This window comes from Babylonia areolata, chromosome 9 (assembly GCF_041734735.1).
Source record: "Babylonia areolata isolate BAREFJ2019XMU chromosome 9, ASM4173473v1, whole genome shotgun sequence".
Classification (NCBI taxonomy): Eukaryota; Metazoa; Mollusca; class Gastropoda; order Neogastropoda; family Buccinidae; genus Babylonia; species Babylonia areolata.
Window position 1 is genome coordinate 1,315,014 of NC_134884.1, and position 127,976 is coordinate 1,442,989.

Below are 127,976 nucleotides of genomic sequence, written 5' to 3' on the forward strand. Positions count from 1 at the left end.
GTCTTCAAAATTACAACAGTGCACTCTATATGAGGAGAGCAGCCATTATTCCACACACACAAATCTGCTGTGGCTGAAGTATGTATTTCAGTGTACTGACGTCCAAATGAGAGGGGGTGGAAAAAAAGGCCTCGTGCACGTTTGACCAAAACCTAAAACAGGATACTGCAGACTGCTAATAGGCCCACACTTTATTACATAATGAGTCAACTTCTTGAACAGCTTCTCTTCTTCTTCTTCTTCTTTCCGTTACACGACCAACATCGACTTGCCGATGGCTCTGTCGTGGTTCGTGCATGCTGGGTATTTTCCTGTCTCTTTAACGTGCGTATTTGATCTGCGTGCGTATACACGCGAAGGGGGGTTCAGGCACTGGCAGGTCTGCACATATATTGACCTGGGAGATGGGAAAAATCTCCACCCTTCACCCACCAGGCAGCGTTACCGTGATTCGAACCCGGGACCCTCAGATTGAAAGTCCAACGCCTAAACCACTTGGCTATTGCGCCCGTCTCAGGCGGTTCAAGCGCCAGCTGTAAACTCCATCAAGTCCAGACTTGACGCCCGCTGGACAACACTACCAACACTGTTCTGTCCAGTTTGCCACGGTTAGGTTGGGCAAACAGTGCCTGAACCTCCTTCGTGTGTGTACGCACGCAGAAGATCAAATACGCACGTTAAAGATCCTGTAACCCATGTCAGTGTTCGGTGGGTTATGGAGACACGAAAATACCCATGCGTGAACCACGACAGAGTCATCGCCAAGTCGATGTTGGTCGTGTAACAGAAAGAAGAAGAAGTGTTTCGCGACAAGACTCTTCGATAAACACGTTTCGCACGAAGCCTCAAGTACCAAAGTTTAAGTTAATGCACGCAGTGCGGATGAATCTGATACTCACGGCTGTGTCGATTTTATTAAAATGACAACATTATTTCGCTAACATATCTAATTTATTAACATGTTCCAGTTGCTGTCATGAAGCGATTTCATGCGTTGGGATCGGCTGGCGGGCGAAATTTCAGCTGAACACAAACAAGCATTCGCAGTTGGGGTTTTTGGGGGAGGAGGAGGGGGGTTATTACGGCGCGAAGAACGAATGTGTGCAACGGTCTATGCTGAATTAAAATTGGATGTTTTTTTTCTTCAAGAGCGAAATACGTTATGTTGATTGAACCCGGACAGGTACCTGATCCTATTTCGATCCCAGGTCTAAATAACGTATAACAGAAAACGTGAACTGTTGGTAAGTCTTGACAGCGGCAAAACTGTCGTGGTGGGGATAATGGGCCACATCAGCCTACTGTCATCATGCGTGTGTGTGTGTGTGTGTTGAAGGGGGTGAGGGTGATGAAGGGGGAGTGGTGGTGTGGTGCAGTCACTGCAAAAAGCTAACAGAAGCTGCCGGTGTCAATTCTGTGCTCTCGACTGGCATGCAGGTTGATCAATGCTGCGTTGATAGTACGGGGAGAAAAATGCATGAAAAGCAGGAACTATTTTTAGTTGCCATACTCATGATTCAGTGGATGTGAAATCACTGCCTCGATGGCCCTAAACGGTTATGGGGGAGAATATTTCGTTTTTAATTTCCCCGGTCATACATGCTGATGGTTGTCGACATTTTGTGAAAGTATTAATATTCACGTTTGAATGTTATCATAAAGTTTTATGGGACCTTTAAAAAGGTTATGGAACCTTTAAAATATTGTTGTGAGTTGGTTTGTTTTTCATGCAGGACCCGTGGGTCGGGGATCCGATGATTTCTGGCTCAAACAGCATGCAGCAGCTGTCACACAAACAGCAGTGTGCTTGTAGCGTCATCCATCATAACTGTTAGATCATGCTGTTGTTCTAGGTCTCCACATGCTCACTCAAATATCAACTGCACGCTTGGTCGTGCAGCCATGGGTTTATTTTCAGCTCCCCAATCAAACCTGGATAACTGGTGAGACAAATTAAATTGCCTCTCTTGGCCTATTCCAAACTCAGGATCAGGATTTGGGGCGTTGTTTTATACAACTTAGCCATTTTTGGCTTTTTATGCCCCTTCAAATTGACTCCTTTACATTGTTGGTCAGGTCGTTGACCAGCTCAGTCATTTTATCCATCAAAGTCATATTACTGAAAGACGACCAGCGGTCATGTCTGCATTCGTGATGTATGAAATCAGAGATGGTGGTCAAGTGTGCACTAAAGACTTCCCATTTTTGTGTCCACATACGAGAGTCAACAGTTTCAGTTTCAGAAGTTCAAGGAGGCGTCACTGCGTTCGGACAAATCCATATACGCTACACCACATCTGCTAAGCAGATGCCTGACCAGCAGCGTAACACAACGCGTAGTCAGGCCTTGAGAGAAAAAAAGGTGAATAAATAATAGATAAGCGTACATAAATAAGTAAATAAATAAATAATATTTATAATATATAAAATGGGGTAGTAGTAATAATAATAATAATAAATAGATAAATAAATAAGACAACAATGACGATAAATAAGCAAATAAATGTAAAACCTGGAGACACACATTCACACATACACCCACACATGCATAACAGATATGCACCAAACATGCAGTCAACAGCAAACCCAAAGTTGTAGGCATACATGTCTGTCTCTTTGTGACTTAATAATGGATTCTTTCGTCATAAAGAGGGAGCTCAAAGCGCTTTACAGTACACATCACACACACACACACACACACACACGAAAAGTTACAGCAGGAAGAAAAAAATAATTATGTAACACAAAAGTGTAAATCACATTCAGAGATTTAGCATATTACACACACAAAAACACACACACTTTATAATGAACGTCATTAGCAAGGTGCGGCAGGTCTAGCCATAGGCATTTTCCAAGAAATGTTTTCAGACCAGTTTTAAATGATTGAGGTGAGGGCGCACGGCGAAGTGCACGAGATGAACTGTTCCGGACAGGTGGGGCTGAATGGGAAATGGAAGAATGGCCAGAGCATTTGGTTTTTACATGAGGAGCAAGTAGCTGCTTTCAATATGTAATTTGGAAAGATGACGTGCATGGTTTTATTATATTGTGGCAACAGTATGATTTTTTATGGTTGAGAGAGGGTGTGTATTTTATGTGTGGGTGGGTGTTTTAGAGTGTGTGAGAAAATGTATGTCTGTGTGTGTGAGAGGGAGAGAAAGAGTGTGTGTGTGTGTGTGTGTAAATCTGTTCATATTTTGGTTTGCTTTTTGTTACATGTGTGTGTGTTTATGGCTATTGTTTCCTGGGGATATTCCAGTGTGTGTTGTTAATTTAAAGTCATCCACTCTAATCATTCACAGACAATGCTCAGGACACAGACCAACAAAGAAGATAAATAACACAATAGTTTTCTTCCACTTTTTTGTTGTTGCTCAAACCCCATTGTCATTTAGCATCAACATGACTGTCTACCAACCAATGAGCAGATACATCAAACATAACCCACAGATTAATAGGAATGTTCACAACAGCTATCACAAATGCACATTATTCACTTGCATTTAGTTTGTTCCATAGGTGGTGGATATTCACCAGAAAGTCTTCCGTTGGGCACACGGGCTCAAGACTTGACAATGCTGTGATCTTGTCAGAGGAAAGAAATCTATGTGACCAGTCTGTACACGCAAAACAGCATGAAGGTGAACCATTTTCTGTGTATGTTACAAGATTAAAATCTGATTTTTATAGAGTAATGGCTGTCACCACCTTCGGCACCAACTTTAAAGACCAAGACACCACCAGGCCCCTGGACCAGAAGAAACAAAATGTCCACCTCTCGGGATCCAAGTTATACCATTAACTCACTGCTGGAATGTTTAGAGAAGATCATGGCTGCCTTGTGGAATCTTTCATAGAAGTGAATTCACAACAGAGAACCTTGCACACACATACATATACAGGCACTGATAAACAATACAAAGTGTACTGTGCACTGAAAATTGATGAAACTTAACAGCTTATACAACAGCAGGGGGGATTATGCACATTTAATATTATGCTCAATTTCAAATGGATGCTATAATGAAATAACAAGACAATAACTGCACCTTTGTGCAGAATGGTAAAAATGCTTTTTTCTTTTTTTTTTGGTTGTTTTTTTTTGGTTTGATTTTTTCCCCCTTTTTTTCATGATAAAGATGATCTGAGTTCACAGCGTTGTTGATCATTTTTGTGGTCAAGATTGTTCCAGCTGACCGGCTGTACACACAGTGAACAGATGATAAGGATAACAACTCCACAGCCCTCTTTAAACCCTGTTCATTTCTGTTCAATAACAAATCAGTGCATGTCACATATTCCCTCTACAGCTTGGTAAGGCAACGTAAGTGTGTTGAAGTGGAGACTGCAACAAAAGACCATTCAAACTGAAATGGCCTGGAAAAAGGCAGACACCTGAGCTTTGTCAGCATTGTAAATGCAACTCACTCTCGTAAATGAATTTTCATGGTTAGGTATTGATTCAGTGTGAAGATGGGAGTACGGAGGGAGTGGGGGAGGAGAGGGGAGGGTGACAGTGACAAACATGTACAGGAGCATGCAGCAGACAAACTGACATGTTTACTGGCTGCTGTCTATTGGTTATTGATAATATCATTACTATTATCAGCATTTACGCCTAATCTTGAAAATAAGCCCAAGGCGTTTACAAATTTAAAAAAAAAAAAAGACCAGATATGGGCTGTGTCATGTGACGCACAACGCCAAACTATGCCAGCTGGCAACAAGCCACTACTCTGCCTAACAGGGGATTTCCCAAACAGCAGTTTAGGTCAGGGGTGGTGAATTTAGCACAACCGCTGTTAGCCTATATTATGCTGAGATCACGTCCTTAAAACGGTGGACATTACTTTCTGTTAATTACATTATCTTCCCAGGAGCAGTTGGGTAGAGGGTGGTGAATTTAGCATGACTGCTGTTGGCCAATATGGTGCTGAGATCACGTCTTTAAAACAGTCGCCATAACTTTCTGTTCGTTAAAATATCTTTCAAGAGTTGGATCACCTGTTATCAAGACATGTTAATACCTTGATTTGTTTACATGAAATTAAACAATTACAAAAATAAGACGTAATATGTCATTCTTTACATCTGTGTAAAATTCTCTAATGCAGACAGAATAATGCAATGGAAGTGACACTTGCACACATTCTTTACTTCACTAACTGTACAAGTAGATTGGTATCAAAAAATGGATTCATCAAATGATCAACTAGAAAGAAGAGATTAATACTGTGTTTCACAAAGCAGCCGGATTTGAAAACCTTGTATGACAAACAGCAATGTCTTAAACTAATCTATTTTTCATATCATTATTATGGGGGTCATTCCTGACCAGTCCCTCCCCACTCACCCTCCCCACCCCCTCCCTACATGAGAAACACAGTGATACACGGTGCTCACTTCTTGTCACGTAATATAGAAGTGTACACAATAAGCATTACAAATGTGACAAAAAAATGTTAAGATTATTTCATTTTCATGATTGTCTTACACGTGTTTGATCAGAAGCAGACAAAGCATTGAGGGAGAGAGAAAAAAAACACAAAATGAAAAGTTTAAATCATGGAAGAAAATAAAATAAAATAAAATAAACCAACCAAAAAATAAAGTTTCACACTGAACTGAAAACAAGGAACAGAATGTGCTACTGAACACTGTAGCTCCCTCTGCATGTAAATGCAACACACTTTGCTGCCTTTCCTCTTATTTAAAAGGCTGTGAAGTATCTAGTTCACATTTTTGTTTCGATTTGCCATGCCTTCTTTATTCTTCCCTGTTACATTACATTAGTACAGTGTGAACAATGTTACCAACCTTTATGTCTTGCAACATCCTTTTTTGTGCATCAGATATGGTGTAGATGGTTATTTCTACTTGTTTTACATGTGTGTGTGTGTGTGTACGCACGCGCAATGTAAAAGATTAATTGTTTCAGTGTGATAAAAGTAATTGCACAAAACCTGATCCCCAAGGTGTAACCCCCACCCTCCCACCATTGTTCTATTGTAACAGACCATAACTTTAGGTGGGGTGGGGGGGGGGGGAGTGTAATTTAAAGTACATCCCACTTTTCTGAGGCCGACATTGGAATGAATCCTGTATCGTCACCTGGATATCATGTAAATCTATTTAATCAGGTGATTGTTCCTTCTTCAATCTACCCGCAGAATGTACTAAAACTTCCTCCACTACACGAGTTGACTACAGAGTTGCCTCATGATCTTTGTCAAAACTCCACAGGATAATATCGTCAGTGCCCAGCAGACCCAATTTGTTCAGAAAGCTCCCATGTGAAACAGTCTGTATGAAAGTAACTTTCAAAATCTGAAAACCTTGTTTCAACCTTTTATTCTCATTCCTTTCAAAGTTTGAACAAGTAACAATGCATTGCTTCTTTCAGTCATACCTCACTTGTGTTGTGTAGGCAGGACTCATTGTAAACGTTAAACAAAACTCTTTGTTAAAAAAACCCAATCTGAGTCAACATAACTGAAAACAAGCAATAAATATCTATCAAGATGAAAAACCAATATCTTTAATTTGATATTCACAGCCATTCTTTGACATATGTTTCACCAAAAATGCACAAATGGTACACATTTTACTACGCTATAATATTATATACACAAAGAGGTAAGATGTGCCTGTTCAAATATGTATACAGACGAAAAGTCATCCAGACACTTATATGTACATAATACACAGATTCATAAGAATCTTGCCTTGCATACTAATGGGGCATGATGGGAGGTGGGAGGCTGTCTGACCATAAACAAAAAACTTGTTTGAAAATAGCAAGGTGAAAATGGATCCAACTCCAGTACAAACTAGATCGCAAAAACGTTTTGATTTTGAAAAACCAACTTTCCACAGGGACTGGTCAGAAAGGAAATCGTTTCAATACCTCAAACTTGCAAACAAATCTCAATTTATAACGCTGCTGCACAAAAAGAACCTAATAATGGTTAAACCACAAACAAATGCTGAACACTGCTTGCCTCTGCTGAAAGGAGAAAAATAACTAACATGAGGAAGATTCTTTCGTAACAGGAGGAAGGTTGGAATGATGATTCCAGTCTTCTCAACCTAGCTCAAGACATTACAAGCCTTTTTCAAGCTTAGGAAGGCAGTAAAAAATTTAAAAAAATATAAAAAATATTTTTAAAAAGCCCAACATAAAGAGGACATCTCCCCTAACGACTGTACAGGAACTTACCACTTGCAAATTTTGTAACAAAACCATTCAATTATGCATCTGCATACTTCTGGATGTCAGTGTAGGTTCTGCCTGGTACTCTAGTCAAACCTGAATTTCCTGATTATGTCATTTTTCCCCCTCAGTAACAGGCAACACAAACAGCTACCAAACAAGAATGAAGACTAGGAGCAGTTTAACAAAAATGATCATTATTATTATCGTCATTGTTGCTGTTACCATGTTAGTCCAGCTGGCCACTCAGGGCCCACTCGGGCCTGATAACTATGTCATTACTGAAGCGTGAAAAAGACAGTATCCTGAGAAAGAAAGCTTGGCAACCGTGCTGTGCTGTTCACACACATAAACCAAGGGCAGGTCTCGGATATTGACCATTCTGATTCTGTCCATTTTTCACAAGAGGATTATATATATATATATAAAAGTAACTGAACATAAAACTATATATAAACATGCACGCAAACCCCCCCCCCAAAAGCTAAAAACACGCATGCAAAACCAAAAAAAAGCTAACATGCAGCATGTCTTTGGTGCACACAAAAAAAAGCCAACAGCATGGTAAAAATATATCTGAATGAATGAATGGACTAGCAAAACAGCACACTATATGAAGAGACGACAGAAAGAAAATATTCTTTTTTTTAATTTAAACACACACACACACACACACACACACACACACACACACAGCCAGACACACTTAATGCAATACAAAAGAGGAAAATATTTTCCAGCACAGAATTTCCAGAAGATGGGAATACTGTTGATAACTAAAATAGTCCCTTACGTCCACAGGGAAGAAAGAGAAGATAAAAAAAAAAAAAACACTAATAAACCTGTATGTCAAAACAATAAAGTTTTAATTTTTTTTTCTCTGATTACCAAATCTCATGTAGGATGAAAATGACCAGCAACAAGTGCAAGACCATGACGTTCATTGCTTGCTGTGCAGTCAAATTATACCCTGACATCTCTCGTCATAATCAACAATACCAAAATATGACAATGACACTTTTAACAATCAAAACTTAAAGCAAGATGAAAAATAAATAATCCAGAGTGATGATCTGCATGGAATGTACTGCACATGTCGGTTATCTTGCACCCCAAATGATCAACATCACGCTTCTCATAACATGTAAACAAGAAAACTGAAAACAGTCAACAACCATAGTAAAGCCACAACATGATTTGTGAAACAAGTGTAAATCAGAAAAAATGCTACACATACACAACTGTGATAGAGATAGATGGAAAACGTGGACTTCATACGGTATCCCAACAAACATGTATACAGCATCCCAACATACATGTTTACTAGATTAGTTACATACCAAATCCTTTCATCAAATGCTCTTTCCTTTCTGCACATCTTGCCCAAGCACTGATAATCTCCAAGTGTGCTTTATGAAAAAATATATTATTCACCTAAATTAAAGCTTCTTTTAAAAATTTTTTTAAAATTGTTTAATAAACTTTTGCACTGCTTTACAATTTCTCAGAATTAACACTTCTTGGAAGTGAAGTTTCAATGTTGTCCTTGTATGTGACAAGTGGGGGAGGAGTGAGGTACTCCATATAGACAGGGGCACCCAACAGCCTCAAGAGACTGATACACACACAGCCTCAAAAGATGGACACACACCACACAGCTTCAAGAGATGGACACACACACAGCCTCAAGAGATGGACACACAACACAGCCTCAAAAGATGGACACACACCACACAGCTTCAAGAGATGGACACACACACAGCCTCAAGAGATGGACACACAACACAGCCTCAAAAGATGGACACACACCACACAGCCTCAAGAGATGGGACAGCAACTGTGAGCAAACAGTGACTGGACACGATGAGGTGATCAGGAAACATGATGCATGAACAAGGGTACCATGAGTGTCCTGTCCCAACGGGCCATGCAGCTGCTAACACTGGAAATGAATTATTTCATTTCTTTGCGGCAGGTGTCACAATGGGGCATGCACAGATGTTAATGTTGGAAATCATTTATTTCATTTCCTTGCGGCTGGTGTCACAATGGGGCATGCACAGATGTTAATGTTGGAAATCATTTATTTCAATTCCTTGCGGCTGGTGTCACAATGGGGCATGCAGATGTTAACGTTGGAAATCATTTATTTCATTTTCTTGTGGCAGGTGTCACAACGGGGCATGCAGATGTTAATGTTGGAAATCATTTATTTCATTTTCTTGTGGCAGGTGTCACAACGGGGCATGCAGATGTTAATGTTGGAAATCATTTATTTCATTTCCATCTACAGTCTGCCCAGCCCTGGCCTGCATTCTTCACCTGAGCAATGTGTACATGCTTAACATCCCCCTTCACACACACAAGTCCCATATTTGCATGCTATGAACCTTGGTTCTGGAAATCTCTTCCACAAAATGTCAAACACCGTGGTACTCTTACATCTTAGGATACCATTCTTAAAATATGATCTGTTCAAACTATTTTTCAAACAAGAGATCTTAAAGACTAAGGACACCAACTGCAGCCAGCATGAAGGAAACAGACCAGCTCATGGGCCAGTCCATTATGGAAAGAAAGGGGGGGATAAGTGTCCATCAAGACTATAGAGAACCCTAGCAACAAATAGGAAGCTTCTATTAAATTCAATGGAAGGCAGTTACGGCATCCCACCAATGACACCAATCAACCAACAAACTTCCTGGACATAGTAGCAGCCCCTGACATCAATTATCGATTAATGATAGAGCATAATGCAAGTGAACACAACCAGTCTATTGCGATGATAATGTGACAGCCTACATGACATCAGTTATGCAACATGATACATAATCAACACCGATGGATCATTCTTCATCAGCCCCATGTGATGGAGGGCACAACAATGTTGCAAACGTCTGACTGACAAAGCTGGCTGGAGTGTTAAAAACATTGCAAATATCGTCACAGCACAACATACGCACCGCATCACAGTCAAAACAACCAACCTTGAAAAACATATCATCCAATATTACATGTCTCATGCCAAATGCATGGCATATTTCAATTAGTTCAGTCAAACAGGTAAATGAAAGGGACCCTCAGTTGCATTTGATATGATAAACTGATAAAAACAACAACAGAATACCCAACAAAAAGAAGAGTAATATTCAGACCAACAACAACAGAACACATGACAAAAACAAGTGATATTCAGACATCATCTGAGACATCTACTCATTGCAGTACTGTTTGTTTTTTGTTTTATTCAGACATCATCTGAGACATCTACTCATTGCAGTACTGTTTTTTTGTGGGTTTTTTTTGTTTTTTTGTTGTTGTTTTTTTTGGGGGGGGGTTGTTTTGTTTTGTTTCTTGGATAATCCAAATGAAGATTAAATAAAATCTAATGCTGGCATCTTGATTGCCAGTCTTGAAGGCAAAGGGTTAACAGCAGAGAACAACAACTCTTATAAACACAACAAAAAAAACTTTTAAAATGATAGGCAGACGTCATCACAGCAAGGAGGACCACAGAAACACAAACATTTCACAGAAACTGGGCACAACAGTACACAGGGGACAGAGAAACTAAGATACAGCAAGGTGACAATGAAGAGGGCATGGACACTGTGGATAACATCACAATGAGGGATGGGTGGGAAAAACAGGACATAGACACTGTGGATAAACGTAACATCACAATGAGGGATGGGTGGGGAAAAACAGGACATAGACACTGTGGATAAACGTAACATCACAATGAGGGATGGGAAAAACAGGACATAGACACTGTGGATAAACGTAACATCACAATGAGGGATGGGTGGGGAAAAACAGGACATAGACACTGTGGATAAACGTAACATCACAATGAGGGATGGGAAAAACAGGACATAGACACTGTGGATAAACGTAACATCACAATGAGGGATGGGTGGGGAAAAACAGGACATAGACACTGTGGATAAACGTAACATCACAATGAGGGATGGGTGGGGAAAAACAGGACATAGACACTGTGGATAAACGTAACATCACAATGAGGGATGGGTGGGGAAAAACAGGACATAGACACTGTGGATAAACGTAACATCACAATGAGGGATGGGTGGGGAAAAACAGGACATAGATGGGAAAAACAGGACATAGACACTGTGGATAAATGTAACTTCACAATGAGGGATGGGTGGGAAAAAAACAGGACATAGACACTGTGGATAAACGTAACATCACAATGAGGGATGGGTGGGGAAAAACAGGACATAGACACTGTGGATAAACGTAACTTCACAATGAGGGATGGGTGGGGAAAAAAAACCCCAGACAAGAATGGGAATGGGCAGAAGGTTCTCAGACGTTTTTACTGCGCCTGATTTCGTCATCTGACAAGTTGGGCAGAGTTTTCAGCAACTCTTGCACCCCCTGCTCTACAGTGATGGTGGACCTGTAGCCAAGGTTCTGGATCTTCTGGTAGGACACCTCGTAGTTGCGCTTGTCCTTGTCCTCCCCAGTGGTGGAGATGGTGATGTTGCAGGACGGCACAGCCTTCTGGATGATCTGGGCCACCTGGTTCTTGGTCAGGTTCATGGTCTCGTCACCAACATTGAAGGCATGGCCCCTCATGCTGTCCTGGTTCTGAACGGCGAACAGGAAGGCCCGTGCCGCATCCTGCACATGGAGGAACGTGCGGCGGAAGTGACCCTCATAGAGGTCAAACTTCTTGACCGTCAGCGCCTTGTTGGTCAGGTCGTTGACCAGCAGGTCCAGACGCATACGAGGCGAGACGCCGAAGACAGTGGCCAGCCGCAGGGCGGTGCCCCCTTTGGTCAGCACCAGCTTCTCTCCGTCGGCTTTGGTCGACCCGTACAGCGACAGCGGGGAGATGCTGGTCTCCTCCGTGCAGACGCCGTCCACGGCCCCGTAGCAGGACCCGGTGCTGGCGTAGATGAGGGTCATATCCGGGGTCTTCAGGTCCACCAGGATGCGCGTGCCCTCCACGTTGACGTCCTGCGCCATCTTCTGGTCCTTCTCACAGGCCGGGTAGCCCACGATGGCCGCCAGGTGAATGACCACGTCCTTGCCCGTCACCACCTTCTTCACCTCCTCCTTATCCAGGATGTTACCGTTGATGATGTGCATCCTGGGATTGCCCGCCACGGGCAGCAGGGGGCCCATGCCCCACAGGAAGCGGTCAAAGCAGGTGACCTCGTACCCCTCCGCCAGCAGCATGGGGATCAGGGTGGACCCGATGTAGCCTGCCCCCCCAGTCACCAGGATGTGACCCTTCGACTGACCTGTGCTTTTCTGCTGAGCTGACATCTTGATGATGCTTTCTTCACTGTTCCCTCACGATCTGAAAACAGCAATCACAAACCTGTATGGAAACTTGCCTGCAAGTGGTCTTTATTAAAACTAGCAAAGTGACTGACATTGCTGAAACTTGGTAGTCGTGGACCTTACACTGGGTACAGGTTTTTTTTGTTTTTGTTTTTTTGGGGGTTTTTTGTTGTTTTTTTATGTTCCAGGCCATGATCTTTTCATCTTTTTTTTTTTTTTTTTACACTGAAATATCCACATTTACACAAGTGCAGTTCTTAATACTGATGAACAAAACTACAACTTTGAAATCAAACCATACACTACACTACTGACAAACAAGCTCTTAATGAAATGCAAGCAGCAAAGATTCAACACTATCCATTAACAGTCTTTCAACTTCTGCTTTTTTTCCTCCACCTTTTTATCTATTAAGTATTTAAACAATAAAAGGATCTGTCTTGGAAAAAAAAACCCAACAAACAACACAATTCAATGTGTCATCCATGCTTATCTTGAAAACTTTCAATGGAACAAAACTGGGAACTCAGACTGAGTGGCGGGCGCAATAGCCGAGTGGTTAAAGCGTTGGACTGTCAATCTGAGGGTCCCGGGTTCGAATCACGGTGACGGCGCCTGGTGGGTAAAGGGTGGAGATTTTTACGATCTCCCAGGTCAACATATGTGCAGACCTGCTAGTGCCTGAACCCCCTTCGTGTGTATATGCAAGCAGAAGATCAAATACGCACGTTAAAGATCCTGTAATCCATGTCAGCGTTCGGTGGGTTATGGAAACAAGAACATTCCCAGCATGCACACCCCCGAAAGCGGAGTATGGCTGCCTATATGGTGGGGTAAAAATGGTCATACACGTAAAAGCCCACTCGTGTGCATACGAGTGAACGTGGGAGTTGCAGCCCATGAACGCAGAAGAAGAAGAAGACTGAGTATTCACTTTCATGTCCCTTCCTAATGTGCCAACCAAACGCCTGAAAACATAATGCCACCCTGAGTGACACAATGCCTCTTACTAAAACTATCTGTCCCAACATGAAAAAAATAAAATAAAACAAATGAAAAATAAATGTGATGAAATGTCAAGCTAGTGTGCTACAAAACTGTCTCCCCCTCCACCCCCTCCCCCCTGAAAGCAAAACGCTTTCCATGAACACCTCCAAGGCTCAGCTCCACTCAGAATTACCTCCCCTGAGACTGTCCAGCACCAACAGCAAGTTCCCCACAACTTTTTAAACACTGTTCTGTTCAACAGACAGAAAATGTTTAAAACTTTCACCTTTCTCTCTCCCCCCTCTCCCTCCCCTACCTAACTCCCAAAATGAGTTGTCACAGCTGTCTGTCACAGCTGTACGTCCACTGCGGCTCCATACATTTCTGGTTTAATTTACCGCCTGTGATATCTCTCTCCTTTCATCTACAGCCTCTCTGTGTTCTCGTACTGACACCATTGTTTCTCTGTGGCCGTTGTGCAGACCTCCTACAGGGTGGTCTCCGTTAGTGAGAAACTAGCAGGGCTTTACAGGACTTTTGTGGGACCCAATTTGCCTTGGGAGGGGATCAGGGGAGGGAAGGGGGGGGGGGGGGGGGTCTGTTCAGAACAAACTGAGAGGGTGCTTCCCACTGTGAAAGTTAGCTCTTTCTCAAACACTCAAGGAACAGCTGTGTCCGCTTCATGGGGGTTTTGTTGTGTTAACAAGTGTGCAAATAATGGGATTATTCTCAATACTGCCTTTAAATTTTTCACTCAGTTTACTGCCTTTGTGGCAACAAATTTCTGTGTGAAATCCATGCTGATCTCCCTGGGGAGAGAGTGTCCCCACAGTGTAGCGTCAGCCCTTTTTTTCTGAAAGTGTGCTCTTTTCAATATAAAAAAACAGACTTTTCAACATGGTTTTGCAGGGCAACCCTTTTTGCTGCTGTGGGTTCTTTTACGAGCACAAAGTTAATGTGATAACTCACTCTACAACAGATACAAAATAAAACTCGTAAAAACTGTTGTGTCACATCAACTGTCAATTGCATCTCACAATAATTTCAGAAAGCTCCAATCCAAGAATGACAGTAATCCCAATCACCCGTCCCACCCCAACCTCCATCAGCCATGACTCAAGATCAAAGTCTGTTATTTCATGCCCTCTCCCCCTCAACCAACCACACCCCCAAATGCCATCATTTCCTCAATTTTCACTTCCTCACTCCTTTTACACACAAACTCTGCCTCTCTGTACTGCCCTGATAAATGGCTGAAGAACCAAGAGCTGCTGATAATGGTGATACTAATCAGGGCTGCTTATGACGCTTAAATATGTGCCCCATCACGCTTTGAAAATCCACAAGACACACTGCATGTTCTAAAAATATTCCAGAATGTAAAGTGTAAAACCTGTTTGTCAGCTTCAGTCTGGCTCTACTATCATCTGCTACAAAGAGTTCTTTCCCTTGAACAATGGCTATGCTTGCCTTTTCATGCATATTTGATTAAAACGTACAATATTTCTGTGACCTGCTAAAGGCTGTCAGGGACCCTGTAAAATTACGGTCAAAGGAGCCCCTGGGACCCTAAAGATTTCTAAATCGTCAGAAGCCCTTGGTCCATGTATCTGTAGTTTTCTTGTTTCAACTATTGATAAATGTTGATAAAAAATACTGAGGGGACTAATGGTCTACATCCCAGACTGAATATAAAAGACATTTGCTACCTGAACACTGACAGAATTTCTCCCATCCAAGTCTACCGACACATTTTGAAAGAATACATATTGTGAGGGTGATTTTCATGACAAACAAAATGTTACACTAATTTTCATGACAAAACACAAAATGTTACACTATTTGACCACATTATTAATTACAGTGAAAAAACAAATCTGTATTCATTATTGATATCATTATTCTAAAATTTGCATATAAAATACTCTGGGTTTTTTTTTTTACAGAATGTGTGTGTGTGTGTGTGTGTGTGTAGGGGGGACAGGTGCACTATGCATGCTGCATGCATACACGCTTAAGTCCAGGCTGAGTTATGTCAAATAACTGTCAAACAATGACAACTGACAAGGCAAAATGCCAAAATCACTCTTCACAATAACTTGTGAGACCCACCAACCAGTTTACACTACCAAATAAAACAGTTTGGTCAAGTACAACATTTCACACACACTCCCCCCCACCCACCCCCTTCCCACACACACTCAAGCACTGTGTACTAATTAACACACACACACACACACATACACACACAAAACAGTTATGCAATGTTCACAGTACATACACACAAATATTTCAAAACCAAACCAAAACACACAACAGTATTATTGTGAACAAGTTATAACACCAGTGAAGGCCATTTCTCAAGACCACTATGAACATATCCCAAAATAAACAACCGTCACTAAATGACTTTCATTTGTTCCAGCTCCTAAACTTCTATAGGCTACCCACCTGTCACATGAATTGCATGGGTCACTCACATTTTTGTTAGCTCTAGCTTTCAAGGACTGATATGCTAGACTTGTGACTATCACATAATAATATAGCTTTATTGTTTGATGTTGTTGTTTTGTTTTTGTTTTTGACTTGGCTTTCAAGGAATGGTGAGCTAGACTTGTGAATATCACACAATAGTATAGCTTTATTGTTGTTGTTTTTCAACTACAGCTTTCAAGGACTGGTGTGCCAGACTGATGAATACCACATATTTAGAGAGAAAAAATCAGGAGGAAAGAAGACTTATCAAAGGTGTCTCATTATGAACAATATCACCAATCAGTGTGCCCTCAACCTCGCACATTCCCTCTATTTGATATATAACCAATTCAAAATTGATCTTTTCATTTGGTTTCTAAACAGTTTTTTACCAGACGAAAAGGAACAAATAATCTGACACTGGAGTTATCTGCATTGCACTGATGAATCCACATTTACACACAGGTAAATCTAAAACACAAGGATAGTTTTTCTGAAAAAATGTATTTCTGACTCAAAATTGCCAAATCTGAAGGAGATACCACACGTGTGCGCGCGCGCACACACACACACACACACACACACACACACTCCACATTTACACACAGGTAACACAAGGATAGTTTTCTGAAAAAATGTATTTCTGACTCAAAATTGCCAAATCTGAAGGAGATACCACACGCGCGCGCACACACACACACACACAGGCTGTCCCGTATACCCAAGATGTGAAGTAAGATTAGAGATTTAATCTGATATGAAATGTAAAAGAGGGTCTGCCACATGCCCCATCTGTGAGATCAACTTTCTGTTACCACAGGGATGTGAAATAACCTGTCCCCATCTGTGAGATCAACTTTCTGTTACCACAGGGATGTGAAATAACCCGTCCCCATCTGTGAGATAATCTTTCTGTTACCACGGGGATGTGAAATAACCTGTCCCCATCTGTGAGATAATCTTTCTGTTACCACGGGGATGTGAAATAACCTGTCCCCATCTGTGAGATCAACTTTCTGTTACCACAGGGATGTGAAATAACCTGTCCCCATCTGTGAGATCAACTTTCTGTTACCACAGGGATGTGAAATAACCTGTCCCCATCTGTGAGATCAACTTTCTGTTACCACGGGGATGTGAAATAACCTGTCCCCATCTGTGAGATCAACTTTCTGTTACCACAGGGATGTGAAATAACCTGTCCCGTATACTGAGGATGGGAAATAAGCTTTGGCACACATTCTGGTTGTGAGATGACCTTCTCCTTACAACAGGAATCTGAAATAATGTAACCCTTCCAAGGGTAAGAAATAAGCTCTGGCATATATTCCGTTTGTGAAGTAAGATTAGAGATATAATCTGAATATGAAATAGCCTTTCCCTTACCAAGTAGATGTGGAGTAAACTGTTCTGAATACCTTTTCCTTACTATGTGAAATAACCTGTCTTTTTTTCCAAGGGGGTGGCATATTTGGCACACAAACACACACACACATACTCACACACACACACACACATGTGGGACAAGTGATGTAACACACTGACCACACAACACAGCGGTCACTGCCTTCTCCACTGGATACACCTGGACCACTGACTCAACACACACACACACACACACACACACACACACACACACACATACACACACACACATCCATTTTATAATCATACTCATGCTCTCAAGTGTGCATTTACAAGAACACACACAAGCACACAGAAAGAGAGAGAGAGAGAGAGAGAGAGAGAGAGAGAGAGAGAGAGAGATTAAAGTGGATTTGTTACATACATGATATCACAACCAGGTTTCTCAAAAGACAAAACCTTTTGTGACTTCAGATTCTATTCTGGTATGATGTTCATGCCGATGATGTGCCAAGGGAAAAAATGGGGGTTTAAACCTAAAAGGGTGGATTACAACTTTCACAGCCTACGCCCCACCCAACGCTCCCCCAACCTGACTCCAGAATGTCTAACCCAGACTTAAGAGGTCGATTCCATTCCGCTGAAACAGGGCCGCAGCCTGTCGACAGCCTACCTCTACACAGAATGGTTTCATCGATTGTTTCATTGATTGTGTGGGAGAGTGATCACGCCACTGTCGCACGTCTCTTGTGCTTGGCAAGACAAATGTTCAAGCTGTTTCTTAGCTGACATTCAAAGGAGCATGCTTTCATCTTGCATCCAGATCCGTCAGAACAATGTGACATACAAAACATATTTAACCAAACAGTAAAGACAAAGTTTTCACTGAGATATCTGTTAAGAAATGACACAAACGGCACGCGTTAACGACTGTAAAACGCTAACTTGCGTGCGGCGCCAATTTATCGTCGGCACCGGCCCACCGCAAGTGTGCTTGGCTTCGTCGCCATGGACTCGAACCGGCGAACATCACGCGTGACCTCTGTCTTACACTTCATCGCTGAGAACTGAACAAGAATAACTAGAATCTCATTGAACACATAAATATGTTTTAAGCGGAAGATTCAACTAAAATATACATTAATCTCAAAACGCATATTTCAATCGTTACCTTTTCTCACCTGCAATTGTCACTGGCTCAACGATCCCCGCTTGACAACGCCCGAAGCAGACTGTCTGGCATGCTTTAAAGCTTTCTGCGAAGCTTTGAGGACATTTCTTTATCGCGGCAACTGATTGGTTCGCTCTTCTGTCGCCATTTACGATTGGACAGCGAGCACGAAAAGCCGAAAGATAATTTTAGATTGTCATACCACCCTGCTGCAGCGGTAGGCAGACAGAACTTTTCTCTCTCGCAGGCACTCTGCGTGCGTGTGTGTGTGTTTGTGTGTGTGTGCTTGCGGGCCAACAAATTAAAGTGAGAGCTGTATTATCAATGGTTTCTCCATTGCAATGGCATATCATTTACAGCTTAGTCTTTTGTGAAGGGCTATGACTCTCAAACGAGGAGGAAAAATTGCACTGGCTGTGCAGGGGTTAAGTTGGCCTTTGGGAACCATCCCAAACACCGACTGTCTTAAAACCCCCTTGGCCTAGAGAGTGGGGATGTAACTTGGGCAAGACACTCTCCACTGTAATCAAATTCTAGCCCAGATAGTCGGGACCGAGCAGTTTCCTCCTCTGCTGTTCTGATGCTCATAGTCGACTGAACACGCCTGACTATCAGACCGTGTACATACGCGTGCATGTGTTTTCTCTCTTTAATTCAGTCTTGAGTAACATTGATCATGTGTGTAAGTGTAGTATGTGTGGGGGAGAGAGGGAGGGAGAGGGGGGTGTCTGTAGGACACTGATTCTCCACAATAATCAAATTCTGGCCCAGATAGTTTGGACAGCAGTTGCCTCTTCTGCTGTTCTGGTGCAGGGTCAAAGTCCTACACGACTAGTATCATAAATATATATGTCCGTCTGTCTGTCTGTGTCTGTTAGTGTGTGTTCACTATTAGCCAATGATATTTGTGTCATCTAATATCATAACTGATTGACGAAGAGACTGACGTCACAGCCTGGAAATCAAGCAACCACTGTGAACGAACGAAAACGCTATCAGTCCCCACTTCCGTGTGTGTGCGTGCGTGCGTGTGTGTGTGTGTGTGTGTGTGTGTGTGTGTGCGTGCGTGCGTGCGTGCATGTTTTATTTCTTTAATTCAATGACTTTTCACCGGCTTTGAGTAACATTAATCATGTGCGTGTATGTGTATGTGTCTGTCTTTCTCCGGCTCTTCTCTCTCTCTCAGGCTCTCTCTCACTGTTTCGTAGTGTATGTGTGTGCATGTCAGTGTGTGTGTGTGTGTGTGGTGTACCAGTGTATGTCGTGTGTGTGTGTGTGTGTGTGTGTGTGTGTGTGTGCCGACGGAGTGTGTGTGTGTGTGTGTCAGTGTGTGTGTCTGATCTGTGTGTGTTTGTGTGTGTGCGCGTGTTGTGTGTGTGTGCACGTGTGACCAAGCGCGCTATGCTTGCTCCAAAACTGCTCACACACAAGCTACAGCAGTCGACAGTTTTCCCTCCTTACCCGCGCCCAGAATTGTGTGACGTCACTCCGCTTACATCATTTCGTTCTCGCCAGACAACCTACTCAAGGCTCGCATAGTTTCGCATCGAAGTACGTCATTGGCTGAGCTGGAATCTGTGTTTCTGTTCTAAAGTATTTAATTAATATGTTTTTTGTCAGATCAGTAAACTACAAGCATTATATACGTCGCGATTCCATCTTTAAGTCTATTCCATTTATGTTTGCCTACGTTAAACTGATTTAACGCAGTTTGTAATTTTCAGCGACGAGCTCGTTAAAACTAACCCTGTTCAGGTGACTTAAATTAAGATTATAAATTCATCTTAAATAATCAACACTTTATTTTATACTCATTATAAAATAGGTGTCGAGCTCTTTCGTTTGCAACTTATCCGACGTAAATCGGTTCAGAAATCATCTAGAAATCTGTCACTGAACACCTTGTAACAAGCACAGTTTTTATCGGATTTGGGCTGATTTGTGACGATCTGCTGGCAGCACACGTGACAGCCTTTGTGGTCCGTTAAACTTGCATAAATTGGCACAGTGAGTGATGATTGGTCATTTCAAACCTGGTCAGTCATCTGACCAGAGCCTACTCTCTCCGTCTCTTGTCCCCACAACGGCTGACACCTCCGGGCTACGTATCACTGTAAGTACTACTACTAGTGTGTAGAATGTGTTGACTTGTAAATTATATTGTTCGACACAGTACTTGTGTTCATATGAGTATGTTCAGTTATTGCTTTGTTCAGTTATTGCTTTGACATGTTAGTCACAGCTCAGCTATGATTGATTTTGAAAATTGCTATGTCGTCATGTGCTTGGAGCCTTGTTCCATTTGATTCTTCATAACGTCACAGTCAGTGACGTCTCTGGACACTAATACGTTGTTCGAGAATATTCTAGTGGGTGCATATGATGCGTTATTTCTCATTTGCTATCACTGATGAAGGTTACAGTGTTTCACTGATTCTCAGTACTCTTAACTCACTCCATGCCAGGAGTTTTTGCCCTTGCGAATCCCTGAAAATCCAGGGTTTGTATAGGATGGGAAAAAAATTCTCAAAAAAACAAATAAACACCCAGAGAATTGAAATTTACTATGTGTATTCAGTGAATGTTGTTCCATATTTGTGCAAAAAATTAAATTATTTACCCACCATCTTGTTGTTGATCATGGTATTAATTTTTTGTGCATTTTGTAGCATTTTTGCACCCATCAGAAAGGTATACCAAGTGTCATTGAACAGCTTACAAATGTTCCACATCACATCCTAACACTATTTGAGGAACTGAAGACCTAGTACACGCAATGAAGTATGAAGAGACGGTGGAGAAAGTTGAAAATCATGCACACAAAAGGAAATATTGTCTCTACATAAAAAGGAAGTTCACTGCACACAAAAACCTGATGTATTATCACTGACAGTAGTCTTGTCTGGAGTGAAAAAGCTCATGGCAGGTGATGTTGAGTCCTGCGCACAGCTTCACACACAGTGGAACTCCACATTTTGGACACCAGTTGGCAGTTTGGTGTTTTGGTGTGTTGTGGCGCTTGATCAGGTCTTCACAGACCTTGCACTTGCAGTAGCTGGTCACTCATATCCACTCCAGTCATGTTGGTGATGTAGTCTTGTACTGCAGCTGGCTTCTGTCTTTCAGGACGGTGTCGTATTGTCACACTGACCATGGTAGTTGGCAGCATGACTGTTGTCAGCACATGAACTGGTTTTTTGTCCTGCCACTTCAGCACAGCAACATGCCCTGCAACCATACACACACACAAATGATCATGCAGGTCTGACTCTTTCTTCTTATTGTTGTTTAAATTATTTGTTTGCTTATTCCCTTGTTTATTCTAAATATTTATGTGAATGGAAGCATAATGTGGTAAGTTGTTTTTACATGTAGTCAAAGAAAACCACTTTAGATTTTTTTTTTTTTTTTTAAATATTACGAACAATAATGACAGTATCATCAGTATCAGCACTATTACTGTCATTTCTACAGCACCTTGTTCTACAAATGAACAAGTAAAACAGAAAATAAGTAAACATATGCATGCAATCACACACACACACACACACACACACACACACACACACAGTTGTACACCTGAGCATGTGACATTGTTTTCTTTCACACACACACACACACACACACACACACATATATATATATATATATATATATATATATATATATATATATATATAATACATACACACTCACCATTTTCAGTCCAATCACTGGTAAAAACACCAGCAAAGTCGTCCGTTTCCTCAGTGATTTCGTTGTCAGTGTCAGTCAGCTGGCACATGGTCAGGACTCGCTTTCCTCTCCACTGTAAACACCCTCTTCAGCGGCCGAATCTATTTCTAGTTCATCGGGATATGGTTCAAAATCACTGTCCGACGAACCAACATTATCTCCTTCAACATCGGAGCCTTCAGTTTAGATCATTTCCAAAGTAGCTTCAACGCTGTGTTGCGTTTGACCTCTCATACCGTGTCGAACACTTCGACGCCATCTTGTCAAACAACTTGCAGAGCTGACCGAGGGTATGCTTTGTTGTCGTCTGCTAATGAGCGTGTCACTGCACACACGCTGTGTGTGTGAATGAAAAGTTGGCCAGAGATAACTTAAGAATCAGTTCTGCTTTTGAGTTTCGTATCCGACACGTCACTCCAACAGCGCGACTTTTCAAAATCCAAATCCGCATATGCGGACATTGGCATCGAACGCTTTGTCCGACAACATCCGCATATGTGGACAATGGCAGCGAGTGAGTTAAAAAAGGGCCCATGTATGAGACTAGAACCCGGGGACAATGGCTTTCTAGTTTGGCACACTACCAGCAGGCAACCCTCCTTTCTCTCCCACCACAGACCCCACCTGATGTCCTGCGGGTGTCTGAATGGCCTGTAGTGTTGTCCTTCCCCCCCCCCCCCCCCCCCCACCCCCCGGACGCCCCTTGGACCACCAGCCAGGACTTCCCCCGCCCGCCGACAGCCAGGACACAGCGAGAACATACTTCGGACTGCCAGCCAGGACTACACCCCCAGAGGACACCAGGACCAACGCCTCGACCACACCACCCTTGACGGAGAAAGACCACAGCCACGAACAGCTTGACCTGAGGGCAGATCGCTGACAGGTCGTTAAACTCACCACTGCTGACGTTTGGACCAGTGTCTTGTGCGGGCCCTGGGTGGGTGCAGTCCTGGGTGACTGCCCGAGGGATATCCTCCCTGGGTCCTGGTTGTGGACGGGTGGGTGAAGTCTTTGTTAAGGGTGGTCGGCGTTTCGCCTTTTACCAACATGTCGGCCAAAAGATATTGTTTTAACTGCATTGCCTTCGCAGATAAACACTAAACAATTGACACAAAAAAGAAACGATATTTACTCATCGTCTATATACGGAGGTCATAGGGTTAATCTTCTGAACACAATGGTGATTGAGGGAATAGAATGACAGGGTTTCTTTCAATCTTTTTTTTTCTTTCCTTTTAAGTTCTCAATTCTTATTTGTTCCATTTCCCCTTTTGTATGTGTGTGTGTGTGTGTGAGAGAGAGAGAAAGAGAGAGAGAAAGAGAGAGAGAGACAAGACAAGACAAAGATTTTAATGTCCATTCAACGTTACAACGCCCTTCAGACAAGGAGGCAAGAAACAACACGCATTCTTGTGAACACCTCAAGAAATTTGCATGGTCATTTGAACTATAAACACCGACGCGCACGCACGCTTTCGAGAGAGAGTGAGAGAGAGAGAGAGCAACGCTTTTTTCTTCAAAGATGTACGCTTAATTCAAAGCGAAGCCAGATGGAGAAACTTTGATTGGAAACAATAGAATACTTTCACATGTGTGTCATTATGTTTAGTTTATTTTCCTCCTTTTTTTCTTCTTCTCTTTTAAAATCACATTTGCATTCATGACAGTTGTTTCTCTATTATGAAATGTGGAAATTAAAAAAAATAAAAATAAAAATAAAAAAATAAAAAGGAAGTTGGAGAAACTGAAACTGGCAAAAGGGAAACCGAAACAGCAACATGTGCAGCCTACATGGCTTCTGTTATTTCTGGACTTTTCTTCTTTACTTTTTTTTAAGCATCATTGTCTCTCTCTCTGTCTCTCTCTTTGTCTGTCTGTCTCTCTCTCCGTCTTTCTTTCTGTATGTGTGTCTGTCTCTCGGCTGTCTCTGTTTCTGTCTCCCCCCCGCCCCCTACCTCTCTCTCTCCAAACTCCTTTCTCTGTCTGTATGTCTGTCTCTCTCTCTCTCTCTTTGTGCGTGCGCGCACGCGCGGGTGTGTGTGTGTGTGCGCGCGCGCTTCCGTGCGTGCGTGTGTGCGCGTGTCTGTCTTCTCTCTCTCTCTCTTTCTCTCTCCCTCCTCCTCTCTTTCTCTCTGTCTGTCTCTCCCCCCTCTCTCTCTTTCACACACTCTCTCTCCCTGTCTCTCTCCCCCTCCTTCTCCCTCCCTCGCTCTCTCTCTCTCTCCATTTCTCTCTCTATCTTTCTTCCTCCCTTCCTCTCAGACTTTCACCCCCTCTCTCCCCATCTCTCCCTCTCGATACTCAGTCTCTCTTCTGTGTGAAACTGGTTTGGTTTCTGTTTCCGATTCAAGTTCACAGCCAACAAGACTGGCTAAACCAGACGCTGACATGAAAACGAACATGATCATCGCATGTTGTTCTGTCTGTGATGTGTGTGTAGGTGTGTCACGGTGGCCCAGTGGTTGTGAAACATACTTCATCATGATCGCCTGGTTGGGTTCGAACAAGTGGTCAAAGGCTTGTGTGTGTGTGTGTGTGTGTGTGTGTGTGTGTGTGTGTGTGTGTGGAATCAACTTCCTCAGCCTCTCCGTCACTCATCTTCGCTGCAATCTTTCAAATCCAGTCTGAAGACCCACCTTTTCCCCTCCTGCATGATTTTCAACAGCCTATCCCTTTCCAGTATGAACTAAAATGACTATTATAGTGAAAATTGTTGGTTGTGTTTTTGATTGTGTACTATTTACGACTGTGTGCTATGACTTGTGTGCGTGTGTGCTTGTGTGTATTGTGTGTGTGTGTGGGGGGGGTCGGCCCGTGGCTGGCTGCTACCCAGAGTTGAGTGTGCTATGAGCTTAAATGGGGAAACTGGGTCCACACAGTCGAGTGTCATCCACTTCACAGATGCGTCTTTGTGTGTGTTGCTCTAATCACCTGACTAACACTGCAAGTGTCTGTATTTCTCGGGCCTGGTTAGCGCCGGGATATCATGATGACAGGAAGTGTAGAGTACAGCCTCGACACGCAGTCCCAAACCATAATGGACCTCCATAGCAACATCGTCATCGTCATCCAACGCCTCCATCATCATCAATATAAACAAAACAGTCTCGAAGTCTGTGGCCTTTCATGCCCTGTTCTCATGGTGACCTCAGTTTCGATACCCCTCCACTTCTGTGCTTGGTGTGAGTCCTGTCAATGTCTTCAGTGTCGGCAGATTCATGTGGGGCTGTTGTTGGAGGGACGTGGTGGCGGCCTCCACTCTGGGAGGGACGCTCACTCAGTCTGGCTCCGCGACTAAGCCATTATTGTCGTTAGTAGGGGGCTTAGTAGGTGGTGTCCTAAGTACGTTAAATCAGAACAGGCACCACTGAACACCACCGAAGTGACTCAGCAGCAGTGCAGGGTCTCCTCTGGTGTGTGGCCTCCTCAGTGGCGACTGCCGAACATCGACGATTCCCTGTGGACTGCCGACACTGGAACTGTGACTGACGGACGTACCAGGGTGTAGCCGTGTATTAGGGCATCTAAATAAGCGGCGTGGTAGTAATGCCACAAAAACGGTGCAGATGATGGGGCAGCAGAATAAAAAAGGAAGAAGAAGAAGTTCGAAACATGAGGCGGTAAAAACAGAACTGTGGAGTATGGCCATACGCGTATTTCGCAACTACCCGGGAGTGTGTCATGCGTGCGAGACAAATCTTCAGCGGTCGACGGAGAAACGGTGGGGAATGTTGCAACCCAATATACTGCCGGAGATCGCGTGATAATTACTGACGCGGTTCAGTTCTGGCCGAACAAATCCATTTGAAGGAGAAGAAAGAAAAAAAAAAAGTGTCGCCGGCAGATAATGTAGTTGCTCATCAGTCTGGTGTGGGGACCGCGGGTGGAAGGCATGTTATTTCGGGTGGAGCAGGGTGGAAACGTCAGGTGTCCTAAAATATGGGCGTACGACCTTGAACTTTAACCCCGAGTTGTCACGTTATGACATGTCAAGGTCACGCTGCTCTGGACAGCAGAGAGAGAACGATACCTTGATCTGAAAAATAGATTTGGTTGTTCTGTTTTTGATCAGTGGGGTCGACATGATACCGGAATGTGAGTCCATGTTCCCCCTTCTTCTTCCCCCGCCCCCTCAACTTGTGGACTGAACAAAATGGTCATCGGTCCAAGTCTGGCACATTGTTTCTGTGACTGAAATAATTCATTTTGGTAAAATGCGGCACCGCTGTACTTAGTTGAAACACATACATGACTTGCAGCCCGGACATGATAATGATAATATAAAAAATGTATATATAAAAGATTAAGCCAAAGTAAATGTATTGGTGGTACTGTCGCACTGTTGCATCTGCTTGGCAGATGTGGTGTAGCGTATATGGTTTTGTCCGAACGCAGTGACGCCTCCTTGAGCTACTGAAACTGAAACTGAGATGATGCCGTGCTCTTAGCCAGGGGAGAGCAGCCCGAACTTCACTAAGAGAATTCTGTTGAGACAAAATGTAAAGCAATAAATAACAACTGAAATTTGAAATGTTATCTGTGCTTTTCTGCTCCCCGCTGGGCGATCTGCGAAGAAGTTTATTTTTACTTTTGTTAAATCAAAACTCGTGGCTGAAGCTTGGAAGATCTGGGGCTATGAAGTTGAGATAAATGCCGCTTGAGCTTGTTTACTCGACTGATTAAACAACGAGACTTTCTTGTCAGGTGAAGCCTGTTTATTCGGAGCTCTAGTTTACCCTCAGTAGTTCAGAATATGGGGCGCCCCAAAAGATTAACGATTGAGTGTGTGACCTAGTGGATGGGCCGTCTTAGGACTCCTGCGTGTCTCAGCCTGGTTCACTAAGTTAATCCGCTTATCTACAAAACCGGCCTTACTTGCCGTACGTTTCAACTGATGTAAGCAGGGGGGGGGGGGGGGGGGGGGGGGGGGAACAATGATAAAACAGGCAACTGAAAAAAAATAACTGTGGCAATGTAGTGTATTACACGGTGGTCAGGGAGATATAGAACTAAACAAATGGGTTGGCTATTGGCTGGAAATGTACACATGACTGGAGTGCAAGTTTTAATATTGATCTCGATTCGCACGGCCGCCTATTCCCAGTTCGCGAATGTGCTTAGTTGTTGTTGGTGTTTTGGTTCTTACTGTTGTTGTTGTTGTTGTGCATGTGTACGTATGACGGTGCATTTGTATGAATCTTTTAATATATATATTTTTTTATAATCTCAGTCTCTTCATTGGAGTGTGCCGGCGCGAGGGATGTTGAACACTGAGCAGGAACGGGAAGGGCGGGTAAGCGACACAGAACTCGGAGACTGACATCATTGACGATGGCAGCGGCGCGATCAAAGAGTAGGCGAAACGGGAATAGGCAAATAGACCCGGCCTACGTATCCGGTAATCTGTTTCACACTGGCACTACTGAACAGTCTCATGCTGAGAACCATCAGCTAAAGTCAACTGGCATGACACTGACCTGAAAGATTTGGGGTTCGGAGCGACTGATGAGATTTTTATATTTGTTGAAATCGAAATATTTATTATATACAATGATATTATTTTAGCATTTCATTCATTGATCAATCTCCTGACAAGGCAAACAGTGGGTATGCGTACTTTTTTTCTGTGCTGGTGTATTGTTCAGTTCTGTGTATGTATGTATGTATGTAGGCCCAATGCGGCTCAGCTTATATCACAGATTGACAAAAGCTTACAGCTGGGCCATCAGCAAAATGAGAGCTGTATGATCAGTGGTTTCTCCACTGCGGTGGGAAGTCATTTACAGCTTAGTCTTTTGTGAAGGACTATGACTCTCAAACTAGGAGGCAAGGTTGCACTGGCTCTTAGTGCTGCAGCCTTTGGAGACCATCCCAGTGCCCGTACTTTCCTGTAACCCTCGATCTTGGCCGAGAGAGTGGTAACCTGGGCAAGACACTCTCCACTAGAATCAAATTCTGGCCCAAATAGTCGGGACAGCAACTTCCCTCCTCTGCTGTTGTGATGATCATAGTCGAACACGACTCTCTCTCTCTCTATATATATATATATATGTGAGGGGGGGTCTTCCTGTCTGTTAGTGTGTGTTTCATTATTAGTTTATGAATATGTTTGTGTCACATAATATCATAACTGATGAAGAGACGTTACAAAAGAAAATCAAACCATCACTATGAACAAACAAACCCCTCCCCCCGTCCTTTCCGCCCTCCCAGTTCCCTCTTCCCCTGACCTCAGTACCCTTGCCAACTCCCCACTGACTCCCAACACTCCGCACACACACACACAAACGCTCTCTCTCTCTCTCTCTCACCCCTCCCGCTCCTCCACCTCTCCCTCCGTGTGGACAATAAATTCTCACGCAAAGGGATGACTGATGACATTAAAACTTGAAGAAAAAATATTTTAAAAAGTACACCCACTTCTACGTAAACATGTTGTTTTTTCCCTAGTTCTTCCGGGTCGAAGAAAGTGAAAATAAAAAGCAACGTCTAGAGGAAGGAATGTAGGTGGGGGCCCGGGGGTGGGAATGGGGGGCGTGTGGAGGGGAGGGGGGCTGGGGGGAGGTCGAGTATATGATTATGTGTGTGTATGGGGGGTGGGGGGGGGGGGTTGAGGGAGTGGCCCCTTTCACTCTTTCAAATGTTTCTGCCGCACCCACCTGTGTGTGTAGGACTGTGTCTCAGTGTCACTGTCTCTCTCGATCGTCAGTTCGCGGCGCCGGCCGAGGATCGCACGCCGACAGTGAGTGCCATGCGTGCACGTGAGAGTTTTGCTGGCGAATTTCCGGCATTCAAAAAATCGTTCACAGCAAGCACAAAGACCTCTCTCCTATGACAGGTGTCGATCTACAAGGATATTTGTTTGTTTGTTGTTGTTGTTGTTATGTTTAACTACAAAGCCTATATTCCGTCTGAATTGAAAATGATAACTACGTCAGTGCTCTTGTATGCGTTGAATGATAACACTACGTAAATGTCCCTGCATGTACGTACCTTGTATCGTATTGTATTGTATTGTATTGCACTGCCACGGCATAGTTATACAGTACTGTTTTGTATTGACGGTCTTGTATTGGACTGAGCACGCCGTCTTGCCTCACTTTGTCCCCGCGGACTGTATACCGTGTTGGACTTGAACCCGAGGACAATCGCTTCCTAGTCGAATGCATTAATTACCACTAGACCACCGCTCCGGCACCGGCCTTTTTTTTCTTTTCATTTTTTTCTTGGTGGTAATACTAGTTTCCGAGGTGATCAGAGTCAATTTGGAATGTCAAGGGACGTGGTCAACCTACCTTCTGTCTTTTCACCATCACACAAACAAAACAAGACAAAATAAAACCATTAAGCATCTTTAAAAAAAAAAAAAAAGTCAAAGTTGTTGGGGTTTCTAAAACCTACGACAGTCAGATACAAGATGACCCAGGCTCCGTGGTTTTAGTCTGGCAACTATGAAGGAACGCCAGGGATGGTTTTGACTTTGTTGCCGCCAACTGAACAACAACGTCACAGTCGGCCTACGGCAAACAATGCACATGCAGGCCATGTCAGTACTTCACTGAGTTACAAGACTTGCGTCTGTCTGCAACGTCACACTATCTCGAGCGTGCCGCCTTCTCGCTTTACACAACACACTGCACACACACACACACACACACACACACACGCCGCGCACGCAGAAACTGATAAACACACGCCCGCGCCGACTTCAGTGGAGCCGGCACACACACACACACAGACACTGACATAATGGTGTGCTGTCGATCCCAGAATCGGTACTAAAATAACTCGCATGCTTCTGTGAAATTTGCCAGTGCAACCGGCTACACTGACTCTTGCACCTAGCATAATTATATATAGCTCCTACTGACAATCCACACACCTAAAGACGCGCGTTCATTCACACACACACACACACACGTACACACTCACACACTCACCCCCCTCTCTCTCTCTCTCTCTCTCTCTCACACACACACAGAGCAGCTGCCACCACGACTACCGCTATTAATGATGCTGTTGTTATCGTTAGTCATAACCACACAGGCAGCATTGCCGGGTAACAGCAGCAGCACTGTAGAAATTTCAGTTCAAGTCAGTCTGGCTTCCCCCCCTTCGCACCCCCGCCCCCCCCCCCCACTGCCCCCCTCCCGAAATAATTATGACATTGAGGCCCAATGTAAACACTGTGACGGGTAATAGCTGCCCATTTCAGTGCTGTTTGCCTGAGTGGTCTTTTTTTTTTTTTTTTGTTGAATGGCTGTGTATTTTTGATAATTTTTTTAACGATTTTTTCTTTCTTTTTGTAATCCGGGCTTGGGATGATAGATTACTTGAGCAGCGGGAAGGCTGACATCAGTCCTGACTACAGCGTTAATTGTTTCTGCGATTTTTTTTTTTTTTTTGTTCAAATTTTTTTTCTCTTTCAGTTGGGACAGGATTTTGTGTTGAACGTGGTTTAACTTCCCCCCCCCCCCGCCCCCCTCCCCCTTTTATTTAGTTGGGCAGTCCTGATATGGCTCGGGCCTCTGCCGGTACGGTCGGCTGGGCACTTTTTGGCATTGATGTGCAATCTAAAACGACGTTCACTTTGGCTTGCATCTCATACCAGTCCATCAGTGCAAGTCCTTGTATATATATCTATATGCCTGACGTGCTAAGTATATATGATGTGCATGCAGGTCGCAGGGAAAAGAGGGGTCTCCCGATCTGTCCCCATAAGTTATCCCGTTAAACTCTAGGAAATTCTCATTTATTTGTTTATTCATTTGTTTATCTGTTAATTTTGTTTATTCAATTATCTTATTTCATTTTTTATCATTGCATGTAGTGGATGTGTATACAGATGATAACTATAAATTATAGACCATCCCCTGATATATTATCAGACGTTTCCAAAACCTCTGGATTCCATGCTCATTTCGTTCTCAGCTTGCAACTTTAGTTTGATGGCATCACACACACACACACACACACACAGATCAATGATGCAAGGGAGGCGACTCAGTAAAGCATTTCCACAACTCGTTTCTAAGGTCGCCGGAAGTTTATCAACATGGCGCCTTTGCTGGGATGAGTTTTGTTTAATTTTCATTTGTTTTGATGCAACCTTCTTGTCTTCTTCTCAGGACGCATGCGGGGATGCTGACTAGGTAATAATTGTTATAAGTATATTCCTTGTACGCTAATTCGCTCTGAGCCGTTGGATAGCTCCACAACTGTCTTGAATTTGCTGAAATATTCTGCAGTCACTGACTTCATCATTGCGAAAATTTAAACCTACGGATGCAATCGGTGATATAGCATCCAGTGAGAATATAAGAACAGGACAGCAACTAGGATACCTTTAAACGAGTTCACGCAATCAAAACATAGTCACTTTGCGTGGTAATCCTGCAGTTTAGAATACTAAACTCAGGGGCCGTTAAAATGAAAAAGTAGAAGGTGTTTTAGACTGACTTCGATGCGCTGAGTCGAATGCAACCCTCAGCTAAGCTCTAAGACCACTCCTTTTGCCACGAAACTGGATCAAATGCACGGTAAGTAGTACTCCTTCCCGACCTGCACGCCATTTTGACTGCTGATCACGTGGGTGAACGCGTCGTCACCAGCAATCAAAATGGCTCGCCGATAGTTGCTCGGGAAGTGACCGACTGAGTTTACTATTTATTATGTCTCTGTTTCATTGACAAGGAGTGGCCGTAGAGCTTAGCTGAGGGTTGCATTCGACTCAGCGCATCAAGGTCAGTCTAAAACAACCTCTATTTTTTCATTTGAACGGCCCCCTGAGTTTAGTATTCTAAACTGCAGGATTACTCACTTTGCTTATCCTGCATGGCAAAGATAAAACTTGAAAGAATGGACGTGTTACTGTTTGGCAATGCATCCTTGTGTGATAAAGAAATAAGTGGATGTAAGTTGTGGTGCATTGCATTTTATTGTTGTAGATTTCAGCAGTGCATTTGGTCGTGTTGATATCCTCAGGTAAAGAATTCCTCAGATTTACAGGTCTGCACACACATTATATTATCATATGTGTCTCTTTTATGAGCCTTGTGTTTTATGATATTTTCCCAACAAGTTTAGATATATCTGGTATTACTTCATGTGTTCTTGTAGCGTAATTTGATTTAATCTGTGCTAGAAATGGAGAAAGTCTATAAAACAACAACTGTGAAACAAGACTAACTAATAATAATGAGTGCCCAGTGTTTCCAGTCATAGGACCAGGTTTGTCTTCACGGACTGTGTTAACAGGAAATGACAGTGAATCAAGATAAAGGCAAGACCTGAGAGAAGTTGTGAATGGTGGTTGTGTGTGTGTTTGTGATGCGTTTTGTGTTCATTTGATTGCTCAATGTTGAAATAAAGAGTCTTTTAATCATATCACAAATACCAATATCATTGGTTATCTGCACAGAATGTTGGTGAAAAATAACATAAAGCAGGTAGTATAATTTGTAGAGATAAGCACAGAGACACACATGCACACTTTTGCCTCACATGTACACACTGGAATCAGTGGAGTGACAGGGTTTCCAATTTTAGGCATGCATGCTTACATGTGCATCCACAGATTACTATCAGATTTACACCCATAGAGTTTACTTCCTTTTTTTTAATTTTTTTTTTTATTAATTGCCTCTCTCTCTCTTTTACTCACCTTTTCTGTTTATCATCTCTCTTTGTCAACTCCCTCCACTTCCACTGAGAATTGTACTTTATTCTTGTGCTCAGACATGTATAATGTGTAGTAAAACAAAGAGAAATGGAAAATGATGTGTTGTTTCAGAATCCCAGTTTGAGGGAAGCTGGAAAAAAAAAGACAGACAGACATGTATCATGTGTAGTAAAAGAAAAACAAATGGAAAATGATGTGTTGTTTCAGAATCCCAGTTTGAGGGAAGCTGGAAAAGAAGACAGACAGACATGTATCATGTGTAGTAAAAGAAAAACAAATGGAAAATGATGTGTTGTTTCAGAATCCCAGTTTTGAGGGAAACTGGAAAAAAAAGACAGACAGACATGTATCATGTGTAGTAAAAGAAAAACAAATGGAAAATGATGTGTTGTTTCAGAATCCCAGTTTGAGGGAAGCTGGAAGAGAAGAAAGACAAGAGTGGTGCACAATGCAGATGGGGCTCAGTGGTCCCTGCCGACACAAAGAAAGCTGACAGCCAGGGAGGGGGGTGAACTTTATGGAGATCAGTGATGTGTGATCACAGGTCTTATGATGCGGCACTGATCCACAGCTGAGTGAATGTCAGCACATAGCCAACAGACATAAGCCAGGGTCAAAGCTTCCTGGGGGTGGGGGTGCAGCTGTGAGTTGTGGCAGTCATGGCCGGCATGTGCCTTCACTCACAAGGGGTCACCACCGTCTACAGCAGCTCTGGCAGGCCGGACATGGTGCGCGGCCCTCAGACACACCCGCCCAGCGTGTGGCGCCATGACCCCATGTTGCCACTGCAGTGTCTGATGGATAGCAAGACCCCGCCCACCTCCGTCACCTCCCTCACCTCCGCGTCCACACCACAAGAACCCAACCCCAAGCGACGCGGGAAAAAGAAGCTGCTGAAAAAACGCAAATCCATGGTGTCGGTGTCATGCTCGACCTTGAACTCTTCTCCGACGTTAGGGGCAGGAGGGAAGGGCAGGAACTTGGAGAAAGGCATGTCGAGTCTGCCTGATGTGAACATCAACTCGTCTCGCATCGATGAACTGTCCATGCCGTCCCTCCGGGCATCGGGCGCCATCCCCAGCCTGGTGGCGCCGCCCTATGAGCGTCGCAAGAAGCTCCCTCTGCTAGCCGCCATCAAGCCAGAGAACGAGAAAGCGGAGCGGGACAGGTTCATGCGTGCCAATTTCAACTACAACCCGCACTTTGTGTACCGCTGCCCAGCAGATGAGGAGACCATTGAGCGCTTCAACTCACCGTCCGATCGCTATCTGAACATTGTGAGTCACTGTGTTCTTTCTTCACGTTGGAAAGTTTATGATTTTTGCATCTTAATGAAAACGCTATGCACCATCGGCACATTGTCAGTCACTGTCCACATCTTAATGAAAAAGCAATGCATCATGGACACATTGTCAGTCACTGTTTGTCCACATCTTAATGAAAAAGCAGTGCACCATCGGCACATTGTCAGTCACTGTTTGTCCACATCTTAATGAAAAAGCAATGCACCATGGACACATTGTCAGTCACTGTTTGTCCACATCTTAATGAAAAAGCAGTGCACCATGGACACATTGTCAGTCACTGTTTGTCCACATCTTAATGAAAAAGCAATGCACCATGGACACATTGTCAGTCACAGTTTGTCCACATCTTAATGAAAAAGCAGTGCACCATCGGCACATTGTCAGTCACTGTTTGTCCACATCTTAATGAAAACGCAATGCACCATCGGCACATTGTCAGTCACTGTTTGTCCACATCTTAATGAAAAAGCAGTGCACCATCGGCACATTGTCAGTCACTGTTTGTCCACATCTTAATGAAAACGCAATGCACCATCGGCACATTGTCAGTCACTGTTTGTCCACATCTTAATGAAAAAACAATGCACCATGGACACATTGTCAGTCACTGTTTTTGTCCACATCTTAATGAAAAAGCAATGCACCATTGTCAGTCACTGTTTGTCCACATCTTAATGAAAAAGCAATGCACCATGGACACATTGTCAGTCACTGTTTGTCCACATCTTAATGAAAAAGCAGTGCACCATCGGCACATTGTCAGTCACTGTTTGTCCACATCTTAATGAAAAAGCAGTGCACCATCGGCACATTGTCAGTCACTGTTTGTCCACATCTTAATGAAAAAGCAATGCACCATGGACACATTGTCAGTCACTGTTTGTCCACATCTTAATGAAAAAGCAATGCACCATCGGCACATTGTCAGTCACTGTGTTCTAGTTGTGCAGGGTTGTACTTCTTTTTTTGTTTTTGTTTTTTAATTGTTTAGAACATTTTTTGATTATTAGGTTTTACATCGTACAGTTCAGTTGAGCATGTTTTACATGGAAATGCACTGCATAAATTAAATTCGCTTTATTATTATTATTATTACTATGATTATTTCAGTTATCATCATCATTATTTTTATTTCTATTATTGTTATTATTTTATAGAGTGAGAAGAGCGATGTGCTGACAGACGTTGAATGTTGTGTGGGGCAGGCGGTCCTGATCATGCAGGAAGCCATTCGACACTTCGGGTCGTACGAGGACTTTGAAGAGCAGACAGGTGGACGTGTCCTTTCCAAAGCCCAGATCATCGCTTTGGTCAGGAAGTACCTGAAGAAGGAGGACCTGGAATCAGAGATACAGGTAAGACTTAAAGACTGCCAGTCTTCAGTAACATGCATATCTGTCCTCAGACATTTCTTCTGCTGCTGTTGCTTTTTTTTTTTTTTTTTTTGCTGCCCCAACATCTGCACCGTTTCAGTGGCATTACTCCCACACCGCTCATTTAGATTCCCCCATACATGGCCACACCCGGGTTTGTTCATCGCAGTTCCAGCGTTGGCAGTCCACAGGGAACCATCGATGTTAGGTCGCCAGGAGGCCACACACCAGAGGAAACCCTGCTGCTGTTGCTTTGTGTATGTGTTAGACAAAAGGTATAAAACAATCCTTGGGGGCTAGCTGGCCTATGGGAACCATTCCAGCGCCGACTGTCCTAAAGCTCTCTGGCCATGAGAGTGGGGATGTGACTTGGGCAAGGCACTCTCCACTATACCTATAATCCATTTCTGCCCTAGATATTCAGGACTGCAGTTGCCTCCTCTGCTGCTCTGATGGTCATAGTTGGACACATCTATCATACAAAGGACCTGAGAACTGCCTCTTTTAGGGCGTAGCTTTGGTTTGTTACTGAATGCCTTTTAGATGTATTCATAGGAGTGCAAGATGATAGTAATGCTAAGCAACAAAAACTGGAAGCTCAAGATGTGTGGTTGGGTCAGCTTTAATTGAATGAGCAGAATGGAGACAACAGCGGAACTTGTTTGTTTATTTTCTAACCTCCCAGACTTTGTGAATGTTTTCTGTATGTTAAAAAAACCGTCAAAGTAATAGTTATATACATATACATAGGTAGGTATCCGTCAGTCTTGGGGGACTGTGGAGTTTTGCTCTGGGTAATGTTTCTGGTGCAGGATGGTTGTGGCTTGACAGAGCTATTTTAGAATGTTTTACATACCCCCGAAAACAGAGTATGGCTGCCTGCATGGCCGGGGTAAAAACGGTCATACACGTAAAAGCCCACTCGTGTACGTAAGAGTGAACGTGTGGGTTGCAGCCCACGAAGAAGAAGAAGAAGAAGAAGAAGAGTGCTTTATATATGTGTAATGAATGTAATTTTGCTGTTTTCAGGTGAACCTGAGTGAAGACTTGCTGTCGCGAGGCTCCATGACCCAGAAGAACGGACGAGCACAGCTGAACGTGCGAGTGGTCAACCTGAGAGAGAACTGGTGTGACGGGCTGCTGCGTCATGAACTGGGTCAGTCACTGTCGGTGTGGGTGGGTGGAGCGGTGTGGGTGTGAGTGTGTGTGTGTATGTTGGGTGTGGGTGTGGGGGGAGGGTTGCATGTGTGTGGGGAGAGGTGTGTGGGTGTGTATGTTGGGTGTGTGTGTGGGGGGGGAGGGTGTGTGTATGTGGGTGTGGGTGTGGGTGTGAGTGTACCAAGTGTGTGTTTTTGTGCATGTGTACCTGTTTTGAGTGCATTCCTGTCACAATACACACAGTGATTCTTGACTTTCTCCTCAGGTACACACTACCTATGTAGCGTGAACAGTCACAGTACACACAATCACAGGTCCAAGGCCTGACTAAGCGCGTTGGGTTATGCTGCTGGTCAGGCATCTGCTTGGCAGATGTGGTGTAGCGTATATGGTTTTGTCCGAACGCAGTGACGCCTCCTTGAGCTACTGAAACTGAAACAGGTACAGATTACCTATAGAACATGAAAAGCCACAGTACACACAATAAGTGATGACGTTCCCCACAGGTACACACTACCTATGTAGCGTGAACAGTCACAGTACACACAATCACAGGTACAGACTACCTATAGAACATGAAAAGCCACAGTACACACAATAAGTGATGACTTTCCCCACAGGTACACACTACCTATGTAGCGTGAACAGTCCCAATAACAGACGACGTTCTCCACACAGGTACACATTACCTGCGCAGCGTCAACAACCGCAGCCAGGTGTGGGGCGGCGGGCGGCAGCGCCGGGAGCTGTGCCTGCAGCACTTCAACCCCACGGAGGAGGGCCTGGCGTCGCTGCACTCGGTGCTGTTCCGGCCCCACCCCTACCTGTGGAGGGCGTCGCTCCTGTACTACGTCACGCACCGCGCCGCCAACCTGTCCTTCAAGGACCTCTTCCTGGACCTGGGCCGCTTCCTGCACGACCCCCACGTCCGCTGGGACTACTGCGTTCGCGCCAAGCGGGGCCAGAGCGACACCTCCCTGCCAGGTAAGCCAGGAATCGAACTCCAGTGTTTTGGTTGGGGAGGGTGAGAGGCTGAGCTACAGCTCTGCCAGGTGAGGGAGAAGCCAGCTCCAACGTTTTTTTTAGAGGAAGAGGTTAAGCTACAACTCTACCAGGTGAGCAAAAATTGAACTCGAATGTTTTGTTGAGGGTGAGAGGTTAAACTACATCTCTACCAGGTGAGCAAGAATCCAACTGAAATGTTTCCTTGAGAGTAAGAGGTTAAACTACATCTCTACCAGGTGAGCAAGAATCCAACTGAAATGTTTCCTTGAGAGTAAGAGGTTAAGCTACAACTCTACCAGGTGAGCAAGAATCCAACTGAAATGTTTCCTTGAGAGTAAGAGGTTAAGCTACATCTCTACCAGGTGAGCAAGAATCCAACTGAAATTTTTTCTTGAGAGTAAGAGGTTAAGCTACAACTCTACCAGGTGAGCAAGAATCCAACTCAGATGTTTCGTTCAAGGGTGAGAGGTTAAGCTAAAGCTTTGCCGGGTTAGAACTGGAACCCCAGTGTTTTATTGAGGGTAAAAGGTAAAGCTACAAGCTCCTCTTTTCCAGGTGAGAACTCAAACTCCAATGTTTGACTGAGGGCAAAAGTTTAAGCTACAAGCTTTTTGTCACTCTGCCCTCATGAAAATAAAACGTGGAAAATAGAACTAAGAAAACTAGAATGAAGAGAGAGAAGAAGTAGGAGGAAAAAGCAGATGGATAAAGAAAAAAAACAACAAAAAACGAAACCCAAAAACAACAAAAAAAAAATCAACTTACAGAAATGAACATTTCACAAACTCACAGCTTGCTAAAAGCCATTGTCTGTGTGACCATGTTGTTTCTGCAAGGACCAAGTGTACCTTGCTAACAGCCAGTGTGTGTGACAGGTTGTTACAGTGGACCTTGCTAACAGACAGTGTGTGTGACAGGTTGTTACAGTGTACCTTGCTAATATCCAGTGTGTGTGACAGGTTGTTACAGTGTACCTTGCTAACATCCAGTGTGTGTGACAGGTTGTTACAGTGTACCTTGCTAACAGTGTGTGTGACAGGTTGTTACAGTGTACCTTGCTAACATCCAGTGTGTGTGACAGGTTGTTACAGTGTACCTTGCTAATATCCAGTGTGTGTGACAGGTTGTTACAGTGTACCTTGCTAACATCCAGTGTGTGTGACAGGTTGTTACAGTGTACCTTGCTAACAGTGTGTGTGACAGGTTGTTAAGGTGTACCTTGCTAACAGTCAGTGTGTGTGACAGGTTGTTACAGTGTACCTTGCTAACAGTCAGTGTGTGTGACAGGTTGTTACAGTGTACCTTGCTAACAGTCAGTGTGTGTGACAGGTTGTTACAGTGTACCTTGCTAACAGTCAGTGTGTGTGACAGGTTGTTACAGTGTACCTTGCTAACAGTGTGTGTGACAGGTTGTTACAGTGTACCTTGCTAACAGTGTGTGTGACAGGTTGTTACAGTGTACCTTGCTAACAGTGTGTGTGACAGGTTGTTACAGTGTACCTTGCTAACAGTCAGTGTGTGTGACAGGTTGTTACAGTGTACCTTGCTAACAGTGTGTGTGACAGGTTGTTACAGTGGACCTTGCTAACAGACAGTGTGTGTGACAGGTTGTTACAGTGTACCTTGCTAATATCCAGTGTGTGTGACAGGTTGTTACAGTGTACCTTGCTAACAGTCAGTGTGTGTGACAGGTTGTTACAGTGTACCTTGCTAACATCCAGTGTGTGTGACAGGTTGTTACAGTGTACCTTGCTAACAGTGTGTGTGACAGGTTGTTACAGTGTACCTTGCTAACAGTGTGTGTGACAGGTTGTTACAGTGTACCTTGCTAACAGTCAGTGTGTGTGACAGGTTGTTACAGTGTACCTTGCTAACAGTCAGTGTGTGTGACAGGTTGTTACAGTGTACCTTGCTAACATCCAGTGTGTGTGACAGGTTGTTACAGTGTACCTTGCTAACAGTGTGTGTGACAGGTTGTTAAGGTGTACCTTGCTAACAGTCAGTGTGTGTGACAGGTTGTTACAGTGTACCTTGCTAACAGTCAGTGTGTGTGACAGGTTGTTACAGTGTACCTTGCTAACATCCAGTGTGTGTGACAGGTTGTTACAGTGTACCTTGCTAACAGTGTGTGTGACAGGTTGTTAAGGTGTACCTTGCTAACAGTCAGTGTGTGTGACAGGTTGTTACAGTGTACCTTGCTAACAGTCAGTGTGTGTGACAGGTTGTTACAGTGTACCTTGCTAACATCCAGTGTGTGTGACAGGTTGTTACAGTGTACCTTGCTAACAGTGTGTGTGACAGGTTGTTACAGTGTACCTTGCTAACAGTCAGTGTGTGTGACAGGTTGTTACAGTGTACCTTGCTAACAGTCAGTGTGTGTGACAGGTTGTTACAGTGTACCTTGCTAACATCCAGTGTGTGTGACAGGTTGTTACAGTGTACCTTGCTAACAGTGTGTGTGACAGGTTGTTACAGTGTACCTTGCTAACAGTCAGTGTGTGTGACAGGTTGTTACAGTGTACCTTGCTAACAGTCAGTGTGTGTGACAGGTTGTTACAGTGTACCTTGCTAACAGTCAGTGTGTGTGACAGGTTGTTACAGTGTACCTTGCTAACAGTGTGTGTGACAGGTTGTTACAGTGTACCTTGCTAACAGTCAGTTTGTGTGACAGGTTGTTACAGTGTACCTTGCTAACAGCCAGTGTGTGTGACAGGTTGTTACAGTGTACCTTGCTAACAGTGTGTGTGACAGGTTGTTACAGTGTACCTTGCTAACATCCAGTGTGTGTGACAGGTTGTTACAGTGTACCTTGCTAACAGTGTGTGTGACAGGTTGTTACAGTGTACCTTGCTAACAATCAGTGTGTGTGACAGGTTGTTACAGTGTACCTTGCTAACATCCAGTGTGTGTGACAGGTTGTTACAGTATACCTTGCTAACAGTGTGTGTGACAGGTTGTTACAGTGTACCTTGCTAACAGTGTGTGTGACAGGTTGTTACAGTGTACCTTGCTAACAGTGTGTGTGACAGGTTGATACAGTGTACCTTGCTAACAGTCAGTGTGTGTGACAGGTTGTTACAGTGTACCTTGCTAACAGTCAGTGTGTGTGACAGGTTGTTACAGTGTACCTTGCTAACAGTCAGTGTGTGTGACAGGTTGTTACAGTGTACCTTGCTAACAGTGTGTGTGACAGGTTGTTACAGTGTACCTTGCTAACATCCAGTGTGTGTGACAGGTTGTTACAGTGTACCTTGCTAACAGTGTGTGTGACAGGTTGTTAAGGTGTACCTTGCTAACAGTCAGTGTGTGTGACAGGTTGTTACAGTGTACCTTGCTAACAGTCAGTGTGTGTGACAGGTTGTTACAGTGTACCTTGCTAACATCCAGTGTGTGTGACAGGTTGTTACAGTGTACCTTGCTAACAGTGTGTGTGACAGGTTGTTACAGTGTACCTTGCTAACAGTCAGTGTGTGTGACAGGTTGTTACAGTGTACCTTGCTAACAGTCAGTGTGTGTGACAGGTTGTTACAGTGTACCTTGCTAACATCCAGTGTGTGTGACAGGTTGTTACAGTGTACCTTGCTAACAGTGTGTGTGACAGGTTGTTACAGTGTACCTTGCTAACAGTCAGTGTGTGTGACAGGTTGTTACAGTGTACCTTGCTAACAGTCAGTGTGTGTGACAGGTTGTTACAGTGTACCTTGCTAACAGTCAGTGTGTGTGACAGGTTGTTACAGTGTACCTTGCTAACAGTGTGTGTGACAGGTTGTTACAGTGTACCTTGCTAACAGTCAGTGTGTGTGACAGGTTGTTACAGTGTACCTTGCTAACAGCCAGTGTGTGTGACAGGTTGTTACAGTGTACCTTGCTAACAGTGTGTGTGACAGGTTGTTACAGTGTACCTTGCTAACATCCAGTGTGTGTGACAGGTTGTTACAGTGTACCTTGCTAACAGTGTGTGTGACAGGTTGTTACAGTGTACCTTGCTAACAATCAGTGTGTGTGACAGGTTGTTACAGTGTACCTTGCTAACATCCAGTGTGTGTGACAGGTTGTTACAGTGTACCTTGCTAACAGTGTGTGTGACAGGTTGTTACAGTGTACCTTGCTAACAGTGTGTGTGACAGGTTGATACAGTGTACCTTGCTAACAGTCAGTGTGTGTGACAGGTTGTTACAGTGTACCTTGCTAACAGTCAGTGTGTGTGACAGGTTGTTACAGTGTACCTTGCTAACAGTCAGTGTGTGTGACAGGTTGTTACAGTGTACCTTGCTAACAGTGTGTGTGACAGGTTGTTACAGTGTACCTTGCTAACATCCAGTGTGTGTGACAGGTTGTTACAGTGTACCTTGCTAACAGTGTGTGTGACAGGTTGTTACAGTGTACCTTGCTAACAGTCAGTGTGTGTGACAGGTTGTTACAGTGTACCTTGCTAACAGTCAGTGTGTGTGACAGGTTGTTACAGTGTACCTTGCTAACATCCAGTGTGTGTGACAGGTTGTTACAGTGTACCTTGCTAACAGTGTGTGTGACAGGTTGTTACAGTGTACCTTGCTAACAGTCAGTGTGTGTGACAGGTTGTTACAGTGTACCTTGCTAACAGTCAGTGTGTGTGACAGGTTGTTACAGTGTACCTTGTTAACAGCCAGTGTGTGTGACAGGTTGTTACAGTGTACCTTGCTAACAGTGTGTGTGACAGGTTGTTACAGTGTACCTTGCTAACATCCAGTGTGTGTGACAGGTTGTTACAGTGTACCTTGCTAACATCCAGTGTGTGTGACAGGTTGTTACAGTGTACCTTGCTAACAGTGTGTGTGACAGGTTGTTACAGTGTACCTTGCTAACAGTCAGTGTGTGTGACAGGTTGTTACAGTGTACCTTGCTAACAGTCAGTGTGTGTAACAGGTTGTTACAGTGTACCTTGTTAACAGCCAGTGTGTGTGACAGGTTGTTACAGTGTACCTTGCTAACAGTGTGTGTGACAGGTTGTTACAGTGTACCTTGCTAACATCCAGTGTGTGTGACAGGTTGTTACAGTGTACCTTGCTAACAGTCAGTGTGTGTGACAGGTTGTTACAGTGTACCTTGCTAACAGTCAGTGTGTGTGACAGGTTGTTACAGTGTACCTTGCTAACAGTCAGTGTGTGTGACAGATTGTTACAGTGTACCTTGCTAACATCCAGTGTGTGTGACAGGTTGTTACAGTGTACCTTGCTAACCGTCAGTGTGTGTGACAGGTTGTTACAGTGTACCTTGCTAACAGTGTGTGTGTGACAGGTTGTTAAGGTGTACCTTGCTAACATCCAGTGTGTGTGACAGGTTGTTACAGTGTACCTTGCTAACAGTGTGTGTGACAGGTTGTTACAGTGTACCTTGCTAACAGTCAGTGTGTGTGACAGGTTGTTAAGGTGTACCTTGCTAACAGTCAGTGTGTGTGACAGGTTGTTACAGTGTACCTTGCTAACATCCAGTGTGTGTGACAGGTTGTTACAGTGTACCTTGCTAACAGTCAGTGTGTGTGACAGGTTGTTACAGTGTACCTTGCTAACAGTCTGTGTGTGACAGGTTGTTACAGTGTACCTTGCTAACAGTCAGTGTGTGTGACAGGTTGTTACAGTGTACCTTGCTAACAGTGTGTGTGACAGGTTGTTACAGTGTACCTTGCTAACAGTCAGTGTGTGTGACAGGTTGTTACAGTGTACCTTGCTAACAGCCAGTGTGTGACAGGTTGTTACAGTGTACTTTGCTAACAGCCAGTGTGTGACAGGTTGTTACAATGTACCTTGCTAACAGTGTGTGTGACAGGTTGTTACAGTGTACCTTGCTAACATCCAGTGTGTGTGACAGGTTGTTACAGTGTACCTTGCTAACAGTCAGTGTGTGTGACAGGTTGTTACAGTGTACCTTGCTAACAGTGTGTGTGTGACAGGTTGTTACAGTGTACCTTGCTAACAGCCAGTGTGTGACAGGTTGTTACAGTGTACCTTGCTAACAGCCAGTGTGTGACAGGTTGTTACAGTGTACCTTGCTAACAGTGTGTGTGACAGGTTGTTACAGTGTACCTTGCTAACAGTGTGTGTGACAGGTTGTTACAGTGTACCTTGCTAACAGCCAGTGTGTGTGACAGGTTGTTACAGTGTACCTTGCTAACAGTCAGTGTGTGTGACAGGTTGTTACAGTGTACCTTGCTAACAGTGTGTGTGACAGGTTGTTACAGTGTACCTTGCTAACAGCCAGTGTGTGTGACAGGTTGTTACAGTGTACCTTGCTAACTTGCTAACAGCCAGTGTGTGTGACAGGTTGTTACAGTGTACCTTGCTAACAGTGTGTGTGACAGGTTGTTACAGTGTACCTTGCTAACAGCCAGTGTGTGTGACAGGTTGTTACAGTGTACCGTGCTAACAGTGTGTGTGACAGGTTGTTACAGTGTACCTTGCTAACAGTGTGTGTGACAGGTTGTTACAGTGTACCTTGCTAACAGTGTGTGTGACAGGTTGTTACAGTGTACCTTGCTAACAGTCAGTGTGTGTGACAGGTTGTTACAGTGTACCTTGCTAACAGTCAGTGTGTGTGACAGGTTGTTACAGTGTACCTTGCTAACAGTCAGTGTGTGTGACAGGTTGTTACAGTGTACCTTGCTAACAGTGTGTGTGACAGGTTGTTACAGTGTACCTTGCTAACAGTGTGTGTGACAGGTTGTTACAGTGTACCTTGCTAACAGTGTGTGTGACAGGTTGTTACAGTGTACCTTGCTAACAGTGTGTGTGACAGGTTGTTACAGTGTACCTTGCTAACAGCCTGTGTGTGACAGGTTGTTACAGTGTACCTTGCTAACAGCCTGTGTGTGACAGGTTGTTACAGTGTACCTTGCTAACACGTGTGTGTGTGTTCAGGTTGTTACAGTGTACCTTGCTAACAGTGTGTGTGTGACAGGTTGTTACAGTGTACCTTGCTAACAGTGTGTGTGACAGGTTGTTACAGTGTACCTTGCTAACAGTGTGTGTGTGACAGGTTGTTACAGTGTACCTTGCTAACACCTGTGTGTGTGTTCAGGTTGTTACAGTGTACCTTGCTAACAGCCAGTGTGTGTGTTCAGGTTTTTACAGTGTACCTTGCTAACAGTGTGTGTGACAGGTTGTTACAGTGTACCTTGCTAACAGCCTGTGTGTGTTCAGGTTGTTACAGTGTACCTTGCTAACAGCCTGTGTGTGTGTTCAGGTTGTTACAGTGTACCTTGCTAACAGTCAGTGTGTGTTCAGGTTGTTACAGTGTACCTTGCTAACACCTGTGTGTGTGTTCAGGTTGTTACAGTGTACCTTGCTAACAGCCAGTGTGTGTTCAGGTTGTTACAGTGTACCTTGCTAACAGCCTGTGTGTGTTCAGGTTGTTACAGTGTACCTTGCTAACACCTGTGTGTGTTCAGGTTGTTACAGTGTACCTTGCTAACAGTGTGTGTGACAGGTTGTTACAGTGTACCTTGCTAACAGTGTGTGTGACAGGTTGTTACAGTGTACCTTGCTAACAGCCAGTGTGTGTGTTCAGGTTGTTACAGTGTACCTTGCTAACACCTGTGTGTGTGTTCAGGTTGTTACAGTGTACCTTGCTAACAGCCTGTGTGTGTTCAGGTTGTTACAGTGTACCTTGCTAACAGCCTGTGTGTGTGTTCAGGTTGTTACAGTGTACCTTGCTAACAGCCAGTGTGTGTGTTCAGGTTGTTACAGTGTACCTTGCTAACAGCCTGTGTGTGTTCAGGTTGTTACAGTGTACCTTGCTAACAGCCAGTGTGTGTTCAGGTTGTTACAGTGTACCTTGCTAACACCTGTGTGTGTTCAGGTTGTTACAGTGTACCTTGCTAACAGCCAGTGTGTGTTCAGGTTGTTACAGTGTACCTTGCTAACACCTGTGTGTGTTCAGGTTGTTACAGTGTACCTTGCTAACACCAGTGTGTGTTCAGGTTGTTACAGTGTACCTTGCTAAGAGCCAGTGTGTGTGCAGGTTGTTACAGTGTACCTTGCTAACAGCCAGTGTGTGTTCAGGTTGTTACAGTGTACCTTGCTAACACCTGTGTGTGTTCAGGTTGTTACAGTGTACCTTGCTAACACCTGTGTGTGTTCAGGTTGTTACAGTGTACCTTGCTAACAGCCAGTGTGTGTTCAGGTTGTTACAGTGTACCTTGCTAACACCTGTGTGTGTGTTCAGGTTGTTACAGTGTACCTTGCTAACAGTGTGTGTGTTCAGGTTGTTACAGTGTACCTTGCTAACACCTGTGTGTGTTCAGGTTGTTACAGTGTACCTTGCTAACAGCCAGTGTGTGTTCAGGTTGTTACAGTGTACCTTGCTAACACCTGTGTGTGTTCAGGTTGTTACAGTGTACCTTGCTAACAGCCAGTGTGTGTTCAGGTTGTTACAGTGTACCTTGCTAACACCTGTGTGTGTTCAGGTTGTTACAGTGTACCTTGCTAACACCTGTGTGTGTTCAGGTTGTTACAGTGTACCTTGCTAACAGTGTGTGTTCAGGTTGTTACAGTGTACCTTGCTAACAGCCAGTGTGTGTGTTCAGGTTGTTACAGTGTACCTTGCTAACACCTGTGTGTGTTCAGGTTGTTACAGTGTACCTTGCTAACACCTGTGTGTGTTCAGGTTGTTACAGTGTACCTTGCTAACAGCCAGTGTGTGTTCAGGTTGTTACAGTGTACCTTGCTAACACCTGTGTGTGTGTTCAGGTTGTTACAGTGTACCTTGCTAACACCTGTGTGTGTGTTCAGGTTGTTACAGTGTACCTTGCTAACAGTGTGTGTGTTCAGGTTGTTACAGTGTACCTTGCTAACACCTGTGTGTGTTCAGGTTGTTACAGTGTACCTTGCTAACAGCCAGTGTGTGTTCAGGTTGTTACAGTGTACCTTGCTAACACCTGTGTGTGTTCAGGTTGTTACAGTGTACCTTGCTAACAGCCAGTGTGTGTTCAGGTTGTTACAGTGTACCTTGCTAACACCTGTGTGTGTTCAGGTTGTTACAGTGTACCTTGCTAACACCTGTGTGTGTTCAGGTTGTTACAGTGTACCTTGCTAACACCTGTGTGTGTGTTCAGGTTGTTACAGTGTACCTTGCTAACACCTGTGTGTGTTCAGGTTGTTACAGTGTACCTTGCTAACACCTGTGTGTGTTCAGGTTGTTACAGTGTACCTTGCTAACACCTGTGTGTGTGTTCAGGTTGTTACAGTGTACCTTGCTAACACCTGTGTGTGTGTTCAGGTTGTTACAGTGTACCTTGCTAACACCTGTGTGTGACAGGTTGTTACAGTGTACCTTGCTAACACCTGTGTGTGTTCAGGTTGTTACAGTGTACCTTGCTAACAGCCAGTGTGTGTTCAGGTTGTTACAGTGTACCTTGCTAACAGCCAGTGTGTGTTCAGGTTGTTACAGTGTACCTTGCTAACAGTGTGTGTGTTCAGGTTGTTACAGTGTACCTTGCTAACACCTGTGTGTGTGTTCAGGTTGTTACAGTGTACCTTGCTAACACCTGTGTGTGTGTTCAGGTTGTTACAGTGTACCTTGCTAACACCTGTGTGTGACAGGTTGTTACAGTGTACCTTGCTAACACCTGTGTGTGTTCAGGTTGTTACAGTGTACCTTGCTAACAGCCAGTGTGTGTTCAGGTTGTTACGGTGTACCTTGCTAACAGCCAGTGTGTGTTCAGGTTGTTACAGTGTACCTTGCTAACACCTGTGTGTGTTCAGGTTGTTACAGTGTACCTTGCTAACAGCCTGTGTGTGTTCAGGTTGTTACAGTGTACCTTGCTAACAGCCAGTGTGTGTGCAGGTTGTTACAGTGTACCTTGCTAACAGCCTGTGTGTGTTCAGGTTGTTACAGTGTACCTTGCTAACAGCCTGTGTGTGTGTTCAGGTTGTTACAGTGTACCTTGCTAACACCTGTGTGTGTGTTCAGGTTGTTTCTGCAAGGACCAGGTGTACCTGGACGGAGCTCTTCAGCTGCTGAAGCGACGGCGCTGCCTGGACTTTCACCTGCTGGTTCGAATGGGTAAAGTCGCCCATGGCGACATTGATCGCCTGATGGATCATTTCCAGTTGGACGGAACACGCATCCCCAGCTTCATGGAGGACCTGAGCGCGTATCGCAGACAGCTGAACCACATAGCGGAGTGCAACGGACTGACCGATTCTGTTCTGGCGGACGTGGAGTGAGACCAGCGTCGCTTCCTCTCTGGCCTCTGTCAGAGGTAGTGATGGGCTCCACCACCACTTCACTTCACTCCGGGGAATGGTGGTCGAGGTTGTTGTCATTGCTCAAAGGCCTGTGTTTATCACATGATATTTTGGCTTCAGGTTTTGTTGTTGTTGTTGTAAGTCATGCTTGCTGAGGAAGTGTAAACGTGTGTATTTTTCTGTGTACCTCTATGTAACACTGGTTTATACAAGTTGAAACTGTTGAATCAATTGTAATAATCATGATAATGATAATGTGTGTTTATGTACCGCTTAATCTGCAGTTCTTGGCACTTCTTGAAACGAATAGGGCACTCTTGTAAGAGATGGCATTGACAGAAGAAAATGTTGTTTTTTTTTCAATTGAAAGGCATTGATTGTTTTACTGAAAACGATAAGAAACCATTTTCTGCGACTGACAATATAGAGTTTTCAAGAGCAGAGTGTTTTTGTTGCGTGTGGTCCTTCCCACAGTTCTTCCTGTTCCTTGTTGTTTTATCAGTGATTGCTGTGCACTTGTTTTGTGGATCTTGCGCTGTAAGCGTGAGGTGGTGGTCATGGATGTTTTCATCATTGTGCAATTCATTCAGTGAACTGGGATGCAGACAGAGAATGTGTCATTTGTTTTGTAAACTAATGATCAGAATTACTAGATATAAATAAGAAGAAAAAAAAGGAATTAGGAATGATAGTATGATTTGTTTCCTTAAAAAAATAAAATCAGAAGTCCTGAAATGAAAAGGAAATAGGAATGGTAGTTTGATTTGTCGGTAAAGTAATGATCAGGAATATTAAATTGAAAAAAAGAGAAAAAATAATTAGGTGTGATAGTGTGATTGGTTTTGTAAAATAATGATCAAAAGTACTGATTATTAAAAAAAAAAAAAGGAATTAGGAATGGTAGGGTGATTGGTTTTGTAAAGTAATGATCAAAAGTACTGAATATAGGGTTTTGTAAAGTAATGATCAAAAGTACTGAATATAGGGTTTTGTAAAGTAATGATCAAAAGTACTGAATATAGGGTTTTGTAATGTAATGATCAAAAGTACTGATTATAGGGTCATAATCAAAAGTACTGAATATAGATAAGAAATGAAAAAAGGAAGTGATAATTAGAGAGTTGGTGACCAAAATTTTTCAGACGATTTGTTCTCTATATGAATAAAAATATATTCTAAAAAAAAAAAAAAAAAAAAAAAAAGCTACAAAATGAAAGGAAAGAGAAAGAGACCAAGAAGAAAACCAGTGACGTATCGCCTGTTGTTTCGTGACAGATGTACATGTACACACTCTGAGCTGATGGTTATTGTCTGGTCAAAGAGATGTTGAACAACTGCAGTGTGTGTGTGTGTGGGAACACGAAACCAAGAGATCTCAGAGAAACCTATGGGTTATCACTGGTCCCTGTGACGAGTCTTGTGTTTGTGTGATTGTCATGAAGAAGATTTACTTGATTATCAGCTTGTGTTGATGTGAATGTAATCTCTCTTCTCTCTCTCTCTCTCTCTTTCTTTTTTTTTTTTTTTTTCTTTTTCTTTCGGTCTTTTTTTTGTGCTGGTTTCATTACAGAGTGGTCTCTTTGTTCTCACTCTTGTTTTTACCCTTACAAAGAAAAACTTCTGTTCTTACAGTAATACAGACCCAGTGTCACTGAATCAACATTTAAAATGTCACAAACGGATCATTAAAGTTTCATTTGCATACACTCATCTGTAATGAGGCGCTTTTTTTTTTCTTTTTTTTTTGACTGGAGAAGGATATTTGAAATGCACAGGACCATAGACCACAAATAACCACAAAAAGGAACAGAAAATGTGTTGAGAATGTTGTTTTCATTGTTTTCAATTTTGTTTGTTTGTTTGTTGGATCAACACCTTTTTCTGCTGCTGTGAAAAAAGAACACACACACACACACACACACACACACACACACAAAAAAAAAAAAAACATTACTCAGACGTTACTCTCCAGTCACAGATAGTGATTGATGGCGGGGAAGAAGGAGAAGATGAAGGAACTCAGTTCCCAGAAAGTTGAACCCTTTCATCCCTGGGGAGTTTCCACATTTGGCAGGCCTCCCTGCCACATTATTACAGAAAAACCCAGAAAATAGACTGAACTTGGCCAGCTTTTCCTCTCAACTGACGCATGTGGACACGGCCAGAAATTCAGCAGAAGTTTGTTCCCTTTGCTTGTGCTTTTTGCATATGTATCGGAAACATTAATGAAACAAATGTTGTCACCCTAGCATTAGTTCAGGTGCATGGTTGAAGGATTTGATGTAGAGGGGTGGGTGTATGGGGATGGCATTTGATGACACTTTGTTATCTCCAGCAATTGACCCAAAACGCACCATCAATATTTCACCATGAATATACACTTAACCCTTTGAGCCCTGAGTTCCTGAGCCAAAATTTGCAAATAATTGGTATTTAATGTGTCACGGCAGATATAAAAAGAGTGCCCTGACCACCGCTTTACCGGTGGTAGAGAAAAATGACATAATGCCTAGCCACCGGTTGAGCGGTGCGTAAACACTTGTGTCGTGTTTTGCTATTGGTTGACTTGTATTGAAATTGATCTTTTTTACCCAAAGCACATGCACAAAACACAGTGAAAAGGCGCGGCCATGTTGGTACTACGTTCGCTGACGTCAGAATATTACGGTTTTTCTGATTGGCTCTTCAATATAAGTCAACCAATAGCAAAACACGACACAAGTGCTTACACACCGCTCAACCGGTGGCTAGGCATTATGTCATTTTTCTCTACCACCGGTAAAGCGGTGGTCAGGGCTCAAAGGGTTAAGCAATGTGTCCATAACATGGAAGCTTTTTATAAGCAGTTCTTGACCATGTTGGATCACTGATCTTCAAAATTGACTTATTCTTTCTGTGGATTGCATGAAATATATATCTTGATAATTAACGCCTGTGAGTGATACTTATTGCTCTGAGAATCAGACACAAGGGAGTCTAGCTGATTCTTTTAATAATGTTTCTTTTCTGAAATATTTGTGTGCATAGCAGCTGAACAGAAAATGTGTATTTTCAACTTGATCCCTGCCAAATGGGCGTACTCTGCCCTGTTGTGATTTACTATGATGTGGATTGCTGTTCAGTGGGAGAACACTGAACAGAAAGTGTAAGAGAATATGTCCTTAATGTGTTTTGTAAATTGTGGCTGTTGTTGCTTGCTTTCTTTATATTATGTCCTTTGTGTTGTTGACTGTGACACTAAGCTGTTTGCTTTGTTTTATATTACGTCCTTTGTGTTGTGAACTGTTACGCTGAGCTGTTTGCTTTGTTTTACATTACGTCCTTTGTGTTGTGAACTGTGACGCTGAGCTGTTTGCTTTGCTTTGTGTCATTCTTTGTACCAGCTGTCTTGTGATCTGTGGTCCTAAGCAGCTTGCTTGTCGTGTCATGCTTTACCTCTACACTCCATCTCGCTCACTACGATCGGCTTCGGATCCACTCCACTTACGCATACCCAGATTCAAACTCTCGACTGTTGGCCGCCGTTCTTTCTCTGTCTCTGGACCTTGCGTTTGGAATGAACTTCCTCTTTCGCTTCGTCAAGTCTCCACACACAGCTCTTTCAAGTCTGGCCTTAAAACCCACCTCTTCCCAAAATAGCCTCCCTTCCCTGCCTCTTCCTTGTTTTTAGTTTCTCCAGTTTTAGAGTTATGCGTGAGTGAGAATGACTGGTGCGAAAGCGCTTAGATTTGTCTCTGCACAAGATTCAGCGCTATATAAGTACCATTATTATTATTATTACATCAGCTCCATGTTAGTGTTAATCACTAATCGGTTTACTTTCTTTGACGTCATTGTATCAGCTGCAGCCAAAAAGTACAGACCAGCAGCTGTTTTTATATTGTGGGAGTTACTGCATTCATGATTTATTTTATTGTCTATGTGTTTTGCACCCTGTTACATTGCCAAAATACATGACATGTTGACTTTTTTCTCTTCCAAGGAAATTAACGTTTTTTGTTGTGTACAGTCCTCATTTTCAAGGGGGTTGTTTTGTTGGAATTTATGTGCAAACCATTCTGAATTTAAACCATTCTGAATTTAAACCATTTTAGTTCTGCATTCTGCTACACTAATATGTTGCTTTGTTTGCTATATTTGTAGCAGATGGGTTGTAATCTGTTGCTAAGCTGTTGCTTTGTTGATATCTTTGTAGCAGATGTGCTAGTGGCACAAGCTGTTGCTTTGTTTGGTATCTTGGTAGCAGATGTGCTAGTGTTACAAACTGTTGCTTTGTTTGGTATCTTGGTAGCAGATGTGCTAGTGGTACAAGCTGTTGCTTTGTTTGGTATCTTTGTAGCAGATGTGCTAGTGGTACAAGTTGTTGCTTTGTTTGGTATCTTTTTAGCAGATGTGCTAGTGGTACAAGCTGTTGCTTTGTTGATATCTTTTTAGCAGATGTGCTAGTGGTACAAACTGTTGCTTTGTTTGGTATCTTGGTAGTAGATGTGCTAGTGGCACAAACTGTTGCTTTGTTCATATCTTTGTAGCAGATGTGCTAGTGGTACAAACTGTTGCTTTGTTTGGTATCTTGGTAGTAGATGTGCTAGTGGCACAAACTGTTGCTTTGTTCATATCTTTGTAGCAGATGTGCTAGTGGTACAAGCTGTTGCTTTGTTTGATATCTTTGTAGCAGATGTGCTAGTGGCACAAGCTGTTTTCTTTGGTATCTTGGTAGCAGTTGTGTAGTTATCCATGGCGCTAATGTGTTGCTTTGTTAGGTATCTTTGTAGCAGCTGTGCTGTGAACTGTGAACCCAACCTGCTTGCTTTGTGTGCTTTCTTGATACCAACTGTATTGCCAGCCTGTGTGCTGTGATCAGTGTCTGTGTAGCAGCTGTGGTGTGAATTGCGGTGCTGAGCAGCTTGTTTTGCTTTGTGTCACCTGTAGCAGCTGTGCCTTAACCTGCTTCCTTTGTTCGCTGCCCTGCTTTGTGTCACCTGTAGCAGCTGTGCCTTAACCTGCTTCCTTTGTTCGCTGCCCTGCTTTGTGTCACCTGTAGCAGCTGTGCCTTAACCTGCTTCCTTTGTTCGCTGCCCTGCTTTGTGTCACCTGTAGCAGCTGTGCCTTAACCTGCTTCCTTTGTTCGCTGCCCTGCTTTGTGTCACCTGTAGCAGCTGTGCCTTAACCTGCTTCCTTTGTTCGCTGCCCTGCTTTGTTTCACCTTTGTTGTTGACTGGCGCAAAGCCTGTTCACTTTGCTGACAGCCTTGTCTTGAATTTTGTTCGTTGTAGTGTTTTTGTTTTTGTTTACCTGTGTTTGTTACTGCGATGTGTAGTGTTGTGTTGTGTTAAATCCGTTATAAAGGTATGCACATCTGGGGTGGAGGCACATTATTTATTTTAAAATTATTTTTGATGGAGACCCGGGCCAGGTTCTGGAAGCCTACCCACTTCACTGGGTCTCTGCGTATGTCAGGCATCTGCTCTGCTTTTTTGTCTGAATTTTTTTTAAGCAGATGTGGTGTAGCGTGTATGGATCAGTCCTCATATGTTTTGATGCCTCTTTGAAAGTGAAAGTGAAACTCATTCAGGGGACATCACTGCCTTCCTATGCCAAGCCCTGGACACAGTGGATGTGAATTCACTGCCTTCCTGTGCCGAGCCCTGGACACAGTGGATGTGAATTCACCGCCCTCCTGTGCTGAGCCCTGGACACAGTGGATGTGAATTCACCGCCCTCCTGTGCTGAGCCCTGGACACAGTGGATGTGAATTCACTGCCCTCCTGTGCTGAGCCCTGGACACAGTGGATGTGAATTCACCGCCCTCCTGTGCTGAGCCCTGGACACAGTGGATGTGAATTCACTGCCTTCCTGTGCTGGGCCCTAGACACAGTGGACATGAATTCACTGCCTTCCTGTGCCCAGCCCTAGACACAGTGGGTGTGGATTCACTGCCTTCCTATGCCCAGCCCTAGACACAGTGGATATGGATTCACTGCCTTCCTATGCCCAGCCCTAGACACTACCTTCACTACCTTCCTGTGCCGAGTCCTAGACACAGTGGATATAAATTCACTACCTTCCTATGCCGAGTCCTAGACACAGTGGATATGAATTCACTGCCTTCCTGTGCTGGGCCCTAGACACAGTGGGTGTGAATTCACTGCCTTCCTGTGCTGGGCCCTGGACACAGTGGGTGTGAATTCACTGCCTTCCTGTGCCCAGCCCTGGGCACAGTGGATATGAATTCACTGCCTTCCTGTGCTGAGCCCTAGACACAGTGGATATGAATTCACTGCCTTCCTGTGCCCAGCCCTAGACACAGTGGGTATGAATTCACTGCCTTACTATGCTGAGCCCTAGACACAGTGGATATGAACTGACTGCCCTGTGCTGAGCCCTAAACACAGTGGGTATGAATTCACTGCCTTCCTGTGCCCAGCCCTAGACACAGTGGGTATGGATTCACTGCCTTACTGTGCCGAGCCCTGGACACAGCGGATAGGAATTCACTGTACAGATGGCTGTAAAAGGCTATGGGACCTTTAACCTTTAACCTTGACCTTTAACCTGACAGTGAAGATGACAGATGAAAGCAGTGTGGCCAGTGACTCAAGCACAGTCTAGTCTAACGCCTGAAGGAGGCTGGTGGTTTGATTATTGAAAATATCAACCGCAGTCTCAAGATTTTAGCAGTGCTTGTATGATTTTTACCTGTTTTGATAAAGTTTTTAACAGCACTGTTTCAACATGTGCATTTATATTCATTTTACAAAACTTTGACTCGAGTCGGAAGGTATAGAATCTTACTGGTAAAGTAAATATGTTTTTTTTCTTCTGTTATTGGTTTTATTTGATTAAGACAGTTATGTATGATATCAACTGCAGTCAGAAGAATCATGATTGTCAATAACATTTCGTATCATATGGTTTTGTGTGTGTAACGTAATGCATATTCTGTTTGAGTCGTCAGAACATTGTTGATGTTTTGTTGTTTTTGTTTTGTATCTTGTTTTATTAAATACCTTTCAAACTTTTCAGATTGACAGGAAATATGTAACCATACTTTGACAGGAAATATGTAACCATACTCATGATACTGAGGGAATGGATATCTAATGTGAGTGAGTTTGTGTGTGTGAGAGAGAGAGAGTGAGTGAGTGAGTGTGTGTGTGTAGACTATGTGTTTTTAGCACAGTTTACATGTGTCTGAATTCGCATATGTACATGGTTTACAAATGTTTTGTGCATTGACATATTTATTCCCTGCGTGATGTGATGTTTGCACATACTGCGAAGTGTATGTGTGTAAATAGCCACGCACACAGAGCGCACACTGGGCTAGTCATAGCCTTCCATCTTGCCATTGTCCACACATACATCAGTCACGCAGGTTGGGAGAGTGCAGAGTTGAGGGAGAGGGGGGGGAGGGGGGGGGGGACCAAGAGGACCTGGGTGTAAGTGGAAGGAGAGTTATAACTCAAATGATGTAGTCATTGGTTTGCAGGAGACAAATCTCAGATGTATGCATTTAACATGTGTCAGCTTTTCTTCAGCTGTTGTTGTTGTTGTTTTTTCCCCTTGAAACAGGGAAGAATTTGTTTACGCTTGTGGATGTGAAAGCAAACAGTGTGATTGATTGATTGATGTTTGCTGATGTTTACCTGATCTTTGTCAAAAATGTTCTACACTGTTTCTGTGGAATGCATTCATCAATTTTCATCCGTTTCCATCCTGTGCGTCTTCTTGTTTCCCTTACATTTATCAGAAATGTGCATCACGGTTACAGTGGGGAAAAAATGTAGATTTATGTGGGTGGATAGACAGTCTCTTTCTCTCTCTCATATATATCTATATATGTGGAGTGATGGCCTAGAAGTAACACGTCCGCCTAGGAAGCAAGAGAATCTGAGCGAGCTGGTTTGAATCACGGCTCAGCCGCCGATATTTTCTCCCCCTCCACTAGACCTTGAGTGGTGGTCTGGATGCTAGTCATTCAGATAAGACAATAAACTGAGGTCCCGTGTGCAGCATGCACTTAGTGCACGTAAAAGAACTCATGGCAACAAAAGGGTTGTTCCTGGCAAAATTCTGTAGAAAAATCCACTTTGATAGGAAAAACAAATAAAACTGCATGCAGGAAAAAATACAAAAAAAAAAAAAAAAGAAGGGTGGCACTGTAGCATAGCGATGCACACTCCATTGGGAAAGCAGCCCGAATTTCACACAGAGAAATCTGTTGTGGTAAAAAAGAGAAATACAAATATATGTGTGCGTCTACTAAGCCATTATTGTCGTTAGTAGGGGGCTTAGTAGGTGGTGTCCTAAGTATGTTAAAACAGAACAGGCACCACTGAACACCACCGAAGTGACTCAGCAGCAGTGCAGGGTCTCCTCTGGTGTGTGGCCTCCTGGCGACCTAACATCGAAGGTTCCCTGTGGACTGCCGACGCTGGAACTGCAACGGACGAACCCGGTTGTGGCCGTGTATGGGGGAATCTAAATGAGCGGCGTGAGAGTAATGCCACTGAAACGGTGCAGATGATGGGGCAGCAAAAAAAAAAAAAAAAAATATATATATATATATATCTGTGATCCCTGTGTCACACTGTAGCCTGACCACTGCATTGGGTCTGTGTGAAGGTCATCCAGCCCCTCCCCTCTTGCCCTGTTCTGTTCGTTGAAGGAGACGTGAAAAATCCTGCACTGATCAGTCCACATGCTTTGACGGCTTCTTGAAACGGAAACTGTGCTGTGTGTTTTGTGGTGGGAGGAGTGTGTTGTTTGCTGTGTCGCCTCACATGCTGGTGATTGTGGAATGTGTTTCCTGGTACTGTTTTAGTCTTCCTTGGGATTTTCTGTTATTGGGGCAGGGGGTGGGGAAAAGTCGACTGGATCGAAGGAGTGTACTCCCTTCCTGGCTTGTTCAAAAATGTGTATTGTAATGTACTGTATTACTCTTTGTCACAACAGATTTCACTTTGTGAAATTCGGGTTTCTCTCATCTTCAAGAGCGCATCACTACAGTGTAGCACCACACTTTTTCTTTTTTTTCTTTTATATTTCTGTCTTCCTGTTTTACTGTCAAAGTGGATTTTTCTTTAGAATTTTGCCACAGAGAAGCTTTTTGTTGTCATGGGTTATTTTTCAGGACCTCGAGTTGTGGTATCATCATGATCTGAAAGACCATCGTCCAGACCACCACTAAAGGTCTTCTGGAGGGGGAGAAATTCCTGGGATTTGTTCCTGTGCACTCGGATTCTCTCATTTCATTGGCAGATGTGTTACCACTAGGGTGCCACTCTCTATATGTTTGGGTGTTGTATACATAATGTTGTAGATTACGTGCAATTATGTTCGAGATCGGGTTTTATTTTTAATCTTCTGGTGAAAAATTGATGGAGCTGTCAGTGTCCGAGACATGTTCTAGGTTAAAGTGCATCCAAATCAGAATAACTTTCAGAATCATTATTATCTTAGTGGGAGAAATTGAAGAGAGGTTACCTTCAGATTGCATGCACAACAGTGCAAGGGTGTGACAGTGATTGTGCTGGTTTTTCTATTCCAGATGCGTTGTGTTTTGTTTGTTTGTTTGCGTGTTTGTTCCACATTTTTCAGGTTTTACAGGATCAATAAGTTTTTCAACAGTGCTGACATGGCCCTGTGTGGTTGGCTATGCTGTAATCAACATTGATGATAGTCAGTATTGTAGGAACTCACAGTTCGTTTTGTTGGGACTGTAATGAGTTGGCTGTTGTTGCATACCTCACACGACCCATATTTAGAGGCATTGGACACTGTGTGTTTTTCAGGTTGTTGCTTTTTCACACACATTCCATTGTGACATGACATCTTCCACAGGCTGTTTGGTATGGCTTTGTGCACCACACTATCAGTGTACAGGTGACAGGCTGGTATGGCTTTGTGCACCACACTATCAGTGTACAGGTGACAGGCTGGTATGGCTTTGTGCACCACACTATCAGTGTACAGGTGACAGGCTGGTATGGCTTTGTGCACCACACTATCAGTGTACAGGTGACAGGCTGTTTGGTATGGCTTTGTGCACCACACTATCAATGTACAGGTGACAGGCTGTTTGGTGTGGCTTTGTGCACCACACTATCAGTGTACAGGTGACAGGCTGTTTGGTATGGCTTTGTGCACCACACTATCAATGTACAGGTGACAGGCTGTTTGGTATGGCTTTGTGCACCACACTATCAGTGTACAGGTGACAGGCTGTTTGGTATGGCTTTGTGCACCACACTATCAGTGTACAGGTGACAGGCTGTTTGGTATGGCTTTGTGCACCACACTATCAGTGTACAGGTGACAGGCTGGTATGGCTTTGTGCACCACACTATCAGTGTACAGGTGACAGGCTGTTTGGTATGGCTTTGTGCACCACACTATCAGTGTACAGGTGACAGGCTGGTATGGCTTTGTGCACCACACTATCAGTGTACAGGTGACAGGCTGGTATGGCTTTGTGCACCACACTATCAGTGTACAGGTGACAGGCTGTTTGGTATGGCTTTGTGCACCACACTATCAGTGTACAGGTGACAGGCTGTTTGGTATGGCTTTGTGCACCACACTATCAGTGTACAGGCGACTGGTTTTGCAGAAATATTCTTTTGTTTCTGTTACAGTATCATATCAAATTAAATAAAAGCACAATAAAAATGCATTTTGGATATGTTGCATTTGGGGGTTTTCAAAGTATTTAGAAAACCAAACAATGTTTACATGAAAGAAGTCACTCAACTGACAATCTATACAAAGTTCGTGTTGTTGTGATGGTATGTAGTGACATACATGTATTCTGCCCGTGTGTGTGGTATTATCTTCAACGAATCATGTTCAACTTCTGAAAGATTAAAATTGTATTAACTGTGTAGCCTTTGGAATTATTACTTTTGTGTTAATATATAGCAAATGACAGCTAAGAGTGAAAGGTGTGTTGTCTTTGTGTTGTGAAGAGTGTGTTTGGGAACATAATGTGCATATAATTTGTTATTCCCTGTGTTGACTGATCTCTGTTATTTTACCCAGTGTTACCTGAAGGACAGTCATTAAACCTTTTGCTATTGTAAGCTGCTGTGTTTTTCCAATAAATTTTGAAAACAAAAATCTTAAAAGTTGTATGTGTGTGTGTGCATGCATGTGTGTGTGTTTGCATGCGTGTGTATGCATGCATGTACACTTTGTCAGGTCAGGTCATTAGATCTGCTACTGGTAACCTGTAATCCAGTACAACCTGTTCAGGGTCGGGTTGCCGACGACTAAACCGGCACTTCCACCGCTCCCTTCTGGGACTGGTGAGGCGGGTGGCTAGACACCCTTATGGAGATCCATAAAAGGGCGTCGGCTCAGGAGAGCCACCAACGGCCATCTAGCTCCACTGTGCTGTGTGCATGCCACACGCAGTTGGCCCCCAGGGTGTGTCTACCCATGTATGCGAAGTCTGGATCCGCCAGAATCTGCGAAAGAAACCTATCGGTTCAACGGAGAGGAAGGCGGTTACAGCAACGCACTGTGGAGTGCAGAGAGCAAGATGAGACACCGAAAGGATATCTTGGTCATCCACTGCATCCGTGCTCATCCTCCAGTCGTCTCGACTTAGTCTTGCCACTGGAAATTGGTGGACCCGGATAAGAGAGTGAGGTCGACGTTGCGCAACTCCTCTTCACTTTAAACAAACTCATCGCGCAAGGCATCAGTCATCCAAAATGACTTTTCATCCTTCGTCATTTCATCACCCCCAAGTCCTGTGGCGACAGGCGAGCGACGAAACGACAGGTGTGGGTACACTGGCAGTCGCAGCCGCAGACCTGCACGCAGGCGGCTCAGGCCATAGGGTCGTTCTTCGTCGACAGGAGCAGCGATGGAGCTCGGCAGCCATCTGAGCGTCTGAGCAGCCCTTTTTAGGAATGCACTGCTCACCTCCCTGGCATGAGGAAGGGGCTAGAAAAGGTGCCCTAAAAATTGCCTGCTCCATATCACCCTGGCCAGCATACCGCGGCTGGCGGGGACCCTACATCAGCGGTCGAAACAAAAAGAAAGAAAAGAAAAAAACAAGGATCGTTCCTCTCACCATTGGTGCTTGGAACATAAGGACTCTCCTGGACAGAGATAACGCAGACAGACCCCAAAGGAGAACAGCACTAGTTGCACCCGAACTCGCCAGATACAACTTCGACCTCGCAGCCTTGAGTGAGACTCGGCTTGCAGGCGAAGGCGAGCTCTGTGAACGGGGATCTGGTTACACCTTCTTCTGGAGTGGACGAGGAAGCAAAGAGCGACGTGAGGCTGGCGTTGGTTTTGCAGTAAAAACAGCACTTGTCAGCAAGCTAGCTGGAATCCCAAAGGGAGTCAACGATAGGCTTATGACCATGAAACTCCCACTGGCATCTGGCCAGAAGCACCTCACCATTGTCAGTGCCTACGCCCCAACCATGACCAACCCGGATGAAGTGAAGGCGAAGTTCTACGAGGACCTTCACTCTGTCATTGCTGCCATCCCTAAAGCAGACAAGCTCATCATTCTTGGGGACTTCAATGCTAGAGTTGCCTCTGACTACATCTCCTGGGATGGAGTGATTGGAAAGCACGGTGTGGGCCACTGCAACCCAAATGGATTGCTTTTGCTTCAGACCTGTGCAGAGCACGAACTGCTGATAACCAACACAGTTTTCTGCCTCCCTACCCGTAACAGGACGTCATGGATGCACCCTCGCTCAAAGCATTGGCATCTCATCGATTATGTCATCGTCAGGAAAAGGGATAGGCAAGATGTACGTGTAACAAAGACCATGTGCGGCGCCGAGTGTTGGACAGACCATCCCCTTGTAGTCTCGAAGCTGAATATTCGAATCCAACCCAAGAGACGCCCCCAAGGCCAGAAGGCTCCAAAACGGCTCAACATCGCTAAGCTGAAAAGCATCACCATCAAACAGTCCTTTGTGGAGCTGCTGGAAGATCGTCTGGAATCCGCCTCTCTGGACAACCAGAATGTGGAGTCTGACTGGAGGACCCTGCGTGAGCTGATCTATAGTACAGCTTCAGAGACCCTTGGACCCTTGACCAGAAAGCACAAAGACTGGTTTGATGAAAACTGTGATGAAATCAAGCAGCTTCTGGATGAGAAACGCCGTCTGCATCAAGCCCACCTGAGCAACCCAAAGTCCACATCAAAAAAGGATGCATACAATGCCATCCGCAGGACTGTTCAGCAAAAGTTACGCCAGATGCAGGATAAGTGGCTGAGTGACAAAGCTGATGAGATCCAGGGATATGCTGACAGGCACGATATGAAGAGGTTCTATGATGCCTTAAAAGAAGTCTACGGCCCCACATCCTCAGGATCATCCCCCCTCCTCAGTGCAGATGGGAATACCTTGATCACCGAGAAGGAGAACATTCTCGAACGCTGGGCTGAGCACTTCAACAGTGTCTTAAATCGCCCTTCCTCCATAAATGATGAAGCCATAGACCGTCTCCCACAAGTCCCCACCAACGAAGCACTGGACGATCCGCCAACACTTCTTGAGACCCAGAAAGCAATCCGTCTGCTGTCCAGTGGCAAAGCACCTGGCTCAGACTCCATACCAGCAGAGGTCTACAAGGATGGAAGCACTGTGCTGACTGAGAAGCTTCATCAGCTGTACTCACTCATGTGGAAAGAAGAGACGATCCCCCAGGATTTCAAAGATGCATATATCATTCACTTGTACAAGCGAAAGGGGAACCGGCAAGCCTGTGATAACCATCGGGGCATTTCCTTGCTCTCCATCGCAGGCAAGATACTTGCCAGGATCCTACTTAAAGTCTTAACTCCCGAGAGCAAGGTTTCGGTTGCGCATGCGCACTAGAGCCTATCCATAAAAGGGAAAGGGGCGGAGTTTATCTATAAAAAGCGCGAGCACGTGTCCGGTAGGTTAGTAGATCGTCATATTTCTCTCCGTTTGCATGTTTTACAAACAATGTGGTCGTTTACGGTTGCCAACGTCGAGGGGCTGTCTGCATGCTTTCCAATTCTCACCGGACAGTACCACGTGCTGGTGCTATTTTTATCTGACAGGCACGTCTAGCGCAAACACAAACGGCTCTAGCTCCGCCCCTTTTCTCTGCATTCAAATTTTGTATTACGTGTAGCTGACACATTTTGTACTTTCCAAAGTCAATTCAGGTCTAGATTGGAAGCTGCTAGGCAAATCTCGCTCTCTGCCATAAATGAAGCCAAACCGTAGCTTTATTAGGCTTTTATTTTGAATAAACCTTCACCGACGTCACAGTGTCAGACTCTGGTGAGAAACTGGCTTGATTCAAATCGCCCGCCATTTATAGTCCGGTTCAGGCTTTAACCGCCTCACAGCACACCTTGACCAAGGTCATTTGCCTGAGAGCCAATGTGGATTCCGGAAAGAGCGCGGAACCACTGACATGGTGTTTGCTGCAAGGCAGCTGCAAGAGAAATGTCAGGAGCAAAATGCTGATCTGTTCTCCACCTATGTCGACCTCACTAAGGCCTTTGACACCGTGAGTAGAGAGGGACTGTGGAAGATCATGGCCAAGTACGGATGCTCTCGGAAATTTATTTCCTTGGTCAGCCAATTCCATGAAGGCATGCAGGCTCGAGTCCAGGACAATGGTGAAACATCTGCTCCTTTTGCTGTCACAAATGGTGTCAAGCAAGGCTGCGTCCTGGCTCCAACGCTGTTCAGCCTCATGTTCTCTGCAATGCTTACTGATGCCTTCAGAGATGGCGATGTTGGAATCGGCCTAAAGTACCGAACAGATGGCAAGCTGTTTAACCTCAGAAGGCTTCAAGCAAAAACGAAGGTCATGACAGACATCATCAGAGACTTTTTGTTTGATTGTGCCCTCAACGCTGGATCTGAAGCTGACATGCAACTCAGCGTCGACAAGTTTGCCACTGCCAGCAGGAACTTCGGCCTTACCATCAGCACGAGGAAAACTGAAGTTCTCCATCAGCCAGCCCCAGGGAAACCCTACGTTGAGCCCAACATCACAGTCAACGGTCAGAGACTCAGTGCGGTGGAGCGGTTCACATACCTTGGCAGCACACTGTCACGAAATGCGACCATCGACGATGAAGTGAACGTCAGGATTGTAAGAGCAAGCGCAACGTTTGGCAGACTCAGTGCAAATGTCTGGAACAGAAGAGGCATTAGTCTTGAGACCAAGCTAAAGGTCTACAGAGCAGTAGTTCTCCCCACACTACTGTACACCTGCGAAACTTGGACAGTGTACCAACGACATGCCAAGAAGCTGAACCACTTCCACACAACATGCCTAAGGAAGCTACTGAACATCAAGTGGCAAGACAAGACCCCAGACACAGAGGTGCTCGCAAAAGCCACCCTTCCCAGCATCTTCACCATCCTGATGCAGTCCCAGCTTCGCTGGGCTGGACACGTGGCGCGCATGCCAGACCATCGGCTGCCCAAAAGGCTCTTCTATGGCGAGCTGCAACAAGGGAAGAGATCACATGGAGGTCAGAAGAAGCGCTTCAGAGATACTCTGAAAGTCTCTCTGAAAGCGTTTGATATCAACCCTGACTCCTGGGAGGAATCTGCAGTGGACGTGACAAATGGCGCGCTGCTGTGCACAAAGGCACCAGGTTGTGCGAGGCCAACAGGACTGCTGCAGCTGTTGAGAAGAGGCAGGCCAGAAAGTCACGGGCAAACAAGCTCCCTGACAATGATATGCCTGTCTTTGTCTGCCCCAACTGTCAGCGAACATTTCGTGCGCAGATTGGACTATTCAGCCATCTGTGCACTCACAGATAGATTCATGAGCATCCTTCCCCCCACCACACCACCACCCTCCCCCCATCCGGATGACAACGATGGTCATCATCGATCTCGATGGACACACCACCACCACACTTGCAAAACACAAATTCACCAAACCACGTAAGACATGGACTCCATTCACATTTTGTTCCTTTACTTCCTGCGCATACAACTGATGCCTGGCTTTGCATTGACTGAACATTGCATCGATATGAGTCACTGAACATGAACATAGGGGTTCTTCACGTTGAATGCATGACATCGATATGAGTCACTGAACATGAACATAGGGGTTTTTCACGTTGAATGCATGACATCGATATGAGTCACTGAACATGAACATAGGGCTTCTTCAAGTTGAATGCATGACAACAGAACGGAACCACACTCACATGCTGGGTGTTTGGTTTGTAACACCGGGCGTTTTGTTTACACTATCAACTCTCACAAAAAATGTATCTTTTGTACTGCTAAGCCTTATTTGCCTTTGCTCTAAAAACAAAACCAAACCCAAACAACACTGTCGATACAGATACCTACAATCATCTTTCTACACAGAATAAGGAGAACGTCACACAAATGACATCTGTATGGACAAATGAACAGAATCATACTTTGCATAATATACACATATATTCTTAAACCATCAATGTCTTCAAACCAATAGATAATAAAAAAGCAGACATTTAAACAATTTTTTTTCCCATGTTTCAAACCATATTTTCAAGAAATGTACACCTCATGGAAAAAGGGTAGAGAAAGGAAAAGTGGGCTGAAAGACTATTAGCAGAATATGGCAACACGACTCGGAGGATATTCAGTGTCAGGGGGTCTGTATGTTGAAGGACAAAGAACAAAATATGGGGGCAGTTTTGTCCATGTGACTGCCAGTGACCATTGTACCTTCGGCTTCGGATCCACTCTGTTTACGCATACCCAGATTCAAACTGGACTGTTGGCCGCTGTTCTTTCTCTGTCTCTGGACCTTGTGATTGGAATGAACTTCCTCTTTCGCTTCGTCAAGTCTCCACACTCAGCTCTTTCAAGCCTGGCCTTAAAACCCACCTCTTCCCAAAACAGCCTCCCATGCCTGCCCTTCCTTGTCTAGTTTCTACAGTTTTAGAGTTATGCATGCGTGTGAATGACTTGAGAAAATGAAAATGCTATGCAAAAGCAAAAATCTCATATCGGTTGATCAGAAGATTCACTGGAATGGACACTTGACAGGGAAAGGTAAGTGGTTTTCCTGGTAGCTGGAAAAAAACTACGTAATGCCGAGTTGCTTTTTTTCCTACTGACAGTAATAACAATAATGTTGAATATTTCAACAATGAAGCTACATGCACATCAATAATCAAAACCTTTCTTTTTTTCATAAAATACTAGTACAACTGCGAAGGCTGAATATCTTAATTGAAACAACTAAAAAATTATAGAAAAAAAAACAACCCTAAAAGTAAACCAATAAAAGATCAGTATGGCATGTATACTTTAGGATACAAAAGTCTCCCCCCCCCACCCCCCATTCCCTCCTCATCCTTTGGTCATGTGGGCATTTGAGGCAACAAAATCAACGACGGAGTGAAAAAGATTCCTATACAATTCAGACCAGTTCAGTTTACTCAAGGAGGCGTCACTGCATTCAGACAAATCCATACACGCTACACCACATCTGCCATGCAGATGCCTGACCAGCAACACGACCCAACATGCTTAGCTGGGCCTTGAGAAAATGAAAATGCGATGCATAAATAACTGTCTGGCACCACAATACCATTCACACAGCTTAAACCCTGGGTTCAGTGCGATGTCAAACACCTCTGGCAAGAGGAATGGAAGAAAATGTTTGAGACATGACTCTCAAGGAATTCATTCCTTCCACTCCAGGGAACAGAAAAGAGGGGACCGTCCTCTGCAGGCTGCATACAGCTTCTCTTGTTTTGAAAGAAGAAACACCCCCTGAAAACACGTGTATGACTGCCTACATGGCCAGCATAAAGAATGGTCAGACACATAAAAACCCACTTGTGTATACTAGTGAACGTGGGAGTCGCAGACCATAAATGAAGAAGAAAGGAGAGGAACCTCCACGGTTTGTGATGATGTGCGACCAGCCTGTCAACATACAACATGTGACTGACAGCTGGGTCTGTATGACGTCAGACACGAACACTGGACTGCTGGCCCAGTGGTAACACATCCACCTAGGAAGCTAAAGAAACTGAGTGCACTGGTTCAAATCCCACAATCACCAGCATTTTCTCCCCCTCCACTAGACCCTGAGTGGCGGTCTGGATGCTAGTGATTCAGGAATGAAGATAAACAGAGATCCCATGTGTAGCATGCATTTAGCGCACATAAGGAATCCAAGACAACAAAGGGTTGTCCCTTGCAAAATTCTGTAGAAAAATCCACATTAATAGGAAAACAAATACGCTTGCAAGCAGGAAAAAACCCCCCACAAAAAACGGGTGACGCTCTCACTGCAGCGGTGCGCTCTCCCTGGGGACAGCAGGCTGAATTTCACACAGAGAAATCTGTTGTGACAAAAAGAGTAAAACGATACATTTCACACACATCTCCCTGAGGCCCTTTCTCCAGGATGTCCCCCAAACACTCCCGGTCAATTCTGAAGACAGTCAATATTCTAAACTTGATTTCAATTTCACGTGGACACAGCGAAATGTGGGTGAATTTGTCTGCTTACCTTATTTTCAACATTCTGAACAGGATTCAAATTTTACATGAACTGAGCAAGACATGGATGAATTGGTTTTTTCTAACGTCGTTTTAATTTACCTGTTGACATTATTTTGGGTTTCAAATATTTTTTTTAAGAATTGACAGGTAAACAGCCCTGCAATGGACCCTTTACACTTGTCTGGGCAGTAAACAAAATTCAACTTTCCCTGATAAGTCACACACACACAAAAAGCAAAAGCAAAAAGTCAACAGTAGGACATGCATACTTCTGGATGCAGAAGTCACCGTGCCACGGACGTCGCATGAAAGAACCCATTTTGATTCAGCAGAAAACGCCCCGTCCCACAAAACTGAACAGGGGTGACTCCAGGTCACAAAGCACACACACATACACACGCGCGCGCGCACGCTCCTGAAAGGCTACAGCTGATTACGTAGCACTGCAAAACGAGAGTTCACCAAAGGCACTGCAGAACAATGGCAGAGCAAGGAGACTTCAAAAGGGAGGGGGGGTTTGCAGGGGGGATGGAGGGGGAGGGAGGTTTCATGCCAGGTTTAATAAACACCAACATGACCTGAAAAATGTGTTCACAACATTTCAAATCATTGTTAAAAAAAAAAAAAAAAAAAAACCTGGTAAAAGGATAATAATGTCACATAAAAAAAAAAAGTACTATCGAAACTACCACACAAATCAGCCTTGAATTCACAACACATTCAAGTACAAAGAAAAACAAATCAAAGTGATCACACCTATTATGTTTGACCACAGTTCACATCTGAATTCAGTTTGTTCTGCATCAGGGGGGCAACATCACTGACGAGGACAAAGCACAACACCTCATTCACCTCATTTCCCATTTCATTCTCAGAGTCACTGTAAAAACACAAAAATAGCTCATCAACGTAACTGCCCATTTAACTCCAACAGTCACCGTACAGACAGAACATAGAACTGAGCACTGAGGAGAGGAAGGGGGCAGGGGGGGGGGGGGGCAGAGTTTCACATCCAGTTTCAATTTCTCAAGGAGGTGTCAGTGCGTTCTGAAAAATCCATATGTGCTACACCACATCTGCTAGGCAGATGCCTAACCAGTAGCCTAACCCGATGCACTTCGGCCTTCGAGTGCGTGCCTGTTTCTGCGTACCTATCAGAGTGGATTTCTTTGACAGAATTGACAAAAGGACAACTCTCTCATCGCCATGGGATCGTTTTCGTCTCATCCGAACGACTAGAACACCCACTCTGATTTTCCAGTCCAACCTGGGAGAAAGGGCGACAGCAGGGATTCAAACCCACACCCTCACGGACTCTCTGTATTGGCAGATGAGTGTCTTCACCATTCTGCCACCGTCCTGGTGTCAGTGAGAACTAGGGAAGAACAAAAACAAAATAAGAATGTGTGTACCTGTTGCTGTTGCTGTCAACATAAAGGAAAACCAAACTCTAACCCCACCCCCACCCCCCCCAGCAAACCACAGCCTGAAGAAAACCTGGTAAAACACTTACAAAGGAACTGTGTGTACCTGTTGCTGTCAAAATAAAGGAACATCATACTCTAAAACAACCGCCCCCCAGCAATCCACAGCCTGAAGAAAACCTGGTAAAACACTGATTATAAAGGAACTGTGTGTACCTGTTGCTGTCAAAATAAAGGAACGTCAAACTCTAAAACAAAAAACAAAAAAACCAGCAAACCACAGCCTGAAGAAAACAAGGCAAAACACTGATTATAAAGGAAATGTGTGTACCTGTTGCTGTCAAAATAAAGGAACATCAAACCCTAAAACAACCCCCCACCCCCCCACTCCCCCCACGCAAACCACAGCCTGAAGAAAACAAGGTAAAACACTGATTATGAAGGAACTGTGTGTACCTGTTGCTGTCAAAATAAAGGAACATCATACTCTAACCCCCCCCCCCCCCCCCCACCCCCCAATCCCCCCAGCAAACCACAGCCTGAAGAAAACCTGGTAAAACACTGATTATAAAGGAAATATGTGTACCTGTTGCTGTCAAAATATAGGAACATCATACTCTAAAACAACCCCCCCCCCCCCACCCCAGCAAACCACAGCCTGAAGAAAACCTGGTAAAACACTGATTATAAAGGAAATATGTGTACCTGTTGCTGTCAAAATATAGGAACATCATACTCTAAAACAACCCCCCCCCCCACCCCAGCAAACCACAGCCTGAAGAAAACAAGGTAAAACACTGATTATGAAGGAACTGTGTGTACCTGTTGCTGTCAAAATAAAGGAACATCATACTCTAAAACAACCCGCCCCCCCCAGCAAGCCACAGCCTGAAGAATAAACCTGGTAAAACACTGATTATAAAGGAACTGTGTGTACCTGTTGCTGTCAAAATAAAGGAAAATAAAACTCTAAAACAAAAAACCCCAGCAAGCCACAGCCTGAAGAAAACAAGGTAAAACACTGATTATCAAAGTCAAAAGGTCCCACAGGCTATGATGACTATGGCAGCAGCGAGTTCAAACCCACTGCAGAGGAAGGCAGGGCCCAGTCCTGTCCTTCCACCTGTCTACTTTCCCCGGGTCGCCGTTCACACCTGTCCCAGGGACACACCAGCATACTGAAACAGGTCTGGAACCCTGACCACTGCTCAACACTGGATCAGAACTGTGCCGCCTCACTGATCCTGCCATGGCGGCAGCTAAGCACAGAAAAAAGAAAAACGAAACGGGAAGAAAAGCAAACCACCGCTAAAGAAACAAGGTACACTGATGTCAGCAAGTCACATAAAAAATAAAATTCTTCTTCTTCTCCTCCCCCAACTCTGTGAAGAGTCAGTGGAGCATCACACAGAACTGTTCACCACATTCCTCCAGGTCGGTCAGTTATGTGTCAAAACCCTGGGTCCACAGAGACCCAGATCCAAAATAAAAAAAAAAGAAAAACAACAAACAAAACAAAAAATCCAACTTTTCCACCAGTTCCAGAATCACAGCACTCACTGTCTCTATCCATTTGAATCCCTGTCATCTGGTAAAGAAAGGGGAAGAACTCTGTGAACTCTTCAACAGGAAGAGTTGCAGGAATGCCTGTGTGGCCATGTGTGTGATGGACGGGGAGGGGAGGGGAGGGGGTGGGGTTGGCGGGATGGGCCGACAAAGACGACAGTAAACTCTAGTGTACACGGCAACAAACAGCCAGCAGACACACACATAAAACTACCAAAGGAAACAGACGACTGCTTGTCTAAACAGAAGACTGTTTATCTGAAGAGAATGACTTTTGATCCTAACAGAAGACGGCTGATCTGAACTCCCCCACTGACCCATGTTCATGCCATGACAGAACAATGGTCAGACATGGGCTGACCCATCAAAACACACAGATGACGGGCGCAATAGCCGAGTGGTTAAAGCGTTGGACTGTCAATCTGAGGGTCCCGGGTTCGAATCACGGCGACGGCGCCTGGTGGGTAAAGGGTGCAGATTTTTACGATCTCCCAGGTCAACATATGTGCAGACCTGCTAGTGCCTGAACCCCCTTCGTGTGTATATGCAAGCAAAAGATCAAATACGCACGTTGAAGATCCTGTAATCCATGTCAGCGTTCGGTGGGTTATGGAAACAAGAACATACCCAGCATGCACACCCCTAAAAACGGAGTATGGCTGCCCACATGGCGTTGTAAAAACGGTCATACACGTAAAAGCCCACTCGTGTGCATACGAGTGAACGCAGAAGAAGAAGAAGAAGAAGAAAACACACCGATGGGAATCTGACACTGAGGCAAGGCTGGCAGGAAGTGACCAGTATAGATCAGACAGCTCTCCTCACACTTCCCCCTCAACTCTGTGAAGAGTCACAGCCGTGCTGACACTGAACAACTGTTCACCAGATTCCTCCACGTCTGCTGGTTGTGTTTAAAAACCTGGGGTTTTTGCAAATGGTTTTCCCCGTCCACTGTGCAGTGTTGCCAGTCCATCATTTCTCTCTGTCTTCCTCTGTCTTCCTGTCTTCCTCTGTCTTCCTCTGTGTCTTCCTGTCTTCCTCTGTCTGTCTCCCTCAACAGAGAGTTCACATATGTTTTTCATTGCAACATAAAAAAAAAACCCTCACTAAACTTTTAAAACCCTAAAGTATTAACATGGAAAGAACCATATTCTGAGTGTCATCTCATGCCCCTCGCATTAATAGTCATCTGCTACTTAGACGAGAACTATGATTTTAGTCAGGGAAAAATCCTCAGGGGATTAAAAAAGAAAAAAACAACAACAAACTTTTGAAGAAAACCAAAACTGACTGGAGTACTGTACTGATAGGTGTTGTCCTTCATCCATGTGTTCAGAGTGATGTATGTGTGTGACAGCTGGCTGACTAGTTTGATTTGTAGTGATGTATGTGTGTGACAGCTGGCTGACTAAAGTCTGATTTGTAGTGATGTATGTGTGTGACAGCTGGCTGACTAGTTTGATTTGTAGTGATGTATGTGTGTGACAGCTGGCTGACTAAAGTCTGATTTGTAGTGATGTATGTGTGTGACAGCTGGCTGACTAAAGTCTGATTTGTAGTGATGTATGTGTGTGACAGCTGGCTGACTAAAGTCTGATTTGTAGTGATGTATGTGTGTGACAGCTGGCTGACTAAAGTCTGATTTGTAGTGATGTATGTGTGTGACAGCTAGCTGACTACAGCCTGATTTGTAGTGATGTATGTGTGTGACAGCTGGCTGACTAAACTTTGATTTGTCTCCAGACAATATTTAGTGCAATATAAATGCATCGGTTGTTATAGTACTTAATATTAACGGTCGCCCCTTCTTTCCTCTGTAACTCACACACCTGGAGTTTAAACATCAGTTGAAAAAACACCACAAACAACATTCACTTTTCTAAGGATTTCTTCCCCTTTCAAAACAACCTCCAGGCTTCCGTTCAAATGACTGTATGTAAACTAAAAACTCTGTACCCGAAACAATCCACCCAATCCTGAACTGAGGGCAGACATAATTATCCCAGAAACTGAACCTTCGGAGATCACAGCGGAAAGAAACAAACAGAAACGACACTTGCACCACCAACATCATCGACGGCCAGCACAGAGCTCACTGTTTGCAGACTGTTGACAGTGTAGAGGCATTGGGGCGGCTGATGAAGACGATGATGAAGACGATGATGAAGACTGGTCGAGGAGAGACGTGTCCGTTGCTTGCTGCGGCACTGTGGGCCGGATGTTTTGTGGTTCGCCCCTCACCCGCACAGTTTCTCTGCATCCAGTGTGAACCACAGCACAGCTTTCTTCACAAGTGACTGACTATTCGCCTCAAGTCTTTCCATTCGCTATCACGCTGTCCGTTTTTGTTTTTTTTTGCTGTGTGGCAACCAATCTGCACGCAGCTTGCTGTTTTTCCTTTCACAGAGGGAGGGGGGGTTTCTGGAGGCAGACCTGAAGAGGACAGGCCACACCTGGAGGCAGACCTGAAGAGGACAGGCCACACCTGGAGGCAGACATGAAGAGGACAGGCCACACCTGGAGGCAGACCTGAAGAGGACAGGCCACACCTGGAGGCAGACCTGAAGAGGACAGGCCACACCTGGAGGCAGACCTGAAGAGGACAGGCCACACCTGAAGACAGACCTGAAGAGGACAGGCCACACCTGGAGGCAGACATGAAGAGGACAGGCCACACCTGGAGGCAGACCTGAAGAGGACAGGCCACACCTGGAGGCAGACCTGAAGAGGACAGGCCACACCTGGAGGCAGACCTGAAGAGGACAGGCCACACCTGGAGGCAGACATGAAGAGGACAGGCCACACCTGGAGACAGACATGAAGAGGACAGGCCACACCTGGAGGCAGACCTGAAGAGGACAGGCCACACCTGGAGGCAGACCTGAAGAGGACAGGCCACACCTGGAGGCAGACCTGAAGAGGACAGGCCACACCTGGAGGCAGACCTGAAGAGGACAGGCCACACTTGGGGGGACAGCTAGCGTGACTGGCACAGGACCAGGATGGCTGGAGAGTGCTTGGTGGTGGCCTGTGTCCCCAGATGGTAGATGAGGTGAAGTTGCTGGGGGGGCGGGGGTGCTGGGGGAGAGAGGAGGGGGGGGGCATGTTTGCAAATCGAAATGAAGCAGTGCAGCTTACATACCAATGTGTGTTACAACCTGAAAAAAACAAACAACATAACTGGACAACCCATTGATTACAGCCACCGAGGGGAAGATGGGAGAAGGTGGTGGTGTGGGGGGAGGTGGGGGGGAGGGGGATTGATCCCAGAAGGGAGACGATCACAGTCTGCGCTCCGACAAAAGTGTTCTGATTGGCTGAGCAGGCGGAAGGGGGGGGGGGGGGGAGGAATTAGGAAGGAAGGAAGACATAGGGGTCACAGGTCGCTGCTATGGCAACCCGCCTCTTCTCAGAGTCCTCGGTTTGGGAGCGGAACTTTGTCTCTGACAATCTGAAACAAACCACGCAACAGTGTCCACAGATTTGATGTGTGATAATCATCATCATCATCATCATCATCATTATCATCATCATAATGGTGAAAATTTGAATCCATATAGTACCTATTCTCCAAACAGGGCTCTAGTAGGCGTTTTAAAAGAAAGGGCACACACACAAACCCACACGCACATACACATGCACACACACACATACACAAACACACACACACTCACACACACTCACAGATACGCACCCACACACTGAGATGAGAAACACACAATGAGAGGAAAGGAATGATCAGTGTCAGTCAGCTCTACCCAGGTAAGGCAGCCTGCTGTCACAATGACTGCTGGTATAGCACTCACAGCTTGGTCTCTGACCACACGACGGTGTGATGGCCTAGAGGTAACGTGTCCGCCTAGGAAGCGAGAGAATCTGAGTGTGCTGGTTCGAATCATGGCTCAGCCGCCGATATTTTCTCCCCCTCCACTAGACCATGAGTGGTGGTCTGGACGCTAGTCATTCGGATGAGACGATAAACCGAGGTCCCATGTGCAGTATGCACTTAGCGCACATAAAAAAAACCCACGGCAACAAAAGGGTTGTTCCTGGCAAAATTCTGTAGAAAAATCCACTTCGATAGGAAAAACAAAAAAAACTGCATGCAGGAAAAAATACAAAAAAATGGGTGGCACTGTAGTGTAGCGACGCGCTCTCCCTGGAGAGAGCAACCCGAATTTCACACAGAGAAATCTGTTGTGATAAAAAGAAATACAAATACAAATACAAATTACATAAAGATCAACAACAACAACAATAATAATAGTAATGATAATAATAATAATAGTAATGATAATAATAATAATAATAATAACATCAATGATAATAATAATAAGAACATGTGGAAGAATCTGCCACTCTGGTCAGCCAGTAGTGTGTTTGTGCTTGAAAACTGATACATCCTTCACATATATCTTCCGTCCCAAAGTCAACACTAACAACATCTTGACCTGGTGTGTGTGGTAGTTGTCATGTATCACTAACAACATTTTGTTGTGGTAGTTGTCAGGTATCACTAACAACAACACCTTGTCGTTGTCAGGTATCACTAACAACACCTTGTAGTTGTCAGGTATCACTAACAATACCTTGTAGTTGTCAGGTATCACTAACAATACCTTGTAGTTGTCAGGTATCACTAACAACACCTTGTAGTTGTCAGGTATCACTAACAACACCTTGTAGTTGTCAGGTATCACTAACAATACCTTGTAGTTGTCAGGTATCACTAACAACAATACCTTGTCGTTGTCAGGTATCACTAACAATACCTTGTAGTTGTCAGGTATCACTAACAACACCACCTTGTCGTTGTCAGGTATCACTAACAATACCTTGTAGTTGTCAGGTATCACTAACAACAATACCTTGTCGTTGTCAGGTATCACTAACAATACCTTGTAGTTGTCAGGTATCACTAACAACACCACCTTGTCGTTGTCAGGTATCACTAACAACAATACCTTGTCGTTGTCAGGTATCACTAACAACACCACCTTGTCGTTGTCAGGTATCACTAACAACACCTTGTCGTTGTCAGGTATCACTAACAATACCTTGTCGTTGTCAGGTATCACTAACAACAATACCTTGTAGTTGTCAGGTATCACTAACAACAATACCTTGTAGTTGTCAGGTATCACTAACAATACCTTGTCGTTGTCAGGTATCACTAACAACACCTTGTCGTTGTCAGGTATCACTAACAACACCTTGTCGTTGTCAGGTATCACTAACAATACCCTGTCGTTGTCAGGTATCACTAACAATACCCTGTCATTGTCAGGTATCACTAACAATACCCTGTCATTGTCAGGTATCACTAACAACACTACCTTGACCAGACGTTTGCGGTAGTTCTCCTCCGCCTCGTTGTTGCTGGGTCTGGGGCAGTTGAGGTCTGACCTCTTCAGCAGGGTTTTCAGCCGGTCCAGGGTCATGATGACCACGGGGTCCACACGGTTCCTGTTGATCAGGCCCACCAGGTACTCCTTGTAGTGGTTCCTGAAACACACATCATCAGTCATGATACTGCCCTGTGTGGACTGTATTGTATTGTATTGTATTGTATTGTATTGTATTGTAACATGTGTCGTGACTCACACATACACACAACAACACATATGGTGACTTACACACGTAACATGCGTCGTGACTCACACACACACACACACATGGTGACTTACACACGTAACATGCGTCGTGACTCACACACACAACACACATGGTGACTTACACACGTAACAAGCGTTGTGACTCACACATACACACAACAACACACATGGTGACTTACACACGTAACATGCATCGTGGCTCACACATACACACACAACACACATGGTGACTTACACACGTAACATGCGTCGGGACTCACACACACACACACAACACACATGATGACTTACACACGTAACATGCGTCGTGACTCACACACACACACACACACACACGGTGACTTACACACAGAGCCCAGCATGGCCCATCACAGTGTCCTTGCCGCATGACTCGTCTGACCGCCCCGAGTCAAACTCCTTCTGTTCAATGACCGGGCAGTGCTGAACGTCCTCCTGTCCCTCAGGGGGGTCTGTGTTGAACACCACTCGGGACTCCTGGAAGTAAAGATTGGTGTGGTGTGGTGTGGTGTGGTGTGGTGTGTGTGGTGTGGTCTGTGTTGAACACCACTCGGGACTCCTGGAAATGAAGATTGGTGTGGTGTGGTGTGGTGTGGTGTGGTATGGTGTGGTGTGGTGTGGTGTGGTCTGTGTTCAACACCACTCAGGACTCCTGGAAATGAAGAGTGGTGTGGTGTGGTGTGGTGTGGTATGGTGTGGTGTGGTGTGGTGTGGTGTGGTGTGGTCTGTGTTCAACACCACTCAGGACTCCTGGAAATGAAGAGTGGTGTGGTGTGGTGTGGTGTGGTGTGGTGTGGTCTGTGTTCAACACCACTCAGGACTCCTGGAAATGAAGAGTGGTGTGGTGTGGTGTGGTGTGGTCTGTGTTGAACACCACTCGGGACTCCTGGAAATGAAGATTAGTGGTGTGGTGTGGTGTGGTGTGGTGTGGTATGGTGCGGTGCGGTGCCTTGTTGTGTGGTGTGGTGTTGTGTGGTGTGGTGTGGTGCCGTGCCTTGTATTGCGTTGTGTGGTGTGGTGCGGTGTGGTGTGGTGACTTGTGGTGTGTGGTGTGGTGTGGTGTGGTGTGGTGACTTGTGGGGTGTGGTGTGGTGTGGTGTGGTGTGGTGTGGTGTGGTGCCTTGTGTTGTGTGGTGTGGTGGGGTGTGGTGTGGTGACTTGTGGGGTGTGGTGTGGTGTGGTGACTTGTGGGGTGTGGTGTGGTGTGGTGTGGTGTGGTGTGGTGACTTGTGGGGTGTGGTGTGGTGGGGTGTGGTGTGGTGTGGTGTGGTGCCTTGTGTTGTGTGGTGTGGTGTGGTGTGGTGCCTTGTGTTGTGTGGTGTGGTGACTTGTGGTGTGTGGTGTGGTGTGGTGTGTGGTGTGGTGTGGTGTGTGGTGTGGTGTGGTGTGGTGTGGAGTGGTGTGGTGTGGTGCGGTGCCTTGTGTGGTGTGGAGTGGTGTGGTGTGGTGCGGTGCCTTGTGTGGTGTGGAGTGGTGTGGTGTGGTGCGGTGCCTTGTGTTGTGTGGTGTGGTCCATTCTGAACATCATTCTGGACTCCTGGAAACATGGTTTGGTGGTGTGTCGTGTAGTGTGTCATGTCATGTGTTGTTGAGCTGTGTTGTGGTGATGTGTGGTGCTGTGATGTGTGTTGTGATGTGTGGTGTGATGTGTGTTGTGATGTGTGGTGTGCTGTGTTGAGCTGTGTTGTGGTGATGTGTTGTGATGTGTGGTGTGGTGTGGTGTGCTGTGTTGTGGTGATGTGTGGTGTGGTGTGGTGTGCTGTGTTGTGGTGATGTGTTGTGATGTGTGGTGTGGTGTGGTGTGCTGTGTTGTGGTGATGTGTTGTGATGTGTGGTGTGCTGTGTTGTGGTGATGTGTTGTGGTGATGTGTGGTGTGGTGTGGTGTGCTGTGTTGTGGTGATGTGTTGTGATGTGTGGTGTGGTGTGCTGTGCTGTGTTGTGGTGATGTGTTGTGATGTGTGGTGTGCTGTGTTGTGGTGATGTGTTGTGGTGATGTGTGGTGTGGTGTGGTGTGCTGTGTTGTGGTGATGTGTTGTGATGTGTGGTGTGGTGTGGTGTGCTGTGTTGTGGTGATGTGTTGTGATGTGTGGTGTGGTGTGGTGTGCTGTGTTGTGGTGATGTGTTGTGATGTGTGGTGTGGTGTGCTGTGTTGTGGTGATGTGTTGTGATGTGTGGTGTGGTGTGGTGTGCTGTGTTGTGGTGATGTGTTGTGATGTGTGGTGTGGTGTGTGGTGTGCTGTGTTGTGGTGATGTGTTGTGATGTGTGGTGTGGTGTGCTGTGTTGTGGTGATGTGTTGTGGTGATGTGTGGTGTGGTGTGGTGTGCTGTGTTGTGGTGATGTGTGTTGTGATGTGTGGTGTGGTGTGTTGTGCTGTGTTGCATCATACAGAGTTGTATCGAGCTGTGTTGTGACAGATCCATGATGAACACCACTTTGTATTTTGTGCTGAGCTGAGCTGAGCTGTGCTGAGCTGAGCTGAGCTGAGCTGTGCTGAGCTGAGCTGTGCTGTGCTATGTTGTGCTGAGCTGTGCTGTGCTATGTTGTGCTGTGCTGTGTTGTGTTGTGCTGAGCTGTGCTGTGCTATGCTGTACTGTACTGTGCTGTGCTGTGTTGTGCTGTGCTGAGTTGTGCTGTGCTGTGCTATGCTGTGCTGTGCTATGCTATGCTGTGCTGTGCTATGCTGTGCTATGCTATGCTATGCTGTGTGCTGTGCTGTGCTGTGCTGTGCTATGCTGTGTTGCACTGAGTCCCCCTCACCCCTCAATTTCAACTTCAAGAAGGCATCAAAATAAAAAGACCCATCTACATAACCCCCCAAAAAACGAAAAAAAAACCCCACCACCACCAAAACCTGCTTCTGTCATGATCAGTGTGAGGACACAGCGATGACAGTGTAACAGCCTCAAAGTGCCCCCCAGCCCCACCCCTTGCCCCTCCAGCAGGATCTGACTCAGGGATCAAACCAACGAGGATACGAACAGGGGGGGGGGGGGGGGGGGGTACACCGGTACCTTGAGCAGAGTCTGCAAGCACGGTACATCCTCGTCCCTGAGGTAGAAGAAGCAGTCACGTGGGTGGTGAGCGTGTAGACCCCCCATCTTACAGTGCCGCGATGAACACATCTGTAACACGTAACATGAATACATCTGTAACACATAACACGAACATATCTGTAACACATAACACAAACACATCTGTAACACATAACACGAATACATTTTGCAACACATAACACAAACACATCCCAAACATATCTGTAACACATAACACAAACACATGCATAACACATAGCAAACAGTGATGGTGGTGAGCGTGTTACAGTGCCGGGATGAACACATGTGTAACACACCCACACCACCACTACACATCCCCCACACAGCAAGGGTGAGCATGGGCGCTGGCTGGCTGAGTTGTGTGACGTGTGCCTGAAGTTTGTGCAACTGATGTATTTTGTTCTTTTGTCATTTATAAATTGTGACCTCATGTAAAATGCTGAATACCACCAGGCTGCTGCTCCCGTCATTATCAGGCAACGCTTTCTTCCTCACCTTCAGCCCGTGTGCCTTATGATGCTGTGTGCCTCATGTGTGGTTTGAATCTCCTCAAACACCATCATGCGCACTGGCCGAGTGGTTAAAGTGTAATGAGACTTTCACTCACAGGGTCCCAGGTTCGAATCTTGGTTACGGCGCCAGGTGGGTAAAAGGCGGAGATTTTTCCAATCTCCCAGGTCAGCATATGTGCAGACCTGCTAGTGCCTGAACCCCCTTCGTGTATATACGCACACAGAAGATCAAATACGTATGTTAAAGATCCTCTAATCCATGTCAGCGCCCGATAGGTTATGGTAAGAAGAACATACCCAGCATGAACACCCCTGAAAATGGAGAATGGCTGCCTAGATGGTAAGGAAAATAAACAAAAACGGTCATGCATCTAACATGTCTGAGTGTGTGTGCGTGCATGACTTAAACCTGACTTCTTTTCAATTACCACATACACAGTCATGCAAATGCAACCTTGCACTCATGCACATATACTTTGACACAAACAGGTATACACATGTTCTGTTATTTAAAGAATGAAAAAAAAGAAGAAGAAATTTTGTGGCTAAAAGGATACTTTCAGGTGACTAAAAACAATGAATTTATTTCATGTACAATAATTATCCAGCAACATATTCACCTACTCAATTCACCAAATAATATCCATTCATCAATTCTGTTTGAATAGTTATATAAATTTAAACTTACAAATTTGGGATATTCTGATTTTTCGAATGAACCAGTTAGTATGCTGTACACCTTCAGGAACTGGTGGAATTTCAATCCAAATGAAAGAGACTTTTTGCTAGTCAGGGATGCACAGGGGAAGTAACCTACTTCCGGGAGGTTATCAGCCGTAGCTATTTTCATTTTCTCCGCATAGGAGGGTAGTAGTTTGCACAGGACAGGAATCAGACCCCTGCCAGAGTCTGCACTAGTGGGTCACGGTTAAGTATGTGTAATTAAAAGAGACTTTTTACACACTACATTAATTTTCTCTTAAGATTAGCTCTGCAGTACCAAAAGAAAATCTTTGCACCCAAATGTCCTGTCTACTGGAATTCAGAGCACCACACCAACAGGTGACAGCCAAGATGTGACCTACCCCTCGCTGATAGAAGGGCTGGTAGCATCCGCTGCAGAACTCGTGGCCGCACTGAGGACACTTGAAGTGCATACAGCCCCCTTTGGCCAGGGCATAGCGCATCTTGCAGCTGGGACAGTCTGCACACAGGACGGCTCAACACCATTAAACTGAGGACACTTCACTTGAAGTGCATACAGCCCCCTTTGGCCAGGGCATAGCGCATCTTGCAGCTGGGGCAGTCTGCACACAGGACGGCTCAACACCATCAAACTGTTTCACTGGTAACGAGTTCGTCAAAATGTGCGACATATTGGCTAATTTATTGTGAGGGTAATTCATATTAAGAAACCAAACCCTAAGACCATCCTTGGATTGCCACAAATCCAGAGTATATGTCATAGTTTACGCAAAAAAATATGCAAAAGTACAACAAACTAAGACAGAGAGAGAGAGTGAAACTGAGAGAGACAGAAAGGGAAACTGTGTGAGAGACAGATAGAGGAAAATAGAGAGAGAGAGACAGATAGAGAAGGAACTGAGAGACACAGAGAGAGAGAGAGAGAGACAGAGACAGACAGAGGGGGAAACAGAGAGACAGAGAGAGAAAAACTGAGAGACAGAGAAAGAGAGGGAAAAAGAGAGAGAAACAGAGAGAGACAGGGAAAGACACAGAGAGACACATACACAGAAAGACAGAAACAGACAGAGGAAGTGTGTGTACCAATACGACACACAGAGAAAGACAGAGACACACACACACACGCATACACCCACACACACACAGACTGAGAGACAGAGACAGACAGACACAAACACACACACACAGACAGACAGACACAGAGAAAGTGACAGACAGAGAGACAGAGACAGATACAAACACAAAGAGACAGACAGACAGAGAGACAGAGAGTGTGTACCGATGCCGTTCTCCTCCAGGTGGCGTGCGAGTCCCACGGCCTGGTTGTTGGGGTCGTTGTCAATCTTCCACTGTTCAAACTCTGAACACGTCAACCCCTCGTGCTGGTCCTCCCACTGAACACACCATCAACACATCATCAACACATCACACAATTCACTCAACACACCATCAACACATCACACAATTCACTCAACACACCATCAACACATCACACAATTCACTCAACACACCATCAACACATCACACAATTCACAGAACACATCATCAACACATCACACAATTCACAGAACACATCATCAACACATCACACAATTCACAGAACACACCATCAACACATCACACAATTCACTCAACACACCATCAACACATCACACAATTCACAGAACACACCATCAACACATCACACAATTCACTCAACACACCCTCAACACATCACACAATTCACTCAACACACCATCAACACTTCACACAATTCACTCAACACACCATCAACACGTCACACAATTCACTCAACACACCATCAACACATCACACAATTCACTCAACACACCATCAACACTTCACACAATTCACTCAACACACCCTCAACACATCACACAATTCACTCAACACACCCTCAACACATCACACAATTCACTCAACACACCATCAACACTTCACAGAATTCACTCAACACACCATCAACACATCACACAATTCACTCAACACACCATCAACATGTCACACAATTCACTGAACACACCATCAACACAACACACAATTCACTGAACACACCATCAACACATCACACAATTCACTCAACACACCATCAACACATCACACAATTCATTCAACACACCATCAACACATCACACAATTCACTCAACATACCATCAACATGTCACACAATTCACTCAACACACCATCAACATGTCACACAATTCACAGAACACACCATCAACATGTCACACAATTCACTGAACACACCATCAACACATCACACAATTCACTGAACACACCATCAACACATCACACAATTCATTCAACACACCATCAACACGTCACATAATTCACTCAACACACCATCAACACGTCACACAATTCACTCAACACACCATCAACACATCACACAATTCACTCAACAGAGAGAGAGAGAGAGGGGGAGAAAGACAGAGAGAGACAGAGAGACAGAGAGAGGGGGAAACCGAGAGAGACAGAGAGAGAGAGTTGGTCCAACAGCAAAGTGAGAGCTGTGTTATCGATGGTTTCTCCAGTCAATGGGAAATCCTTTACAGCTCAGTCTTTTGTGAAGGACAATGACTCTCAAACTAGGAGGCAAAACTGCACTGGCTCTTAGTGATGCAGCCTTGGGGGCTAGCTGGCCTTTGGGAACTATCCAAATGCTGACAGTACTAAAACCCTCTTGGCGGAGAGAGTGGGGATGTAACTTGGGCAAGACACTGTCCTATAATCAAATTCTAAACCAGATAGTCAGGACAGCAGTTAGCTCCTCTGCTGTACTGATGGTCATAGTGGAACCACGAGCTCCTCTGCTGTACTGATGGTCATAGCGGAACCACGAGCTCCTCTGCTGTACTGATGGTCATAGTGGAACCACGAGCTCCTCTGCTGTACTGATGGTCATAGTGGAACCACGAGCTCCTCTGCTGTACTGATGGTCATAGTAGAGTGATGGCCTAGAGGTAACGCGTCCACCTAGGAAGCGAGAGAATCTGAGTCCGCTGGTTCGAATCACGGCTCAGCCGCCGATATTTTCTCCCCCTCCACTAGACCTTGAGTGGTGGTCTGGATGCTAGTCATTCAGATGAGACGATAAACTACACGCAGGAAAAAATACAAAAAATGGGTGGCGCTGTTGTGTAGCGACGCGCTCTCCCTGGGGAGAGCAGCCCGAATTTCACACAGAGAAATCTGATGTGATAAAAATAAATACAAATACAAACAAATACAATAGTGGAACCACGAGCTCCTCTGCTGTACTGATGGTCATGGAACCACGAGCTCCTCTGCTGTACTGATGGTCATAGTGGAACCACAAACTCCTCTGCTGTACTGATAGTCATAGTGGAACCACGAGTTCCTCTGCTGTACTGATAGTCATAGTGGAACCACAAACTCCTCTGCTGTACTGATGGTCATAGTCTAACCACGACTGACTGTCACACCCCACCCACCTGTTTCTTGCAGCTGTAGCAGGTCTTTTCGTGACAGTGAGGGCACGCCATGCACAACTGCTGCTCATCGGCAATAAAACCATTCCCGCACTGTGGACATAAAACTATTATCATTACCGTTACCATCATTATCATTGTTGTTATTATTAACATTATATTATTATCATTCTTATTATTGTTGTTGATAGCATCACTGTCATTATTATCATCATTATTGTCATTACTATTATCACTGTAATCATTCTAATTCTTCTTCTTCTTGTTATTAATGATACTTGAATAGCGCCTATCTTCGGTCAGAGGCCAAGTTCCAAGCTCTTTACAGACACAGAGCCACTTGCACAACAGGATGTCTACCTGGGTACAGCCCACTAGCAGCTGCCTTTGAGTGCTCATCACTTGTTTCCTCTTGTTCAGTCATGTTTCACACACACACACACTTACACACACACACACACACACAGATATGTACACACTGACTGACCAGCAGTTGTGATGAAGTGGTCAGTGACCATACCAACAGACACCCTTACACACAATATCAACAGTGTCCAGCCTACTTATTTGGAGTCAGTATTCACTGACACACATTAAAGAGCTGACAATACTCAAGAATATTTCATCCTTTGACCCCACAAGGAAGACATAAAGTCACCTCAATGGTATCATACACTAGAATTTAAATACACACAGCAATCACAGCAATGAAAATTTTGACTTAAACACATGAACAATGATCCTATCAACTTGTAAAATGTGTAATTATTCACATTTAGATGAATTTCCCCACTTTCCTCCTGCTTTCAATAAGTTGCAAATTTAAAAACTGATTTCAGAATCAAAATATTCCTTCAGAATTAACTCATGTTGAAGAACTGCAAATTTTGGAACATTCCATAATAAAATGAAAATCGTCTTACACACACACACAATTACACAGCTGAGACTGCTGGGAATGTCGACAAAGTGGACTCACATGTGCACACCAGCGAAAGTTGGGATCCTTTTGGAGATGCCAGTCTCGCACTTTGGTCTCAAACAGTTCGTACACTTCTCGGTCGACTTGCGTCTGAAGCTGCAAAAGATAACACGGTTCATGCATCTGTCAGCTGCAAAATATGACACGGTTCATGCATCTGTCAGCTGCAAAACATGACACGGTTCATACATCTGTCAGCTGCAAAACATGACACGGTTCATGCACCCATCAGCTGCAAAACATGACACGGTTCATACATCCGTCAGCTGCAAAACATGACACGGTTCATACATCCGTCAGCTGCAAAACATGACATGGCTCATCACCCATCTGTCGTAATTAATACATCTCCTGTCAGCTGCAAAATATGACATGATTCTCAAACACATACATACACACACACACACAGACACACAAACTTGCACTACACCCTGTACAGTCAATGTCCCATTCCAAGGAATCAATGCACATGCTATGCCTGAGTATCAATAATCACATTTTCTAGTTGTCTCCACTGCAAATGAAATTCACTTACAGCTTGGTCTTTTGTGTTAAACTAGGAGGCAGGACTGTACCGGCTCTTAGTGCTGCAGCCTTGGGGGCCAGCTGGCCTTTGGGAAACATCCCAACACTGTCTTAAAACCCCTCTTGGCCGAGAGAGTGGAGATGTAACTTGGGCAAGACACTCTCCACTATAGTCAAATTCTGGCCCAGATAGTCGGAACAGCAGCTGCCTCCTCTGCTGTTCTGATGGTCATAGTCAGACATGACTGTCATACAGCAGCAGCAGCAGCAGCAGCAGCAGTAGTAGTAGTAGTAGTAGTAGTAGTAGTAGTAGTAGTAGTAGTAGTAGTAGTAGTAGTAGTAGTAGCAGCAGCAGCAGCAGTAGTAGTAGTAGTAGCAGCAGCAGCAGCAGCAGCAGCAGCAGCAGTAGTAGAAGTAGTAGTAGCAGCAGCAGTAGTAGCAGTAGTAGCTGCAGCAGCAGTAGTAGTAGTAGCAGCCGCCGCCGCAGTAGTAGTAGTAGAAGTAGTAGTAGCAGCAGCAGTAGTAGCAGTAGTAGCTGCAGCAGCAGTAGTAGCAGTAGTAGTAGCAGCAAGCAGTAGTAGTAGTAGCAGCAGCAGCAGTAGCAGCAACATCAACAACAACAGCATCACCAACAGCAGTAGTAGCAGCAACAACATCAACAACAACAGCATCACCAACAGCAGCAGCTGAGGCAGCAGCAGCAGTATGTGATTACCAGCATGGCAAGGAACCCGAGGTACTCGGAGGCAGTGTCTGCATTGTTGAGGTCCGGCTGACTGCAGATGGGGCAGGTCCAGTGCCGGACGTGCTTCTCCCGGATCACCACCTCAAAGTTCTGCTTCAGGCAGTTCTGGCACATCTTGCACTGGCAGAAGTTCAGGTTGCGGATCTGACAAACACAGAACACTTCAGGTGTCAGTGAGGTTGACGACAGAGCGTGTGGCCAGATCTGTTCAAGTTACACATTTGTATTTGTAGGAGGAGTTTGTATTATACTCCATGTTTGGTGTTACATATGCTCACCATGTCAAACTGATGTAAACTAGGTCTATCGGTTTGCTCTGCTTGGCCTAATTTCGCGCGGCTAACAGTGAAAAGACCAGCCGTCTTGCCCGGTCCGCTCTCAGCCAATCAAACGCCCCTAAAAGCTACAAGTGCTGAATCATTCCTTTGGCCAAGGCTCTCCACGCCATCTTGTCTGGTTTCTTTCTTTTTATCACAACAGATTTCTCTGTGTGAAATTCGGGCTGCTCTCCCCAGGGAGAGCGCGTTGCTATACTACAGCGCCACCCATTTTTTTGTATTTTTTTCCTGCTTGTAGTTTTATTTGTTTTTCCTATCGAAGTGGATTTTTCTACAGAATTTTGCCAGGAACAACCCTTTTGTTGCCGTGGGTTCTTTTACGTGCGCTAAGTGCATGCTGCACATGGGACCTGGGTTTATTGTCTCATCCGAATGACTAGCACACAGACCACCACTCAAGGTCTAGTGGAGGGGGAGAAAATATCGGCAGCTGAGCCGTGATTCGAACCAGCGCACTCAGATTCTCTCGCTTCCTAGGCGGACGCGTTACCTCTTGGCCATCACTGCACATCAACTGTTAACTAAAAAAGAGGATCTTTTTACCTAAAATAACATTTAACTAACATACTTATGACCCATTGATGCAGACTCCTTTCTTTGTCTATTATACTTATGACCCATTGATGCAGACTCCTTTCTTTGTCTATTTAAATTTTGAAAAAAAGATAGTAGATGACTGACCTTTTGTATGACCCAAACGAGCTGATCAGTCCTTGACGTAGTAAATGAGATAGATAGACAACATCAGCATTCTTTTCTTCACTGTCCATTTCTTCATATATTTCTTTATTGTTGTTGTGGAATGTGTGTGTGTGTGTGTGTGGCAACACCCACCTTACAATACAACATAATAACACATTATTATTCACTCTAAAGGGTAAAACTTTTGTGTGTGTTCATATACATTCACCAAGAATCACATAAACTGAAGCATAAGAACAAAAAGGCATAAATACATACATTAAAAAAGAAAAAAAGAAGAAGAAATATTCAGCTTAAAATGAAATTCACGATATATTTCTGTCTCTAATGACATGCACACACACAGACACACATGCACACACACACACACATCCACCTACTCACCTACACATAAATTCACATACACACACATACATCCATCCACTCACACACGTACACACACACATCAACCCATCCACCAACACATACATTCACACACATGCATACACACACACACACACATCCACCTACTCACCAACACATCAACACAAACAGTGTCACATCCACACAAACATGCACACATCCACCCACACACTAACAATACACTCACACACACACACACTAGCAATACACTCACACACACACATCCACGCACACACTAGCAATACACTCACACACACATCCACCAACACACTGGCAATACACTCACACACACATCCACACACTAGCAATACACTCACACACACATCCACCCACACACTAGCAATACACTCACACACACACATCCACCCACACACTAGCAATACACTCACACACACACCTCCACTCACACACTAGCAACACACTCACACACACACACACACATCCACACACACACTAGCAATACACTCACACACACACACACATCTACGCACACACTAGCAATACACTCACACACACACATCCACACACACACTAGCAATACACTCACACACATCCACACACACACTAGTAATACACTCACACACACACACACATCCACACACTAGCAATACACTCACACACACACATCCACCCACATACTAGCAATACACTCACTCACACACACACATCCACACACACACTAGTAATACACACACACACACACACACATCCACACACTAGCAATACACTCACACACACATCCACTCACACACTAGCAATACACTCACTCACACACACACATCCACTCACACACTAGCAACACACTCACTCACACACACATCCACTCACACACTAGCAATACACTCACACACACACACACACACACACACTAGCAATACACTCACACACACATACATCCACACACACACTAGCAATACACTCACACACACACATCCACCCACACACTAGCAATACACTCACACACACACACATCCACTCACACACTAGCAATACACTCACACACACATCCACTCACACACACACATCCACCCACACACTAGCAATACAATCACACACACACATCCACCCACACACTAGCAATACACTCACTCACACACACACATCCACTCACACACTAGCAATACACACACACACACACACACACATCCACCCACTCACCAACACACACCCCACCCCCCCCACCTTGCTCATGGGGCAGTTGGAGAAGCAGGTGGACACACACACACACACCCCCTCCCCCCCCACCCCACCTTGCTCATGGGGTAGTTGGAGAAGCAGGTGGAGCACTCCTGGGTCAGGTACACCCGGGCCGACTGCCGGTCGCGACAGTTCCTCACCGCCTCCACCACGTCCTCCAGGGTGTAGGGGAGAGCACTGTCATCGTCCTGCACCCCTCCGGTGGCTGTGGAGGAGGAGGGGGTGTTGGGGGGCGGGGGGTAGGTCTGGGGCAGGTCGATGTCCAGCAGCTTGATGACCATCTCCGCCCGACCCCAGCTCTTCAGCTGGCCCTCCACCAGGATCATCCGGATCCTCCGCTGGAGGGGTCAATTCAACGTCAGTTCCGATCAATTCAATGTTCAGCTTCAATTCAATGTCAGTTTGAATCGATTCAATGTTCAGCTTCAATTCAATGTCAAGTCAGTTTCAATTCAATGTAATGTCAGTTTCAATTCAATGTCAGTTTGAACTGATTCAATGTTCAGCTTCAATTTAATGTCAAGTCAGTTTCAATTTCAATGTACTGTCAGTTTCAATTCAATGTCAGTTCCAATCGATTCAATGTTCAGCTTCAATTCAATGTCAAGTCAGTTTCAATTCAATGTACTGTCAGTTTCAATTCAACGTCAGTTCCAATCGATTCAATGTTCAGCTTCAATTCAATGTAAAGTCAGTTTCAATTTCAACGTAATGTCAGTTTCAATTCAATGTCAGTTCCAATCGATTCAATGTTCAGCTTCAATTCAATGTAAAGTCAGTTTCAATTTAATGTAATGTCAGTTTCAATTGCAATGTAATGTCAGTATAATGTCAGTTTCAATTGCAATGCAATGTCAGTTTCAATTCAACGTCAGTTTGAATTGATTCAGTGTTCAGTTTTATTCAATGTAAAGTCAGTTTCAATTGCAATGTAATGTCAGTTTCAATTCAACGTCAGTTCAAATCGATTCAATGTAATGTCAGTTTCAGTTCAATTTCAGTTCACATCAATTCAATGTAATGTCGATTTCAATTCAATGTCAGTTCAAACTGATTCAATAACAGTTCAATTTAATGCAATGTCAGTTTTAATTTCAATTTGAATTGATTCAATGTCAGTTCAATTCAATGTAATGTCAGTTTGAATTTCAATGTAATGTCACTTCTATTGCATCTAAATTCAACGTCAGTTCAATTCAATGTAATGTCAGTTTCAATTCCATTTCAGTTCAAATCCATTCAATGTCAGTTCTATTCCATTTCTATCAGATTCAATGTCAGTTCTATTCCATTTCTATTAGATTCAATGTCAGTTCTATTCCATTTCTATTAGATTCAATGTCAATTCTATTCCATTTCTATTAGATTCAATGTCAATTCAGTTCAGTTCAATGTAATATCAGTTCAGTTCAGTTTCCATTCCAATTAATGTGGACACCTACCCCCCCTCATCCCCCGCCATCAGACACACACCTCCCAAACACACACACACAGACACATACAGAGAGTGAAAGGCCCCAGACAGACAGACAGACACACACACACACACACAGAGTGAAAGACCCCAGACAGACAGACACACACCCCCACCTACCTCCCTGTCCACACTACGATCCATGATGGTTCGCTGGAAGTCGGCGTGGGCGATGACGCTGGTGGACACGCTCTGACAGTTGCCGCGCTCCGACGACATCGCCATCTGGAGCAGAGTGCTGCTGGCCGCACCCCCCTCCTCCCGCTCGCTGCCTGCCCACACGCGCTCCAGGAAGGGCTGCAGCACAGCGCTGTGCAGCAGGTGTCTGGCTGCGTCCTCGTCTCCCTGGGCCTGGAACATGGTCTGCAGCACCTCCTCCCGTGCATAGGCACTGCTGGGGTTCAGGCGGCCATACTGCCGCACACAGGGTTAAAGGTGAAAGGTTAGCTGGCCGTCCCGTGGCCTTTTTACATCGGGGGCAGTGAGTTTGTTACCTACTGTGTCTATGACTCAAGAGGCAGCCATACTGCTACACAGGGTTAAAGGTGAAAGGTTAGCTGGCCGTCCCGTGGCCTTTTTACATCGGAGGCAGTGAGTTTGTTACCTACTGTGTACAGGACTCAAGAGGCAGCCATACTGCTGCACAGGGTTAAAGGTGAAAGGTTAGCTGGCTGTCTTGTGACCTTTTAACATCGAGGCAGTGAGTTTATTATCTACTGTGTCCATAGCCCAAGAGGTGGCCGTACAGCTGCACAGTTGAAAGGTTAAGTAACTGGGGTTCAGGCGGCTGTACTGCCGCACACAAGGTTAAAGGTGAAAGGCTGACTAGCCGTCCCTTGGTCTTTTACATCGGGAGAAGTGAGTTTGTATTTTACTGTGTCTAGGGTTCAAGAGGCGGTCATACTGCCTCACACAGGGTTAAAGGTGAAAGGCTGGCTATCCGTCCCCTGGTCTATTACATCTTGAGAAGTGAGTTTGTATCTACTGTGTCTAGGGCTCAGCATAGGAAGGCTGGGACACAGGCAGCTCTTCCTTGGCAGTTATCCACTTTTTTGGACAAGTATAATATGAACAAGATGAAGGGGGGAAAAAGGCATACACACATACACACACACTTTTCTTTTAAATGGAGAAGAAAATAAGAAAACACCAAATAATCTGACACAAAGCTACAAGAAATATCCATCCGACCTATCAATTCTATCTACAAAACAGGAAGGGTAAATCTTTTCTATTAACATCCCAGAGAGTCAATCTTTTCTATCAGCATACCAGGGACAGTCAATGTTTTCCAGTAGCATACCAGGGGAAGTCAATCATTTTTATCAACATACCAGAGAGTAAATCTTTTCTATTATCATACCAGGGGAAGTCAATCATTTTTATCAATGTACTAGAGAGTAAATCTTTTCTATTATCATTCCAGGGAGAGTCAATCATTTTTATCAATGTACTAGAGAGTAAATCTTTTCTATTATCATTCCAGGGAGAGTCAATCATTTTTATCAATGTACTAGAGAGTGAATCTTTTCTATTATCATTCCAGGGAGAGTCAATCATTTTTATCAATGTACTAGAGAGTGAATCTTTTCTATTATCATTCCAGGGAGAGTCAATTGTTTTTATCAATGTACTAGAGAGTGAATCTTTTCTATTATCATTCCAGGGAGAGTCAATCATTTTTATCAATGTACTAGAGAGTAAATCTTTTCTATTATCATTCCAGGGAGAGTCAATCATTTTTATCAATGTACTAGAGAGTAAATCTTTTCTATTATCATTCCAGGGAGAGTCAATCATTTTTATCAATGTACCAGAGAGTAAATCTTTTCTATTATCATTCCAGGGAGAGTCAATTGTTTTTATCAATGTACTAGAGAGTAAATCTTTTCTATTATCATTCCAGGGAGAGTCAATCATTTTTATCAATGTACCAGAGAGTAAATCTTTTCTATTATCATTCCAGGGAGAGTCAATCATTTTTATCAATGTACTAGAGAGTAAATCTTTTCTATTATCATTCCAGGGAGAGTCAATTGTTTTTATCAACATACCAGAGAGTAAATCTTTTCTATTATACCAGGGAGAGTCAATCATTTTTATCAACGTACCAGAGAGTAAATCTTGTCTATTATCATACCAGGGAGAGTCAATCATTTTTATCAATGTACTAGAGAGTAAATCTTTTCTATTATCATTCCAGGGAGAGTCAATCATTTTTATCAATGTACAAGAGAGTAAATCTTTTCTATCATAAAACCAGGGAGAGTCAATCATTTTTATCAACATACCAGGGAGTCAATCTTATCTATTATCATACCATGTAGACTAGAGTCAATCATAATATTATCTATCAACATACCAAAGAGTCAATCTTTTCTATTAACATAAAAGGGTGGGTCAATCATACTTATCAATATATTCATTAACAAACCAGAGAGTACATCTTTTCTATTAACACACCTGAAAAAAGTCAATGGTTTTTCTTAACATGGTTATTAACAGAGTAGAGAATCAATCTATTTTATGAACATATTATTAACGCACCTGGGAGTCAAGCCTTCCCAGCAATACACCACCAACAACAAATTCATCAACATACTGTATAGTCAACCTTTTCTATTCACATACCAGCGTCAATCTTTTTTTTTTCCCCCTTCTACCATTTCAACTTTCCCCATACAAGTCAGGTATCAGTTGACACCTGAGCGGAGTGAGGACCATCAGAGTAAAGTGCCTTTCCCCAGGACACAGCACCATGCCATTGACACCTGGGTGGAGTGAGGACCATCAGAGTAAAGTGCCTTTCCCCAGGACACAGCACCATGCCATTGACACCTGGGTGGAGTGAGGACCATCAGAGTAAAGTGCCTTTCCCCAGGACACAGCACCATGCCATTGACACCTGGGTGGAGTGAGGACCATCAGAGTAAAGTGCCTTTCCCCAGGACACAGCACCATGCCATTGACACCTGGGTGGAGTGAGGACCATCAGAGTAAAGTGCCTTTCCCCAGGACACAGCACCATGCCATTGACACCTGGGTGGAGTGAGGACCATCAGAGTAAAGTGCCTTTCCCCAGGACACAGCACCATGCCATTGACACCTGGGTGGAGTGAGGAACATCAGAGTACAGTGCCTTTCCCCAGGACACAGCACCATGCCATTGACACCTGGGTGGAGTGAGGACCATCAGAGTAAAGTGCCTTTCCCCAGGACACAGCACCATGCCACTGACACCTGGGTGGAGTGAGGACCATCAGAGTAAAGTGCCTTTCCCCAGGACACAGCACCATGCCATTGACACCTGGGTGGAGTGAGGAACATCAGAGTACAGTGCCTTTCCCCAGGATACAGCACCATGCCATTGACACCTGGGTGGAGTGAGGAACATCAGAGTAAAGTGCCTTTCCCCAGGACACAGCACCATGCCATTGACACCTGGGTGGAGTGAGGAACATCAGAGTACAGTGCCTTTCCCCAGGACACAGCACCATGCCATTGACACCTGGGTGGAGTGAGGACCATCAGAGTAAAGTGCCTTTCCCCAGGACACAGCACCATGCCATTGACACCTGGGTGGAGTGAGGACCATCAGAGTACAGTGCCTTTCCCCAGGACACAGCACCAAGCCCAAACAGGGACTCAAACCCTGATCACTGGTGAACACTAGAGCAGAAGTCTAATGCCTCACCGATTCTGTCACGGTGGCTCCCAACAGAAAACCTAACAGAAGCACCGAACCCACTCACCAGCTCTCTCCGCTGGGCCACGCAGGCTTTGATGGCAGCCACGGTGTCCCCCTTGGTCTGACAGAGCGCCGTGCGGGCCTCGCGGTCAGAGATGTCGCCCACATCATTGTGCTCCAGACGCTGGCCCTCCTTCTTGGCCGAGGCTCGAACCACCTGCACTAGCTTGGTCCAGTCGCCTTGCAACCACCGCAGCGCCTCCGCTGGGCCCCCCTCCTTCTTCTTCTGCAGCAGGGCCATCTCCAGTTCTTCCACCATGAACCCCTCCCGGTCCCCTGCCTGGCGACACGGAGCAGTTTCAGTTTCACTGTCTTAATGAGGCGTCACTGATTTTTGGACAAATCCATGTATACGCTACACATCTGCCAGGCAGAAGGCTGACCAGCAACATAACCCAACATGCCAAGTCAGGCTTTGAGTGCATGCATGTTTATTTGTTCACCCCTCAGAGTTGATTTCTTCTACAGAATTCTGCTGGAGGACAGCACTCTCGTTGTCATGGGTTCTTTTTCAGTAAGCCAAGTGTGTACTGCACATGGGACCTCTGTTTATCGTCTCATCCGATACGCATATGTGCAAGCCTGTGTGGTGAGCACCTGTGTGCTTGCATGTGTGTGTGCATGTGTGTAAGTTTATGTGGATACCTTAAGCGGGGATATAAAGAGACAGCATTAATCAGACAGCAGCAGCATCTTGACACTGTACAGCACAGTGGAATGTTTTACCTGAAAAGGCACTGTACAGATGAATTCAGTCATGATGATAATCATTAAAAGACCAAGCACACCTGGAGTACCATTCACAGACTGGTCTAAAACCAACAAGAGAAGCAGTTCTTCATTCTGCCCTGCATTCCAAAGGGTATCATAAGCAGCATGAAAGTAACACAACTCAGTAATCAAAACACCAAGAGCTGCCGCGAAAAAGAGAAGAAGAAGAAGAGAGCAACCTGACCTTGACGTAGTTCAAGAGGTCAGCGCCGTCCAATCGCATCTGTTGAATCTGACGCTGCTGTTCTGAGATCTGGAAGGTCTCCGAGGGCAGGAAGAAGACTTCATCCTGAGTGTCATTCATCTGGTAGGACTCCACAGCCTTCACAGGGGGGCCCACCGCCACCCCCCTCCCTCCACCCGGAGTCCTTGGGGGAGGGGTCGGTGGGTTTGATTCCCTCGCCTCGCCCTCCGGTCTCCGGTCCCCGGAATGTGGACGCTCCCCTCCCTCCCCTTTACTGGAGAGGCGAGGGGTGCGGGGGGGCGGTATCGGGGGGCGGGGGAGGTCGTCTCTCGGAGGCAGGGCAGGAGGGGTGCTGGGGTCAGGGGAGGAGGAGGAGGTGGTGGTGGTGGGGGCTGTCGGGGGAGGCTGCGGGGAGACTGCGCGGTTGAACTGCTTGTGGGCTTCCTTCTTTTCCAGGTACACCTGCCCGAAAAACGAACACGGTGAGTCCCACATATTTCATTTCAAGCTCTTTCTCTCTCTACCTCTCTCTCTGTGACCCCTCTCTCTCTTCAGCTGAAGGAGAGTTACAAAACTTTGTCCTGATTCGCTGGTTGCTGGGAAAGTGGAGGAAAGCTTTTGGTGATTCTTCGGGTCATTTACCTTTCTTCTCCACACAATACCCTGCACAGTATTGTTGTACTGTACCAAACTGCGCTGTGTTTTGCAGTGCCGCATTACTTGTTATCACCACAGATCTGTGTGTGAAATTCAGGATGCTTTCCCCAGGGACTCCTCGTCACCACAGTACAGCATCCTGTTTTCCTGACTGCAAGTGTATTTGTTTACTATTAACTCACTCAGTACGGCCAGTCCTCTCTTCTCCTCTACACAGACCCCTCGGATGTCCAGTGGGTGTCTGAATGACCCAACCTTTAGCTTCCGTCATCAGAATTGTGGTATTCTTTGTCAACATTCACCTCTTCAGTATAAGAGCCTTCCGCTTGCAATATTTTGATGATGGTAACTGGGGTGAAACGCTGTTAACGTCGTCTCTTTCGCCGTTCGTATGGAGAGAATTAAAGTGGATTTTTCACACTTTTAGTCAACAGGGGTAACCTTTTTCTTTTTTTCTTTCTTTTTTTTTTTTTTTTTTTTTTTGTTGTTGCTGAGGATTCTATTACATGTGTTAAGTGCATACTGCACACAGGACCTGGGTTTATCACCTGACCAAAAAGACAAGACCCTAAACCACCACTCAAGGTCTAGTGGAGGATGGGGGTAGTAAAGCTGTATATGAGACTTGAACCCTGGGTCACTTGCTTCCTTGTCTGGCACATTACTGCATGACCACTTAATGGTCAACCTTTTTTTTCTGATTTTGAATCCAGCCATCATGTATAACTTCATGTTTTGTTTTTCATTTTGGTTTAGAGTTATGCATTTATGTCAAAGCTGTGAGTTAAAACATTTTGATTTGACTGATTTTAGGGCACACATAAGACACACACACACACACACACTGACATACACACACACACACACAGCTCTATACTGTGGTCATCACACATCTGCCCCATTTATCAAAGACACACACACACACACATCTCTATACTTTGATCATCACCCCATCTAGCAAACACACAAACGCACACACACACAGAGTCACACACAAACACAACCCCCCCCCCCCCCCACACACACACACACGCACACACACACACAGAACAACACCAGAGACATGAACCCTCACCTGGTCCTGCTCCTCTCCGATGGTACGTTGAAAGTGGGCCAGCTGTTCCGGGGTCAGCAGAGACCCCACCCCCACCTCACCCCCACCACACCCGCCCCCCGATGCCTCCACCAGTGGCGTTGCCACAGGCTCTGACAGCAGCGCCCCCTGCGATCCACCCTGGGCAGGGGAGAGCACCAGGTGTGCGGCAGGGGGAGCGCTGGGCCCAGCGGCGGTGGCGGCAGTGGGCGGGGCGGAGATGAGCGTGGGGTTGTCGGAGGTTCGGTCACAGATGGTGCAGACACGCGTGCCCGGGTCGTTGATGAAGGTGCAGTGACTGCACTGCCACTGCTGGCTGGGAACCTCCATGCGTCCAGGGACACCACTGGCAGGGGCAGACGATGCAGGGATCTGGGGTTTCCCCCCTTGCTGGAACACGGGGGGTGGGGAGGAGGGGGCAGGGTGGTGGGGGGGCGGGGGGGGAGGCGAGGGTCCCAGGCCAGTAGGAGAGGAAGGGGAGCTGAACTCCTGGGCCACAAAGTTCTCAAAGCCAATCTGCGTCACGCCCACAGGCTGTCCCAGCATGCTGTAGGACAGGTCAGAGGGTGGCCTGGCCATGCTGGATTGACTGCCCGAAGTCTGCAGGGAGCTGCCCAGCTCCTGTGCCATGGGCATCCTGGGCTGGCCTTGACCTGCAAAGTGCGGGTCACCGGCATGGGTCCACAGGGGTCCCGAGGGGGGACTACTCACCGCCTGCTGGCCGTACTGAGCCATGGAACAGCTGTTGGAGTAGTCTCCCTGCTGGTAGCGTGGCGGGGGGTAGAGGGGGTTGCGAACGATGTGAGGGGCGGGGGAGGGGGCGGAGGAGCTGACGGAGGGCATCATCTGCCACTGGGTGAGGATGCTGCTGCGGTCCACACCGGAGCCGCTGCTGGCCGGGGCATGCTGGGAGGAGCTCTCCTGCATGGCGGGTGAGGGGAAGACAACGTGCTGGGCAGTGCTGTGGGTGAGGGGGGGGTGGTACACAGAGATAGGCACCGGCTCCTGGGGCTGCACCGGGCTCTGCGAGGCCTGGTGGGGGTAGCTGAACCCCAGCTGCTGCTGCTGCGTCGGGGAGGTGGACACAGGCAGCAGGTTCGAACCCAGCGGGAATGACGGAGATGACGATGATGATGAAACTATGGGAGGAGGATGGAAGATCTGCCCCCCACCCCCAGAGTCCGACACGCGCGGCAGTTCCGCAGACATGAGGTCTGCAAGCTCCCTGCGGTAATCGCTGAGCGCTCGGTGCTCCTTCATCAGCCGCGCCTTGCGGCGGTTCAGCGTGCGGAAGTCGTCACACTCCGTGACGTCCTCGGCCGTCAGCATCAACTCGTTGAGCAGGGACTCCACCTCATGGAGGTCCTCCTCCAACGTCAACAGCCGCACGTCACACTTGGCCGCACGCTTTTCATAGTCCGTCTCTGCCAGCACCGTTTTGAGAAGGGATGATTCCGAGGACGACGACGCACCAGAGGGCGTGGCGTAGGGGGGATGGTGGGCTGACTGCCGTCTGTCCAGTCTGTTGCCAGGCACACTGCTCAGCATGGTAGCAGGGGGGTTGCTGTTGACGACCCCCTTCACTGCCTGCCCTCCTTGGGTCGTCGGCTGTCTCAGCGACATGTCTGTGTAGCCGGCAACACCACCGCCACCACCAGTGACGACGGGCATGACGGCAGCCCTGGGCATCACCATGGTGACGTCCAGTGGCGCCCCCTGGCTGGTCCTGGGGAGTGACACAGACACCGCGGGCCTCACGCTGTCACCCCCGCACATCGGGTCAGGCTCCAGCACCGGGAAGGGAGGTAACCCCGCTTTGTCTGGTGGCACAGCGCCATACATCCGACTGGAGGAGAAGGAGGCGGTGGTGCTGGGGTACCCGGCGTTGTGCCCTGGGGGGTAGGCCACAGACACGTTGGGGTACCCTGAACTGTGCGTCGACACGTGGGGGTAGGCCGGGTGGTTGTGCTGGGCTGGCCCCCCCTCCAGAGGAAGCAGTGGGGGCTGGCGGGGGGGTAGAGGGGGGCCACCCCCCTCCATCGTGTTCCCACTGTACACAGGGGCCATGTAGTAGTCCGCCAAGACTCCGTACTCACTCTGCTGCTGTTGCTGTTGTTGTTGTTGCTGTTGCTGTAACAGTAGCCGCTGCTGCTGCTGCTGCTGTTCCTGCTGCTGCAGCAGACGCTGTTGCTGCTGGTAGTGCTGCAGCTGTTGCTGGTGAAGGTAGATGCTGGCGCTGGGACTCACCGACCCCCCTCCTCCCACCCCTCCGCCTCCCCCCTGCTGCAGGGCCTGGGGGCGGGGCACCAGTGGGGGGGGCGAGGAGGAGGAGGAGGTGTGTGGGGGTGGGGGCTCTGAGGCGATCTGCTGGGGTGGGGGTGTGCGGGAGGGTGCGGGGGGAGGGGTGCGGGAGTGGTACTCGCTGCTGGAGGACGCCCGGCTGCTGACGGGTACCGGGGATCGCTCCCCAGCTCCGTCTCTGGGCTGAGTGCTGCAAACACACAGTGAACCGCGTTACTGACTGCCTGTGTCACCTCTCCTCAAACACACAGTGAACCGCGTTACTGACTGCCTGTGTCACCTTTACTCCTCAAACACACAGTGAACTGCGTTACTGACTGCCTGTGTCACCTCTCCTCCTCAAACACACAGTGAACCGCGTTACTGACTGCCTGTGTCACCTTTCCTCAAACACACAGTGAACCGCGTTACTGACTGCCTGTGTCACCTGTAATCCTCAAACACACAGTGAACCGCGTTACTGACTGCCTGTGTCACCTTTCCTCAAACACACAGTGAACCGCGTTACTGACTGCCTGTGTCACCTGTACTCCTCAAACACACAGTGAACCGTGTTACTGACTGCCTGTGTCACCTGTACTCCTCAAACACACAGTGAACCGCGTTACTGACTGCCTGTGTCACCTTTCCTCAAACACACAGTAAACCGCGTTACTGACTGCCTGTGTCACCTTTCCTCAAACACACAGTGAACCGTGTTACTGACTGCCTGTGTCACCTTTCCTCAAACACACAGTGAACCGCGTTACTGACTGCCTGTGTCACCTTTCCTCAAACACACAGTGAACCGTGTTACTGACAGCCTGTGTCACCTGTACTCCTCAAACACACAGTGAACCGCATTACTGACTGCCTGTGTCACCTTTCCTCAAACACACAGTGAACCGCGTTACTGACTGCCTGTGTCACCTGTACTCCTCAAACACACAGAGAACCGCGTTACTGACTGCCTGTGTCACCTTTCCTCAAACACACAGTGAACCGCGTTACTGACTTTCTGTGTCACCTGTACTCCTCAAACACACAGTGAACCGCGTTACTGACTGCCTGTGTCACCTGTACTCCTCAAACACACAGTGAACCGCGTTACTGACAGCCTGTGTCACCTGTACTCCTCAAACACACAGTGAACCGCGTTACTGACAGCCTGTGTCACCTGTACTCCTCAAACACACAGTGAACCGCGTTACTGACTGCCTGCGTCACCTTTCCTCAAACACACAGTGAACCGCGTTACTGACTGCCTGTGTCACCTGTACTCCTCAAACACACAGTGAACCGCGTTACTGACTGCCTGTGTCACCTGTACTCCTCAAACACACAGTGAACCGCGTTACTGACTGCCTGTGTCACCTTTACTCCTCAAACACACAGTGAACCGTGTTACTGACTGCCTGTGTCACCTTTCCTCCTCAAACACACAGTGAACCGCGTTACTGACTGCCTGTGTCACCTTTCCTCAAACACACAGTGAACCGCGTTACTGACTTTCTGTGTCACCTGTACTCCTCAAACACACAGTGAACCGCGTTACTGACTGCCTGTGTCACCTTTCCTCAAACACACAGTGAACCGCGTTACTGACTGCCTGTGTCACCTGTACTCCTCAAACACACAGTGAACCGCGTTACTGACTGCCTGTGTCACCTGTACTCCTCAAACACACAGTGAACCGCGTTACTGACTGCCTGTGTCACCTTTACTCCTCAAACACACAGCGAACCGTGTTACTGACTGCCTGTGTCACCTTTACTCCTCAAACACACAGTGAACCGCGTTACTGACTGCCTGTGTCACCTGTACTCCTCAAACACACAGTGAACCGCGTTACTGACTGCCTGTGTCACCTTTCCTCAAACACACAGTGAACCGCGTTACTGACTGCCTGTGTCACCTTTCCTCAAACACACAGTGAACCGCGTTACTGACTGCCTGTGTCACCTGTACTCCTCAAACACACAGTGAACCGCGTTACTGACTGCCTGTGTCACCTGTACTCCTCAAACACACAGTGAACCGCGTGACTGACTGCCTGTGTCACCTTTACTCCTCAAACACACAGTGAACCGCGTTACTGACTGCCTGTGTCACCTTTACTCCTCAAACACACAGTGAACCGCGTTACTGACTGCCTGTGTCACCTTTACTCCTCAAACACACAGTGAACCGTGTTACTGACTGCCTGTGTCACCTTTACTCCTCAAACACACAGTGAACCGCGTTACTGACTGCCTGTGTCACCTGTACTCCTCAAACACACAGTGAACCGCGTTACTGACTGCCTGTGTCACCTTTCCTCAAACACACAGTGAACCGCGTTACTGACTGCCTGTGTCACCTTTCCTCAAACACACAGTGAACCGCGTTACTGACTGCCTGTGTCACCTGTACTCCTCAAACACACAGTGAACCGCGTTACTGACTGCCTGTGTCACCTGTACTCCTCAAACACACAGTGAACCGCGTGACTGACTGCCTGTGTCACCTTTACTCCTCAAACACACAGTGAACCGCGTTACTGACTGCCTGTGTCACCTGTACTCCTCAAACACACAGTGAACCGCGTTACTGACTGCCTGTGTCACCTTTCATCAAACACACAGTGAACCGTGTTACTGACTGCCTGTGTCACCTTTACTCCTCAAACACACAGTGAACCGCGTTACTGACTGCCTGTGTCACCTGTACTCCTCAAACACACAGTGAACCGCGTTACTGACTGCCTGTGTCACCTTTCCTCAAACACACAGTGAACCGCGTTACTGACTGCCTGTGTCACCTTTCCTCCTCAAACACACAGTGAACCGCATTACTGACTGCCTGTGTCACCTTTCCTCCTCAAAGCACACAGTGAACCGCGTTACTGACTGCCTGTGTCACCTTTCCTCCTCAAACACACAGTGAACCGTGTTAATGACTGCCTGTGTCACCTTTACTCCTCAAACACACAGTGAACCGTGTTACTGACTGCCTGTGTCACCTCTCCTCAAACACACAGTGAACCGTGTTACTGACTGCCTGTGTCACCTTTCCTCAAACACACAGTGAACCGTGTTACTGACAGCCTGTGTCAACTTTCCTCAAACACACTGTGAACCGTGTTACTGACTGCCTGTGTCACCTTTCCTCAAACACACAGTGAACCGTGTTACTGACTGCCTGTGTCACCTTTCCTCAAACACACAGTGAACCGCGTTACTGACTGCCTGTGTCACCTTTCCTCAAACACACTGTGAACCGTGTTACTGACTGCCTGTGTCACCTTTCCTCAAACACACAGTGAACCGTGTTACTGACAGCCTGTGTCACCTTTCCTCAAACACACTGTGAACCGTGTTACTGACTGCCTGTGTCACCTTTCCTCAAACACACAGTGAACCGTGTTACTGACTGCCTGTGTCACCTTTCCTCAAACACACAGTGAACCGTGTTACTGACTGCCTGTGTCACCTTTACTCCTCAAATGAACCGTGTTACTGACTGCCTGTGTCACCTTTCCTCCTCAAACACACAGTGAACCGTGTTACTGACTGCCTGTGTCACCTTTCTTCCTCAAACACACAGTGAACCGTGTTACTGACTGCCTGTGTCACCTGTACTCCTCAAACACACAGTGAACCGTGTTACTGACTGCCTGTGTCACCTGTACTCCTCAAACACACAGTGAACCGCGTTACTGACTGCCTGTGTCACCTGTACTCCTCAAACACACAGTGAACCGCGTTACTGACTGCCTGTGTCACCTCTCCTCCTCAAACACACAGTGAACCGCGTTACTGACTGCCTGTGTCACCTCTCCTCCTCAAACACACAGTGAACCGCGTTACTGACTGCCTGTGTCACCTCTCCTCCTCAAACACACAGTGAACCGCGTTACTGACTGCCTGTGTCACCTGTACTCCTCAAACACACAGTGAACCGCGTTACTGACTGCCTGTGTCACCTGTACTCCTCAAACACACAGTGAACCGTGTTACTGACTGCCTGTGTCACCTGTAATCCTCAAACACACAGTGAACCGTGTTACTGACTGCCTGTGTCACCTTTGCTCCTCAAGCACACAGTGAACCGTGTTACTGACTGCCTGTGTCACCTTTACTCCTCAAACACACAGTGAACCGTGTTACTGACTGCCTGTGTCACCTTTCCTCAAACACACAGTGAACCGTGTTACTGACTGCCTGTGTCACCTTTGCTCCTCAAGCACACAGTGAACCGTGTTACTGACTGCCTGTGTCACCTTTGCTCCTCAAGCACACAGTGAACCGTGTTACTGACTGCCTGTGTTACCTTTCCTCAAACACACAGTGAACCGTGTTACTGACTGCCTGTGTCACCTTTCCTCAAACACACAGTGAACCGTGTTACTGACTGCCTGTGTCACCTTTACTCCTCAAACACACAGTGAACCGTGTTACTGACTGCCTGTGTTACCTTTCCTCAAACACACAGTGAACCGTGTTACTGACTGCCTGTGTCACCTGTACTCCTCTCAAACACACAGTGAACCGCGTTACTGACTGCCTGTGTCACCTGTATTCCTCAAACACACAGTGAACCGTGTTACTGACAGCCTGTGTTACCTTTACTCCTCAAACACACAGTGAACCGCGTTACTGACAGCCTGTGTTACCTTTACTCCTCAAACACACAGTGAACCGTGTTACTGACTGCCTGTGTCACCTTTCCTCAAACACACAGTGAACCGTGTTACTGACTGCCTGTGTCACCTTTCCTCAAAAACACAGTGAACCGTGTTACTGACAGCCTGTGTCACCTTTCCTCAAACACACAGTGAACCGCGTTACTGACTGCCTGTGTCACCTTTCCTCAAACACACAGTGAACCGTGTTACTGACTGCCTGTGTCACCTTTACTCCTCTTATTTCCCTTTTTTTCCTTCTAATTTCAACCACAAATATATATGACTGGTCATTAATTTAACGCCTGTTCACTAAAGCAATTTTAGACGACACATATATGTCAGTGTGTTTGTATATGTGACCCACCTGATACTGGTGAGGGCGCGGATGCCGAAGGGCCCCATGATGGGGTCCTGCTGTGGGGTGGAGGAGGGGGAGGGGAGGGAGGCGATGGGCTCTCTGTGGTGGTTCTGCCGCTTGGGGTGCTTGTGCCACATGTCGTCACACACCCCGCACAGCTGCTTGTTGTCGCACAGCCCGCACCACAGGGTGGCCGCCGTCTCCCCGCAGATGTCACAGGCTGCAAGAGATAGTGGTGGTGATAACAATGATAATGATAATAATGATAATAACCGCTGGGTGGCCGCCGTCTCCCCGCAGATGTCACAGGCTGTGAGATAGAGTAGTAGTAGTGATGATGATAACAATGATGATGATCATAATGATTATAACTACCAGGTGGATGCTGTTTCCCTGCAGATGTCACAGGCTGCAAGAGATAGTGGTGGTGATAACAATGATGATGATAATAATGATAATAACCACAGGGTGGCCGCCATCTCCCCGCAGATGTCACAGGCTGTGAGAAATGATGATAATGATGATAATGACAGTAATTATAATAATAATAACGATAATAATAATAACACTAATAATCACTGGGTGGCCACCGTCTCCCTGCAGATGTCACAGGCTGTGAGAAATGATGATAATGATGATAATGATAGTAATGATAATAATAATAACGATAATAATAATAACACTAATAATCACTGGGTGGCCGCTGTCTCCCCACAGATGTTACAAGTTGGGAGATATAGTAGTAGTAATAATGATGATAATGATGATGATCATTATAATGATTATAACTACGGGTGGATGCTGTTTCCCTGCATATGTCACAGGCTGGGAGAACTGATAATAATGATGACAACAATGATGATGATTATAATAATAATACTAATAATCACAGGTTATAATAACGATAATAATAACAATAAAAAATAAGAATAATAATAATCACAGGGTGGCTGTCATCTTCCCGCAGATGTCACAGGCTGGGACAGACAGTGGTGATGATAATGATGATGATGATAACTACAGTAATGATAATAATAATAACGATAATAATAAGATAACCACAGGGTCCCTACATATGTCAAGGCTGGGACAGACAGTGGTGATGACAATGATGATAACAATAATAATGATTACAATAACTATAATACTTATGACAACAATAATCACAGACAGGTGGAATAAATCAATGAATTACCACAGAAGTGGCAGAAACTTCGGATCATACAAGCTCTCACTACGCTGCTGGCCCAACTGCTGTCAATCTCTGGTCTGAGCCCAGCGTTGAAGCTCATGTCTGACTTTAAAAAACCCACCTGGCCTCTACCTTTGTGCAGGCTGAGCACTGAAGCTCATGTCTGACTTTAAAAAACCCACCTGACCTCTACCTTTGTGCAGGCTGAGCACTGAAGCTCATGTCTGACTTTAAAAAACCCACCTGACCTCTACCTTTATGCAGGCTGAGCACTGAAGCTCATGTCTGACTTTAAAAAACCCATCTGACCTCTACCTTTGTGCAGGCTGAGCACTGAAGCTCATGTTTGACTTTAAAACAACAACACCAGACATCCTACCTTTATGCCGACTGAGCACTGAAGCTCATGTCTGACTTTAAAAAACAACAACAGACATCCTACCTTTATGCAGACTGAACACTGAAGCTCATGTTTGACTTTAAAACAACAACACCAGACATCCTACCTTTATGCCGACTGAGCACTGAAGCTCATGTTTGACTTTAAAAAACAACAACAGACATCCTACCTTTATGCAGACTGAACACTGAAGCTCATGTCTGACTTTAAAAAACAACAACAGACATCCTACCTTTATGCAGACTGAACACTGAAGCTCATGTTTGACTTTAAAACAACAACACCAGACATCCTACCTTTATGCAGACTGAACACTGAAGCTCATGTCTGACTTTAAGAAACCCACCTGGCCTCTACCTTTATGCCGACTGAGCACTGAAGCTCATGTCTGACTTTAAAAAACAACAACAGACATCCTACCTTTATGCAGACTGAACACTGAGGCTCATGTCTGACTTTAAAAAACAACAACAGACATCCTACCTTTATGCAGACTGAACACTGAAGCTCATGTCTGACTTTAAAAAACAACAACAGACATCCTACCTTTATGCAGACTGAACACTGAAGCTCATGTCTGACTTTAAAAAACAACAACAGACATCCTACCTTTATGCAGACTGAACACTGAAGCTCATGTCTGACTTTAAAAAACCCACCTGACCTCTACCTTTGTGCAGGCTGAGCACTGAAGCTCATGTTTGACTTTAAAACAACAACACCAGACATCCTACCTTTATGCCGACTGAGCACTGAAGCTCATGTCTGACTTTAAAAAACAACAACAGACATCCTACCTTTATGCAGACTGAGCACTGAAGCTCATGTCTGACTTTAAAAAACAACAGACATCCTACCTTTATGCAGGCTGAGCACTGAGGCTCATGTCTGACTTTAAAACAACAACACCAGACCCCCTACCTTTATGCAGGCTGAGCACTGAAGCTCATGTCTGACTTTAAAACAACAACACCAGACCCCCTACCTTTTTGCAGGCTGTCGTCAAGCTGTGAGGTGGACATGAGGTGGTTGGTCTCCCCAGCAGTCTCTGCGGTGGGCAGGCTTTCTGCCTTCAGTTCTGTGTCGCCTCTGTCCGCCTCGCCCTGAACCAACACTACTCTTGCAAGTCATGTTATGTGCCAGCTAATGTCCAGGATGTGGCGTGTGGTGTGGTGGTGGTGGTGTGTGTGTGTGTGTGTGTGTGTGTGTGTGTGTGTTTTGTGTGTGTGTGTGTGTGTTTATGTTGTGTGTGTGTGTGTGTGTGTGTTTATGTTGTGTGTGTGTGTGTGTGTGTGTGTGTGTGTGTGAGTGCGTGTTGTGTGTGTGTGTTTTGTGTGTATGGTGTGTGTGTGTGTGTGTGTGTGTGTGTGTGTGAGAGAGAGAGAGAGAGAGAGAGAGAGAGAGAGAGAGAGAGAGAGAGGTGAGTGGTTGTCTTCTTTTGTGTTTTGCATCCAACTGACATATTGTTGTCAAGCACTATGACAGGACTGAAAGGAGAATATGAATGTTATTATTCTTTATCTTCTTACTATTATCACGAGCCCCCTTCGTGATTATATGCACTAAAAAAAAAATCAAAAACACACGTTAAATCCATGCCAGCATTCTGTGGGTTATGGAAACAAGGACATACCCAGCAAACTAACCCCTCCCTGCCCTGTGAAAAGGGAGTATAACTGCACACATGGTGGGGGTAGCAAACTACTCCCCCCCCCCACCAACCCCTGAAAAGGGAGTATAACTGCACACATGATGGGGGTAGCAAACTACCCCCCCCCCCCCACCAACCCCTGAAAAGGGAGTATAACTGCACACATGATGGGGGTAGCAAACTACCCACCCCCCCACCAACCCCTGAAAAGGGAGTATAACTGCACACATGATGGGGGTAGCAAACTACTCCCCACCAACCCCTGAAAAGGGAGTATAACTGCACACATGATGGGGGTAGCAAACTACTCACCCCCCCCACCAACCCCTGAAAAGGGAGTATAACTGCACACATGATGGGGGTAGCAAACTACTCCCCCCCCCCCCCACCAACCCCTGAAAAGGGAGTATAACTGCACACATGATGGGGGTAGCAAACTACTCACCCCCCCCCCCCACCAACCCCTGAAAAGGGAGTATAACTGCACACATGATGGGGGTAGCAAACTACTCACCCCCCCCCCCCCACCAACCCCTGAAAAGGGAGTATAACTGCACACATGATGGGGGTAGCAAACTACCCCCCCCCCACCACCAACCCCTGAAAAGGGAGTATAACTGCACACATGATGGGGGTAGCAAACTACCCGCCCCCCCCCCCCCCCCCCCCCACCAACCCCTGAAAAGGGAGTATAACTGCACACATGATGGGGGTAGCAAACTACCCCCCCCCCCCCACCACCAACCCCTGAAAAGGGAGTATAACTGCACACATGATGGGGGTAGCAAACTACTCACCCCCCCCCACCAACCCCTGAAAAGGGAGTATAACTGCACACATGGTGGGGGTAGCAAACTACTCCCCCCCCCCACCAACCCCTGAAAAGGGAGTATAACTGCACACATGATGGGGGTAGCAAACTACTCCCCCCCCCCACCAACCCCTGAAAAGGGAGTATAACTGCACACATGACGGGGGTAGCAAACTACTCCCCACCAACCCCTGAAAAGGGAGTATAACTGCATATGTGATGGGGGTATAAACAGCTGTAAATGTAAAAGCCCACTCATAGATGCGAGTTGCAGCCCAAGATTCAAGAAGAAGATGAAGAAGAATATACAAGTAAGTTCAATTTTTGATTCCAAGTTGTGAAATTTCCTCTACGCGTATACAGAGGCAGAGAAGCAGTACCGACGAACAACAGTCCAACCACAACACCACCCCCCCACCCCCTCCCCGACTCACTCACCTCCACATCTCTGGACACGGGCGTGGGGGGAGGGAGCTGGGAGGGAGGGTTGACAGAGGAGGGTGGGGGGTTGACGCTGATGGTGAGGGTGTCTGTCCCCCCTGTGGGATCCCAGAGCTGCACCACCTGGTTCCTGAACACACAGCCTTCACTGATCAATGTTCCTGAACACACAGCCTTCACTGATCAATGTTCCTGAACACACAGCCTTCACTGATCAATGTTCCTGAACACACAGCCTTCACTTATCAATGTTCCTGAACACACGCACACACAGCCTTCACTGATCAATGTTCCTGAACACACGCAAACACACAGCCTTCACTGATCAATGTTCCTGAACACACGCAAACACACAGCCTTCACTGATCAATTTTCCTGAACACACGCAAACACACAGCCTTCACTGATCAATGTTCCTGAACACACGCAAACACACAGCCTTCACTGATCAATGTTCCTGAACACACGCAAACACACAGCCTTCACTGATCAATTTTCCTGAACACACACAAACACACAGCCTTCACTTATCAATGTTCCTGAACACACACAAACACACAGCCTTCACTGATCAATTTTCCTGAACACACGCAAACACACAGCCTTCACCTATCAATTTTCCTGAACACACGCAAACACACAGCCTTCACTGATCAATTTTCCTGAACACACGCACACACAGCCTTCACTGATCAATTTTCCTGAACACACGCAAACACACAGCCTTCACTTATCAATTTTCCTGAACACACGCAAACACACAGCCTTCACTGATCAATGTTCCTGAACACACGCAAACACACAGCCTTCACTGATCAATTTTCCTGAACACACGCAAACACACAGCCTTCACTGATCAATGTTCCTGAACACACGCACACACACAGCCTTCACTGATCAATGTTCCTGAACACACGCACACACACAGCCTTCACTGATCAATGTTCCTGAACACACGCAAACACACAGCCTTCACTGATCAATGTTCCTGAACACACGCACACACAGCCTTCACTTATCAATGTTCCTGAACACACGCACACACAGCCTTCACTGATCAATGTTCCTGAACACACGCAAACACACAGCCTTCACTGATCAATGTTCCTGAACACACGCAAACACACAGCCTTCACTGATCAATGTTCCTGAACACACGCAAACACACAGCCTTCACTGATCAATGTTCCTGAACACACGCAAACACACAGCCTTCATTGATCAATGTTCCTGAACACATGCACACACACAGCCTTCACTGATCAATGTTCCTGAACACACGCAAACACACAGCCTTCACTGATCAATGTTCCTGAACACACGCAAACACACGGCCTTCACTGATCAATGTTCCTGAACACACGCAAACACACGGCCTTCACTGATCAATGTTCCTGAACACACGCAAACACACAGCCTTCACTGATCAATGTTCCTGAACACACGCAAACACACGGCCTTCACTGATCAATGTTCCTGAACACACGCAAACACACAGCCTTCACTGATCAATGTTCCTGAACACACGCAAACACACAGCCTTCACTTATCAATTTTCCTGAACACACGCAAACACACAGCCTTCACCTATCAATTTTCCTGAACACACGCAAACACACAGCCTTCACCTATCAATTTTCCTGAACACACGCAAACACACAGCCTTCACTTATCAATTTCACTTTTCGCTTTCAGTTCCAAGGAGGCGTTGTAGCCTGTGGATGGATCTGTAATTATGTGCTATACCACATCTGCTGGGGGGGGGGGGGAAAAAAAAAAAGAAAAGGGAAGCAGCTGCCTAATCTTGACACAAACTACGTGCTGATCAGGCTTTGACAGACTATCACTGGTAAATAAGTAAAAAAATAAAATAAAACACCAATGATAACAACAACAATAATGAACTAATACAAAATAGATAAATGAATAAGTAAATGAAAATAAAATGACAAAAATAAGATACACGAATAAGTGAATACATCAAAATATTGCCAGCCCCAAGTTACGTGGAACAGACTCCCTGGCAACCTCCAACTCCATCACCTCTTTTAAACCTGGCCTAAAAACTCACCTCTTCTCTCAGCAGTGAGTTTGGTTGGGGCATGTCTATCTAAACAGTATATATACGCCTGTACATGTGATGTGCTTGACTATGCATATATGCATGTACGTGCGAATGTGTGTGTGTGTGTGTGTGTGTGTGTGCGCGCGCGCACGCACGTGAGTGTGTGTGTGTGTGTGTGTGTGTGTGTGTGTGTGTGTGTGTGTGTGTGTGTGTGCATCCATATGTGCGTGTGTATGTGTACACCACATCTAGCTCAGAACTAAACAGAAGAGAAGAGCAGCAGATGTGTGACCCACGCACAGTTTCAATGCCCTGGTCAGGCCAGTGATTGCGGGAGAAAGGCTGGACTCCTCATTTTTCACACCACCTCCACTGCACTCACACTGTGGTCTCCGGCAGGATGGTGTGGATGATTTGGGGGTGGGGGTGTCTGTCTACCTCCACTGCACTCACACTGTGGTCTCCGGCAGGATGGTGTGGATGATTTGGGGGTGGGGGTGTCTGTCTACCTGCACTGCACTCACACTGTGGTCTCCGGCAGGATGGCGTGGATGATTTGGGGGTGGGGGTGTCTGTCCACCTCCCCCATACTTACACTGCGATCTCTGGCAGGATGGTGTGGATGATTTGGGGGTGGGGGTGTCTGTCCACCTCCCCCATACTTACACTGCGATCTCTGGCAGGATGGCGTGGATGATTTGGGGGAGGGGGTGTCTGTCTACCTGCACTGCACTCACACTGTGGTCTCCACTCACACTGTGGTCTCCGGCAGGATGGTGAGGATGATTTGGGGGAGGGGGTGTCTGTCTACCTGCACTGCACTCACACTGTGGTCTCCGCCAGGATGGTGTGGATGATTTGGGGGAGGGGGTGTCTGTCTACCTACACTGCACTCATACTGTGGTCTCTGGCAGGATGGTGTGGATGATTTGGGGGTGGGGGTGTCTGTCTACCTGCACTGCACTCACACTGTGGTCTCCGGCAGGATGGCGTGGATGATTTGGGGGTGGGGGTGTCTGTCTACCTGCACTGCACTCACACTGTGGTCTCTGGCAGGATGGTGTGGATGATTTGGGGGTGGGGGTGTCTGTCTACCTGCACTGCACTCACACTGTGGTCTCCGGCAGGATGGTGTGGATGATTTGGGGGTGGGGGTGTCTGTCCACCTCCCCCATACTTACACTGCGATCTCTGGCAGGATGGCGTGGATGATTTGGGGGTGGGGGTGTCTGTCCACCTCCCCCATACTTACACTGCGATCTCTGGCAGGATGGCGTGGATGATTTGGGGGTGGGGGTGTCTGTCCACCTCCCCCATACTTACACTGCGATCTCTGGCAGGATGGTGTGGATGATATGGGGGTGGGGGTGTCTGTCTACCTGCACTGCACTCACACTGCGATCTCCGCCAGGATGGTGTGGATGATTTGGGGGTGGGGGTGTCTGTCCACCTCCCCCATACTTACACTGCGATCTCTGGCAGGATGGCGTGGATGATTTGGGGGTGGGGGTGTCTGTCCACCTCCCCCATACTTACACTGCGATCTCTGGCAGGATGGTGTGGATGATTTGGGGGTGGGGGTGTCTGTCCACCTCCCCCATACTTACACTGCGATCTCTGGCAGGATGGCGTGGATGATTTGGGGGAGGGGGTGTCTGTCTACCTGCACTGCACTCACACTGTGGTCTCCGGCAGGATGGCGTGGATGATTTGGGGGTAGGGGTGTCTGTCCACCTCCCCCATACTTACACTGCAATCTCTGGCAGGATGGCGTGAATGATTTGGGGGTGGAGATGCTTCCCCACCTCCCCCATACCCTAAGTGGAGTGTTGGCCTAGAGGTAATGCATCCACCTAGGAGGCAAAAGGGTTGCCCCTGGCAAAATTCACTTCGAAAGGAAAACAAATAGAAAAAAACTGCAGGCAGAAAATTTGTTTTCTTGAATGGGTGGCACTGTCAGTGTAGTGATGCGCTCTCCCTGGGGAGAGCAGCCCGTAATTCACGCAGAGAAATCTGTTGTGACAAAAAGAGCAATACAATACAATACAATACAATACAATACAATACTCACACTGTCGTCTCTGGCAGGATAGCGTGGATGATCTCAGGGTGGGGGTGCTTCCCCACCAGGTAGCGCTCAAGCTCCGTGCGGGCCAGCAGGATGTCGGCTACCAGCTGACCTGTGACCTCTGGGTCAGGCTCGTCTGCCGCAAAGTATAACCCGTCCTCGGAGGGCTCCGAGTACCCCATCTGCTGCACCATCTCCAGCGCTCCCTGGCCAACACATGCCATCGTCATCATCACTTTCAGCTTCTCAAGGAGGCGTCACTGCCTTCACACAAAGCTGTTACTGCTACACCACATCTGCAAAGACACTGCTACACCACATCTGCAAAGACACTGCTACACCACATCTGCAAAGACACTGCTACACCACATCTGCAAAGACACTGCTACACCACATGCCTCTACCAGCAGGATAAGCCAACGCGCTTAGTCAGGCCTAGAGTGCTGCATGCATATATATTTGTGTGCCGATCTGAGAGGATTTCTTTTATGAAATTTTGCCAGAGGAGAACTCTTTCATTGCTATGGGTTCTTCTGGCGAAATCGAAACAGCTGGCATCTCTGGCTGACCTACTGTCGTAGTATTTGTTCTACTTAAATTGACTTTATACTTTTGTTTTAAGTGTTTCTGGTTTTTCACTATTTCGTCACAGGTGGACATCTTATCTAGCTGGTTGAATGCTGAGACAGAGTTCGGAAAACACAACACCTACCTCCATGGGCAGCACGCGTTCCTTGAAGATGGCGTTGCTGAAGTTGATCTGGCGCCACAGGTTGACGCGGGTGGCTGGCGGCTTCAGCAGGTGGCGCCCGTACTTCTCTAGCATCCCCAGAGCCACTGGGATTGTCCGCATCTGATCCACAGTCTGTATCACACACAGCCACACAGACACACCGCTCTGAGGTTGAATGAATGCACAGACAAAGACACACTACTCTTAGGTTAAATGAAGCAAACTGCAAAGACACAAACACAAACCACTCTTACTAGTCTTTGGTAGAATGAATGAACATGATTTCTACATAGTGTGCAAATAAAAGGTTGTAATTCAGTGGTACCTACACACAATGCAAAAACAACCAGAAGCACTTAAATGTATGTGCAACAGAAAACACACACACACACACACACACACACACACACAGAGTGACACACACACACACACAAATACAACTGATTTAGAAAAATGGGGGAAGGTGGGAGGGAGTGAATCATTTTGGCTAACACTGGTAATATGTTTGTGTGTGTGTGTGTGTGTGTGTGTGTATGAGTAATCTGTGTTTGTCACATGTAAATAAGACAGTTCACACCCAGCTCATCTTATTGATCTGTTTGTTTGTTTGTTTTTTTTAAAAATGTCACCATCATCTTTCAAAATTGTTCCTACAGATGGGCGTGTCTGTCAGCAGCCGTTGTGTGAGCTCCGATGTTGTGTTGTTCCAGACAGGTCAATAACCAGGCCACATCCTGACACCCTGACAACTATGTCTAGGTCACCCTGGCTGGCGGCTGACATTCTTCACTCTGGCAGACCCGTCTCCCATCAAAACTCTCAAATTTCAAGATCCTGTTTCAGTTTCAAGGAGGTGTCAAAGTGTGCACACTGATCCATATACGCTACACCACATCTGCTGTTAAAAAAAAAAAAAAAGCCAGTTGCCTGATCTTCCCGTAAACCCAACACACTGATCAAGCCATCAAGCATCAAATTTCCAGCTGACTGTAAATTTAAAATACTTCGTGCAATATAATATAATAATACAATAATAAATACAATATCAAGAGTTCTGTGTCTGAAGTCTGATAATCATAGGGATCCAAACAGTCAATCCTCAGGAGTTCAATACGTGGAGTGATGGCCTAGAGGTAACGCGTCCACCTAGGAAGCGAGAGAATCTGAGCACGCTGGTTCGAATCACGGCTCAGCCTCCGATATTTCCCCCCCCTCTACTAGATTTTGAGTGGTGGTCTGGACGCTAGTCATTCGGATGAGATAATAAACCCAGGTCCCGTTTGCAGCATACACTTAGCACACGTAAAAGAACCCACGGCAACAAAAGGGTTGTTTCTGGCAAAATTCTGAAGAAAAATCCACTTCGATAGGAAAAACAAATAAAAATGCACGCACAAAAAAACACCCCAAAAATGTGTGGCACTGTAGTGTAGCGACACGCTCTCCCTGGGGACAGCAGCCCGAATTTCACACAGAGATATCTGTTGTGATAAAAAGGAAATACAAATACTGAGAGGCAGATTGCCAGACACGCACCATGGCACACTTGCACCTTTCAGAAAGAAGGAATGCATCTGGAAAAAGCTTGAAGGGCATAATATACCCACCCACCCACCTCATGCACACAGTAATTTCACTGGTTGACTAGTTTAGTTTGTTATTTCATTTTGTTTTCTGTTGTTGTTTTTATGCAAATTGAGCAAAGAGGCATATGGAAAGTAATGATGGCATGAGCCATGGGTAATGTAGGGAAGGGGGTGCACTTACATCTAAAATCACAATAGATAGACATAAAATGAAAGAATGAATGAACAACCCCCCCACCCCACCCCCACACACACATGGACACATATGCACAGACATACATCCACACACACACACAAGCACACAGACACATGTGCAAACGCACACATACACACCTGCACACACACACACACACACATGCACATACAAATGCACATGCAAGCGCACACACACATGCACACACAACACCCACACCCATCCCCCACCTGACAGTTCTCCCTGAGCAGCTGCGGCACGTTGAGCTGGGCGTACTTCATGGCCAGGGGGCAGGGCAGCTCTAGCAGTGTCCTGAGGGGCTGGGAGGTGTCCCCCACCGCCCGCACCCCTCTCACCAGGGCCTGTCGCCCCTCGATCAGCTGGGCCTCCACCATCTCCTCCCCCATCTGGCCCCCTGCACCTCCCTCGCCGTTGTAGTACATGTTGAGGATGGTGCCAAGGGTGCTGTCTGCCTGGCCCATCAGTGAAGACTGCATGTGGGCCGGTTTTTTTTTGGTTTTTTAAATTTTTTTTAGGGGTTGGTTTTGCTGGTCAAAAGAAACAAATGGGTAAGTTAAATGAAATTGTTATACCTCTGGAATTTTTGGTTTTTGTTTTTATCGAAAAGACAAAATACACAGACGCACACAGACACACAAACACTCTCTCACACACACTAACATACATGTATACAGACACCCACACCCACATGCCAGGATACACTCACAGACACACTAATGTACACACACACATGCCAGTACACACACAGACGCTAACATCCAGACACACACACACAAAAGCGAATGAACAAAACCTTAAGAATAGGATTACTAGTGTTCTGCTCTGTGAGTGCATGTGTGTGTGTGTGTGTGTGGGGGGGGGGTCTGTGTGTCTGTGTGAGTATGTATGATGTGTGTCTGTGTGTGTAAACATGTGTGTACTTGTGCACAGGCATGTGCTAATGTACATGAGACAGACAGGCAGGGAGGGGGTAGTATGTGAAAGAGACAGTGGGTGATGAGTAAGTCTGGAGTGCAGAGAGGTCTGGGTCAGGGGCCTGGAGGTCGGGAGGTGTTCAGGGCATGACAGTGAGAGAGAGAGAGAAATTCATGTACACAAATCAACAAGCTGCATTTGGTCAGAAACTCAAATCATACTTTCCAAAACTTTCAGGCCATTTTCTCCGTCAACTTCTGCTTCCTGCGCTTCCACATCTGGACCTCAGATGGTTCAGCCATGTGGTACACCAAAGAAAGCACAGGGCTGGAGCGCATGGTGCCCACATTATGCGTGCATTTGGGACTGAGTGGCTGAGCACGGGTAAGCGACAATGTGTGTGTGTGATCGGAAGTGATATTTTATTTTTATTTTTTATTTCATGTCTCTTCATGTGCTGAATTTATCGGCCTGACATATGCATGTGTGAGTGTGAGTTTGTGTGGGCATTTTACTTGTATATGATCTATTTCCTGGACGTCTAGCGTCAGCTATTGGGAATTCTTATTCGACTAGTTTTCATCTATTTTTATGTTGCACATGATCACTTTATGTTAGTGTTTACACACAGCCTGTGATTGCACAAGTTAATTTCCATGTGGATTAATAAAGTGTTATTGATTGATTGATTAACTGATTCTGGATTGATAAAGTGTTACTGATTGATTGATTAGCTGATTCAGTGATTGACTTTTTAAAAAAATCAAAATTCAACTTGTGGCAATGTGATTTATGTACACCTGTCCACAAGCCCCACATGTATGTTAACTTCCACAGTTTTCAGTTTCAGTTCCAAGGTGTCAAAGTGTGTGGAATGATCCATATATGCTGCACCACAACAGCTAAAATAAAAATAAAATATGAGAAATAAAAAAAAGCTAACAAAAAACAAAACAAAAATAATGACACAACTTTCCTTGCATAAATATTTCCATGATGTGTTAAACTTAAAGCTAGTGTGCAGTTTCATTCTGCTCAACTTATCACTGAATAGGTTTGGTTTTTTTCCCCAGCTGTATATATTCTGCAACTCTACTGAAACAAAACAGGCCACACAAGTATCTATTCTATTCCATATTATTCAATGTTAAAATTATTATTTCAAGGTCCTTTTCATACATATGGGAATTCTATTTATATGTGAAAGTGGTGTGTATGCACACCACTGATTTAGTGCATGCATATATGCTTCATCACAGTTATGTGTGTCACTATGTGTATGTATGTGTGTGTGCGCGCATTTCTCTGTGTGTGTGTGTGTATGAGTGTGTGGAGTATTTGTGTGTGTGTGTGTGTGTGTGTGTGTGTGTGTGCGTGTATCACTGTATGTGTTTTGTGTGAGTGCTTGTGTGTGCGCACACATATTATGAGCACATGTGTATGTGTATATATATGTGTGTACATCTGTTCAACAACACTGTGAGATCTCTGCACTCAATACACTCCACAAGAATACAACTACCACACAAGCATCTGTGGGGTGCCTTGATCTGACATCCCAACCAGCTCACTCCAGAAAAAAACAACAACAAAAAACACACACCCAGAAACAAAGCAAATCCAACTGGAATCAACTGAGGGACTTGCAGAAATGAGAAGCAGAAACTCTGCATGGAAACAGGAGAGCAACCCTTTCTCTGCCCCCAGAAATTGGAGCTGTGTTGCCTCAAAGACTGATTGTTGAGAGTCCCACTGGAATCAAGCCCCAATCTAAACGCCAGGGTGTGGGGTGATCACACAAATAATTCACAACATCTAAAAGCATATCTTCCCCTTCTCTCCTTACTTTTACACCCCCCCCCCCCCCCCCCCCCCCCCCCCGCCCCCTCTCACCCCGTTTTAGAAAAAAAAAAGATACAAAACAACTACAGAAAGATGGCCTGCCACTGCCTTTTGCAGTGTTCAAGTCTGCTAATCCTCCGAGACAGACCGTCTGCTGGAAGCTCTTGGTTATGTCGGCTGTTATAAGAATAAAGAACGTATCCTTCTTTCCCAGCTGCTACTCTGCTGCTGCACTTATTGATAAAACCACTAAATATATTCAGAAATATCAGTGGGGATGGTAGAGAACTGGGCATTAATGTAAGAAAATATGATGCAAAATGCAAACCAACCACAAAAATTCTCTTTAAAAAAAAATCATTTTAAATATTCTTCCGTGCTAAATATTGAACTGATGAACAGATTTTAGCATTCCATGAATAATAAACGATAAAGTCGAGTTATTAGCTCGTTGTGTTCTTTAGTGATTCAGCAGTGATCAGTATTACAATATCCATTCGGGGTTGAAGCGTGCTCTAGTTTCAGTCTCAAGTCACTGTACTGTGATCGATCGAAGGCCCAGTTAATGATTCAAAATCAAAACTGAAACCCGTCTGCTTCTATCAATGAAACCAAATCACATGGAAATCTTGTCCGAAACCAACCCCTTTCAATCTTTGTATCATCACGTCTTGTCTACTTGTTTTGAAATTAATGTACGCAATAAAAGCGATATTCTGACTCACCTTGTCGAGAATGCCAGAGCACAACACAGCCAGCAACTAGGCAGCCATCTTGCGTGTTTTCACAACCAATGAACTTACCTCCCTTCACAAGGAAGTTTTTGGTCCCACTTTGTGTGTGTGTGTGCGTGTGTCACGTGTGTGTGTGTGTGTGCGCTGATCTCTTAACGTCATTCGATATTTTTAGACATTGTATTTGCCCCGGTGACATGAAAAATAGTAGATCTGCCCGCACGATTCGAGTCACAATCTACAGCCAAAGAAAACAACGAATTCGTTGTTGTTTTTATTACTGTCAATAGTACACTGAGGGAACTGAAGACAGTTGGACAATGAAGTTAATGACGGGTGTGTAGGAGGGGTGACGTCGTACAACTGTGCGCGTTAAGAACAGGTCATAGTATGAAACTGCATTATATCGTAAAATGCTGAACGCACACACACACACACACACACACAGAACCACAGGTTTATGAAGTAGCCTCCGCCACTTCCCTGTAGAGATTTGTTCAAACCCATGCGGCAGGGAAAATGGAGTGAAACTTTGTGAAACTTGTCAGCGGGCAGTCAGGCTGAGCCACACAATGCTTTGCATGGGAAGTCAGCGGGAACAGTGTGTCAGCGGGCAGTCAGGCTGAGCCACACAATGCTTTGCATGGGAAGTCAGCGGGAACAGTGTGTCAGCGGGCAGTCAGGCTGAGCCACACAATGCTTTGCATGGGAAGTCAGCGGGAACAGTGTGTCAGCGGGCAGTCAGGCTGAGCCACACAATGCTTTGCATGGGAAGTCAGCGGGAACAGTGTGTCAGCGGGCAGTCAGGCTGAGCCACACAATGCTTTGCATGGGAAGTCAGCGGGAACAGTGTGTCAGCGGGCAGTCAGGCTGAGCCACACAATGCTTTGCATGGGAAGTCAGCGGGAACAGTGTGTCAGCGGGCAGTCAGGCTGAGCCACACAATGCTTTGCATGGGAAGTCAGCGGGAACAGTGTGTCAGCGGGCAGTCAGGCTGAGCCACACAATGCTTTGCATGGGAAGTCAGCGGGAACAGTGTGTCAGCGGGCAGTCAGGCTGAGCCACACAATGCTTTGCATGGGAAGTCAGCGGGAACAGTGTGTCAGCGGGCAGTCAGGCTGAGCCACACAATGCTTTGCATGGGAAGTCAGTGGGAACAGTATGTCAGCGGGCAGTCAGGCTGAGCCACACAATGCTTTGCATGGGAAGTCAGTGGAGCTTGATCGCCGGCGGACTTCTGTACGTCTGTGAGCAGTGGACGGTGATACACCACTGTGACAAGAATCTTCCCACAAACTTACTTGGCAGTCATATGCATGGTATTGTGTCGGATGAAGCCACTGGTATCGGGTTAGAGTTTCACGGTATTAACGGACTCTCTCTCTCTCTCTATCTTACTAGTCACACACACACACACACACACACACACACAACATTAAATCCAGTCAGATAATACTGCCGGGTAGATAAACTTGTGGGATTGTTTGGAAAACTTGTCACGTTTGTCAATAACTGCTGCCCAAAACTGACGCTTTAGCATACAGCAGTGATTCAGTCTGATGTTCTATATCAGTTAATATTTATTTTGTTTTGCTTGTCACTTGTCACTTGTGTGTGGTACATGTAACTTCAGTTTGCATGGGTTTCTTGAGCCCGGCTTGTTATTGTTTAACTGACACCAAGTTAAGCCGATTGATTCTGATTCTGATTCATAACCCGTAGCGGTCATCGTATCCCAGCCCAGGCAGCGTAGAGCTTGGCTGCACAAAGATGGACAACCCTGCAAACGAACTTCAGTCGTGATGATTTGTCTCAGTTACTTCTTGACTGTTGGGCCCATAGAATATATAATTATATGTATATCATAGTGTATGTATGTATGTATGTATGTATGTATGTATGGATATATATCTTAGTGGTTGGGCCCCGGAGAAATGATACCAGCGTGGTATCAATTCTCAGTGCAGTTACGATTAATTCTGTGAACCGACTCATAAGGATCGGTGTTGTTAAAGTAACATTACCCCAAGAGGAAGGAGTCCAAATTTTTAAAACTGACTGACACAATGACCTGTTAGCCCAGTATCGAGTGACAGCCCTTTACTGACGAACACTTCTTGTCAGTTGCAGGAAGTGAGGATTTTTTAGTTTTTTGTTGTTGTTGCTGCTGTTTTTAATGTGACAGCTTGAAACTGACGCAATCATGATCTGTCTGCGGCTTTTTTTTCTTTTTTCCTTCTTTTTTTCAGAAAATGACATGGCGGTACACACATGTAGGCGGCTACGGTGTTGTGTCGTGTGTGTGTGTGTGTGTGTGTCATGTGATCTCACCTGTAATCGGAAATTCGTGGTTTGATTGAAGCAGGTCCGATTGGCCAAGTTCCGCTTGCTGTCCAAGATGGCTGCTCCTTCAGTGTTCAGTTGGATTCTTTGTCCTGATTCTGCTACCCACCCTTCCCGTTTCGGCCATTACAACCCCTCGGCTTACCCGCCCCCCTCTCTAACAGACACACACACACACACACTTCTTCAAAGTAACAATTTTTATTTGACAAATAAAAATCAACATAAAATAGTTTCAAAGCTAAGTAATTAATTCAGTTTCAATAGCTTGCTGATGACAGACACAATTTACCATAACAGAAAAGTAGTATTGGGATTAAACACGAAATCCATACCACCGTCAAGTAATAAGATCAAATCCGCCGTTTGAATGTTCCCCACGGCCCTCAGATTAAGTGGTACAATAATGACTGAGCGGTTGTTGAAACACTGAAGCACTCGTCACAATAAATTTGGTCGTGTTGAGATGTGTGCCACATGGACTGGTGTATGGATGTGCTTTTCCAGTGAGCAAACTGTATTATATATGGATATACAGACCCACCACTTGACTCATAGCATTTGACAAAGTTTATTCTGTGGATGTATTCAATTTAGAAAAGACAGTGCAGCATATGTGTGGTGCATACAACTTAAAATCACCATAAAGACGTATGCTACTGATCAAAGTTGCGCCGTGTGTGAAGTGTAAATTATACTCCTTAAAAACAAACAAACAAAAAATGAATGCATTGTATTGGCATAGGCCTATATATCACAGTGTTTGAATGACAAAACTACACTCTGCAGATACATACTTAGAAATCTCCACACTGCATCACATGTAGGTGTACAGTTGTTGGAAAAGGAGGAAGAGTAAAAGTAAGAGCAAGAAGAGGAGACTGAGGAGAAGAAATAATACGAAGCTTAACCCCTTAATCTTCGCCGGTACCTCGTGGGTGAAAAATTACCCATACTTTCATTTAAATCTTTCATGATAACTCCGTCAGTTTTGCAACTATTTAACTGATGAGTTTGTCCATTTATTAGTTTTGCACATATCCCACACCAAAAATGGCGTTGTTTTGTTTGCAGTGAACAAATGAATTAATAACAATGAAATCGTTGTATAACTGCCATTGACTAGTATGCTCGTCAGCGAACACGGACATAAATATGTTATACGTTGCAGGTCAGTGAAGGGCTGTGGCTTTAATGAGATCAGACAGGCCAGGATGTCAGTCTGCATTTTTTATGTCCCACTCTTTCCTCTAATTCGGCATAACCAAAGGAAACAACATGTTCGTTCTTCCACTTCCAAGGAAACAACAAGTTCGTTCTTCCACTTCAAAGGAAACAACACGTTAGTTCTTCCACTTCAAAGGAAACAACGAGTTAGTTCTTCCACTTGAAAGGAAACAACAAGTTAGTTCTTCCACTTGAAAGGAAACAACACGTTAGTTCTTCCACTTCAAAGGAAACAAGTTTGTTCTTCCACTTCAAAGGAAACAACACGTTCGTTCTTCCACTTGAAAGGAAACAACACGTTAGTTCTTCCACTTGAAAGGAAACAAGTTAGTTCTTCCACTTGAAAGGAAACAACACGTTCGTTCTTCCACTTGAAAGGAAACAACACGTTAGTTCTTCCACTTGAAAGGAAACAAGTTAGTTCTTCCACTTGAAAGGAAACAACACGTTCGTTCTTCCACTTGAAAGGAAACAACACGTTAGTTCTTCAACTTGAAAGGAAACAAGTTAGTTCTTCCACTTGAAAGGAAACAACACGTTCGTTCTTCCACTTGAAAGGAAACAACAAGTTAGTTCTCTCTAGTTCTTCCACTTGAAAGGAAACAACACGTTCGTTCTTCCACTTCAAAGGAAACAACAAGTTAGTTCTTGCCGCACTAGCTGACGTCGTGCCACCAAGGTTCAACAGACAGTAAGGGGTTAAGGAAACCGCTGTGCATATTGACTCACAGACTTCCAAGACCCTGTGTTCCATCCCCCCTCTCCTGCTCACAATAGACAAGCAAAACAGTTCAGTCATCACTCAAAGACTTTCAACAAACATGGATTTTTTGTGTGTGCGTGTGCCGCCTATGACACTGAACTTCGCGTGACAAATAATTACGACGATGACATTTTGCACACAGACCGAGCGAGACAGCAGGATCGGTTTTGAACAAAAGATGCGAAACATGGTGCACAAAAATTGATTTCTTGATCTGTGTTCTCTCTGCCTGTCTCTGTCTGTCTGTCTTTGTCTCTCGCTGTCTCTCTCTGTCTCCCTGTCTGTCTTTGTCTCTCGCTGTCTCTCTCTGTCTGTCTGTCTTTGTCTCTCGCTCTCTCTCTCTCTGTCTCTGTCTGTCTTTGTCTCTCTCTGTCTGTCTGTCTTTGTCTCTCGCTCTCTCTCTCTGTCTCTGTCTGTCTTTGTCTCTCGCTGTCTCTCTGTCTGTCTGTCTTTGTCTCTGTCTGTCTCTGTCTGTCTTTGTCTCTCGCTGTCTCTCTCTGTCTGTCTGTCTTTGTCTCTCGCTGTCTCTCTCTCTGTCTCTCTCTTTCTGTCTGTCTTTGTCTCTCGCTGTCTCTCTCTCTGTCTCTGTCTGTCTTTGTCTCTCTCTGTCTGTCTGTCTTTGTCTCTCGCTCTCTCTCTCTGTCTCTGTCTGTCTTTGTCTCTCGCTGTCTCTCTGTCTGTCTGTCTTTGTCTCTGTCTGTCTCTGTCTGTCTTTGTCTCTCGCTGTCTCTCTCTGTCTCTGTCTGTCTGTCTTTGTCTCTCGCTGTCTCTCTCTCTGTCTCCAAAGGGCAAACAGTCTCGTTGCTTTTATGCATAAAGTGAGCGTGAAATATTTGCAATTCTCCTTTGATAATAACGGTTTTCTTTGCAAAAATAACCTCAGTGAAGATGTCCACCCCAGTTCATTCTGTTGCACCCCAAGCTCAGCAGCCATATTGACCAACAACTCACCAGGGCTGTTAAAGTACATCATGTCTTCTTCTTGTTCCTTTTCCTCCTTTATCAAGAGTTTTATTATCGTAATTATCGGCATCGTTGTTATCAGATAAACATTAGCTGATAGTGTTTGTGATTTGTCAAAATGATCCAAGCAAACAAAAGTAACCAACTGAGCAACACGTGACACGTGCCTGTTCAACAGCATCATTGTGCGGTGTGCAGCTCTCTCAAAACGGTTGCAAGGTTGTAGATAGGCCTATATGTTGTCCGTCAGTTCATCTGGCACAGCGAGCGAAGCGAAGTCAGTCAGCCGTGGAAGAGATGTCAGAGGACAGACCTCCCGCCGAGTGTCACCTCTCACAGCACTCCAGGGCACAATACCGAATTGTTTCCCCTCCCCACTGACGGCTGCAATAGCCCAGTGGTTCAAGCATCGGACTATTCTTCTTCTTCTTCATTCGTGGGCTGCAGCTCTCGCGTTCACTCGTATGTACACGAGTGGGCTTTTACATGTATGACTGTTTTTATCCCGCCATATAGACAGCCACATTCCGTTTTCGGGGGTGCGCATGCTGGGTATGTTCTTGTTTCCATAACCTACCGGACGCTGACATGGATTACAGGATCTTTAACGTGCGTATTTGATCTTCTGCTTGCGTATACACACGAAGGTGGTTCAGGCACAAGCAGGTCTGCACATATGTTGACCTGGGAGATCGGAAAAAACATCCACCCTTTACCCACCAGGCGCTGTTACCGAGAGTCGAGCCAGGGACCCTCAGATTGAAAGTCCAACGCATTAACCACACGGCTATTGCCCCCGTCGCATTGGACTGTAAATCTGAGGCTCCCGGATTCGAATCTCGGTAACAGCGCGTGGTGGGTAATTGGTGGGGATTTTTCCGATTTCCCAGGTCAAACTATGTGCAGGCCTGTTAATGCCTGATCTCCCTTCGTGTGTATACACAAGCAGAAGATCAAATACGCACGTTAAAGATCCTGTAATCCATGTCTGCGTTCGCTGGGTTATGGAAACAAGATGGGGCGTCCATCTTACGAACGAGAAGATTGACAGCTTAGTCTTTTGTGAAGCACTGTGACTCATGACTAGGAGGCAAGATTGCACTGGCTCTTAGTGCAACAGCTTTGGGGGCTGGTCGGCTTTTGTCCAAAGGCCATCTTGGGTGAGAGAGTTGGGGGAAACTTAGGCAAAACACTCTCCACTAAAATCAAATTCAAGCCCATATACTGGCATAGTCGGGGCAGCAGTGGCCGCATCGGATGGTTATGTTTGACACGACTGACTCAGCTGTGCACACTGGTGGTTCGTTAACACGTTCAGTGCGGTGTTGCCATACAGTGCGCGTCACACGACACATGGGTGCTCAGTTGTGTTGTGTTGACGTCCACTATTTGTCCAAATACAACGCACTTTCTCTGTCACTCAGCATTGCATAAAAATCGTCAGTCAAGCAAACAGAATTTACTCCCTTAATCTTTCTGGGTGTGGGCTGGTGGTGAAGTGTGTGTGGATGTGTGACAGAGTTAAGTGATGGGAGTGTGTTGTGATCCATTGTGTGCGCGTGAGTTGTCTTTTTATGAAGAGTTCACTCCCTTGATCTTGGCCTGGGCTCGGTGTGTGGGTGTGTGGCAATGAGTTAAATGGGCGAGCTGAACTGGACCCCCCCTTCCCCCCCCATCTCTCTCTCTTTCTGTGTACACGCACACACACACACATACACACACACAGAGTAGAGAAACTTCTTCTCCCCAAACTCTGTGAAGTGTGACTGGGGCCTCGCACGAAAGCGGAACAGTTCGTCAGTCATCAACTGTTGTTTTAATCCTTTCCCAGACTTTTAGTCGGGACTGTGACCAGGCAAGAGTTCTGCCGCTTGGGCCGGAAGCGAGTCATCAGATGACGCAAGGTGTCCCTGAAGCGCGAGCCCATGACGTAGTAGATGAAGAAGTTGATGGTGGAGTTGAGGGCCAGCAGGGCGTTCATCAACGCCCCAGTCACCAGCATCAGCCCACACAGCCTTCCCCACGCGCGGAACTCGGGGAAAATGAAACGACAGACGGTCCTCACCACCCGGGGGCCCACGCAAACGACGTAGACGCAGGAGATGACGACGAGCATGTACGTCAGAGCCTTTTCCTTCGGGTCGATGACGTCACCGCCAGCACCACGACCCCTGGTCCGACCTCTCCACGCGGCAGCGCGTCTCAGTGTGACGACGGTGATGGTGGTGGCGACGATGGTGATGAGGAGGGAGAGGGCGGGGACGAGTGAGGAGAAGATGAGGGTGTCTAGTATCTCCATGAGCATGGGGTGCTGTCTGTACAGGGTGGAGGGCAGGATGTAAGGAAAGGGCTCCGCCTGGCCTCTGATGACGGCACAGGTCACGTCGTATTTGAACGCTACGAACTGAAGACCTGTCAGAGAAAAAGACAAACAAACAAACAAAAAGGATAATATTATAGACAAATATATATTTTTTTTAAAGAAAGAAAAAAAAAGAAAAAAAGAACAAAAAGAAAGAAAAAAAAAGACAAGAAAAAAAGACGTTGTTATGGAAGCGGCAGTGCAGATTTCTCATCAGAGACGAAACTTGGCCTGATACGGACGGATGTGGCAGTGCAGTTTTCATCAGAAACAAAAGTTGATATGGATGTGGTGGTCCAAATGTTCCACAGACACAAAACTGAGATGATATGGATGTGGTGGTACAGATTTTCCATCAAAAACAGAAGATGATATGGATGTGGTGGTATAGATTTTCCATCAGAAACAGAAGTTGATATTGGTGTGGTGGTACAGATTTTCCATCAGAAACAGAAGTTGATATTGGTGTTGTGGTACAGATTTTCCATCAGAAACAGAAGTTGATATTGGTGTGGTGGTACAGATTTTCCATCAGAAACAGAAGTTGATATTGGTGTTGTAGTACAGATTTTCCATCAGAAACAGAAGTTAATATTGATGTGGTGGTACAGATTTTCCATCAGAAACAGAAGTTGATATTGGTGTGGTGGTACAGATTTTCCATCAGAAACAGAAGTTGATATTGGTGTGGTGGTACAGATTTTCCATCAGAAACAGAAGATGATATGGATGTGGTGGTACAGATTTTCCATCAGAAACAGAAGTTGATATTGGTGTGGTGGTACAGATTTTCCATCAGAAACAGAAGTTGATATTGGTGTGGTGGTACAGATTTTCCATCAGAAACAAAATCAGACATGTATGTGGTGGTGCAGACGTGTTTTTTTCCCCCCAAGAAAACACACACAAAACATGGAGAGTTTTATTTTTGTTGTTACTGTTGTTTTGTTTTGTTTTTGTTTTTTTCGGCAGGTCTATTTCTCCTGCTGCACCGGCCATCGACATTATTATCCAGGTCCTCCTCAAGGTGGGAACAGTGTTTGACTGCCGCTTTCTGAGGCAAGCAACTATCCTCCGCCCTCAGAGGACCCACTGACACCTGACCGCACAGAAAGCAGCCTGCAGGAGAGGATATCCTCCTATGACAATGAAAAAAGGACTAAGGTTCCAATGGACTTTACGGCCTTCGGGGCAGTGAATCAATGATAACCCACCCTGTCTAGGGATCTGCAGAGGAATGCAGGGCCTAATCGTCTCCTCAGTCCAGCCGATTTGAACTTTCCCCGACCAAAGAAGGGACCCATTCACACCTGGGCGGAGTGAGGGAAACCGGAGTAAAGTGCCTTTCTCAAGGGCACAACGCCAGGCTGAAACGGGACTCGAACGCTAATCCATAGTGAACACTGAACCAGACGTCCAACGCCCAGCCGAGTCTACCACGGTGCCTGCTTGATGATGATGATGATGATGATGATGATGATGATATGGATACTTATATAGCGCCTACCTTCGGTCAGAGACCAAACTCTGAGTGCTTTACAAACACAGTCATTAATTTTTGCACAAAAATAAAACGTAGGAATAACCAACTGGGTAAAGAAGTGTGGTTAAGGGAATGCTGATTGCCCAGTTTGTTGAGAATATTCTGGGGGTAAGATTCAGGTTCCAGTCTCTCAGGTGACTCTGCCCAAGGACTTGAATTCTCCGCAGACCTTGCCAAGTAAGAAAGGACGGACTGTTTCGTGGTGATATTTCATGGAGGACGCTGGACATCTGGCAGTTGTGGGGTTATCCAGGAACTGAGGATGGACTGATGTTGGACTTCTTCTTCTGCGTTCACTCGTATGCACACGAGTGGGCTTTTACGTGTATGACCGTTTTTACCCCGCCATGTAGGCAGCCATACTCCGTTTTCGGGGGTGTGCATGCTGGGTATGTTCTTGTTTCCATAACCCACCGAACGCTGACATGGATTACAGGATCTTTAACGTGCGTATTTGATCTTCTGCTTGCATATACACACGAAGGGGGTTCAGGCGCTAGCAGGTCTGCACATATGTTGACCTGGGAGATCGTAAAAATCTCCACCCTTTACCCACCAGGCGCCGTCACCGTGATTCGAACCCGGGACCCTCAGGTTGACAGTCCAACGCTTTAACCACTCGGCTATTGCGCCCGTCACTGATGTTGGACAAACAGTGAATGCCTTTCGAAACGAAGGACAGTGGAAGGGAGAAGGGAACATTCTTCACACGAGATGACAGTTAAAAACACAAGTTGTGTTTGACGTCCCCCTATTTTCCCAGTCCTCCTGTCGACTCCTGGAATTTATTTATTTATTTATTTATTAAGACTTCTTGCTATAGCGCATATTCTTGAAACTCTATGCGCTTTACAATAGCACTAAAAACATTCACTCAAACATCCCCACACAAACATATGCATATAATTTGAAACATAGGTAAGAGAGAACAATTAAAAGAGGTCATGTCAGTTGATTAAATCGAGAAATGCAACAGGTATATAAAAAAAGAAGATAAAAACGAAATAATGGTAACAACAAAAAAGTAGACAATTGAAATTGAAAGAACACAAGCACGTATGAGCATACATATATACGTTGATACATAAATACATAAAAAACACACAACGTGCGCGCGCGCACACACACAC

General features: G+C 45.5%; 4 protein-coding genes across 7 annotated transcripts in view; 1 reads left to right on the top strand and 3 right to left on the bottom strand.

The window, feature by feature from the left end:
• Positions 1-6,338: 6,338 nt before the first annotated feature.
• LOC143285980 (GDP-D-glycero-alpha-D-manno-heptose dehydrogenase-like) lies at positions 6,339-18,649 on the bottom strand. Of its 3 annotated transcripts, XR_013055739.1 has the most exons (3): positions 18,534-18,619; positions 8,927-12,551; positions 6,339-8,847 (listed from the first exon to the last, which is right to left on the bottom strand). XR_013055739.1 is itself a non-coding variant. In XM_076593445.1 (2 exons), exon 2 carries the CDS (start codon positions 12,515-12,517, stop codon positions 11,549-11,551), a length of 969 nt encoding a protein of 322 aa, XP_076449560.1. In that variant the 5' UTR covers positions 12,518-12,551; positions 18,544-18,649; the 3' UTR covers positions 6,339-11,548. The 3 variants fall into 3 exon arrangements, 2 of the variants coding, with proteins under 2 accessions (XP_076449560.1, XP_076449559.1); XM_076593445.1 differs by having other exon boundaries at positions 6,339-12,551; positions 18,544-18,649; XM_076593444.1 differs by having other exon boundaries at positions 6,339-12,551.
• A 12,666-nt stretch (positions 18,650-31,315) lies between these two features.
• LOC143285982 (microtubule-associated tyrosine carboxypeptidase 1-like) lies at positions 31,316-49,941 on the top strand. Of its 2 annotated transcripts, none has more exons than XM_076593446.1 (6): positions 31,316-31,423; positions 33,350-34,229; positions 35,465-35,614; positions 36,662-36,788; positions 37,469-37,774; positions 47,741-49,941. In XM_076593446.1, exons 2-6 carry the CDS (start codon positions 33,612-33,614, stop codon positions 47,995-47,997), a joined length of 1,458 nt encoding a protein of 485 aa, XP_076449561.1. In that variant the 5' UTR covers positions 31,316-31,423; positions 33,350-33,611; the 3' UTR covers positions 47,998-49,941. The 2 variants fall into 2 exon arrangements, with proteins under 2 accessions (XP_076449561.1, XP_076449562.1); XM_076593447.1 differs by lacking the exon at positions 31,316-31,423 and adding an exon at positions 31,895-32,014.
• Positions 49,942-72,829: 22,888 nt separating this feature from the next.
• Positions 72,830-117,768, bottom strand: LOC143285983 (uncharacterized). Its single transcript, XM_076593449.1, has 21 exons — positions 117,637-117,768; positions 114,364-114,681; positions 112,334-112,486; positions 111,625-111,827; positions 107,486-107,618; positions 105,571-105,688; positions 103,000-103,213; positions 95,672-98,180; positions 93,940-94,401; positions 92,989-93,264; positions 89,357-89,650; positions 87,816-88,100; positions 85,094-85,267; positions 83,851-83,949; positions 82,875-82,964; positions 80,699-80,813; positions 79,800-79,918; positions 78,161-78,271; positions 75,476-75,624; positions 74,851-75,019; positions 72,830-72,965 (listed from the first exon to the last, which is right to left on the bottom strand). Exons 2-21 carry the CDS (start codon positions 114,628-114,630, stop codon positions 72,924-72,926), a joined length of 5,982 nt encoding a protein of 1,993 aa, XP_076449564.1. The 5' UTR covers positions 114,631-114,681; positions 117,637-117,768; the 3' UTR covers positions 72,830-72,923.
• A 6,989-nt stretch (positions 117,769-124,757) lies between these two features.
• Positions 124,758-127,976, bottom strand: part of LOC143285920 (uncharacterized) — a 52,689-nt gene continuing 49,470 nt past the window's right edge. Inside the window, exon 21 of the mRNA XM_076593370.1 lies at positions 124,758-125,112. Within this exon, the coding sequence (XP_076449485.1) occupies positions 124,758-125,112 (355 nt within the window). The remainder of the gene's footprint in view (positions 125,113-127,976) is intronic.

Coding starts and splice junctions, on each gene's coding strand:
- LOC143285980 (XM_076593445.1), bottom strand. CDS start 12,517: ATGTCAGCTCAGCAGAAAAGCACAGGTCAGTCGAAGGGTCACATCCTG.
- LOC143285982 (XM_076593446.1), top strand. CDS start 33,612: ATGGCCGGCATGTGCCTTCACTCACAAGGGGTCACCACCGTCTACAGC. Junction 36,789..37,468: donor GCTGCTGCGTCATGAACTGG/GTCAGTCACTGT, acceptor TTCTCCACACAG/GTACACATTACCTGCGCAGC. Junction 37,775..47,740: donor GAGCGACACCTCCCTGCCAG/GTAAGCCAGGAA, acceptor GTGTGTGTTCAG/GTTGTTTCTGCAAGGACCAG.
- LOC143285983 (XM_076593449.1), bottom strand. CDS start 114,630: ATGCAGTCTTCACTGATGGGCCAGGCAGACAGCACCCTTGGCACCATC. Junction 107,619..111,624: donor ATCCTGCCAGAGACGACAGT/GTGAGTATTGTA, acceptor CTGTGTGTTCAG/GAACCAGGTGGTGCAGCTCT. Junction 105,689..107,485: donor CCGTGTCCAGAGATGTGGAG/GTGAGTGAGTCG, acceptor GTGTTGGTTCAG/GGCGAGGCGGACAGAGGCGA.